This window comes from Stegostoma tigrinum, chromosome 12, assembly GCF_030684315.1.
Source record: "Stegostoma tigrinum isolate sSteTig4 chromosome 12, sSteTig4.hap1, whole genome shotgun sequence".
NCBI lineage: Eukaryota > Metazoa > Chordata > Chondrichthyes > Orectolobiformes > Stegostomatidae > Stegostoma > Stegostoma tigrinum.
Genome location: NC_081365.1, coordinates 21,755,437 through 21,879,750, shown reverse-complemented (window position 1 = coordinate 21,879,750; position 124,314 = coordinate 21,755,437). Strand labels below are relative to the sequence as shown.

The window sequence follows — 124,314 nt, the reverse complement described above, 5'->3', positions numbered from 1 at the left end:
CAGCAACATCGGAAGCAAAGAAATCAAAAAATAAAACAAAAGAAGGTGCATTCACTTCTAGGAACAGATAGGAACTGCTTGCCTTTTGAGCAACAAGTTTACATCAATCTGGGATCACGGCATTTAGCTCACATCCATTAAAACCGGATGTCAATGTTTGCCTCGTGTTTGATGCAGGACTGCATCAGAAAGTGCTGTTGCCCCCTGCTAATGACCTCTTCTTCATTTACATAGCAACAGTTTGCCTGTCAACCCAAAGCTTTGGAGGTGACACAATTGATGAACATGTGGCATCGGCACACAATTAATTCCATAGCATTTATAGTATACTGGATGTGAGTTTGCTCGCTGAGCTGGAAGGTTCATTTTCAGACGTTTCGTCACCTTTTATTATTTGAAAAAATATACTTTATTCATAAGATGTACAAAAATAAAACATTTATACACCTACCCAGTCATGCAAGCTGCTCCGGGTTACCCAGGGGGTACGTACACCAACTAAAGGAAAAAAAAGAAGAAAAAAAACAAAGCAAATAAAATACCCCGGCAGTCGTCACCCCGCACAGTCCCCGTTGGCCTCCTGACCAGTTGGGGAAGGCACCAGCTGGGCCCAGTTACCAGATAGGGCCCTTTTTTCTATTCTGGACGAGGGGCTTCATACGGTGGTCTTTCCCCACCGCGCCTTGGCAACGGCTGCCCCAAGCTTTAGCGCGTCCCTCAGCACGTAGTCCTGGGCCTTGGAGTGCGCCAGTCTGCAACACTCGGTCGGGGTCAGTTCTTTCAGCTGGCAGACCAGCAAGTTGTGGGCAGACCAAAGAGCGTCTTTCACCGCATTGATGGTCCTCCAGGCGCAGTTGATGTTGGTCTCGGTGTGCCCTTCCTCATGGACTTGCACATTTCCCCTGCCCGAAGCGCACTATTGTACACCTCCAGCAGGCCCTGGCTGTCCAGGTCCCACAGAGCGGAATACAGCTCAACCGGTAAGCCGTCACTCCCGGGAGTCCTATTCCTCTCCATGGACTTGAGAGCTCTAGTCAGCTCGTCCAGGGATATCGGCCAGTCCAGGCACTCCCTCGTGCCGTCGTCTAAGACCTCCGTGTTAGACGACAGGAACGACTTGGAGGCCGTGCTGTCCGTGGGCTTCGTGTCGTACAGTCCGGCATAGAAGGATCTGCTGATCCTCAAAAATGTCGGGCCGGGACAACGTCACCGAGCCGTCGTCCTCCTTCAGCCGGCTAAGCACAGAGCTCTCTTTGTGTATCTTCTGAAAGAAGAAACGCGAACACGTCTCGTCCTGCTCCACAAGCGGACCCTGGACCGGAAGATTATCCTGGAGGCCTCCGTGGCGAAGAGCGAGGCTTGCTGGCCCCTCACCTCGCGGAGGTCCTCCGTGACATCAACCCCCATCAACTGCAGAAGGAGCAGGTTCTGCACCGTTTTCTGGAGTCACGGCAGCTTTCCCCGCCTCTCTCTCGCCTTTCGAACACCCTTGAGGACAAAGAACCTCTTGATGTTCTCCTTCACCATCTCCCACCAGTCACCTGGAGACTCAAAGAGGGGTTTCACGGTTCTCCAACCGGCGTACTCCCTCTTAAGCTCCTTGACGTTCTCTGGGGTCAACAGAGTCGTGTTGAGCTTCCACGTCCCCTTGCCGGCCGGCTGGTCGTCTGTAAGTGAAAGTCGGCCAGCAGGAGGCAGTGGTCAGAGAAGAACACCGGCTCGACGCCGGTGGACCTGACCGAGAACGCCCATGACACAAACAGGAAGTCTATCCTTGAGCGAATAGACCCGTCTGGCCGCGACCAGGTGTACCTCCACTGCGCTCCGTCTGCAGGGGCGCTGAAGATGTCAAGCAGCTTGGCATCCTTCACCGTGCCAATCAGGATTCTGGACGTGACGTCCAGTTGACTCCCCCCACCGGCTGTCCCCACGCCAGATCTTCCATCTGCATCAACGATGCAGTTGAAGTCTCCGCCTAGGATGACCGGCCTGGACGTAGCCAGCAGGGGTGGAAGCCGCTGCAGGACGGCCAACTGCTCACTCTGTAATGCTGGGGCGTACACGTTGATCAGCCTCAGGAGAGCGTTCCTGTAGGTGACGTCAGCCACTAGGAGGCGCCCCCCCCCCACCACCTCCTGAACTTGAGAGATGGTGAAGTTGCGCCCCCGCAGCAGAATAGCCAGGCCCGAGGAGCGACAGTTGTTACCCCCCGACCAGATTGAAGGCCCACAGGGCCAGGCACCGGACCATTTCCCATACCTGCTGAGGTGTGGTATCCCGCACTCCTGCAGAAACAGGAGGTCCGCCTTGATGGTGGTCAGGTAGGCAAAACGTGGACACACATCTTGCAGTGGACTTGACGCTGCACACATTAATGCACGCAACTCGTACCCCCATTGTGGGCAGTGACCGCAGTACCCTCCCCAAGTCCAAGGTCCAGCCCCTCCATCTGTCCCTTCATGCCCATTGCCCGGGCTAACTGCTGGACGTTCTCCGGGCTGTGGAAACCGTCCATGCTGCCTTCCGGGTGGCATCCCCCCGTCGGGGGTACGGAGGCAGGAGAGGCCGGCTCTGGGTCAGGCTGGGGACACGCTGTTTCCTCCTTTCCGCCTGGAAGTTCCGGGGGGGCCCTCCAGGGCCCCAGTGGCGCGTGGCTGGGTGTCAGAGGGAGCCTCAGGATGCCTCCCACCACCTGGAATCGGGGTGCTGCTTTCCTTCTCCCTTGAGATCTTTAGCTTCTGCTTTGGGCGGGCCCCCTCTGAATCTCCCTCGTCAGAGGAGCTCTTATAGCCCCCCTCTAGCTGCCTCTTCCCGCCTGATGGTTGCGATTCCTGGGCCCGCCGATGCACCTTCCTCCTCGATTTCTGGACCGTCGTCCACTCCCCTGGGTCACCTGTTGCCGCCTCCATCGACTCCGGCTTGTCGGGGGGGAACGGAGCCTGGAGGGCAACTTTGCTGGCCTCGGGCCCATCTTGCGGGGCTGGGCCCTCCTGCACGACCTGGCCCTCCTGCACATTAGTGGGGTCCCTGCAGGGCCCTGGTGCCTTCCTCTCCTCTGCGGGGGCTGGCCCCGCATTGCCCCTGCCGGCGACCTGGGCGTAGGTGTTCCCCCGCCGCAGGCATGCCCTATAGAGGTGGCCCGCTTCCCCACAAAGGTTGCAGCTTTTTTCTTGTGGGCAATCCTTTGCAAGGTGTCCCTCCTCCCTGCAGTTCCTGCAGATGGTGGCTTTGCAGTCAGCCGCCACGTGACCTGACCTACCACAGGCATGGCAGACTCCAGGTTACCCTGCGTAGGTCAGGTAGCCCTTGCTCCCGCCGATCGCGAAGCTGGATGGTGGGTGTACGACATTCCCGTCCGCGCCCATCCTCAGCGTCACCTTGACCTGCCTCTTACTGGTCCAGATGCCAAAGGGGTCCACGATGTCACTTAGGCCCCCTTCCACCTTCACATATCTTCCGAGGAAGGTCAGGACATCAACTGCTGGCACATGCAGGTTGTACATATGTACAGTCATCATACGGCTCCTCTGCACCGGCATCACAAACAGCGGGACAGCAGTCAGTACAGAGAGGGGGCCCTCACCTCCTTTCTCCTTGAAAACCTCCAGGAAGCGCTCGCAAAGCTTGGCACTCCTGAAGGTTACATCGTAAAAACCTCCTCAGGGGAAACCCTGCAGGCAGTAAATGTCCGCAGCAGCGAACCCACAACAGTCCAACAGGACCCTCTTCACGAAGAAGGTGCGGTCCACAGGTGCACCTTCATCCACCATCTTCACGGAAACACGGATGGTGTTCCAGACCCCCTGATCTGGGGCACGAGCACTTGCTGCAGCCATCGTTGCAGGTTGGCTGCTCCCCAGAACCAGCGTTAGGCCGAAGCCAGCATTAAGATCCACTGGTTGCAAGGGTGCACAGCCAACTCGACGTCTTCCTTCCACCTCCAAGACAGCGCTCTCCTCCTCTCGGTCCACAAGAGAGTGGGTCTTTACTTTGTTCCAAATGTAAGCTGGTTCACTGAGCTGGAAGGTTTGTTCCCAGATGTTTTGTCACCAATCTAGGTGACATCAACAGTGAGCCCCCGACGAAGCGCTGGTGTTATGTGACCGCTTTCTATTTATCTGTTTAGGTAAACAGATTATCTGTCAGTTACCCAACCTAACCAGATAAATAGAAAGCGGGACATAACACCAGCACTTCGTCGGAGGCTCACTGATGATGTTACCCAGAATGGTGACGAAACGTCTGAAAACAAACCTTCCAGCTCAGCGAGCAAACTCACATCCAGAACCTCAACCTGAGCTACAAATCTTCTCAAAACTCGCTATTTATAGTATAATATATAGTATTTATAGTAAAATATATAGGATTTATTTTCCCCACTCTAGACTGATGAATTCATTCATTGTGCCATTATCTTTCAGTGTGGGCATATCTTTACACCCTCAAACTGTTCTGCTGCATATCTAAACTGGAAATTTCCTCTACTACCCACTACATAGCACCAACCTTTACTATTGTATTCTGCAGTACAATTTTACTTATCTCCATTGTTCTTTTCTTTTCACTTTTAGTTGACTTTTGATAGAACTTCACTTTCCCTGATAAATAACTCTTCATTCCAAAGAGATTATCCTGGTCTGTATCTCCCACCATCTTCCTCATTTTAAGACCATAAGACATAGGAGTGGAAGTAAGGCCATTCAGCCCGTCAAGTCCACTCCGCCATTTAAATCATGGCTGATGGGCATTTCAACTCTACTTCCCTGCACTCTCCTCGTAGCCCTTGATTCCTTGCGAAATCAAGAATTTATCAATCTCTGCCTTGAACGCATCCAACGTCCCGGCCTCCACTGCATTCCGCGGCAATGAATTCCACAAGCCCATCACTCTCTGGCTGAAGAAATGTCGTCTCATTTCCGTTTTAAATTTACCCCCTCTAATTTTAAGGCTGCGCCCATGGGTCCTAGTCTCCCCACCTAACGGAAACAACTTCCCAGCGTCCACCCCTTCTAAGCCATACATTATCTTGTAAGTTTTCTATTAGATCCTCCCCTCAACCTTCTAAACTCTAATGAGTACAATCCCAGGATCCTTAGTAGTTCATCATACGTTAAACCTACCATTCCAGGGATCATCCATGTGAATCTCCACTGGACACGCTCCAGGGCTAGTATGTCCTTCCTGAGGTGTGGGGCCCAAAATTGGACACAGTATTCTAAATGGGGCCTAACTAGAGCTTTATTAAGTCTCAGAAGCACGTCACTGCTTTTATATTCCAACCCTCTTGAGATAAACAACAACATTACATTAGCTTTCTTAATCACGGACTCTACCTGCAAGTCAACCTTTCGAGAATCCTGGACCAACACTCCCAGATTCCTTTGTACTTCTGCTTTACGAGTTTTCTCACCATTTAGAAAATAGTCCATGCCTGAATTCTTTTTTTCCAAATTTGCAAAACCTCACGTTTGCTCACATTGATTTTCACCAGCCATTTCCTGGACCACTCTCCTAAACTGTCTAAATCTTTCTGTAGCTTCCCCACCTCCTCAGTACTACCTGCCTGTCCACCTATCTTCGTATCATCGGCAAACTTCACCAGAATGCCCCTAGTCCCTTCATCCAGATCATTAATATACAAGATGAACAGCTGCGGCCCCAACACTGAACCCTGCGGGACACCGCTTGTCACTGGTTGCCATTCCACCAAAGAGCCTTTTATCCCAACTCTCTGCCTTCTGTCAGACAGACAATCCTCAAGCCAAGCTGTTGAAAAGTGAGGGTGTTGTGTTACTTGTTCATCTATTTTTCTCCTTCCTCCTTTCTTCAGGCAGTCAGCCATTTCCTCTCTTCATTTATTTTGCAATGTTGGGCCATGGTTGAAGCATTCAGCAGCCAATTACTCAATAAATCTTCCTGCATTCCTTTCTTTCCCAAGTCTGTTGTGTGGCACAGTTTCAAATGCCTTTTGAACGTCCATGGACACTATATTAAGAACATTACCCTCATCAGCCCTTTTTGTTACATCATCAGAAAGAACTGCAGATGCTTGAGTCAGAGATAGCACAGTGTGGAGCTGAAGGAACACAGCAGGCCCGGCAGCATCAGAGGGGCAGGAAAGCTGACGTTTAGGTTGATCGTCCCAGAACATCAACTTTCTGCTCTTCTGATGCTGCCGGGCCTGCTGGGTTCCTCCAGCTCCACACTGTACGAGTTGAAGCCAAACTAGTCGTCAAACAGGCACTATTACTGGCTCTGTCATTAGAAAATGAGGCAAGTGGAGCAAGGGATCTGCAGGGCCTCCCAATGGAAGTGGGCTCCCTCACCTGTCTGTCTGAGTTTGGGGAAAACCACTTGAGTGTAGGCAATTGCAGAGCCTCACACAAGGCATATCCTGAGCAGACGGACCCTAGGCCAGCCCACAGCACAGTCCCTCAATGAAGTCCAGCCACGAACAAGTGGCTAAACAGTTTTTCAGGATCTGAGCTGGCAAGCCATTGCAGTTGCTGTCGGTATGCAGACTCGAGACAGCAAAGGTGTCCTACAAGGCCTGGTTGAAGTAAGAAAACCTGTAAACCAGTACCCAGGAGAGTGCGCACCCTGGAAAGTCCCCATACATGTGGGTTGGAGCAATTAAATTGCTTAGCAACATCCAAATCGGAATTGATTAAAGTTAATGTTTGGTTAAATGGTCACCCAGTTCCCATGGTGGTTGATACCGGTGCTGCTGTATCTGTGGGTTGCAGAATCTGTCTTTAACAAGATTCACTCGAGACTCCAAGCCTCAAGTTTGGGTAAGTCAGCAGACAGACTGAGAACATACACTGAGGAACCCTTGCAGATTAAGGGTACAACTTCAGTTCCAGTCTCCCATGAAAAACAATTGGTGCAGTTACCACAGATGGAAATAAAAGGCTTGGGCCTAAGCCTATTGGGGTGGAATTGGTTGAAAAAGATTTACTTAGATTGGCTCAATATTTTTCAATTAGAAAATGGCTGCTTCAGTGTGTGAAACACTGAGGTGTTTTTCAAGAAGGGCTTGGGGCTTTCAAAGAGGACAAAGCCAATTTACATGTTGATCAGGGAGCAATTCTAAGATTTTGGAAGGCCTGCCCAGTGCCATTTGCCTTACAGGCCAAAAGTAGAGGCTGGAGAGCGAAGGAATCATCAAACCAGTTCAGTTTGCAGAATGGACAACACTGGTCATACCAATTGTGAAACTTGATATTTTCAGATCTCAGGGCAAGGGTGAAATGGCAACAGGAATGCCAATGCTAGCCACATGCCTCATCTAAGCAAGAGAGTCAATTTAATTAAGGAGACGTAGCTTGGTGCCGGAACCATGGAAATGGCCCTGGGTTTCCAACCCATTACCCACAATTCCTTAACCCATTACTAATTAAAAGTCGTATCAGTGATAATGGGAACTGCAGATGCTGGAGAATCCAAGATAACAAAGTGTGAAGCTGGATGAACACAGCAGGCCAAGTGCCCTCTCTGATGAAGGATCTAGGCCCGAAACGTCAGCTTTTGTGCTCCTGAGATGCTGCTTGGCCTGCTGTGTTCATCCAGCTTCACACTTTGTTATCACTAATTAAAAATCTGTCTACTTCCTCTTTACATTTATTCAGTGTCACCAGTGCCCCCTGCACTCTGGAGGAGCGATTTCCACAGACTCATGACTCCTTGAGAGAAGTAATTCCTTCTCGCCTGTTTTTAATCTGCCACCCCTTAACCTCTCCCAGAAATCACAAACATTTTCTGGCACTGATCTGCCAACACTCAACCTTATTAAATGTAAGTTTCAAATGTAGTTCTGAATGCTAGAACGTAACTCCACATTACTCCAAAGATTAATCATGGTCTCTTGTCAGACTTTTCCCATTAAAACAGCTGTATTCTGGCACACTTGGTCAAAATACCATCCCAAGTTAGGAATACTGCTCCTCACAAAGTGTTAAATTACTCTAGAAACAAAATTGATCAGCTTTTCACCAATAGTAAGGAACTGTAATGTAAATCCACTATCATCTTTTGATGCTAAGGTGATATGAAACCAGTACACCAGCCCAATCATTAAATATCAAGATTAAATTGTAGTACAAATGGTGCAACAAAAGCTGCTGCTGATTGATCATCAAGGCACTCTTTTTGGTAAATAAAAATGAAAGGACTGAGGATGAACTGAGGATGCTGTAAATCAAGAAACAAAACACAAATTGCTGGAAAAGCTCAGCAGGTCTGGCAGCATCTGTGAAGGAAAAAACAGAGTTAACGTTTCGGGCCTGGTGACCCGTCCACAGAACTGTGGAAGGGTCACTGGACCTGAAACGTTAACTCTTTTCAGTAAACCAGTTTTGTTAAGTACCCTGCATTCAGATACATTTAAATAGATAATTTCTTATCTCTCAAAACTTTTACATGTTTGGGATTCCCTTCCCATTGTTTCCACTGGAGTTGGAATTCCACAGAGATCAGTGTATAGGAGTATATGAGAGTGAGAATGAAGGAGGAATCAAGGAAGTGAGGTGAGTGGGTCCATTGTAATTGAACAACTCTCTGGACACTCTGTAATCTCAATGGAACATTGGATGTTTAGAACCATTGATTTTTTTTTTTAACTTCAAATACAAACAAGTGGATATTGCATTTGAAATGTTGCCTGTCACATAAATCACAGATACTGGCATGTGTGAAAATGGTGGTAGTGGAAGAATTCAGGTCCTTTCAAGCTCTCTTGTAATAAAATAGATTAACTCCTGGTCTTCAGGCCTATCAGCCATTGCTCACATGATCTTAAAATACATAACATTGATTGACATCCCTTTTAAAAGTAAAAGTAGCCCAACTTGTTTAAATTATAAATTGTTTTGTAAATCCCATATGCCTACAAATTACCAATATATATCTGAATGCTAGAACGTAACTCCACATTACTCCAAAGATTAATCATGGTCTCTTGTCAGACTTTTCCCATTAAAACAGCTGTATTCTGGCACAGTTGGTCAAAATACCATCCCAAGTTAGGAATACTGCTCCTCACAAAGTGTTAAATTACTCTAGAGGTCAGTTGTTGACCTCTACTGTCCTCAAACCAATTTCCTATTCAATAGCACCTCTCCTGCTTCTGTGCACACCTTTTCCACGGTCTCTTTGTCTACACCCCATAAGAACAATGTGTAATTTTCCACATTCAGACTGAAGCTGAGCTTGGGTTCCTGCCCTTTTATAATTCTATACTGGTAAAAATTCTGTGCTTTTTTTGATACATTCAATAGCATAAACTATTAGCTGTTGGTCATTTGTGGCCCTTTTTCATCAAGGAGATATCTTACACAATCTACTAAAGTCCTATCATAGACTTCCGTTCAACTCCTGATGACAACTGTTACTATTCAGTTTTGCATTTCCAAGATTTACTTCCTAATTTCAAGCACAAATCACTTGTGAGTTAATATTCCAACAGATTTGAAATAAATTAATTGTAATCATTACATTTTATTGACATTTTCAATTTCTTCTTGTTAAATTTGATGCTAAAGCAACTTGTATTGTTAACACTTTGTGTTGACTCCCCTAACTCAATCTGTTTCAGGTTTCTCCCTGAAACTTACCTCTGCTGGTAAGGTAGGCAGCCAAACTGCCTGAAGTAATTATTTTAGTCGGCCGTTAGTGGATTTGAATGGCAGGCTCAATTTCTCTCCCTTCTCATTTCTCTTCAAGGTATTGACCCATCTTTCACCATTTACAGCCTATGGAACCAATTCTTCTTGAAGATACTTTTATTAAAAGGCACACTCATGACAACATCACTATGGATACCTTTAATCAACCTGTTCAGATGTGAACACGCCCCTTGAATATGTGGGACTGGAGCCTATGCCTTGTAGCTCAGAGGTAGGGACACTATGAATGCACCAACTTGTTATACACTGCCTCTACATTGGTCCTCCAACCAGCACTACAACTATAGCTAAACTAGCTCATTATTGTTAGTTAACTCAAATTTACCCTCTCATCAGCCATTGTAACGCAACACTGATCAGTTTGAGAAAGCTTCATTTTCGTGTTAAGGCCAACTTTGTGAGAAGGATCACTTTCAGGTGTAGAGAGCACTTTTAAAAAAAAAGACCTGATACTTGGGCATATAGTGGTCATGACTCATTCATGCCCAAATTTTCACAATGTAAGACCCTGATGAACTTGCTAGCACTAAGGTTACATGTGGAACTAATCACAAATCAACAAGAAACTCCAGGCTTTGAAGTACACGGTTGTAATCTGTTCCATCTTGATCAGAACAGTCTGGATTTTGAATTTCTGAAACGTAACAAGGAGCCTAATGTAATAGAGGTAGTAGGAGTTGCCGATGCTGGAGAATCTGAGATAACACGGTGTGAAGCTGGATGAACATAGCAAGCCAAGCAGCATCAGAGTGGCAGGAAAGTTGACGATTCGGGTCGAGGCCCTTCTTCAGAAATACAGTTTGGTGTTTGTTGGTGAGCATTGACATGGTGGGCTGAAGGGCCTGTTTCTGCAATCTAAGATTCTGTAATAATTGGGATAACTAATAATATTCAGAAAAGGAGCATAATGTTTTATTTTTAAATTTCATTATTGTAGAGTTTTATAGTTATTGAACTAATCTGCAAAATCATAAGCAATAATCCAGCATCACCCTGCTTCAGCTCAGCCTCCTTGCCTGGTTTTGCACTTGCTAAAAAGTAGCTACCCATTCAGGGGAGAAATAATGTTGCAATAAAGATTCACAGTGTTGCAGTTGTTGACGTTCACATTCTGTCATAATGAACACACGAACTGCACGAAGTCATGCACCTCAATCTGCTTAGATACTTTTGGATCAATCCCTTTTAAACGGAAGCTGCTGATTGGGTTGGCAAAACATCAGTCAAAATGGATTAGTGACTTGTTTTTCAGTGCAGTCATTTAGGTCACTGTGTGGTATTACTCAGAAAGCCTTTTCTAAGTATGGCAGTGTTAGCATGACATTAAACCAAGTTTGCTGCTGGCTGAAACTTAAAAGCATTGATCTTCTGAAAGGCTAAGTTAGAAACTCTTCTCGATGTTACACATTATTTATACAATAAATTGAAACAAAATAAAAATAAAATAAAATTATAAAGTAAAGTGCCGATTATTTTTCAATAAAGGAAACATAAACACTGGCCAGGATTTTACAGGTCCTTTGCAGATGGGCTTGAAAGTGGGAGTGGCGATTAAATAGCAGAGGAAGGAATTGTATGGGAAGCCTGCCTTTCTTCCATAGGGTCAATTACAAGAGGTGGGAATGACAGTGGTTCAGCCACACAGAAACAAGACCCAGCATTTTACCAGCATCGGAATGGTGTCATAGAGTCTGAAATAACTCCACGAAGCCCAGTATCCCGTCACTATGTCCCTCTTTATTTAAATATGCATGGTACATGACACTGACCCAGCTCCCTCAAAGCCAGCTCTCAGAGTGAACAGAACCTCTGACACTCCTGTTTACATCTGTCAGGCAAGGCTCCCTGATAGAACCAGTTTAACATGCACAACCAGGAAGCTCATATTCTCTGAAATCTAATTGGCTGACACTGTTCCAATCATTGTAGAGTCATAGATTGCAGAATCAAGGCCTTCAGCCCACCATGTCAATGCTCACCACCAAACACCAGACTATATTAATCCCATTTACATGCATTTGGTCCAAAGCCCACCATGCCCTGGGATTCTAAGTGCTCATCTAGATGCTTCTTAAATGTTGTGAGAGTATCTGCCTCCACCACCTTGTTAGGCAGCACATTCCATGTTTCTAGCGCCCTCTGGGTGAAAATGATTTCCTCAGATTCACTCTAAACCACTCACTCTTCACCTTGAACTTATACCCTCTGGTCTTTGACATGTTTGCCATATGGAAAAGATTCTCACCCCATGCCCTATCCATGACTTTCATAATTTTGTATCCTTCCATCAGAAACCCCCTCAGTATCCTCTGCTCTGGGCAAAACTATCCTAGCCTATCAGTCTTGCCTCATAACTGAGACTTTCCATCCCAGGCAACATCCTGGTGAATCTCCTGTGCACCCTTCTCCAGATCACCTCCTTCCAATAGTATGGTGTGATGCTGTAAGCTTCAGAACTTTAATGACTGTTCATGGGTTGGAAGAATCAGCAATAGCGCTGTCTAAAATAAACAGTTAAGGAATAAAGACTAACTGTTTTATAGGAATTAAAATAGTAAGACATACAAGGACATGACTTATAACTTAACAGTAGGGCCCTGGATAGTGTTACTAAAACAAAGTTGCTGGAAAAGCTCAGCAGGTCTGGCAGCATCTGTGAAGGAAAAAATAGAGCTAACGCTTTGGGTCTGGTGACCCTTCCTCAGAACTGATGGTGGCTGGGAAAAAGTCAGTTTATGTGCAGAAAAAGGAGAGGGGGATTGGGTAGGGAGTAAATGATAGGATAGAGGCTAAAGAGAGAGAAGGGCAGTTGGACAGACAAAGAGTTGATAATGATCAGGCTGGGAGGGTAAATAGCTGTTAATGGGGACTGTTAGTGACTAACAACAAGGGGTGTATAATGGCAGGCTATGTGGTAACAAGGCCTGGTGTGTGGGGTGGGGGGCTGGGACATGGGAGAGTTTAGGCCCTAAAATTATTGAACTCAATATTGAGTTGGGAGGGTCCCCAAGCAGAAAATGAGGTGTTGTTCCTCCAGTTTGCATTGGGCTTTGCTGGAACACTGCAGAAAGCTGGAGACAGACATGTTGGTCAGGGAACAGGTAGTGCATTAAAGTGGCAAGCAATGGGTAGTTCAGGGTCTTTTTTGTGAACAGAACATAGATGTTCTGCAAAGTGATTACCTAGTTTATGCTTCGTTTTCCCAATGTAGAGAAAACCACATTGTGAGCAGCAAATGCAATAGACTAGATTCTGGAAAGTGCAGGGGAAATGTTGCTTCACCTGGAAGGTATGTTTGGGTCCTTTTTGTTGAACAGAGAGACCTAGGGGTTCAAGTACATAGTTTTTTGAAAGTTGTGTCACAGGTAGACAGGATGGTTAAGAAGGTATTTATCACACCTGCATTCATTGCTCAAACCATTAAGTTTAAGAGTTGGGACATCATGTTGAAGTCACATAGAATGTTGCTGAGGCCACTTTTGGAGTACTGTGTACAGCTCTGGTGACCCTGCTATAGGAAGGATATTATTAAATTAGAGAGGGTTGAGAAAAGATTTACCAGGATGTTGTTGGGACTGTAGGATTTGAGTTATAAGGAGATGCTGGATAGGCCGCAAGTTTTTTTTAACTGGAGTGTAGGAGGTTGAGAGGTGACCTTTTAGATGTTTATACAATCATGACGGGCTTAGATAAGGTGAATAGCAAAGGTCTTTTATCGACAGTGGGGAAGTTCAAAACTAGGGGAAATATTTTTAAGGTGGCAGATGAAAGAATTAGAAGTGACATGAGGGCCAACCTTTTCACACAGAGGGTGGTTCAAATGTGGGATGAACTGCCAGAGCAAGTGGTAAATGCAGGTACAGTCACACCATTTAAAAGGCATATGGACAGATACATGACTAGGAAAGGTTTAGAGGGATATGGGCCAAATACCAGCAAGTGGGGCTAGTTTAATTTTGGAAACTTGGTCAGCATGGACAAGTTGGACCAAAGGGTCTCTTTCTGTGCTGTATGACTCTAGAGTTACAGCGAAAGGATGGTAGATACGGGTTGGGGCGAGATGCTCTTCAGACAGTCAATGTAGACTCGATGGGTTGAGTGGCCTGCTTTAGAGTTCTATGATTCTATGACTCTGTGACTCTATAAGAAGGAGTCGAAGCTACATGAACAGAACTGTTTTAACAACTGCTTGATAAATGGCTGTCTAATGCCACAAGGACAAACGACTGCCCTGAAGAATTATGGAGTTAATCACAGGAAAGCTGTGTTTTCAGACAGTCAGTGCCAAATGTAACAAGAAAGAAGTAAGCTACTTCTGACAAGAAAGCAAGCTACACACTTACATCATTTGGATGAAGGGGTCATCAATAATGTGACACTACAAACTTGAAAGACAGAAAATTGTATAACTCCAGGATTCCTCCATGACAGAATTCTGGAGAAAAGCACGGAACAAAGATTGAACTGTGGACATTCAGAGACAAGCACTGTTTTTTTGGAATCATAGCTAAATTCTACCATTAATCAAGTTCTAACCAAGTTGGAAACAAAAACAGAAGTTGCTGGACAAGCTCAGCAGGGCTGGCTGCATCTGTGAAGATAATTCAGAGTTAACTTTTCGGATCTGGTGACCCTTCCTCACAACAGTTCTGGCCCGAAACATTAACTCTGATTTTTCTTCACAGATGCTGCCAGCCCTGCTGAGCTTTACCAGCAACTTCTGTTTTTGTTCCTGATTTACAGCATCCTCAGTTCTTTCGGTTTTTAATAACCAAGTTGGGTTGTGAGGCGTAACTTGCTTACTTGAGGGGTTTTATTTTTGTTGCTGCATGCAATAAAGTTTACATAATTGTTTCAGTGCTTGATTGTGACAGTTTTCAATAAGTAGCTGAATTAAAGTGAGCTTTTGATAATTTATCTACGACTGCAGTGACAAGAATTGCAAACAGTACTCCATCTGTGGCCTAACCAATGCTTTATAAAAGTGCTCTTCTATGCCCCAGCGAAAGAAGACAAACAGCTAACATGCCTGTCTCACTACCATCTTTGGTATATGCTGACACTTTCAGGGATCTATGGACTCATACGCCAAGTTCCCTTTGTTCCTCAGTACTCCATAGGGACCTTCCATTCATTGTCCAAATCCTTCCCTTACTAGATCTCCCAAAATGTATCATTCACGCTTTTCAGGATTAAATTCCATTTGCTATTGCTCTGTCCAATTTACCATGGGATCGATATCAGACTGTACTCTGAGGCTATCCTCTTCACTATCAAAAACACCACCAATTTTTGTGTCACCCGCAAACTCACTAATTATACTTTCTACATTCATATCCAAGCCATTAATGTATGGAACAAACAGCTGATCTGCCAGCACTGATCCCTGTGGCACGCTGCTGATCACTGGCTTCCAGTCACAAAAAGGGTTTTTCACCATCACCCTTTGCCTCCCATCCGAGAGCAGATTTTGGATCCAGTTTGCCAAATTTTAATTTTAGTGTAACTGATTTAGTATATCCCATATGGATTCTCTGAACTGCCTCAATCTGTGGTCATTTGATCACAACAGTCATTTTAGGTCAGTATTTGTCCTCTTTAAAAATTGCTGTGGTCCATGAAGATCGCAGAGATTAAAATCAGATGTTGGAAGTTGAATACTAATTGTTCATGTTTATCTTTGTTGTAACATGTCAAATATGAAAATACCAGCAGCAGGAAAGTTAATTTTAATGGATTGATAATGGATATGCTCTGTATGGATTAAAATAATAAAACTCGCAGAGTAAACTGCTGAGCTGGAAATAACATATGGAGAAATGTTTTGATCTTCTCTGGCACAAGAACTGTTTCTCCATTCTTTGCAGTTAGAACCCATTTTAAACATGAAGAAAACCAGTTTATCTTTCTTTAAGCAGTTGTTGTAAAGTGTGACTTTTAACTGATAAGTCACAGGCCTTTTATATGCGAAACCACACATCTTGTGCCTCTTGCAAACCAGCAGGATCATATGGCAAAGGATGACTGAAAAACAACACATTGACCAAACAAAACATCACATAGGTCATCGCAGCAATGCATGAATAGGATCCAGCGAACTGATGTCCAGTTTTCCTTCTGCCAAGAGCCTACTTTCCCTGTCTGTTTGTGTGAGTATGTATGTGAGTAAGGCACAGTTTATAAGTGGATTAAAGTTTTAATTTGTAGTAATATATGCCGACGATGTATAACTGTTCACCTTAACTCAAGTCTAATTACCTCTAATAAATTGCAACTTTTGTTAGGTAAAGAAAACTGGTCCTATGCTTTCTATTAACTTGGGTCTGAAAATCAGGTAAATTGGGGAATTGTGCGTACTTATTATAAAATCCCAGTGAGTTAAAAACCCTACAGTGTGGATGCAGGTCATTTGGCTCATTGAGTCCACACTGACCCTTCGAAAGGCATCTCACCCTGACCTACCCAACTACCCTATCCTCGCATTTCCTATGGCTAAACCACCCAGCCCTGGGCACTATGGGCAATTCAACATGGTCAACCCACCTAATCTGTGAGCTGTGGGAGTAAGCCAGAGCACCCCGAGGAAACCAATGTGTGCATGGAGACAATGTGCAAACTTCACACAGACAGTAGCTAAATCGAACCCAGATCCCTAGCACTGTGAGGGAGCAGTGCTAACCACCGAGCTGCTGAGCAACCATGCCCCCCTGCTTGTGACACTCAAACTGGCCTTGCTCTCTTCCTGAGATAATGGGAACTGCAGATGCTGGAGAATCCAAGACAACAAAATGTGAGGCTGGATGAACACAGCAGGCCAAGCAGCATCTCAGGAGCACAAAAGCTGACATTTCGGGCCTAGACCCTTCAGCAGAGAGGGGGATGGGGAGACGGAACTGGAATAAATAGGGAGAGAGGGGGAGGCGGACCGAAGATGGAGAGAAAAGAAGATAGGTGGAGAGAGTATAGGTGGGGAGGTAGGGAGGGGATAGGTCAGCCCAGGGAAGACGGACACGTCAAGGAGGTGGGATGAGGTTAATAGGTAGATGGGGGTGCGGCTTGGGGTGGGAGGAAGGGATGGGTGAGAGGAAGAACAGGTTAGGGAGGCGGAGACAGGTTGGACTGGTTTTGGGATGCAGTGGGTGGGGGGCGGAAGAGCTGGGCTGGTTGTGTGGTGCAGTGGGGGTAGGGGACGAACTGGGCTGATTTAGGGATGCAGTTGGGGAAGGGGAGATTTTGAAACTGGTGAAGTCCACATTGATACCATTAGGCTGCAGGGTTCCCAGGCGGAATATGAGTTGCTGTTCCTGCAACCTTCGGGTGGCATCATTGTGGCACTGCAGGAGGCCCATGATGGACATGTCATCTAAAGAACGGGAGGGGGAGTGGAAATGGTTTGCGACTGGGAGGTGCAGTAGTTTGTTGCGAACTGAGCGGAGGTGTTCTGCAAAGCGGTCTCCAAGCGTTTCTATCTCCTTCCCAAAATCCACAAACCTGCCTTCCCTGGTCGACCAATCGTCTCAGCCTGCTCCTGCCCCACCGAACTCATCTCCACCTATCTGGATTCCATTTTCTCCCCTTTGGTCCAGGAACTCCCCACCTACGTCCGTGACACCACCCACGCCCTCCACCTCCTCCAGGACTTCCAATTCCCTGGCCCCCAACACCTCATTTTCACCATGGACGTCCAGTCCCTATACACCTGCATTCCGCATGCAGATGGCCTCAAGACCCTCTGCTTCTTCCTGTCCCGCAGGCCCGACCAGTTCCCCTCCACCGACACCCTCATCCGCCTAGCCGAACACGTCCTCACCCTCAACAACTTCTCTTTTGACTCCTCCCACTTCCTACAGACTAAGGGGGTGGCCATGGGCACCCGCATGAGCCCCAGCTATGCCTGCCTCTTTGTAAGCTACGTGGAACAGTCCCTCTTCCGCACCTACACAGGCCCCAAACCCCACCTCTTCCTCCGGTACATTGATGACTGTATCGGCGCCGCCTCTTGCTCCCCAGAGGAGCTCGAACAGTTCATCCACTTCACCAACACCTTCCACCCCAACCTTCAGTTCACCTGGGCCATCTCCAGCACATCCCTCACCTTCCTGGACCTCTCAGTCTCCATCTCAGGCAACCAGCTTGTAACTGATGTCCATTTCAAGCCCACCGACTCCCACAGCTACCTAGAATACACCTCCTCCCACCCACCCTCCTGCAAAAATTCCATCCCCTATTCCCAATTCCTCCGCCTCCGCCGCATCTGCTCCCACGATAAGACATTCCACTCCCGCACATCCCAGATGTCCAAGTTCTTCAAGGACCGCAACTTTCCCCCCACAGTGATCGAGAACGCCCTAGACCGCGTCTCCTGTATTTCCCGCAACACATCCCTCACACCCCGCCCCCGCCACAACCGCCCAAAGAGGATCCCCCTCGTTCTCACACACCACCTCACCAGCCTCCGGATACAACGCATCATCCTCCGACACTTCCACCATCTACAATCCGACCCCACCACCCAAGACATTTTTCCATCCCCACCCCTGTCAGCTTTCCGGAGAGACCACTCTCTCCGTGACTCCCTTGTTCGCTCCACACTGCCCTCCAACCCCACCACACCCGGCACCTTACCCTGCAACCACAGGAAATGCTACACTTGCCCCCACACCTCCCCCCTCACCCCTATCCCAGGCCCCAAGATGACTTTCCACATTAAGCAGAGGTTCACCTGCACATCTGCCAATGTGGTATACTGCATCCATTGTACCCGGTGTGGCTTCCTCTACATTGGGGAAACCAAGCGGAGGCTTGGAGACCGCTTTGCAGAACACCTCCACTCAGTTCGCAACAAACTACTGCACCTCCCAGTCGCAAACCATTTCCACTCCCCCTCCCATTCTTTAGATGACATGTCCATCATGGGCCTCCTGCAGTGCCACAATGATGCCACCCGAAGGTTGCAGGAACAGCAACTCATATTCCGCCTGGGAACCCTGCAGCCTAATGGTATCAATGTGGACTTCACCAGTTTCAAAATCTCCCCTTCCCCAACTGCATCCCTAAACCAGCCCAGTTCGTCCCCTCCCCCCACTGCACCACACAACCAGCCCAGATCTTCCCCTCCACCCACTGCATCCCAAAACCAGTCCAACCTGTCTCCGCCTCCCTAACCTGTTCTTCCTCTCACCCATCCCTTCCTCCCACCCCAAGCCGCACCCCCATCTACCTACTAACCTCATCCCACCTCCTTGACCTGTCCGTCTTCCCTGGACTGACCTATCCCCTCCCTACCTCCCCACCTATACTCTCTCCACCTATCTTCTTTTCTCTCCATCTTCGGTCCGCCTCCCCCTCTCTCCCTATTTATTCCAGAACCCTCACCCCATCCCCCTTTCTGCTGAAGGGTCTAGGCCCGAAACGTCAGCTTTTGTGCTCCTGAGATGCTGCTTGGCCTGCTGTGTTCATCCAGCCTCACATTTTGTTGTCTTGCTCTCTTCCTTTCAGCTGCTCTCTAAAACCAACCCCTGCAACTATAATATTCTGATCTCTTGACTAAGATTTTGTTTTTTTGATTCTGTTAAATGTTGTTTAATAATTCTCCCATGTATCACCTTGAGCTATTCTACAACATTAAATAAATGCAAGTTGTTATTGGTGTTACTAAAAATATTTTACAACACAATCATTGCCAGAATAAAAGTAAAGTATTGCAGTAAAAATAAAAGCTATTGGAGAAATGCAACAAGTCTGGCAGAATCTGAAGAGAGAGAACAAGGATTTAACATTTTGTATCAGTTATGACTTCTTCTGAATTGTACAGGTTTGGAAAATCGTTTTTTTTTTACTCTTTTCTCTATCCCCAGGAAAGGAAACAAAGAAGTTAAGAATGGGGAGGAAAGAGTCAGGGATGGACCAGGTGAAGGTAAGCGAAGCAAAATTCATGATTTTTTTTCCAATTCTAAATGAGAGTAGGAAGCACGAGTAGGACAGGATCAGGAAATGTTCCAGGTACCCACAAAGAGACAAGTATAGCTGGGACCTGTACAGGTACCCTTAGCCACACCTTTGACTTAGAGAAAGTGTGATGAGTTAAACAAAAGTTGTTCAAAGTAAGGACAAGTGCAGCCAGGAGAAGGAGGGTGTGTGGTGCGCGGAGACTGTCCAGGCCTGTTTTCAAACAAGCAGCGAGCCTTCAGAACATCCTGATGGGGGCTGATCATGTAGAGGAGTAGCATAACCTGATCGTGAAGAGGAGGTAGCTAGCACCAGAACTGGAAATTGTAAATCATCAAAAGAATCACAAATACAATGGAGAGAGACTGAACAAAGATGAAAGAATCTGAGATAACAAGGTATAGAGCTGGATGAACACAGCAGGTCGAGCAGCATCAGAGGAGCAGGAAGGCTGATGTTTCGGGTTGAGTCAAGTTGGGAAGAAATAAGTTCAGTGGATGGATCTGCTCGGGCTACAGATAAATTCGCCTTCTTGAGTGCTTCAGGACTAACTATATCAATTCATCTAGTTAATTTCAATTTCATGAGCAAATTACGTTTCGACTTTGGGATTTAACAGAGGAGACAGAAATAATGATAACTATTTTTAAGTCCAACTCATGTATCGATCCCCTCCCACTCAGAACTTTAGAAATAACAAATGCCACCAAAAAGGTTAAAGCAGAGTCTTTGGCCGACAAAGACTTTTGTGCAATTTGTCACCACGCTGTGACATTTAGGTTCCATTTAAGTCTGCACATAAGGACTACAGTTCTAAATGGTACTGGATCTCCCACCACATCAACAATTTTACAGCAAATGTTACTGTATAATTCTGTGAAGACATTCATGTTAAAAAAACATGTCATGAAAACTACAATAATTAAAAGGCAAGAAAATAGAAAATCTATTATGGACCTTAGTGACAGCTTAACAAGTTAATTTAATTGAATATACTTCTAATTTCCTTATATAATTCTGTCAATGTGGCAAACTATATGCTGAAATGCTATGACTGGATTTCTAAAAGGCATTTGATAAAGTAGCATACTTGATAGCATAATTGAAGCCAATGGGATTAAAGGGACAGCTATATTGTGCATAGTACAATTCCACAAAGAGCAATGAAATAAACATCCTGCTAATTTATTTTGGAGTTGTTCAACGAAGGATAAATTTGGTCAAGACACTCGGCCAGCTCTGATGAATACAATGCAAACTCTTACATCTACCTGGACATAAGGTGGGCTTATGATTTAACATTTTATTCAAAAAGTAGAATGTGACTTAAAGGAACATGGCAACAATAAATTCTTTAAACGATCCCACAGTTATTGAATGAAAAGATTAATAATTCAAGGCCATCAACATAAGTTAACCACCAAAAAATCCAATTAGAAATTCAGAATAAACGTCTTTATCTGCACAGTGATAAAATACAGGACCAACTACTCCAAGAGGTGAATGATGGAATAATAGTACTGTCTTGTAATCAGTGACATTAGGCTAATGATGTGGGCTTAAACCCCACTATGGCAACTATTAGAATTTAAATTTGATGAAAGATAGCTTTTACTGATTGCAGAAACCCCATCTGGTTTGACAATAACCCTTTTGCTTTGAATACTTGTGACGACCGAAAAAAGTCTAACCAGGCCTTCTCAATGATGTTCACATTCTATGAAGGAATGAAGAAAATATATAAAGGAGTAGCAGAACAGATGCATTTAGGGGAACCTTGACTGGAGTACAACTACCAACATGGACTAGCTCAGCCCCAAATTACCTATTTTTGTTCTGAAGAAGCGTCACTGGACCTGAAACTTTAACTGTGATTTCTCCCCACAGATGCTACCAGACCTGCTGAGGTATTCCAGCAATTTATATTTTGTTTCAGATTTCCAATATCTGCAGTTCTTTCAGTTTTGAATGACCTATTTCTGTGCAATGTACCCTGTTTAATCCTCTGTGAAATGATGCTAAGATCACACATCATAGCCAAATTAATGTGGATGCAATATGTGTAAGCTCAGAAGTTTTTTTTGTATTAAGTATTATTTGCAGCAAAGTGGCATTTTGACCAGCAGCATGCCTGCATTTATGCTCTGCAAAAACCTCCTCTCAGGGTATTCCATCTAACCCCATGACATCTTTCTGTGCCTCGTTCCACCGAGCATTTGTCTAGCTACCCATAGATGAAACTCTGCTGGCGGACTCAACCACCTCACCTGCTGGCGTCCCACATTTTGAAACCCTCCCATTTCTCCTAAATTTTCCCTTGAATTTAAGAGAAGCTATCTTATTTTCAAGCACCTGATTATGGCCTCACTGTGCTGTGGTGACCTTTCTTTTTCCCCTACTCCAATAAACTCAATTGTAATCTTAAAAGAGCTTTCCTCTGAGTCTTTTGTAGAGGGGGAAAGAAAAGGTCTCGACCCCATATCATAGCTGATCATTGCATTGAATTATTAGGAGAAATGTTATTTGACCCAACTACACCCTCCACAATCCCTCATCATCTTAACGCTTATCTATTTGACCTCATGTGAGTACCAATTTTTCATGTTATTTTGTGTAGGTTTCGATTTGCAATCTGGATGGGGAGTGGGCCTCTTGAAAATAAAATGTTTCCTTCGTGGTGGATGGGATGCTATTTATTTGCAGTGGCTGAAATGATGACTGACATTGCTACAGGTTAAAAATGGCAACATAGTTGGATCGTGTTGCCAGTGCTGACGTCCAAGCCAGTAACTTGTTGCGTCGTGTCCTGGTAACAAAGTATCGGCGCAGTCCAGAAGAGCAGGCAGTCAGTGAGTGAGCGAGCGCGCAAGCAGTTGCTGGTTGAAGTTGCAGTGTGTCTAACCTCCCACAAGATGGGTGGAAGTAGCTGCTGCTGAAGGGGACAGCGCTCAATTATTTTAAAAACCCTCAACTGTTCAGAAAACCGGAATATATCTTTCAAAACAAAAGCTCCCGGCTGGGAAAAGAATGACGGTAGCGAATAGCGGTGACAGCGAGAAGAGAAGCTTGGTCAATGCCGAGATGGAGAGAGATCAGGAGATGTTTCCGGACGCTGCAGACGGTTGCTGTTCCGGTACCAACGGGGAGCTGCAGCCTGAGACGCCGATGGAGGCCGAGCCGCCGGCCGGGGAAGCTCCGAGCGGCTCCGGGCAGCAAGTCCAACTACGCTCCCAGCTGGACGACCTGCCGACCTCCACCATCGCTTGCAAAGTGGACGAGCGGGTGTTCGTGGACGCGTTGTACCGGGTAAGCGCGCTCGCTTTCGGCCTGTGAGCCAGAACACTAGGCCCTTGTGTGTGTACGAGAGAGGAGCAAGCATCACTGAGTCAGGCCAGGGCCTGCCAAACAAACCTGCCTCCTACTTGCACTTGGCCCAAAATATAATTAATCTGATTTTTAAAACACCCTCACACTTAGGTTTAACAACGTCATGGAGTTATGTAATCTTGCAGCAAAAAAATAGCCTCACGCTGGTGACTTAGAGACTACAGTGTGCAATTCATAGAGTGTAAAAGACTGTAAAGTGTGTCGATCATTCCACTATCCTACTCAATTTTTGTTTTGAAGATTGCAAAATGCCAGGTCTGCCATGGATAATGCTGCAAATCTTCCATTGTTTTTGGATTGCGAAAATGAAAGTAGTTCTGTGATGCTTTAACTATTATTCAGGTCTCCTGGTATCTAACCACATTGATACTTTGCTGAGGCTAGTGATAATTCTGAACTGATATGGGAAGAGAATAACAACACATTTGATGCAGTGGGCTGAACAAGAGACTTTTTTCCTCTGTCTCTTGATACAATTGATACTGGTCACAATTTGGTATAAAGACATTCTCGTATTCCTTTATTGTAGAAGCCCTAAAAATGTGAAAATCTGTTTTGACTCTTACGTATCAGTTATATTAATTATCAGTTGTGGGATCTGAAAAGTTCATGGCTGTGTATTGAACTAATGTTAGCTAGTAGTTTAAAGTGCAATAAGTTTGTTTGCATAAAGGCCTCAAGATAACCTTCAGGCACCGTAAACATAAAGTAAATTAAGATTTCATTGGCGTTGTTGGGTTTTTTTTCCTATGTTCAATTTTTGTTTTATATCATGCTGGTTGAAGACTCATACGGATGGTACTTTTTTTTTTCTGAAATGAATATATTGCTGGAAAAAATTTAAACTTAGTTAGCATATATTTTTCCCAATCTGTAAGAAGCTTAGTTCTCATTACTTGTGTCACCACTGACTTAAAAGCTTTCATATTCTCCCCAAACCAAACTTAGTACGATTGTGCTCCTGGATAACCGGTTACACCTCAACTTTAAATTAATCGACAATGATTATTGAATACATTCTCATAAAGTGTGCTCTTTTTGGAAAATCCCTACTATTTACTTAACTGTGTGCAAACATTTTAACCACAGAAATTCTGTTACCACTCTTAACTTTCTATGGACGTTTGTTTTTAACAGTTGTGATTTAGTGTTTTATTTTAATTAATTGAATGCTGCTATACAGCAACTACCAGTTTCAGGCTGTTATCATTCTAGTAGCTTCAGAGTTGGCAGACATGCATTATACTATTGATTTCACTTAAGTCCTGTCGAGCAAAGTCAAAGCCTTAAGAAAAAGTATAAGCAGACATCACAAAACTCAGCTTTCAAAAATCTAAGTGCCAGTTAAATTTTAATAATGGTGAAAAGCTGATGGGACATTGGGCAGTCTGCCATCCTCAGAAATGGTTATTGATTCATTTAAAGTTTACTTTATGCTGATCATACCACAGCCAATGCAGTTATCTGCTTCGACCCAATGGTGGCCATCTACATGTGGAAATAAGAAATGCCTGTCAGCTCAGCTGCTCTGTCTTTGCCTGGCTCACATTTTTTTCATCCATGTACAATTACATTGCTGGAAACCTGAAATATATTTGTCCCGTGGAGTATGTTGTGTTAGCTTGATGATATCTTGGTCAAGTTGTTCTGTGCTGTACTTATTAGCATTCTGTGCACATGTATAAGGTCTGGAGATCACTTCAAGTGCTGTTGGAGATCCATAAGTAAAAGACATACATTTGTAACAACTTAAAATCTGTGGGACTTTACTTTTTGGAATAAAATGATGATGATTGTTCCACTTGAACAAAGGTGAAGTCTTACATCATTTTGGGATGTAAACAGCAGTCAACATGGATTCCGGAGAGAATGATTTAGTCCAATTATATTTCCTTGACTTTTCTTTTGCCAACTGGATTGTAGAAAGCACTATGACCTTGTGTGCCTGAACTCCAAAAATAAATACAATGTTACATACACATCAAAGTGGTGGCAGTTCTGAGTAAAAGCATGGAACTGGATATGATACAGACAGATTATGAAATAGCACATTGTGGGCAGAATCTAATGAAGGTGTTGGGATTGGGTTGCAGACCCCCTTGTCTTTTTATCTTAGAGAAGGCCCATCATCATTCAGTTCTATACGTAAGATGTTGTTAAACCTGAAAGAGTTCAGAAAAGATTTACAAAAATGTTGCAGGGTTGGTGGGTTTGAGCGATAGAGAGAGGCTGAATAGGTTGGACCTATCTTCCCTGGAAGCTGAGGGGCGATCATATAGTAGTTTATAAAAATACAAGAGGTATGAATAGGGTGAATAGCCAAGGTCTTTTCCTCAGGGTAGGGGAAGCCAAAACTACAGGGCATAAGTTTTAAGGTCAGAGAGGAAATATATAAAAGGGATCTATGGGGGAACTTTTCTGCAGAGGGTGGTCCGTGTATGGAATGTACTTTCAGAAGAAGTGGTGGAGCCATTAAAAGGCATCTGGATGGACATATGAATAAGAAGGGTTTAGAGGGTTTTGGGCCCAATGCTGGAAAATGGGACTAGAGTAATTTGGATTATCTGGTCAGCATGGACGAGTCGGACCGCAAGTCTATTTCTCTTCTGTACAACTCTATGACTGTGTGTCTTATGCCATATGAGGCTGTGCTTGGCATGTGCTCCTGACTAATTCATTGCCAAGTTCAGATGAGTTGCTGCCAATGCTAGTGGGTAGGTGAGAGATAATGGGAACTGCAGATGCTGGAGAATTCCAAGATAACAAAATGTGAGGCTGGATGAACACAGCAGGCCAAGCAGCATCTCAGGAGCACAAAAGCTGACGTTTCGGGCCTAGACCCTTCATCAGAGCTCTGCTGAAGGGTCTAGGCCCGAAACGTCAGCTTTTGTGCTCCTGAGATGTTGCTTGGCCTGCTGTGTTCATCCAGCCTCGCATTTTGTTATCTCGTGGGTAGGTGGGTGGGTTTGGGTTAGTGGCTGCTGTTGGTACTACACCCTTCCAAGGCCTTGAATCATGTGAATTATGTAAGGGATTCCATTGGGTGATGGTTTGCAGAAAAGGCAGAAAAGTGGTTTTCGGCAGGCTTCACACCATTCCCTCCCCCTCTACTTTGTCAGCTTCCTAATCAGTCACTGCACGTCATAACAAGGAATCCCCTGTGGGAGATTGCAACAAAAACTGCATTCAAAGGCAGTATGTACTGGACCTAATTGGTGTGGGGCTGGGAAAGTGGTACATTCCTCATTCACCATTTTCTTACCTGATCAAATGACTCCATGCCACCAGGCTAGCCACAGGGCAGAATACCACCTGACATACTCAATGTTTCATGGTTAAAATGTTGGAAACTTTGCCAATTTGTTATTCATGGCATGGTTTCCACTATTCAGTTTGCAGATTAAATCAAGGGGGTGGTTGAATCTAAGGACACAGCTTGGAAATTGTAAATTGGGTTGGGCAGAATACATATGTGGCTAGACACAGTTACCAGAGTTTGATTCCAGCCTCAGTGTGACTGCACGGGTCTGTGTGGGTTCCCTCTGATGCTGCCAGTCTCCTCCCAGAGTCCAAAGATGTGCAGGTTAGATGGATTGGCCATGCTAAATTGCCTATAGTCTCCAGGGAGGTGTAGGTTAAGGAGATTGGCCATGATTTTAAAAAAAGCCACAGGAATTGGCTGGTGTTGTAGATCTGGGTAGGATGCTCTTTGGAGAGTCAGTGCAGAGTCAATCTGCCAAATGACTTCTTTCTGCACTGTGTAGGGTTGCTATGATTCTATGTTTCTAAGTGAAATTTGACATGACATACTGGACCTAAGAAAGTGAATATAGGAACAGTAAGTCATTCAGCCTTGTGCCACAGTGGCTGATCTGAGGTTCGAGTCTTGCTCCATGTCCCTAATACGTGCAGGACAAAAATCATATCAATCTCGCAATCACTCATTTTAATTGCCCAAACTTTACTGCTATTTGGAGGAGAGATTTCCATATTTCTGTCCTTTTTTGAGTATGTGCTTCTGGATTTCATAGTTAAGTCCAGCTTTTTGCACATTGTTGATTCTTTGGAGTTTGTCAGTATCCTCTCCATTAAATTTATAATTTCAAGCAGCTTTGCTCAATTGCCCCTCAATCTTAAGTCAAGGGACTACTTAAGAACATTATGCAATAAAAACTAAAAGTGCTGGAGAAATTTAGCTAGTTTGGTAGCCTCTCTGGAGAGAGAAACAGTTAATGAAAGATTCAAGTCCAATATGATGATGCTTCATTTTCAAAGAAGAGTCGTATTGGACTTGAAACATTAACTTAGTTTTTCTCTCACCATGCTGCCAGGCCTGTTTAAGTTTCTCTAGCCCTTCATTTTTTATTTCAGATTTCTGGTATCAGCTGTACTGGTTGTTTAGTAGAACATTATGCACCCTGTGCTTATAATTTAGCCAATTTAACCATGAAGTCACCTGGTAAATCTACACTGTATCTTCTCCAAGGAACTTACTATTAATTCAGTGCCCAAAACTGAATGTCGTTATCCAGATGGGGTTCCATACAATTAAAACATCAGTTCTTCATTTTATAATCAAATATCTGATGTAACCAGAATTTGCATTGAATATTTTTGATCATCTTTTAGACAAAAGTACTTTTGTGAGTGGTGCTGAAACAACTCAGAATGCCATTAAAAAATATGTAGGGGGTTTTATTGGATGCAGTATCAATAAGTTCAATCATTGTGAAACAACAATCATCAGAACACGTAAGCTTTTCATTTGAAATGAAAAACAACTGAACTAGTTCCCAAGTTGAGTTCTGTGCAGACAAAAAAACTTGATAGTTACTACTTGAAAGGAAATTTGGCGGCAAACATAAGAGGCACTGAAAATAAATAGGAACAATAGTAGGCCATTTGGCTCTTTTGAGCCTGCTCCACCATTCAGTATGATCGTGGCTAATCAGTCAACTCAGTACCCTGACCTTACATTCTCCCCATACCCTTTGATCCATTCAGCCCTATGTGAAAACATTCAATGTTTTGGCCTCAGCTACTTTTTGTGGTAGTGAATTCCACAGGCTACTCTCTCTCTGGGTGAAGAAATTCTCCTCCTGTCAGTACTAAATGGCCTACCCTATATGCTTAGATTGTGACCCCTGGTTCTGGACTCCCTGGTCATCAGGAACATCTTTCTTGCATTTACTGTGTCTAACCCTGTTAGAATTTTATATCTCAATCTTCTAAATTCCAGTGAATATAGTGCCTGAGGCAACAACAGGTATTGCTGGCAAAACTCAGAAGGTCTAGCAGCATCTGTGGGAAGAAGGAGAGTTAATATTGAGTCCAGTGACTCTTCAACATAACCCCTGTTTGTCAGTAGTCTTTGTTTTGTCTGTCAACTATTTCTCCAACAATGTCAGTACACTACCCCAATCCCATGTGCTTTAATTTTATTTGCACTGTATTTACACAACATTGAAAATTCATGGCTTTGAAGAAGGCCATCCACTGTATTGTTTTCCAGCTGAAAAAAAGCAATAAATTTTAATTCCTTTTTCCAATTTTTATTCCACACCCCTCCCATATCAGAGCATCTTATATCCAAATATATTTTTCATACAAAGAGAGTATCTGTCTTTACGAAACTCTTGGTTAGTAAGGTCTTTGTTGTCACTTCTGTCTAAACTTTTAAGTTTATTCCTTCTGATTATTGGCCTCTCCGATAAGATCTTCCCTGTTCACTCCATCTTCAGTTTTATACATTTCAATTACATCTCTGTCAAAGGTAAAATTACCTGGCAACATCTTCATCAATCCTCTCTGCAGTCCTTTGTCACATGATCACTTTCGTTCTGTAAGGCTGAACCAGAATTAGTCTGACACACAGTTTTGGAAAAACACTCCTTGTGGTTTTTATTCCTTCACGGCATTGACTGTCCCAGAGGGTACTTAAGTCTCAACCTGGAGTCACATGTAGTCCAGACCAGGTAAGGATGGCAGTTTCCTTCCCTAAAAGAAATTAGTGAACCACATCAGTTTTTTTTTCCAGGAAGTTGACTGTGGATTAATGGTCCTATCAGACTTTTTAATTGCAGATTTTTATTGAATTCAAATTCCACCATTTGACACGGTGGGATTGGAACCTGGATCCTAGATTATGACCTGGATTGCTGGATTCCAGCAATAATACCAATAGACCATTGCCTTCTTTTGTTCTTGCATTCTGTGCCTTGGTAAGTACATTCCATGTGCCTCTCAACTACACTGAATTGTCAGTGTTAAGCAAACATAATCTCACATCAGGATTGATAAACTAAGTATGGATTCTCAGTATTAGAAGATATGTTGCAGGGTTGCTGATTAAGCAGAACTACCACAGAGTTTTAGTAACTGTTACTGCAGGAAATCGCACTATGGGCTAACTGTCCAAAGGCAGTTGTTCACATATTCTACATCCTAGATACTTCCTCCTTGGGATAGTCACTTTAAAACATTTTCCTTCGTTCACACGATGTGGACATTACTGGCCAAGCCAGCATTTGTTGCTCATCCCTAATTGCCCAGAGAGCAGGTTAGAGTCCACCAGATTGCTGTTATTCTGGATTAAATGACATCACTTATCAGCTATCCTGCTGTTTTCAGAGATCTCTGATCATGCTCTTCAAGATCCCTCTATTCCGCAACACTTCTGAATAACCTAATATTGTGTATTCCCTTGTCCTTCCCAAATACATCACCTCACGTGTCTTCATGCTGCGTTCTACTTGCCACTTTCCCCCCCCTTGTCCAGTGATATCTTTTTGCAGTGTTACAGTTTACTTCCTGGTGTCTGTCACCCAACCAATTTTTTTTTGTATTGTCTGTAAACATCATCCTTGACCCCCTAACATTTTAAGTTTAAATTATTGATCTAAATCATTGCACTGTACAAAGTGAAGGATCTTGTTCAGAGCTCTGTGAAGCCCCACTGGAAACAGCCTTAAAGTCGTACATGCATTCATCGACTATTACCCTTTGGCTCCTGTCCCTGAACCAATTTTGGAACAGAAATGTCATTTGCACTTACATCTATGAGCTTTTACTTTACTGACCAGATTGCTTAGGAACTTGTCAAAAACCTCACAACAATCCATAAAGCCCACTTCAAAAGCATTTTGTTCATCGGTCCTCATCCTAAATTGATTGGGGGGGAAAAAATTCAAGTTAACACAGTTACCTCTAGATACATTCATGCTGACCGTCCTTGATTAATCCATACCTTTGTCAATGGTGATTTATGTTGTTCTTTGGAATTTTTTCAAATAATTTGTTCACCATCCAGCTTAAGAATAACTTTTATTTTTAAAGAATGGTACAGTGCTAGCGTTAATCCTCCAACATTGCATTTATGACAAGGATGGATTAGAAAATCATGGTCAAAGTCTGTTTTTCTTCTCTTGCTTATCCTAGCAGCCTGAAATACGTTTCAACAAGGCCTGGTGGTTTATCCACTTTCCAGTTTATTGAATCTTGTAATGCTTTCTCTCTCATGATGTCATACAGTCCAGTATTTCACCCTCCGCCACTTTGTCGGCAGTGTCTCTATCATGCCCCGCTGTTTTGAGAAAGCAAACAGCAAGTGTTCATTTAGGACTATACCCACATCCTCCGCCTCCACACCTAAATTACTGTTTGGTCTCTAATTGGCCCTGCTCTTGTCCTGGTTAGTCTGGATGTTTGTGTTTATAAAAAGCTTTGGGTTTTCCTTGATTTAATTTTGCCGTACTTTGTCAATGACCTCATCCTATTTTTCTGATTCTCGTTTTTTTTGTTATTTCACCTGTGTATTTTAAATTCTGCACCATGATTTCTGCTCTACTGACCTCTTTGTATCTGATGTTAAACTTGCCTTTTTTTTGTCTTATCATACTCTGGATTTTCTCTGGCATCGTTCCGTTGATGTATATGCCACTAATTAACAATCTGCTGATTTGTCTATTTTCTAGTCTGTTTTTCTGACTTGCTAAATAATCTAATAGATACCTGCCTTCTTTGTGGAAACATTTTACTGAACCCACTATCTCCTACTATATGCCTTCCACCTTTACATAGTTTGTTTTATTGTTGAGCTCTGTGAAACCACATTTCCAATTGCTATTTTCCTAGTTTAAGTATTTCATTCTTAACCTGTATTTGTCCTTTTCTATAACTGCGTTAAATCTAATGGAATTATGATTAATAACAACAAAATATTCCCTTACTGCACTTTAAACTTTCCTTGCTTTATTCTCCAAACTAAATTTAAAAACTGCAACTTTTGACATTTTTTCACATGACAATGAATGTTTTCTTGATTGCATTTTAAGAATGCTGAACCCCTTATTACTTTAGCTAGGATGAAATGAATGTAAATATTAAAGCCGTTGAACTCCCTGACTATTTCTGCCCGTTTTCAGTGCCTCAGTAATTTGCTCACATCTTGGTTCTTCTAGCTCCTTCGCGCACACACGCGCACACACGCGCACACACGCGCACACACGCGCACACACGCGCACACACGCGCACACACGCGCACACACCCAACAGCATGATTGTCCCTGATAATAAAATGTGAGGCTGGATGAACACAGCAAGCCAAGCAGCATCTCAGGAGCGCAAAAGCTGACGCTTCGGGCCTAGACCCTTCATCAGAGAGGGGGATGGGGAGACGGAACTGGAATAAATAGGGAGAGAGGGGGAGGCGGACCGAAGATGGAGAGAAAAGAAGGTAGGTGGGGAGGTAGGGAGGGGATAGGTCAATCCAGGGAAGATGGACAGGTCAAGGAGGTGGGATGAGGTTAGTAAGTAGATGGGGGTGTGGCTTGGGATGGGAGGAAGGGATGGGTGAGAGGAAGAACCGGTTAGGGAGGCAGAGACAGGTTAGACTGGTTTTGGGATGCAGTGGGTGGGGGGGGGAAGAGCTGGGCTGGTTGTGTGGTGCAGTGCGGGGAGGGGACGAACTGGGCTGGTTTAGGGATGCAGTTGGGGAAGGGGAGATTTTGAAACTGGTGAAGTCCACATTGATACCATTAGGCTGCAGGGTTCCCAGGCGGAATATAGTTGCTGTTCCTGCAACCTTCGGGTGGCATCATTGTGGCACAGCAGGAGGCCCATGATGGACATGTCATCTAGAGAATGGGAGGGGGAGTGGAAATGGTTTGCAACTGGGAGATGCAGTTGTTTGTTGCAAACTGAGTGGAGGTGTTCTGCAAAGCGGTCTCCAAGCCTCCGCTTGGTTTCCCCAATGTAGAGAAAGCCACACCGGGTACAGTGGATGCAGTATACCACATTGGCAGATGTGCAGGATGCAGTATACCACATTGGCAGACCTGCACATCTGCCAATGTGGTATACTGCATCCAGTGTACCCGGTGTGGCTACCTCTACATTGGGGAAACCAAGCGGAGGCTTGGGGACCGCTTTGCAGAGCACCTCCGCTCAGTTCACAACAAACAACTGCACGCCCCAGTCGCAAACCATTTCCACTCCTCCCTCCCATTCTCTAGTTGACATGTCCATCATGGGCCTCCTGCAGTGCCACAATGATGCCACCCGAAGGTTGCAGGAACAGCAACTCATATTCCGCCTGGGAACCCTGCAGCCCAATGGTATCAATGTGGACTTCACCAGCTTCAAAATCTCCCCTTCCCCAACTGCATCCCTAAACCAGCCCAGTTCGTCCCCTCCCCCCACTGCACCACACAACCAGCCCAGCTCTTCCTCCCCACCCACTGCATCCCAAAACCAGTCCAACCTGTCTCTGCCTCCCTAACCGGTTCTTCCTCTCACCCATCCCTTCCCCCCACCCCAAGCCGCACCCCCAGCTACCTACTACCTCATCCCACCTCCTTGACCTGTCCATCTTCCCTAGACTGACCTATCCCCTCCCTACCTCCCCACCTATACTCTCTGCACCCATCTTCTTTACTCTCCATCTTCGGTCCGCCTCCCCCTCTCTCCCTATTTATTCCAGTTCCCTCTCCTCATCCCCCTCTCTGATGAAGGGTCTAGGCCCGAAACGTCAGCTTTTGTGCTCCTGAGATGCTGCTTGGCCTGCTGTGTTCATCCAGCCTCACATTTTATTATCTCGGATTCTCCAGCATCTGCAGTTCCCATTATCCCTGACACATGATTGTCCCTTTTTGTTTTGGTTGATTGCATATGCTGAAAGGATAACCAAATGAGGTCATGTCTGCTGTCCTCAATAGTTATTTAGCCATAATTATTTAACCAATATCACAACCTCAGCCCTCTCCTGCCTCCTTCTCTGTCCATTCTGCAAACCTTGTAACCAGTAATGTTGAGTTACAGTTCCTGCCCTTCTGTGTAATGTTTTAGTAATAGCTGTGATATACTTTCTGTGGACTTAGCCTGTCGGCCATATTCACTAGACTGTGTTTTTAGAATTAATTATTGTCGCATGTATTCACGTAGGTACAGTGAAAAGTTTACAAAGTTGCCATTTATGGTGTCATACTAAGTATAAGGGTACCTAGGTACTGATTCTTAGGAATAATTTTTTTTAAAAAGTTCAGCAGTACAGACCCTTGTGACACCTGAGGTACAAAAGGTATTCTGATACAAAATCTTAGAAATAAGTCAGTAGAATAAAGAAATTTTTAAAAAGTTCAAAATTACAGTCACTTCAAGCAGAGAAAACAAGGCAATCTCCTGCAATAAAGTATATATCACTAATCACCTAATGACTGTTTTAATGTGTATTTCCTGCTTTTATTTTTCATGCCTTTCAAACCAGCTGAATAATCTTCTACATTCTGTTTCCAGCTTTTCTTTTCTCCTTTCTGAATCTGTATGAATGGCTTGGCAGGGGAATAAGAACAATGTAGAAGCAAGGAATCCATGATGATACAAGTCCCTCCTGCCCTGTTGGAGTGCAACTCTTTAATCTTGTATATATCGGATGTTCACTAGAACCACTGACATTACTATAGGAACCTGAAGTCCTCCTTTGTGCACCAGCTGTACGTTCGACTGCGTTATCATCCTATTTCTGTCTTCACCAGAATGTGACATAGGGAGCTTTATAGTGATGGCTACCCACCTTTTGTCCTACTTATTCAATTCCCTGTAATTTGCCTGCAGGATCTCATCTGACAAAGTAAAGTGAGTGGCAGTGAAATGGACCTCAGCCTCTGGCTGCTCACCCACCAACCCTGATGCAGTGCCATCCCTGACCCTGGGAGGCATCCTAAATCATTGCCTGTGGCTAATAAAATGTTTGTTTAGTTATAAAATCCCTATCTGTGTTACCATCCTGATGTTCCTTCCTTCCTTAAGTTTAGATGTTCGGGGCTTGGTGCCCCAGTTATCTCTTGTCTTTTAGCAATTATTCAGAGCCTCATCTAGCAGGTGTGCACGGTGAAAGTTATCAGAATGTTTTCTGGCCTACCCACAGCCTACACGTATTTTGAGTGTGTTTAGCCATCTTTGTTAAAAGAAGCTGGGATTTGGCTGGGGCATTGATGTCTGCATTGGCATTGTAACAAAATAGGGAGTGTCATTACTGAACTGCAATGATTGCACATCAATAATGTAATCTATAATCTTGCTTTGTGTTTAAATCCTAAAAGCATTTAATGATATCTTGTTTTATAGGTGCAAACATAATTGCACCAGGAATGAAGAACTTCTGTTATATGGGCAGGTGAGAGGAGTTGGTATTGTTCCTTTTGGAAGAGAGCAGTGAGATTTAATAGAGGTGTTCAAAGGGTATTGATTAGCTAAAAGAAGAGAATCTGTTACTTCGATTTAAGATAATTAACAAAAGCACAAAAGAATAGCAGGTTTGTAGACACATTTACTGCATCTACAGTTTGGTTGGAGGATAAAGCATTGTAATATATAGAAGCAGAAATGCTGCAATATCCATAGGACCCCCCCCCTCCAAGATATTTTTGATTGACACTCTAGATCCCTCAGTCAAGGTGAAAGGAACATGACAAACAGTACGTTTTAAACACTGGTATATATTTTCTGGAGTAGGAGGAAGCCAGAAACCTTGCCACAGTTATGGCTTAGTTAATGACACTTTTGCCTGAGTCAGACAATTCCAAATTCATGTCTTGCTGCAGCCCTTGAGCGTACAGGTCAGAGCAGTTGCTCCAGTGTCGTACTAGGGAAGTGCTTGGTTGATGATGCAATCTCCCTGATGAGTGAATCATTCAAATACATAATCAGGTCAGAAAATTAAATGCTGCTTTGGCTTTCCTGCATCAAACTACCCAACTGTATCTCTTTACATCAATATTCTGGCATCATGTTTTGCTCTTTGAACCTTCTCTGGTGCCGTTGACTGTTCTGTTCAGTATCATTGTGTGTGAACACAATTTTGCTTGTTGAAATGCAGCAAATCCTAAATAATGGATCAGCTGTGGATTTTTACAAGAATGATGTAGAAACCTGATGTCATTAGTGAAAAGCGAAGCCAATTCATAATAAACCAAGTAGGTATGACAAAGGGGGTACATTTGGTATAAATTTCGTAGTACACTGTTTTGATAAATTATATCATAACACTAGTTTAACGTCTGTGGTAATTCTTGAACATTTTTAATCACACAATACAGTTTCCATTTTTTATTTCATTTCATGTGGGTATTGCTGGCTGGCCTGTAATTATTGCCCATTCTTAACTGGCCTTGAGGTGATAGTAAGCTGCGTCCTTGAACCACTGCTGTCCATTTGGTGGAGGCACGTTTTCCATTAGGGAGGGATTTCAAGATTGTGACCCAGTGACCGTGAAGGAAAGGCAATATATTTCCAAATCAGGATGGTGAGTGGCTTGGAGCAGAATTTGCAGGTAGTGGTTCCTGTGTATCTGCTACCCTTTGTCCTTCTCGATGGAAGTGGTCATGAGTTTGGAAGGTGGTGTCTGATGAACCTTGGTGAATTTCTGCAGTGGTCATGTAGATAGTACATACTGCTGCTACTGAATATTGGTAGTGGGTGGAGTGATTATTTGAAGATGTGCCATTCATGTGAGTTGCCTTACTCTTGAGTGTTGTTAGAGCTGCACTCATCCAGGCAAGTGGGAAATATTTCAATAAATTCCTGACTTATGCCTTCTGGATGGTAGACAGCATCTGGGGAGTCAGAAGGTGAGTTATTTGCTGTAGAATTCCTAACCTCTGACCTGCTTTTGTAGCCATGGTATTTATATAGCGAGTCCAGTTCTGTTTCTGGACAATGGTAATCCTCAGGGTATTGATAGTGGAGAATTTGGCAGTGGTAATGCCAAAGGGCTATGGGTAGATATTCCCTTTTTGGTGATTGTCATTACCTGGTATTCATGTGGTTACTTTCCATTTGTTAGTCCACGCCTGGATGTTGTTATTCGAATACAGATGGCTTAATTTAGATGAGGCCTCCAGCTGAAAGTTCTGCCCAATTGGGGTTGGTTAGCTTAGTATCAGAGATAATGGGAACTGCAGATGCTGGAGAATTCCAAGATAATAAAATGTGAGGCTGGATGATCTCTGATGAAGGGTCTAGGCCCGAAACGCCCGAAACGTCAGCTTTTGTGCTCCTGAGATGCTGCTTGGCCTGCTGTGTTCATCCAGCCTCACATTTTATTATCTTGGGGTTGGTTAGCTGTCTTGTCTGGAAAACTGCTTTGTGATGCAGAATAAAGCCAACAGCATGTGTTCAATTCCCACAGGCGCTGAGGCTACCATGAGGATCTTTCTTTCTCGACCACTCCCCTCACCTGAGGTTAAACCAGCACAATTTTTTTTGTTTCTACAGAGAGAGCAGCCCTATGGTCCAGCAGGATTTTGATGATTTACCTTTTATTGGAGATTTCTGAAATGCCACAGTACGACCAAATTTAAATTATGGTCCAGATTATGTTACTGAAACTTTTGAATTCTGAATATCATCCCAGAGTGGTTTACATGCAAGTGTCATTAAAAAAACAGGGTCAGATTGCACTTCTCATTTGGTGCACTAGTTTTAGGGAAGGGTGTAGTCAGGGTTATTTCCTGATGAGAGGAGATTGGACAGGGTCTGAGGCAGAGACAACAACTCTCCAACCCTACAATACTTTTCCAAGTCTGGATACAGTTTACTTCTAAACCTGTGGAAACATGGAAGATCAGTGGTTCTGTTGTGATTTCATGAACAGTGTAAAAAGCTGGGTTTCGAACTACACTCAAAACTAAGCCACTGCATCGAGACAGTTGGGGGACTGGTTCAGAATTGGAAATAGGTAAATCTTGTACTTCTGTCAAGAATTTCTTCCAGCCAGGAATGGGGAATGTATTGATGGACTTCAACTTCAAGAACAGAAGTCATCTCTGGAAGCTTTCAACGTGAGCAAATCCGAGGTCTTGCACTTTGGGGGATAAAAAGAACACAGGCATGGACTATTTTCTAAACAGTGAGAAAATTCATAAAGCCGAAGTACAAAGGGATCTGGGAGTGCTAGCCCAGGATTCTCTAAAGGTTAACTTGCAGGTTGAGTCTGTAATTAAGAAAGCGAATGTAATGTTGTCGTTTATCTCAAGAGGGTTGGAATATAAAAGCAGTGATGTGCTTCTGAGTCTTTATAAATCTCTAGTTAGGCCCCATTTAGAATACTGTGTCCAATTTTGGGCCCCACACCTCAGGAAGGACATACTGGCACTGGAGCGTGTCCAGCGGAGATTCTCACGGATGATCCCTGGAATGGTAGTCTTAATGTACGATGAATGGCTACGGATCCTGGGATTGTATTCATTAGAGTTTAGAAGGTTGAGGAGAGATCTAATGGAAACTTACAAGATAATGTATGGCTTAGAAAGGGTGGACACTGGGAAGTTGTTTCCGTTAGGCAGGGAGATGAGGGCCTGTGGGCGCAGCCTTAGAATTAGAGGGGGTAAATTTAAAACGGAAATAAGGAGACATTTCTTCAGCCAGAGAGTGGTGGCCCTGTGGAATTCATTGCCGTGGAGTGCAGTGGAGGCCGGGACGTTAAATGCTTTCAAGGCAGAGATTGATAAATTCTTGATCGCACAAGGAATCAAGGGCTATGGGGAGAGTGTGGGTAAGTGGAATTGAAATGCTCATCAGTCATGATTAAATGACAGAGTGGACTCAATGGGCGGAATAGCCTTCTTTTCATTCCTATTCTTGTGGTCTTATGGAAAGCTTTGTTTAGGGTCTTCACGTATCAACTTTGACTCATTGGTTCATTTTCCTCTCCATCATATCAGAAGGTGATAGGTACAGATTCTAGCCTAGAGAAATTAGTGCATAATTTAGTGTGGCACTTTGGTGAAGTACGACACAATTCTTTTAGAAATATTAAACCGGAGCCCTGTCCGACCTGTCTAGCAGACAAAAAAGACCCAGGGGCTCTCAAAGAAGAATCATTGTGTTCTCCTGATGTCCTGAGCAGCACTTATTCATTGAGCAACAAAGTTTATCTCCCCAATTCACCCTTTGTGTGTGTGTGTGTGTGTGTGTGTGTGTGTGTGTGTGGGCTTGCTGCATGCTGACTGGCTGATGCAGTTAGAGCAGTGACTACCTTTTCAAAAGTACTTCATTGGTTGCTTGTGAAACATTTTTTTGAGGCATCCTGAAGCCTTGAAACAAGATTCTGCCTGATCTTCCTGGGAAGTGTGGAATAGATCCCTTGATCACCTGCAGCTCTCGTGTCAGTGTCTCTAGGGAGTTGTAAGCAAATGGGTGAGCGATCCCAGTGTAGCCCATAACCACAGAATCATGGCTGCCTTTGTCACTCTGCCTGTAGTCCTGGAGCAGGTATTTGTGACAACATTCTAAACTTGCAGCAATTGTTGTTGTTTATTTAATATATCAAATGATATATTAAATATATTTTTGCTAATTCCTTTGCATGATGAATGGTATTTGCATTTTCAGATCCACATTTAGCCCATGGGCCTGAGTGCAGATGAAACAGATTAGAACATAGAACAATACAGCGCAGAACAGGCCCTTCGGCCCTCGCTGTTGCGCCGACCTTTGAACTAATCTAAGCCCATCCCCCTGCACTACCCCATCATCATCCATATGCTTATCCAAGGACTGTTTATTTGCCCCGAATGTGGCTGAGTTAACTACTTTGGCAGGCAGGGCATTCCATGCCCTTACCACTGTCTGAGTGAAGAACCTGCCTCTGACATCTGTCTTAAATCTATCACCGCTCAATTTGTAGCTATGCCCCCTTGTACAAGCCAATGTCATTGTCTTCAGAAAAAGACTTGCTCTGTCCACCCTATTTAATCCTCTGATCATCTTTGTATGTCTCTATTAAATCCCCTCTTGGTCGTCTTCTTTCCAATGAGAACAGACCCAAGCCCATCAGCCTTTCTTTATAAGGCCTTCGCTCCAGACCAGGCAACATCCTGATAAATCTCCTCTGCACCTTCTCCAGTGCTTCTACATCCTTGCTGTAATGGGGCGACCAGAACTGCATGCAGTATTCCAAATGAGGCCACACTAGCGTTTTGTAGGACATCACGGCTCCAGAACACAATCCCTCTACCAATAAAACCTAACACACCATAAGCCTTCTTAACAGTACTATCAACCTGGGTGGCAACTTTCAGGGATCTATGTACATGGACACCAAGATCCCTCTGCGCATCCACACTACCAAGAATCTTTCCGTTGACCCAGAATTCTGCCTTCCTATTATTCTTCCCAAAGTGAATCACCTCACATTTATCCGCATTGAACTCCATTAGCCATCTTTCAGCCCAATTCTGCAGTTTATCCAAGTCTCCCTTCAACCTGCAACATTCTTACACACTGTCCACCACTCCACCAAATTTAGTGTCATCTGCAAACCTACTAACCCATCCACCTATGCCTGCGTCCAAGTCATTTATAAAAATGACAAACAGCAATGGCCCCAAAACACATCCTTGAGGCACACCACTAGTAACCAGACTCCAGGCTGAACATTTTCCATCAACCACCACTCGTCACCTTCTTACCGAAAGCCAGTTTCTAATCCAAAATGCTAAATCTCCCTCAATCCCGTGCCTCCGTATTTTGTCCAATAGCCTACCATGTGTAACCTTATCAAAGGCTTTACTGAAGTCCATGTACACCACGTCAACTGCCCGACCTTCATCCACATGCTTAGTCACCTTCTCAAAAAACTCAATGAGGTTTGTGAGACACGACCTGCCCATGACGAATCCACATTAACTATCTCCAATCAAATTGTTGCTTGCAGATGATTATAAATCCTAGCTCTTTATAATCCTTCCCAAAACTTTTCCTACAACAGACATAAGGCTCAGAGGTCTATAATTACCTGGGTCATCTCTACTGCCCTTCTTGAACAAGCGCACAACATTTGCAATCCTCCAGTGCTCTGGTACTATACCTGTAGACAATGAGGACTCAAAGATCAAGGCCAAAGGCTGTACCACCTCCTCCCTAGCTTCCCAGAGAATCCTCGGAAAAATGCCATCCAGCCCAGGGGATTTATCTACCTCACACCTTCTAGCATTGATAACGCCTCCTCCTTACTAATCTCAATCCTTTCATTTCTAGAAGCCCGTAACTCAATCTTCTCCTCTGAAATATTCTCCGTTTCCTGAGTGAAAAGAGATGAGAAATATTCATTTAGGACCTCTCCAATCTCCACAGAGTCCACACACAACTTCCCATTTCTGCCTTTGACTGACCCTATTCCTACCCTAGTCATCCTCTTCTTCCTCACATACTTTTTTAGAAAGCTTTAGGGTTCTCCTTTATTCTACCTGCTAATGTCTGCTCATGTCCCCTCCTTGCTCTTCTTAACTCTTTCAATCCTTCCTACCTAATCTGTAACTCTCCATCGTCTCATCTGAAGCATCTTGTCTCATCGTCACATAAGCCTCCCTCTTCCACTTAACAAGAGATACAATTTCTTTAGTAAATCACGGTTCCCTTACCTTATCACTTCCTGCCTGACAGGGACATACGTATCAAGAACATGCGATATTTGTTCCTTAAACCTCCTTATGCCTCCTAAGTCTTGTCTAATCGCATTATAATTTCCCTTCCCCCATCTATAGTGCTTGCCCTTTGGCATGTTCCTGTCCCTTTCCATTGCTAAACTAAACATAACCGAATTATGGTCACTCTCTCCAAAGTGCTCACCTACCACTAAATTAAACACCTGACCTGGTTCATAACCAAGTACCAGATCCGGTGTGGCCTCCCCTCTTGTCGGCCCTTTGACATACTGTGTCCGGAAACCCTCCTGCATACATTGGACAAAAACTGATCCATCCGACGTACTAGAGTTATAGCATTTCCAGTCAATGTTAGGGAAGTTAAAGTCTCCCATAACGACCACCCTGTTCCTTTCACTCCTGTGCAGAATCATTTTGCCAATCTTCTCCTCCACATCCCTGGAACTTTGTGGAGGCCTATAAATAAAACTCCCAGCACAATGACCTCTCCTCTCCTGTTTCTGACCTCAGGCCATACCACCTCAGTAGACAAGTCCTCATCAAAAGTTCTTTCAGCCACCGTTACACTGTCCTTGACTAACAAAGCCACACCTCCCTCTTTTACCACCTTCCCTGATCTTAATGAAAGATCTAAACCCTGGAACCTGCAACATCCATTCCAGACCCTGCTCTAACCATGTCTCTGAAATGGCCACAACATCGAAGTCCCAGGTACCTATCTATGCTGCAAGCTCACCTGCCTTATTCTGGATACTCCTGGCATTGAAGTAGACACACTTCAAACCAGCTTGCTGTCTGTCAGCACACGCCTGTGACAGTGAGAGCCTGTCCATGTCCTCCCTACTCTCTTCCTCCTGTGTACTGGAACCACACCTCAGTTTCCCATCCCCCTGCTGAGCTAGTTTAAAACCACACAAGTAGCACTAGCAAATTTCCCATCCCGATATTCTGGTTCGAGTGGAGACCGGCCTGTTTGTAGAGGTCCCACCTTCCCCAGAATGAGCCCCAATTGTCCTAATATCTGAAGCCCTCCCTCCTGCACCATCCTTGCAGCCACGTGTTTAGCTGAAATCTCCTGAACAATATCCTGAACAAATATAGCTTTATAGAAATTTGCCAAAGAGATGCAACACTTTTATTTGGTAAAATTGAGTTTCTAGCTTTTAAGCTGGAAAATATTGAGGCTTTTTATTGTGCTATTTTTATACGTTGACCTTGTAAAATTCTGCAGTATCTATTATGTATGACTCATTCATTAAAGCTGCATGATGCCACAGTTCGAGCCATTCTCAAGGTAGTCGAGCTTTAAAGAGGAAAGCAATTCATGGAGAAGCCTTTGCTAGAAGCACATTGTTACAGTATATGCGATCGAGGGCAGGAGTTGGTGTTTTTGTAATCCAGACTGCAGGATGGGTGTAATAAACTATGATTCTTGTTAAAAAAAATGCTTTTCTTGATATAGAAAAGCACTTGAGTTTAAACTTTAGATTTTCATTTCATTTCTTTGCAAAATATCAAATTTGCATCTTTTCACAGTTTGAAGAATAACGATGCATAACGTTCCACAAAGCCCCTCAATATTACTCAGCTTAAGCCAACATAGTGATGATAAACGTGAACATGCCTTATCACCTGACCATTATGTAATTCTCCACAAGCTATGGTACAATCACACGACTTCTCAAGCTCCAACAAGGCTAAATAATATAAAACAGGGAGCGTTGGGTGTTTGATATTCTGGCTACAAGGGATTTGAGAAAGAGGCGGCAAAATTTTGATCAAAGACGGAAAGAATGTTCTTAGAGCAAAAAAAATCTGAGGTTGGAGTTGAACAAGAAAGAAACTATTGTGCGACTCAGTGTACTTTAGTGAGCACCAAATTGAAGGAAATGATAGAGGGGTAGATTTGCAAAGAAGTTACTGAAGGGTGCAAATACTATAAGGCAGTGGTAATAGGAGGCTTTATCTACATATCCTCTTACATACTGTTGAATGGATCAGTGTTTGTGGGTGGACAGATTTTAAAGTATGTTTAAAATAGCCTTTTTGATCGGATGTTCCCCGCCTGCTAAAGATGGAGTTATCTCTGGATTTATTTCTGGGAAATGAAGTGGGTCAAGTGAAGAATGTCACAGCCAGGGACCATGTTGGGAAGATTGACTTTAGGTTTATAAGGTTTAAATTAGCAATGGACCTGATAACTACACTGCAAGATTTTGCATTTTTTCTAAAACAAACTCAGACTTCACTGTCTTTGTATGGGGAGGTGATGGCCTAGTGGTATTATCGCTGGGCTGTTAATCCAGAGACCCAGGTAACATTCTGGGGACTTGAATTCAAATCCTGCCATGGCAGATGGTGGAATTTGAATTCAGTAAATATCAGGAATTAAGAATCCACTGATGACCCTGAATTCATTGTCAATTGTTGGAAAAACCCATCTGGTTCACTAATGTTCTTTCAGGAAGAAAACTTCCATCTTTACCTGATCTGGTCAAATGTGATTCCAGATCCACAGCAATGTGGTTGACTCTAAACTGCCCTCTGGGCAATTAGGGATGGGTAATAAATTCTGCCAGCCAGTGATGCCCTCAAACCCGTGAATGAATCCAGGAAAAAAGAAATGTAAAGAGAAACTAAGGCAAGCTTTATTAACTTATAAAGACTCATGTTATCAACTCTGGCCTAATTTCTATTCCTTCCACATGAGATAGCTTACAAAATCTGATTTATTTGATTTGATTCACATATCATCGCATGTATTTTGTTTAAGATCTACGTTGAAATGTGTTGCATCTTTAACAGTGATTCATGTTTCTGTGACCTACTCAAAAGGTATATCACTTCTCTCTCAAGTTCAACTTTGAATGACTGGAACTTTGGCAAGAAGTCATCGAGATTTAAGATCTCACAGGAAACTGTCCATAAGCTGAACCTTCAATTCCCCAATTGACTTTGTGACCCTGTGCTCCACAGTTTGGACCAGGCATTGGTCTGTGACTCCTGTAAGGGACTGGAGTAGAGAGAAGCTAAAGTTATGCTGCAAATAAACAAAACCCTGGTTAGACCTCACTTAGAGTACTGAGAGCAGATCTGGGTGTCGTACATTAGGCGGGATATATTGGGACCTTTAGAGAGAGAGCACAATGTAAGTCTGTAAAAATGATACCCGGACTTCAGTTGCAAGAAGGGTTCAGGTTCAGTTATGAAAAAAGATTTTACAAATTGGGCCTGTTACGAGGCTTGATCTAATCGAAATCCTCAAAGTATTTACAGGAAAAGACAAGGTAGATAAAGACAAACTATTTCCACTGGTTGGGGAATCAAGACCAAAGGACCATAGTCTGAGTGTTGAGACCATACTGTTCAGAGAATATGGTAGGAAGCCCTTTAACACACAAAGGGTGGTAGATACTTGGAATTCTCCTCCACAAACAGTAGTTGATGCTGAATCAGTTATTAATTTTAATTCTGCGAAAGACCACTCTATGTTTAGTAAAGATATTTATGATATGGACTAAAGGCAGGTGTATGGAGTTAGGCCACAGATCAGCCATGATCTCATTGAATGATGGAACAGGCTCAAGGGGCTGATTGGCCTCTGCCTGCCCCTGTGCTTAAACATTGGAAAACATCAATTGTTCCCAATAGCCAACTGTTATAGTTTCAACTTACAACCAAGCTGATTGTTGCAGTCAGAGTTCTGGAACTAAACTAGCTTTCACTGCGAATTACTGCAGATTGGATCATTTTGGTTTTTTTTGCCTTTTTTTGTTTTGCTTGATGCTGAATACCAGTTACAAGTCTCTAAATGCATCATAGCTGATAAATCTAGCATTCACTTTACTTTGCTTCTTGGCTTGAACTTATCTCTTGATTTTCAAAGAGCTACGCTAAAACCAGAACTGACAGTGTGTCAGCTGGTTTTCCCAGCACCCCCTCAGTCTTGTCTGCTGGCTGTGCCTTAACTGAATTTATGGAGATAAGTTAAAACAACAAATCTCACTAAGCTCTGCATATCACATTGTCACACATCACATAAGCTGAGCAAAGATGGTCGAGTAATTGTCACTGACTTGTAATTTAGCGACCCAAGCTTGAGGACATTATTAATTGGTTTTAAATTCCACAATGTTGGAATTGAAAACCAGTTTCAATAATGGTGACCGTAAAGTTTTCATCAGTTATTGTAAAAAAAAACTACTTGATTCATTAATGTCCTTCAGGGAAGGAAATCAGCCACATTTAACTGGTTTGGCCAACATGTGACTCCAGATGTGCAACAATGTTGTTTATTCTTCCCTGCCCTCCAAAATGGCTGATCAAGCCAATTGCTTAAAGGTGACCATGGATAAGTAATAAACACTGACGCTGCTGGTAATGCCCACATTGCCATGAAAGAATTAATAAATATCCATTCCAAGGAAGAAATACAAACTAACTTTTCTTAAAAATCCCCAAGCTTCCCTTAATTCTGCAGCCATCATGTTTCCAATTCTTTAGCTATGTAAACCCAGCTGTTGTGTTTTTTTTTAATCTAATCTGTCCAGTTGTTGTTGTAGCCCTCACCTGTATGATCCTTGTGAATCCTTTTTCTTCTCCTGCATTGGCTATTCAAGTTCTAACTTGCTGTTGCCCAGACAGAGCTTTTGGCTTCACAATGACATACTTGCATCCATAAAACAGGGCCCTAAGTTTGTTTGTTGTATTTTTTATTATTTCGTAGTATTCAAAATGCTGGCAAGGCCAAAATGTATTGCCTATGTGTAATTGCCTTTGATAAACTAATTGTGAACAACCTTCTTGAATTGCTGCAGACTATGTAGTGTTGATACGTTCATGGTGTTGTTAGAAAGGTAGTTCCACAATTTTCCCTCAGTAACTATATAACTGTCCCAAGTCAGGTTTATGCTTACGCTTCTAGTGGTATTTAGCTAGCCACTGTTTCAGGATCTAATTCATTGTTTCCACCTGCCCCCATAGTTGTGGATGATAGGGACAGTGAAGGTTCCAGTGATTGCATTCCCTGGTCCCAGTCAATGCTGCTGGTGGGTAGCACCGACCGGGATATGTAATCCTTACACAGTACTTTGGCTGTGGCCTTTCTCACAAGAGCAGCTTCCAACCATCTGGAAAACTTGTCCACAATTACAAGGATGTCTGAGTAACCTTGACAGCACGGGAGTAGAAAATAATCAACTTGCAAGTGCCGGGACAAACCTAGAGGTGCCAGTGCTTTCAGATGGGGAACTTGTACTTTGGCTCCAGGGTTGTCTTTCTGGCAAGTGAGGCAGCAGCCCACTACTGCTTGAGCATATCTTTTAAATCCTCATCCTCACTGTGCTGAAACTGGGCTGTCATCTGTTCAGATCCAGAATGTCACCACAAGTGGATTTGTTGTGCCAGATATGGCATCAAGGCAGTGGGTGCCACTGGTTAATTTGATTCTCGATGTCTCCCAACTCCATCTTCGCATAACCTGTGTCCATTATTGATCCATTCACATTTCTCCTCATGGGAACATTCATTCTGCATTATTTGCAGATTTTGATTTGCTGTTGCAATGTTGAGCTGGCAGATGTCACTTGAGGCTCATGGCAGGAATGATTTGGAGGTGACTCTTTGGCTGCCTGATCTCTCATTGCATTACCCTGGGCTTCCATGGTTTTATTTTAGTGTGGGCTTTGCACTTTAATATGACCACTTCTTTGGGCAGTTGGAGAACCTCCAGCCAGTCCTTGACTTCTTTTCCATTTCTGAATCCACACGATTTCTGTAGTTGGCCAAAGTTGTGGGAAATGTCAACATTTCCATGTTGACATTTCCTACAACATTCAACAGCATAATAGGAGTCTGAATAAATGTTAGCAGACTGATCCTCCGCTATTCTGCAGGCTTCGGTCAAAGCCTGTAATTCTGCTTGTTGTGCCGATGCTCTGGGAATAGGCTTCCTGATGTCATGACGGTATGGAGTGCCGTGACAGCCCATCTGGCTTTCCTTATACCATCTTCCGTGAAAGAGGATCCGTTGGTGGAAAGGCTGAGGTCTGGGTTTTGCAAAGCCTTATTCATTGTTGGTTACAGTCCTCCAATTCCAGCAGGATTCCAACACAATCACGGTCATCTTTTTCCCCTTCTGCAGGCACCAGTAATAGTGTGACTGGATGGACCAGGCTCACAGGAACTATTTGTAGGTCAGGGGCTTCTAGGACTGCTGTCCATCAGGACCACCAGGCAGCATTTACCTGGGATAATCTGCTCCTAGTGAGCAAAGTGCGTATGCCATGCGGGCATTTAACTATTAATCTTTGATCCAACACCAGAGTCGTGGTAACTTCCACCACGATACGCATGGTTTGCACTGCTCTCAAACAGACCCCATCTGAGGGCGACACTGTCCAATTTCCTTGAATAATACCCAACAGGTCTCAACCTGTCCCCATATTCCTGGGCCAGTACTGCTGTCATATAGCCGTCCTTCTCTTGGGCAAATAATGTAAAGGGTTTTCCATCATTAGAAATCCCAATGTTGATGTGGAACAAAGTCCTCTCATTTAGGTCCTGGAAGGATTCTTCCTGTCCCTTTGTCAGCACAGTTTGTTCTTTCAAGTCCCTTTTCCCCTTCAGGAAGCGTGCCTGTGGCTGGCCTAGTTAGATATACAAATCAACCCAGCGCCAGTTAAAGTTACAGAGACCCAGGGAAGTCCTCAGTTCTCGAATTGTCGTAGACTGTTTGGCAGTCTGTATGACTACAGTCTGACTTTGGGTGATCTCCTTTTCATGTGGGAGATTTTCTGTTCTGGTTAGACTACCTCTTTCTGGGTGATCTGAGCCTTCTCGATACTGGCCTTGTGATCCTTCCATTTCAGGTGGTTTAGGAGGGCCTTAAGGTCTATCTTACATTGATAGCTTCAGAAACAGAAAAGCAACATATCATCCACATACTGAATGATAACTAACTCAGTTGGTGGTATTTCACAGAGGTGGTTTTGTAAGGCCGAATGATACACAGTCGGGCTGTTGTGGAATCCCTGCAGCTGAACTATAGGTCCTACCTCATTACTAACTCATGGAGGCTGAATGCAGTGTGCATGGGTTTTGCCTTTGTAATTTTGATCCTATCAGCTTCTGCTCCATAAGCTGCCCTCACTGCCCCCTTTGGCAGGTGTTTGGTCCCATACCTCTGGAGTAGGCATGTCAACTCTGCTCCTGTGTCCAACAGGCACTCGGTGTCCATTTTCTCCCATTCATGATCACGTAAAGGCCCATCTCCCCTCCACTGGCATAAAGCCAGTAGGAGCTTAGAGGGTCCCAGGGCTGGCTCTCTCAGTTCTTTCATCGCCTTGACCAGCTCCTGATGCTGCTGGGTAGTTAGCTGTTTAACCTGTCCTAGGAGATTGGTCTTGCTCCCAGTTTTGGGTGTCTCCTCTTCCTTATTGCTTATTGGGTGACTTTGCCCTTTCCCCTTTTGTCAGCACTGTCTAGCCCAGTGGCTTTCCTTCCCACAGATGTAACACTTCGCTGGGCATTTGCCCTGGGTCTTTCCAGGATTACTAGGGGTTTGTCTGATTTGTCCTGTTTGTAGAGCTTGCGACTTGCTGCCCAAAACTCAGTTGAGTCAATGGGCTTGGTCCACCCGTCCTTAATAATTAGTGCCCCTCAGCTCCCAGCCTGGTTTGGTGAGCTTTAGCACCTTAGTACTGCCTGCGACAGTAATAGACTCGCCAAGTTTAAGGGCATTTAAATGGTCATTGGATAAACATATGGATAATAATGGAATAGTGTAGGTTAGATGGGCTTCAGGTTGGTTTCATAGGTCAGCGCAACATTGTGGGCTGAAGGGCCTGTACTGCGCTGTAGTGTTCTATGGATTCCATTTTGTTTATGCAGTAAGAATCTAAAGCAGTAATGGAATTGAATAGGACCTTTATCATCTACAGCAGACATGTCTTCAACACTAGGCATTGAATCACTCCATGCCACTGCACCGCCTCCAATTTCGGAACCAAGTTAGATCCCAGGGAGAGTCAGTAATTAAAATCTGTCCTTTTATTAATCAAGATCTGTGATCGGCATTGACTTTGTACCATTCGATAGTTTATGGTCAATAACTCAAGGATCTGAATGTTTTACAACTATTAACAGCAATAAAAGAGATTTTTTAATTCCTTTGCTCACTGACTCTCTAGTTCTGTCAAGGCTACTAATATTTGTCTGTGTACATAGAAAAGGCATTCTGAATAAGTGCCTGGCTTAAGCTATCACGAAGTCATCACCAACAGTATGTGCTTTAACAAACACTGATATTATCCAGCATTTTAAAAAGTGTTGTGTTCTGCACAGACCCTCAGTACTGACAAAACACTTCAGGTCAGGTTCAGAGCAGTTGTTTGTACATGTTCCCTGACCTTCAAGGGAAAGACAACTGAAACTGGTAGCATTCTAAAATAGTGCTGTCACTAGGTTTATTTAGTGTATTGCATTTTTAAAAAGCTTAAAGCCAAGAGGCTTTGATATTGAGCTGTATACTTCTTACATCATACTCTTTATTCATCATTTCATGTTGCTGTACTGTCAGCAACAGATCTGTACTGAATATGTCACAGCTAAAGCAGCCATTGTCAGAAATCTTCCTTAAAGTTCTTTTCTTATTGCTAGCTCACAAAATGAAAGGATGGCTAAATGGTATTAGATTGTGTTCAATTTAATCTTTAACAATAAAGCTATGCCAAAATCCACGAAGACTACGGATTCCATTTTTGTGAACTGCCTTCAAACTGATCTGACAGACTAGATTGCCGGTTATGTGTCGTTTCAAAGTTGAATTGTTTGCAGAAACCAATTTGAGTACCCTATGTACTGGACTGTTTATTTATCCATACCTCTACTATAGGCACTGAATATGGATTATGGATCAGTGGGTTTGTTTCAGGTTAGAAAGATGTAATTAGTGGAATGCTACAAGGATCAGTCTCGGGATATCAATTATTTGGTATTATTAACTGAGGTAGTAAATAATTCTCAGTCCACACATTTACATTATCCTCAGTGCACTGAGATCCTGTCTGGTGCCGCTTCATTGCACCAATTAAATACAATGTGCTTGGATTTCAAGAAGGTATCTACCGGTGATAATGGGAACTGCAGATGCTGGAGAATCCAAGACAATAAAGTGTGAAGCTGGATGAACACAGTAGGCCAAGCAGGCCAGGCTGCTTGGCCTGCTGTGTTCATCCAGCTTCACACTTTATTACATTGTATCTACCGGTTCCCTGTTAGCAACATCTGGTCCATGCGCAACTCTCAACCAAAACTGGGTGGTTGACAACTAGATTCAGCAATAAATGCTGCTTTACATTGTCATGTACATGCAAAACCTCTAAACCGAAACAAAGCTCTAATGACTAATTTTTAGTGCATCAGAAAGGCTTGCTTACTGAAATAGTTTTTGCCGTGGCACTTTGAGAGACATACTGAGTAAAACTGTTGCTTAAGTAAAGAATGGAGTGAAAATTCTCTCAACGAATGACATTCTCTGATAATCCACTTTCCTGCTTTTTCCCCATAACCCTTGATTCCCTTACTCATTAAAAATCTGTCTACGTCTGCCTTGAGTATGCTGAACAATGCAGCCTTGACCAGCCTCTCTGATTAAAAATTTCACTGATTCGCTACCCGCTGAGATGAATTTCTTTCTTTTCTCTGTATTAAGTATGCACTACTTATTCTGAGATTAAGTCATTTGGTCCTAGCTTCTCACAGTCAAGGAAACAATCTTCTATCCTGTCAAGTCCCCTAAGAATCTTGTAAATTTCAATAAGGTCCTTTCTCAGGCTACTGAATTCAAACAAGTACAGGCCTGTTCTACTGTACTTCTCAAAAGATAGTCCTTCTATATCTGGGATTAGCCTGATGAGCTGTCTGTGGACTGCCCCGAGTGCCAGCATATCTTTCCATAGATAAGAAGCCCATAATCTGCTCACAGATGATGACTAGTGCCTTGGATAGTTTTGGGAAAAGCTCCTTCCTTTGAAAGTCTGACCTTGCAGTGAAAACAGTCCCAGGTCTTGCCTCAGTAACTCTTTAGTCTTTTTCAGAAACTGCCTTCACTGTTATTCTTTCAACGCTGCAAACTCTATGCTTCTGAATATCTAGCTTCTTCACTCCTCTTATTTTCAGTTATGTCTTCAACTTCATGGACTAGAACTTTACTCCTCCTATTTTTTAAAGCATTCTGGAAAAGCTACCCCTTGACCAAATTTTTGGCCCTGTTTCCTGATCCCATCATCCTTGAATGGCTAGCCAATTATTTTTCTAACCAATTATCTTTTGAGTGATTTCAATGATTTTAATTAGATAGGGGGTTCTATAAATTTGCATGTCTTTTTGAAACAAATCAGTCAGTAACCAATAATTACTAGTTCATTCCATCTTTTTCTCACCCCAGTGCATGCTGGATCAGTCACCTGTTTTGTTTTAACTTGGTAAGATTGTTTGGGTTTTGTTTGTTAACACAAACCAAGATTTTAAGCCCCAAATTGGAAGTCGGTTTGTGGGAGAGCAGCGATTCCGCAGTGCACAGAGGTGCTCCTGCATGTGGATAAACATCAATTTGTTCCTTTGGCATGTGGTTTATTCCTTAGTGCAACAGTGCTTTTCCGACTCTAGAGGGACACCTTCACATGCAGTTCTGTCCCAAATGACTCTTAAACATTTTTAAACAGCTATCAAAAAAAACCAGGCAGAAGCATGTGACCAATCAATCAGCAGCAACTGTACAAAGAAAATAAGCCCTAATATTTTGTGTATAATTTTTCCTCATTAGTGAAAGTTTGAGAAATGTGAACGTATGACCTTGAGGGCAGAGAGTATCGAGGTATTCAAATGATGAGGTTCTTTTTGATTTGCTATCCATTGAAGTGTTACAAGAAAAGCAAAAACCTTGTGCACCCATTTCTTTGCTTGATTGTATAATGCTTTATTTCCAGCTATTTCTAGAGAGCTGTTTTTGTCATGTCATGATACACTCTTTCACAGTGACAAAATATGAAGCACTTTCCTCCTCTTTTTGGCACCCACAGCTGCCATTTGGAAATTTCTAGGTCAGGCGTGCCAGCAAATACAACATTAAATTTTCTGTTGTTGGTGGCGGTGGCGAAATAAACAGAACTCGCGATCACAGGAATGCAACAAAGACTGGGCTGAGACTTGATTTTGATGCATTTGACAGAAGATAATGTCTGTCTAATAAGCTGCTTTGTTTTATCCTGGGTTGTATGTTTATGTTGTTTCATACATGGTTAGATTTTGTGAAGAAGTGGGAAGGTGATGGGAAAACCTTTTTTTGCCTACCTGGAGCAATTTATAGGACCTGGTGACTTTATTCCCTTGCAAAATAATTCAGTTGCTTCCAAACTAAAATTGCTGATATCCTGCCAGCACAAGAGAAGGTACCATTGCCTCACTAACATTATTCACTCTTAGTTCCTTTTGAGACCGTGACCTGAAAACTGGGCTTACCTGTTGCTCTCTACCCATCACAGATAAACTTATTGAGGAGTTTACATTTTCCTGATTTTGTTAATAACTACTCAATCAGCAGTAGTGTATGCTATACCCATCAGCAGTGTGTTGGGATAGGAAAAGAGAGTGCATGACAGCATCAAAATTGAGCTTTGTCTTATTCAAACAAACAAGATTTGGTCATTAGAAAGTATGAATCTGCTGTTTGTTTCCCCTCTCTCTATGAAATCTGGTAAGTAAGTCATCAGGCACAAAATTGACTCATTGCTTTTGCAAGAATGTCAGTACTGTGTAGATGTAATATTGTAAACTTTAAACCTATTGTTAAGATCCACACAGAGAGCACGGTATGGCGACTTAGAGAACTTTTCACTATTTATTTGTAAAAATAGACATGACAATAAAATTCTATTCCAATTTGAAAAGATAGTAACCTACAATGAATGGAATCAGTGGACAGGATTTCACTTTTTAAAATGCTTAATGTAATAAACAAAGCCAAAATCAACATAACATTATATGTATTAATAGATAAGTAGTAATTAAATGAAAATGATGAATTTCACTTTAAATAGTCAATACAGCAAGGGCATGTCTCAGCAACATGAGATTTCCTGTTCAGCAAATTTGACATTATTATAGTTACACTGGTCTACAATGAATTCAAAATAAGTTAAAGGACAGGCCATAATCTGATGTGACAGTAGCTTTCATCTTGCATTTTCATTGGTACAGTTATCATCAAAGTACAGTTCCATGAATCCTCCATCCCTTAGTGCTGTTGGTGTGACTTCCTTTTCAACCAACCAATGCCCTGGTTCACCATTTGGTCTTTTTTTTGGGAAAGAACCCATCTCATTTGTGACTGAGCCATTCACATATCTTTACAACTTTTTATTTTAAACATTTTTAGTCAGCTGGCATATCGCCTTGAAGAGCTCCTGGCTCCTTCCTAACCAAAAACAGAAGTTGCTGGAAAAGCTCAGCAGGTCTGTTAGCATCTGTGAAGGAAAAAAAATCAGTGTTAATGTTTCTGGTCCAGTGATCCTTCCTCAGGTGATACCTCAGGATTCTGAGGAAGGGTCACTGTACCCAAAACGTTAACTCTGATTTTTTTTCCTTCACATGGGCTGCCAGACCTGCTGAGCTTTTCCAGCAACTTCTGTTTTTGTTCCTGATGTACAGCATCTGCAGTTTCTTCCCGACCAAGCTGGAAAATGAAGAACAACTGATGCCTGGAGAAAAGAGATTAAAAACCTGTTCCTGGCCAGGATATGTGTTTATGCTGCTGACCGCAAGTTGTAACCTGAAACCCTCACCACATTTCTTTCTCTCATCCCCATATCCACTTTGGCCACGGTCTAGATGTCCTATCTAAAAAATGCACTAGGCCTCTTTCTGGAACTATCTTTTGGTTTGTTTAGTTTAAACACTTATGCACACTTTTCATTTTGCAAGGCAGATTTGGTTACATCATGCTTACAGTTAGTAACATGCCCCTGAATGTATAGGTCTGTACTCAAGCCCTACTCCAGGCCCTGAGCACAAAATTCAAGGCCAATGTTTCAGTGCAGTTACGTATTTGGAGGTGCTGACTCCTGGATGAGACAACAAATAGAGGTTTCGTCTGCCAACTCTGCACAATGTAAAACGACCATAGTGCTTCCTCAGAAAATTAACTGGGAACGTAATCCCATGAGCATGGCTAATATTTATCCCTGAATCGACATATCTCAGAAAAGATGTGGTCACTGATGCATTATTGTTTGTGGGAAAGCCAACAAGGTGGCATGTTTCCAGTGTGACAACGGCGATTACATTTCAGCAAATATTTCATTGGTTGGGAAGTAGGTTGAGTCCATCAAGTTTCCACTTGACGAGTGAGCTATACAAATGTAAGTCTGTCATTTTATGCCTCTCTACTTTTACCTGGTGACCATGTAAAGGAGAGCTTTAAATAAACTGATTAAATTAAATAAAGGGCTTGATGCTTTTTTCCACTCCCATTCCAGTCCCCATTACAGTTCATAAAAGTTTCTGAAGGAAATTCAGTTAGTTCTTTGCCAACCTGTCACTCAATGTGTATATTTTTCTTCAGGTTGAACTTCACGTTGCACTACAGAATGCTGTTATTGAAAACCACTTGATAAAAATCATATGCGATTAGTTTCTGTACAGGTGGCCTGGCAGAGCAGTAGAAATATCAATTTTCCATAAAGGAACTGTAGAGTCCTGCAACATTAAACATTCAGCAAATCGGAAGCATTGGAAATATCAAGAGGCAACCTTTTTGTTACCCACATGAAAAGGATTTAGCATTCCCTGCTCAATTACGCATTTAAATTGGCTTTTCCTTAAGTCTTTCACTGAAATATTGCTTTCTATTATTCTGGCTTTCAGAAAGGGAAATCCTTCTTACTAGAGTGTACTGAGATCAAAAAGTAAAGATAGATCTGATCCCAGAGTATTAGACATTACTAAAGTTCCAAAACTTGGATTAGAAGTGAGAATAACTTCTTAGACAGAGGTGAAAGTACATGGAATCGGTCCCTGGGGTGGCAGCTAAGATGAGGATTTTGTAAAATTCTCAACCGTGCAATAGGTACAATTATTTTGACAGTCAGGACTATCAAGCGTTTTAGAATCTGTGAGGGAAAGAAGTGTAATGTGCTTTGTGATCAGTTTAGTGGATAGAAGTAGATTTCACTCTTGTACTGTTGTGTATTTCTAAGAAAATGGAAGTTTAAAGATGATAGGCTCTGCTGGCTAATGGATAAACATTTGTTTTGATCCGGCTGTTTGCAGGATGACGTCGTGTCAAGGAGCACCATTCCAGAACTCTTTCTAAAGTTGGACAAAAGCTATATAGATTCTGCCCCACACTCAGAGTTGTGAAAGCAGGCGTTGTAGAAGTTGATGGAGAGATCTAATGGGTAAAATGGGTACATTGATGAACTTGATACATTATGAATAAGGTGTTTGTAATATAATACTTTCTGTGAGGCTGAAAAATTCGTGGTGTTCGATTTTAGGCACCAGTGTGTTGACAGAAAAATGGATGGGTGGTCCTGCTGATTAGGTTGCTGTGCCATTGGTGGTACCCCTTAATGTGGCTGACAAAAAGGTGGCTTGTTCATGTTCAATGCCTCCAATTTGCTGAATGTTTGTTGCCCACCATCACATCTGCCAGGAGTTACATCAGGAAAGGTGTCAGGTGGGCTGCCCAGCTATTGCTCAAATGAGGCCCAAAATGGGGAAATTTAATTCCCCATTGACGGAATCACTCCAGAAGGGGATTGAGAGAGGCCTGCACCCACTTTGCACCCCATCAGACTGCTGGTTGATGAAGGGCCAGAGTATCTCTTTATTTTCCCATGTACCCTCCATTTTGTCTTCCTGGTTCTCCTTCCCACCCTATCCAGCATGTTTTCCCATCCAAACTGATTTGGCTGTAGTAACGTTCATTGGATGTTTTGGAGCACTGTCCACCAGTATGAAACAACATGGGGGGTGCGGATGCGGGTTGTAGGGGTGGTGAAGAATTAATACCATCACCATCCCTAGAGCAATAGACTCAGAGAACCTGAAATAATGGGAACTGCAGATGCTGGAGAATGCGAGATAACAAAGTGTGGAGCTGGATGAACACAGCAGGCCAAGCAGCATCTTAGGAGCACAAAAGCTGACATTTTGGGCCTAGACCCTTCTTCAGAAAAGGGTTTGTCAGGTTGGTGATCCTCTGACTGGTAGTGCTCCAAGGGATCAGTGCTGGGACCACAGTTTGCAATTCATATTAATGACTTGGAGGATGGAAGCAAATGTACTGTAGCCAAATTTGCAGATGACACACAAATATGTGGAAAAGCAACTTTGAATAGAAATAAAAGATTTACAGAGAGATACTGTTAGGTTAAGTAAATTGGCACCAAAAAAAATCAGTAAATGGAGTATAATGTGGAAAAATGTGAAGTTGTCCATTTTGGAAGGGAGAACAAAACGGGACGTTATTTAAATGAGGAAGAAACTGCAACATGTAAGGTGGGATTGGGTACTTGTGCATGAACCACACAAGCTAGCACACAGCTGCAGCAGGTAATCAGCAAGATTTGGGGTGGCATGGTGGCTCAGTGGTTGGCACTGCTGCCTTACAGTGCCAGGGACCTGGGTTCGATTCCACCCTTGGGCAATTGCCTGTGTGGAGTTTGCACATTCTCCCCGTGTCTGCGTGGCATTCCTCTGGGTGCTCTGGTTACCTCCCACAGCCCAAAGATGTGCAGGCTAGGTGGATTGGCCATGCTAAATTGGCCATTTAGTGTTCAGGGATGTTTAGATTAGATGAGTTGCAGGGGGATGGGTCTGGGTGGGATGGCCTGAGGCCGAATGGCCTGTCTTCACACTGTAGGGATTCTATGATATGTGGAATGTTGTCTCTTATTTCAGGAGGGTTCGTGTATAAGAGTAGAGAAGCCTTACTGCAGCTGAGACTAACAGCTTGTGAGACTAAATCTAGAGTACTTATTTAAGGATTGGTATCATTTCATTTGGGGAAGTTCAGGACAGGTTCACTAGGTTAATCCCTGGTCTGAGCGGTTTGTCTTAAAAGCAAAATCTGGACAGTTTGGGACTCTACTTACTGGAGTTTAGAAAAGTAACAGGTGATTTCATTGAAACATGTCGGATTCTTTAGGAAATTGACACAGTAAATACTGAGAGGATGTTTCCCCTCATGGAAGAATCTGGGACCAGAGGGCAAAGTTAGAATGAAGGAGCGTCAATTTAAGGCTGAGATGAGGAGAAATGTCTTTTCTTAGACGGTTGAGTCTTTGGAGCTCCTTGCCACACAGAGCTTTGGGGACAGAGTCATGTGGGTACTTAAGGCTGAGATAGATTCTTGAACAGTACAGGGGTCAAGAATTATGAGGAAAGTGGACATGAGGAATATCAGATCAGCAGTGATCCTAATGTCGAGCGGAGCAGGCTCGTGGGATCACACAGCCTACTCATGTTCCTATTTCTTATGGTCTTTAACACTTCTCTGGGCTTGGGAATGTTTGCAGTTCCCCTTCCTCCCTCCCAAGTTTCCTGTAATGTTAGTAATGCCCTCTGATCCCTGCTGGCTTCTGCTTGACTAACAGCTCCATGAGGAAGGTCTTCCACCCATAAGGTTGACCACAGCCTTGTCTCATCATAATTAGAGGACTGCCACTTAAAAACTTAAAAACAGAAGGAGCTGGCTTAGTATCATAGAACCCCTACAGTGTGGAAACAGGCCATTCAACCCAACAAATCCACACTGCCCCTCTGAAGAGCATCCCACCTAAACCCATTCCCACACCCCTGATTTCCCATGTCTAACCCCCCTAACCTAAACATCCCTGGACACTATGGGCAATTTAGCATGGCCAATCCACCTAGCCTGCACATCTTTGGACTGTGGGAGGAAACCCATGCAGGCATGGGGAAACCCCATGCAAACGGTCGCCCAAGGCTGGAATCTAACCCAGGTCCCTGGCGCTGTGAGGCAGCAGTGCTACCCATTGAGGCACCATACTGCCCTAAAAGTATAGGCAAGCTGACTCCAATGCAGGAAGCTTCTTTAATCCAGTCCATGAAATAAACCCACACCCATACATTGTATTTGTAAGTAGCTCTGTGATGCCAGCAGTTCGTAGCGACTGAGGCACAATAATATTACACATGACTTCATTCTGTGTTTTAGAATCTCTCCAGCGCCAGTGTTTTTAAATAGAATTTGCTTTAAACTTTGTGGGGAGTGGGTGACAATGATTAATGTTGTAAGTTGACGCTTAACTGCAGTAAAAGGCACCCATGACCTGGAACAGAGCTTTATTTAATGTGAGCACATTAATGAATCAGACCAATGACTGAATTTTTATGTGGTACTGTAAATGCTTGTGCATCCTTTTACTCACTTAGCCGCTAGATGTCATACCTTATTCAAGAGGGTTGGACCACGTTTGCTTTGAAGCACATAGGAAAAGCATCAGTACTTTCCAATAAGTGGGAGGAGAATTTTGACAGTAAGCAAAAAGAAGTGCTATTGCACACTTCAATATTACATATATTAAGTTGTAATTACACCTGATCTGGGTGGCCAATATGATCAATTTTTTAACAAAAATCTTTCTTCATTGAAGCTGTTGGCACTTGCATAAATGTTCTGATCCTACTGAACTATCAAGCCTTGCTGGCATTCTCTTTCCGTGTCATTTTCATCAAAATGAATTTGAATTCCCAATAACAGCATTGGCATCAGATTAGTCTCCAGTTGTGGCAGTGTGTGGAGGTTTTTTCCTTTTGTGTGGTTCATGTACAAAGACATTCCTTTCTCTCCATTCCTAAATGACATTTAATCAGTGCTTTGTTTGCAAACATTTTATTACTTTTAAAAACCAACTGGTGCCCTTCAATGGTATTGGTGTGTAGACTTATCTGAACAGCTCCACCATATAATAGGTCAATGTGGCAGAATAATCTGTCGTCTATATAGTTATATTACTGTTCTAGTAACGTAATGGAAACTTGGGATGGAAATGACTAGATGCATTTGGGAAATGGTCATTATGAGCTTTTAAAAAGCTGTTTGCATACAATGGATGCTACTGTTAAGAATTTCCATTTCTCCAATAACCTCTCTTGTATTTGTTTTAAATTTGTTTAACACCTGAGGCTACAGAGTTAAAGTTGTCTTTATTTCCGTTGGAAGTGTATGATTAGTGGAATAAATGGTTTTAAATGGAATTAGATTCAACTTTTGGTGCTGCTTTTTTCATGAGCATGTTTACCCCTGCAGCTAAGGTTTATTTCAATTGGAAGCCTCCAAATAACACCTTTGGGGAAGAGTGGAAAAAGTCACATGCTTTCTTTTTATCAGTTTTTTTTTAATCCTATTTTGAGAATTCAATTTAACATTTAAAATGAAAGTCCTGTAAAATAATATCAGAGATAATGGGAACTGCAGATGCTGGAGAATTCCAAGATAATAAAATGTGAGGCTGGATGAACACAGCAGGCCAAGCAGCATCTCAGGAGCACAAAAGCTGACGTTTCGGGCCTGGACCCTACATCCCTCACCTTCCTGGACCTCTCAGTCTCCATCTCAGGCAACCAGCTTGCAACTGATGTCCATTTCAAGCCCACCGACTCCCACAGCTACCTAGAATACACCTCCTCCCACCCACCCTCCTGCAAAAATTCCATCCCCTATTCCCAATTCCTCTGCCTCCGCCGCATCTGCTCCCACGATAAGACATTCCACTCCCGCACATCCCAGATGTCCAAGTTCTTCAAGGGCCGCAACTTTCCCCCCACAGTGATCGAGAACGCCCTTGACCGCGTCTCCCGTATTTCCCGCAACACATCCCTCACACCCCGCCCCCGCCACAACCGCCCTAAGAGGATCCCCCTCGTTCTCACACACAACCCCACCAACCTCCGGATACAACGCATCATCCTCCGACACTTCCGCCATCTACAATCCGACCCCACCACCCAAGACATTTTTCCATCCCCACCCCTGTCTGCTTTCCGGAGAGACCACTCTCTCCGTGACTCCCTTGTTCACTCCACACTGCCCTCCAACCCCACCACACCCGGCACCTTCCCCTGCGACCGCAGGAAATGCTACACTTGCCCCCACACCTCCTCCCTCACCCCTATCCCAGGCCCCAAGATGACATTCCACATTAAGCAGAGGTTCACCTGCACATCTGCCAATGTGGTATACTGCATCCAGTGTACCCGGTGTGGCTTCCTCTACATTGGGGAAACCAAGCGGAGGCTTGGAGACCGCTTTGCAGAACACCTCCGCTCAGTTCGCAACAAACAACTGCACCTCCCAGTCGCAAACCATTTCCACTCCCCCTCCCATTCTCTAGATGACATGTCCGTCATGGGCCTCCTGCAGTGCCACAATGATGCCACCCGAAGGTTGCAGGAACAGCAACTCCAATTCCGCCTGGGAACCCTGCAGCCTAATTGTATCAATGTGGACTTCACCAGTTTCAAAATCTCCCCTTCCCCTACTGCATCCCTAAACCAGCCCAGTTCATCCCCTCCCCCCACTGCACCACACAACCAGTGCAGCTTTCTCCCCCCCCCCCCCCAAACCCCCACTGCATCCCAAAACCAGTCCAACCTGTCTCTGCCTCCCTAACCGGTTCTTCCTCTCACCCATCCCTTCCTCCCACCCCAAGCCGCACCCCCAGCTACCTACTAACCTCATCCCACCTCCTTGACCTGTCTGTCTTCCCTGGACTGACCTATCCCCTCCCTACCTCCCCACCTATACTCTCTTCACCTATCTTCTTTTCTCTCCATCTTTGGTCTGCCTCCCCGTCTCTCCCTATTTTATTCCAGTTCCCTCTCCCCATCCCCCTCTCTGATGAAGGGTCTAGGCCCGAAACGTCAGCTTTTGTGCTCCTGAGACGCTGCTGGGCCTGCTGTGTTCATCCAGCCTCACATTTTGTTATCCTGTAAACTAATCCCTGAATTGACAGTTAGGAATGGTTATATTTGCGCATATATCCATAGTCTTTCAATCAACTTTGTTTATTTAAAATTATTCATTCTTGAGTTTTATAAAGCTTTGATTAGACTATTTTGGATAGCATGCAGATCTGGGTATACTGATAAGCAAATTATATGATTTAGCAATTGACAATTAAAGCAATGAAACAAGGAATTTGGGCTCGTCCCCTTTGCAAAAAAGGAAACAGATTTGCCTACAGTTAAAAAGGATACATAGCACAGAAGCCAGCCTTCTGACCCAACTATTATGATCCGAGCTGATGGTAATACTGGACACATCAGATCCCAGACTGAAGTAAGTTTTTTTTTATTTTAAACTATTTTTGGAGTTTATTTAATACAGCGATCAGTCACTGAACATATTCATGCAGGTTGCCAATGTACATTCAACAAAAGAACATCAACACTTAGTTCGTATGAAAGGAAAAAACGTACTATTTTTCTCTGTATAAAAAGTATTTGAAATGGTCTTAGTGCAAGGATCATCAACAACCTCACAACTCTGTGAAATATCATGATGTTTCCATTGAAAACTTCCTTGATCAGTTGGCATGGCTGTACTTGGTCCTTCTGGCCAACCTTTGCATTCACTCTAGACTGTGTTGTTGTTGTTAATGCCTCTTCATGAGACCCCCTAAGCAAACTGCTAACATAGTTCAGTTACTGCTTACGTGTATTCCGTTATCTCGTGCATTCAGCAGCCGTGTAGGATGTCTTCCTCTCAGACACCCTTTTTAAAGCCTTCTAATTCCGGGACCTTTTCTCTTACAAAGTTCTCAGTCTCTGAGGAGTTCTTTTCTTCTGCCCTAACAGTTTTGGAGATCAGTAAACTGCATAGCTGATATTCCAGGCCGTTTTCATTCTGAATGACCTGCTTCTCTCTCTTGAAAAGTCTTGCCCCTCACTCATCTCCTAGTTTGTTCTATTTTTCTAAAAAATGAACTTGTCCTGTGACTAGGAGACAGATCCAGCTTGTTGCTAACTCTTCTTTTTCCCCCCCCCCTCTCTTTTTATGCCTTGTTTTCAAAAGCACTGAACTGCTCACCAAGTTTTATTTTATTTCTAAACTCTCATTTAAATCTGTTTGCAGACTCCAGACAGCCTGGCACCACACTTGGGACTCAAAATCTAAAATGAAACTAACTGTTTTCTTACTCAATGCACATCATGTAGAAATGCGAATCAAATATAAAGCTACAAATGGTTCTTAGTAGACTGGGGTTATATTCATTGTAATTTAGAAGAATGAGAGAGAATCTTATAGATAGACATAAAATTATGAAGGGAATAGATAAGATAGAAGCAGGGAGAATAGTTTCACCCAACAGTGGAAACAGAACAAGAGAGCAGAGCTTCAAAATTAAGGGGAGCAGATTTAGGACTGAATTTGAGGAGGAACTTACTCACCCAAGGGGTGTGAATCTGTGGAATTTCCTGCTGAGTGAAGTAGTTGAGGCTTACTTATTAAATGTTTTTAAAGCTAAGATAGTTCCTTGAACAGTAAAGGAATTAATGGTTATGGTGTGAGGACAGGAGAGCGGAGCCGAGGCTATGAGAGGATCAGCCATAATCTTACTGAATGGTGGAGTAGTATCGAAGGGCCACATGCCATACTCCTGCTCCTGGTTCTTATACCTGATTTAGAATCCATGTTTACAAATAATAATAATAAAAATCATGAACCTTCGTCACACAACAAGTTAATTCTTGTGGAGCTTCCTCCAGACTCCCACATCTAAATCTGTCAGAATAGCTTTCTGTTTCATTCTGTCTCATATGCTTGTCCAGCTCTCCCTTTAATTGCCTCTGTACTATTTGTTTTGATCATTTCCTCTAGGAATGGTTTCCACATTCTCTCTAGTGCATGGGCAAAGAAATTTCTGTCATGTTTGTAGTTCAATTTCTTACTGACTGTCATGTATTGATGGCCTCTAATTATGCTCTTCCCCACAGGAGGAAACATTCTCTTGGTATCCATCCTATGGAAACATTTAATAAATTTTAAATACCTCTCTTAGGTCACCGACCCTTTGAAATAGAAAAGAGATCTAGCCGAGTTATCTTCTCTTGTATGTAATACTTCCTACCCTTATGTACTTTCTCAGCACCTCCTCCAGTGTCTTATATCCTAATTATAATGTGGCAATTAGAACAGCATAGAATGCTTTAAACTTTGATTAGATCAATGTTTGAGTATTCCTTGCCTATCTTTCAACTCATTCTCTGGAAATAAACCTTAGTGCCATTTTGTTTTAATGTGTTGCTAATCTGTGGAATAATGTTTGGAAACTGGTTGTATATGTACTCTGAGAAGCCTTTGTTCCTCTACACCACTCAGACTTGCACGATTTAATGGCAGAACTTTACAACAGTCCAGTATTCAAAATGTTCTGACCTCATTCGCAAATGCCAAAGCATTTCTTAAACTGCAACTTGAATGGAAATTCTAATGAATAATGTTCCTCATTTGTATATTTTCCCCTTCATATACTTCAGAATGTTTTGGACGGGCGAGGTGTATTTTTTTTTAAAACTTATTCTTGGGGTGAGGGCATCGTTGCCCATCCCTAATTGCCCAGGGGGCAGTTCAGAGTCAACCACATTGCTGTGGATCTGGAGTCGCCTGTAGGTCAGACCAAGTAATTCCCTTCCCTGAAGGGCATTAGTGAAACAGATTGCCAGGGGGAGAAAAGATTGACAACAGATTCATGGTCATTATTTGACTCGTAATTCCAGATATTTATTGAATTCAGATTCCACGATCTGCTGTGGTGGGATTCGAATACAGGTTCCCAGAACATTACCTGGTTGCTGGATTAACAGCCCACTGATAATACCACTAGCCCGTTGCCTCCCGTTATAAACAATGATATGGTGTTGCATGCTTTCAGAAACTGAACTTACCAGAACAAACTGAAATTATTTTCAGTGCTCCTTTGTATATTTGTAGTACCGCATTTGTAGCTACTAGGTTGGTTTTAAGTTTTTAATCAGGACAGATAATAAGTATTTCTTCTTAAAAATAGACAGATTCATTTTATGTTTCTGTTTTGGTTTTGTCTTTACTGCTAGAACAAGTATTTACTGTTTTAATTCCAACGTTTTGTATAGCTTCATAAACTACTATTGAACTACTATCTGAAGACTGTTGATTTTCTTAGTTCTGACATTTTTTTCTTAGTAGTCAAGCCATCCTTTGCAAAGATGAAAGCTGCACACTACTTCTGTTATCAAAGTTTTATTTGCATTATGCACAATCTAATTCTGATAGTGATGAGATAAATGTTAGCTCCCAAACCAATGAGCTGACTTCTGGAATATTTTGTACAGGTTTGAAGTCACTCGTTAAGCAACTCAGCCAAGTGCCGTAAAGGCTTAGCAGACTTCCAAAGAAACAAAAGGAAATTTGTCTTGTTCCATATATTGAGTTGATGGTAATACTGAAGAATGGAAACTTAATTTCAAATTAAACTTGAATGCCTACACATACATAAAGATAAAAACATACTGGTTCACTTTTGTTTCAGAAACCATGCTCCTCAGCATCAGAAATTACAATGTTGCACAAAGTGGGATTTGTGGCACCATTGATTGTAGTTCAGTAAAATGATACACATTTATCCTACACCTTTTTAGGTCCTTTTCCGACCTTGCTTTCCCTAGACACCACTAAATTTATACACAAACTTGTGATTCTGAATCACAAGATGACACTGTAATTTACTTGATTTAGTATTTGAGATTTTCTTCTATGGGTGTGTTTAACCACACTTAAACTACTCCTGGTTAACTATTGCAAGTAACTATTGCAAGTAAATTATCATTGGGAAGAGGGTGTGGCAAATGTAAAGGTCAGTTAACTGCTTCCAGTAATATACCAGCCTGAGCCTGTTACTTTTAACAATGGGTTTAGATCAGTAATAGAAGAGACCTTTATCCTGCCAACAAAAACAGAAATTGCTTGGAAAACTCAACTTCAGTTTGCATGAAAAACAAACGTATTTATATCTCCATTTGATAATAGTGATGTGTTTCTAGAGTTTCAAGGCTTGAAGCAATCGGGAAACATTGATCCAATGTTTGTGCTGACCTGAATTAAATCTGAGAACTGACACATGTACCCAAAATGTGTCACTCACAGAAAACAAGTATTCACTTTAATAAATGACCACATTGTCAAAAATTGAAGTATTTAAATAGAATTTTGAAAATCGTACTCTAGGTCAGAGGAATGCAATGCACATGAACTTGTTTGTAATGATACATAATTCATCGCAGTTTTCTTTCAATAAATGAAGTTTATTTTCTGACTTTTCAACACAGTCATTAAGATATTGCATCAAGGCACAAGTTTGGAGTGGCCTGGAAGAGTATCCATTTGTACCTGGAGGGGGGCAAATACAATATTATTTCTAACTTACTCCAGCAGAAAGCACTCTGCCTGATCAAGACCTCGTCTCATACTTGTATCTACATCCCCTTCATGACTGTGTCTGTTGTCACTTGCTGCAGGGGGTACTTTAGGAACTTGCCAAGGATTCTTTGACAGTACCACCTAAATCTGCAAACTCTGCCACCTAGAAGAACAAGGACAACAGCACATAGATTATCAACTTCACCTCAAAGGTGTACGTAATCCAGATTTGAAGACAAAATAGTTATAATTGTGAATTTGCTATTTGTGGAATTCTAAAGGTGAAAATGCCTGTTCCCGTTCCTCTTCTGTAGAGTGTTTAGAACAACAATAACTGTCAGGCTTAGCTTGGCACTACCCCTCTCACTCTTGTCTCAATATTACAGGGTTGAAGTATTATCCTTGGGATTTAAATGCATAATCTAGGCTGGCACTTCAGACTGGCATCAGTGTGGTATTAAGGGACTTTGTACCTAGAGCTGCTTGTCAGAGGACATTCATCACATTGCCAGGACATTGCAGTGGGAGTTCCCAAGCCATATGTCTTGAGTTGCTTCACAGTATCATAGAATTTTACATAATAGACAAAAATATTCAGCCCATCATCTCTTAACCAGTTGCCAAAAGAGCTACCAGCTAGTTCCATTCCCCCACCCTATCTCCAGAGCACTCTAAATTCAACACTTTCAACTATATATGCAGTTCTCTTTTGAAACCTCGTATGGAATCTGCCTCCACTGCTGTCCCAGGCAATGCATTACAAATCTTAACAAATTGATTAAAGAAGTTTCTCCTCATCTCACTCCTAGCTTTCTTGCTAACAATCTTGAAATAGTGAACTTAGTTAGATTAGATTACCTACAGTGTGGAAACAGGCCCTTCGGCCCAACAAGTCCACACCACCCCTTGAAGCATCCTACCCAGAGCCATAACCCATACACCCCTGAACACTACGGGTAATTTGCATAGCCAGTTCACCTAACCTGCACATCTTTGGACTGTGGGAGGAAACCGGACCACCCGGAGGAAATCCACGCAGACACGGGAAGAATGTGCAAACTTCACACAGATAGTTGCCCAAGATTGGAATCGAACCCAGGCCCCTGGCGCTCTGAGGCTGCAGTGCTAACCAGTGACCACCGTGCTGACCGTACTGAAATACCAATTCGTGGAAACAGAATATCCCTCTCTATCTTGTGAAAATTGTTCATAAGTTTGTACAAATCAAAAGTCACTCTTAATCCTGTCTGCTGCATGAAGAATAAGCCCAATTTTTCTAATCATTTATTGTATCTAAAATCCCTCACTCCTGGTATCATTCGAGGAAATTCTCCTCTACACTGTCTCCAGGGCTTTAATATCTTTCTTTTAAGTAATGTGCCCAGAACTGAACACAATCCTCAAAATAACGAAGTGTGGGGCTGGATGAACACAGCTTGCCAAGCAGCATCTTAGGGGCACAAAAGCTGACATTTTGGGCCTAGACCCTTCATCAGAAAAGGGGGATGGGGCGAGGATTCTGAAAGAAATAGGGATAGAGGGGGAGGCGGACTGAAGATAGATAGAGGAGAAGATAGGTGCAGAGGAGAGTATGGGTGGGGAGGTAGGGAGGGGATTGGTCAGCCCTGGGAGGTCGGACAGGTCAAGTGGGTGGGATGAGTTTAGTAGGTAGGAAATGGATGTACGGCTTGAGGTGGAAGGAAGGGATAGGTGCGAGGGAGAACAGGTTCCCTCCCATTCCTTCGACAACATGTCCATTCTGGGCCTCTTGCAGTGCCACAATGATGCCACCCGTAGGTTGCAGAAACAGCAACTCCTATTCCGCTTGGGAACTCTGCAGCCCAATGGTATCAGTGTGGATTTCACCAGCTTCAAAATCTCCCCTCCCCCTACTGCATTCCAAAACCAGCCCAGCTCGTCCCCGCCTGCCTAACCTCTTCTTCCTCTCACCTATCCCCTCCTCCCACCTCAAGCGCACCTCCATTTCTTGCCTACTAAACACATCCCGCCCCCTTGACCTGTCCGTCCTACCCGGACTGACCTATCCCCTCCCTACCTCCCCGCCCATATTCTTCTCTGCACCTATCTTCTCCTCTATCTATCTTCAGTCTGCCTCCCCCTCTCTCCCTATTTATTTCAGAATCCTTTCCCCATCCCCCTTTTCTGATGAAGGGTCTCGGCCCGAAACGCCAGCTTTTGTGCTCCTAAGATGCTGCTTGGCCTGCTGTGTTCATCCAGCCCCACACTTCGTTATCTTGGAGTCTCCAGCATCTGCAGTTCCCATTATCTTTGATTACAACCCTCAAAATGTAGTCTGACCAATGATTTGTATAGGTCTAGCATCACTACTTTGCTTTCATACTGTATACCTCTATTTATTATCCCAAGGATCCTGTAAGACATCTTACCAACTATTTCACCTTACCCTGGCCATCTTCAGAATTAGGGCACGTCTCTGCCCTTTTTGGCAAATTTGTCAGTGCCTCTCTGAAGTCACTCAGCACCATCCTCACAGTTCATCATTCTCCCTAGTTTAGTATAATCTTCAATTTAGAGATTTTGCCCTTAGCATCCATCTGCAAATTATTTATATAAATCAAAATGCAAGAGCTCCAACATTGAATCCTGGGGAACACCACTTTCTACTCTTCTCCATTTCTGAGAAATGCCTACCTATACCAACCCTCTGCATCTTTTTTTTTTAGCCAACATTATATGCATGCTGCCAAGGTCCCATCAATCCCAAACATTACTAATTTGCTAATCCATCTACTACGTAGCACCTTTCTTCCATCTTTAGGTCAGAAGTGGCATTTGTACTTCCTTAGACAATCCGTGTCAGATGCAGCAATCCCTGGACAAAATTCAGAGTTGGTCTGATAAATAAGGTGAAATATTCACGTGACAGAAGTGCCAGGCAGTGACCATCTCCAGTGAGAGAGAATGGAATCGTCTTTTTAACATTCAATGAATGAACGTTGCTGAACCTCTCAACAGCAACTTTTTTGGTTCTGAAACCATTGACTGGAAACTTAACCAGACCAGCCACATAAACAATGTTGCTACAACAGCAGATCAAGGCTGGGAATTTTGCAATGAGTAACTTGCTCGACTCCAAAGCCTGTCCGCCGTGGGCAAGGCATAAATCAGGAGTGTGATATAATACTCTCCACTCGTCTGGAGGGTGCAACTCCAGCGATACATTCCAGACCTATGACTTGTACTGTCTCAGAACAAGGGCAGCAGACCCATCATTCTCAAGTTTCCATCCAAGTCACATGCTGTCCTGACTTCAAAATATATCATTGTTTCTTCACCATTGTTAGTTTAAAATCCCTGGAACACACTCCTGAAGAGCATTGTCAGTACATCTATATCACACGAAATGCATTGGCTCATTAACAGGGCTCACCAGCACTTCTCAAGAGCAGTTGGTGCTGTGCAATAAATACTGTCTGTGCCAGTGACACTCCTCCAGCGTAATTTTAAAAATGCAGAACTGAAGGAGTTCCACATTATTCTGATCTGCTGTCCCTCAGATGGGATGACAAACCAATGATTCCCACATGCCATCTCAGGTCCTTTTGAACATTCCTGTAATATTGAAGTGGACTGGGAGAATTCTCTCCAGTGCCCTGCCTGATTACTTATCCTCCACTAAAATTACTTAACCAGATTATCTGGTCATTGTATCATTGCTGTTTGTGGGAGTTTTCTGTGCCCAAATTGATTGTTATATTTCCTATGTTATGGAATCGTGGAATTAATATGGTACAGAAGGTGGCCATTTGCTTGTTGTGTCTGCATCGGCTCTTGGAGCATTTTAATTTAGTACCAATCTGCTGTCTTTTTCCAATAACACGTTACAATGGTGACTTCTCCTTAGAAATATCTGCTAACGTGGTATACTGTATCAGCTGTTCCAGATGTGGCCACCTCTACATTGGGGAAACCACACGGAGGCTTTGGAGCCGCTTTGCGCAACACATACGCTCGGTTCGTACCAAACAACTGCACCTCCCAGTTGCGAACCATTTCAACTCCCCCCTCCCACTCCTTTGATGACATGCCCATCCTGGGCCTCCTGCAGTGCCACAGCGATGCCATCTGAAGGTTGCAGGAACAGCATCTCATATTCCACTTGGGAACCCTGCAGCCCGATTTGGTATCAATGTGACTTCACAAGCTTCAAAATGTCCCTGCCCCGGACTGCATCCCAAAACCAGCCCAGCTCGTCCCCGCCTCCTGAACATGTCCTCCCCGCTATCCACTCGTCCCACCTCTAGCCCCACCCCCATCTCCTACCTACTAGCCTCATCTCGCCTCATTGGTCTGTCCGTCCTCCCCTGGACCGACCTATCTCCTGCCTAACTCCCCACCTACACTCACCTTTACTGGCTCCAACCTCACTACCTTGATCTGCCTGTCTCTTTTCACCTAGCTTCACCTTTATCCATCTTCTATCCACCTCCCCCTTTCTCCCTATTTATTTCAGAATCCCCTTCACCTCCCCCATTTCTGAAAAAGGGTCCCGACCTGAAACGTCAAGCTTTCCTGTTCCTCTGACACTGTTTGGCCTGCTGTGCACACCCAGCTCTACACCTTGTCTTAGTTCACCAGACCTTCAGGTTTCAACTGAGCTGAAGGAAAGGAAATCTGAAGTTTTGCTTCGGATTTGTTTTAGTTGTTAAAACTTATTGCAGGCAAGAAAACCTTGATGTTGCGCTTTCCTGCTTCATTGCTCAAGAACATTGACTCCAGTAAAATTTTATTCATGTCTGTTTAGGTGGAAAATATCGTACAGTTTAATGAGACTGGAAGTTTTTTATTTTGAGTCAGTAACTTTTAGGATTTAATGAACTTATTTGGTGACACCAGCCTATCTAGGCAGGGCGGGAGGATTTGGTTGTTGAGTACAAATTGTTCGAAGTTTCCACTGCTTGCTGAGCAGCTGTTTGTAGCTGTCATTCTTAGCCTTCAGTGAAGTGCTGCCTTGAGTAGATAATGGTCTTTCCATCGACTGATTCCAGAGGTTATTCAGTGACGTGGCCAAAGTGGTAATGGGCTTCTGCCACTGAAATACACTGTTTTATTTTCTCTTCAATGGGAAGGGTTGGGTTTCTCGTGTGTGCTTAAGCATTTCCGGATTTAGAATTCCTTCATGCCTGAAGGCCTAATGCTATTTTTGGGAGCACAAGACCTTGAAAGGTATTAGTATGCTTTGGCAACATTTTCTGAAGACCTGTTAGAGAGGATTTAAGCTGATGGATCTTCCAAATTGGTAATTAATTGTAGAAGGGAAGAAAGGTGTCTTTTTATGTACAAATTTAAGAGGTTTTGATTTATGAGGAGAGATTAACCAGTGTTAAAAAGGGCAACAACACACTGCAGCAGTATAGAACTACACCAAGAGGAGAAGGAATACCTCTTCCAAGTGTTCAAGGATAATGGATATCCAAAGAACTGGGTCAGCAGATGTGTACACAGGAACAGAATCAGAAAGATTCTACACGCCCAGACACACTCATCACACTACCCTACATCAGGAACACGTCAGCAGTCACCACAAGACTTCTCTGACCGCTGGGCATCAGAGTGGCACACAAACCCACATCAACCCTACGACAAGTGCTCACCCAAACTAAAGACCCAATCCCCGCCATGGACAGGACCAATGTCATCTACAAGATCCCCTGCAGAGACTGTGAGAAACACTACATTGGACAAACAGGAAGGAAACAAACAACAAGAGGACATGAACACCAAGTGGCTACAAAAAGACATGACAAATACTCACTCATCTCAATCCACATGGACAAGGAGAACCATGACTTCAACTGGGACAACACCAAGATCCTGGGACAGGCTAGGCAGAGACATGCGTAAGAATTCCTGGAAGCATGGCACTCCACGAAGCAGGCTATTGATAAACACATTGAACTTGACCCCATATACATTCCACTGCAGAGGAAACCCGGAAGTGAGGTGATCCATCACAACGGACCCCAGAGTTTAAAAACCTGGCAGGAAAACACACCGATGCTTCATCAGAGGCTCCACTGAGCATGTTACCCAACACAGTAATGAAATGTCTGCGGAACAACAAACGTCTCGGCGAGCCAGCCAACCTCAACACCCACAACCCAAGCTCGAGACCTACTCTAAAACAATAGATATGATGGGAAACAGAGCAGCTGTTACCACTGGCAAATGAAACTATTACTATGAAGCAAAACCTCAAAATAATGGGGACCAGATTTAGGACTGTAGAATTAAGGAGGGACCTCTTCACCCAGAGGGTTGAGAGTCTGTGGAATTCTGTGCCCAGTGAAGCAGTTGAGGCTAAATAAAAACTTAAAGAACTGCAGATGCCGTAAATTGGGAACAAAAACAGAGGTTGCTGGAAAAGCTCATCAGGTTTGGCAGCATCTATAAAGAAAAAAAATCCATTAACATTTTGAGTTCAGTGACCCTTCCTCAGAACAGTTCTGTTTTTGAAGTGGTTGAAGCTACCTTGTTGAATGTGTCTTTAAGGCAGAGATAGATTTTTGAACAGTGAAGGAATTAAGGGTTATGGTGAGCACCCGGGCAAGTGGAGCCTAATCCGTGAAAAGACCAGCCGTGATCTTATTGAATGGCGGAGCAGGCTCGCAGGGCCAGGTGCCCTACTCCTGCTGGCTATTTCGTATGTTCTTATGTTCTGCTATTGAGATTTGCATGTTTTGCACAGTTTTTGGCTATGCAAATGTTTCTTTCCCTTATTGCTTCTCTCCAGCCTCCGCACTCCCATCACAATGTCCCATGTTCCCCATATGACTTCAAGGCCGCTGCAAAATGTGGCAGATTAGGTAGCAGTATTATCTGCCTTTAAACCATATAATACATTGAAATTAACTGTCCAGCTATCCATTTCAGAGCTGCTGATGATCTGCTCAATCTACTGGAGACTATAAACGTTTCTTTCACATTTCCTGCCACTTTCTGAGCCTTCACGGTTACTGTATTGGGTGGACACCATAAATGCCAGTATTTCTCAAGCACCATGCTCAAGTGGTTATAAATTATGCCCAAGTATAGATGGGAAGCATCTGATGTTATCCTGTTAATAACAAACAGTTAATGTCCTTTCCCTATCGTGTTTTTGTCAGGTACACTAATAAAAGTTTCAATGAATTAACAGAGCTTGTTTATAATTCAAAAATCACACCTCTATTCTCTGCCTTTGTATTTTTTTGTGGGGGTATGAGCATTTCTGGCAAGACCAATGTTTATTGTTCATGCTTAATTTCCGTTGAAGAGCTTAATGTAGCTGCAGATTGAACACTTAACGCCACGTTATAGCCAATTGTTCTCTGTAAAGCATTTCATGGGACCATTACATTTTCCTGTTACCTGAGAAGGTATGGAATTACTTCTGTACAACGTTACATAGGCAAGTGAAGATATTTACTTATGGGTAAGTGCAGGAAAATTGGCAAGGTACTAATGGTGTAAGTTGAAAACAAAAGATTATTTCCAGCACCTCTGATTTATGCCTCCATAACAGAGACTACATAGAAACAAACATTCTTGGTCTTTCCTCCTGTTCCCACTTTCCTGTTAGCTACCTAGAAACCACTTGATGAATTATGGTCTTTCATTGTTCCTTGGGTTGGTAGGTGATAGGCCAGTTGAAGACTAAAGATAATTTTGAACCTATCTCTCAAGAAACAATCTTTTGTGCTCCTGACTGACATCTGCTCTCTCGGCCTCGAGTGACCACAGGCAGCTTCATTCAGTGGGTTAGTGCTGCATAGGGTTTTATATTCCAAGTTGTTGAGGTTGTTGTGGAAATGTTTTAATTTATACACCAATCGTATTGTAAAAATAATTTGTAACTGTTGGAAGAAGACTGTAGGTTTCCACCATGAGTCAATATTCCTCAGTCTAAAGACAATTTAAATGTCAAGTTTTTTTCATGTAAATGACTTATTTTTAGTTTTGATTCCTCCCCGTTTTATATAGGTAAAGGTGAAGTTGCTGTAAGGTTGTTCTGAGGCCTGTTGCTGGTTTCACCTGTGGTCACCACACCTCTGGTGAGGCGTGAGTTTGAGAAGATGGGACCTTCCTCGTAACCTGTGCCGACACGGGAAATGAATCTCTGTTGTTGGCATCACTCTGCTTCGCAAACTAGCTGTCCAGCCACCTGAGCTAACCAAACCACACCTCACACCCCACCCACACATCCCCCACCCCAGCAACCAAATATGTAACCTAATGTCGCAATATTTCAGAAATAACTTGTGTTTTGTGAGGAGTTGCATAAATGCATGTGTTATTGTCTTGTAATTTGAGAGTAATTACATAACTTGGATGCACAGTTTCAAAATAAGGAGGATTCCATTTAATTTGGAGAATCCAATAACGTGTTTAATAGCTACTGTAGATTGCACACAAAGGCACATACAGCAGAGGTAACAGTCCAATGATTACAGCAAGCTCCCCGTACAACAAGTACAACTGCATTTTTGCAATTGAGGAGGGTCGGGGGCGTGGGGGGTGAGTTTCTTCTGAGTGTTATTTTATCTGTCTGGAATTATTTTTCCCAGTGAGCAGTGGGAGACTGGGTCGTTGAATATATTCCAGCCTGAGTTGGAACAATTTTTGACTGACAGACAAGGGGGAGTGGAGAGTTTAGGGGTGCAGCCAGGGAAACTGGAGCTAAGGCCACAATTTTATTAGCCGTGATCTTCCTGAATGATGGGACAAATGAGAGAGACCAAACAGCCAACTCCTGCTTCTGGCTTTTCTGTTCTCTGCTCGCTGTACAAATGAATGAGAACAGTAAATCCAGCCGTTATCTTGTTGAAGATCCAATTTCATGGAACTTGGCAGTGGTTCCAGGTGACAGTTTTATGGGCTGTGGATGTCATTGGCAAGGCCACCATGGAGGACGTTTCCAGGTTGCCCTTGAAAAGGTAAAAACTGTCTCTTCCATAATGTGTGTAAATGATTTATTTTTCAATAGGCACTTACTTTCACCTCACAGGATGGTGCAGGAAAGCCACTTTGGAAGACAAGATATTTAACGCAATTCTTTTTAACCCTAATTGCAACTAGCTGCCTAAGGAGTTATATGTTCATTAAAGTTGCAAAAGAAGACTACTAAGCTACTTGGGTAAGACTGGAAAACTGCTCAGGGGCATAAACATGTAATTTAGCCTGGAATTTCCTGTGGAAGCTCAAGGTGGAAATTAGACCCATTACCACACCCGTGCTGTCTGGCAGGGGGTTTGATCATCTCATTAGGATATGCACAAATATAAAACAGGGTGTTAAATCAGAGCAAACTCTTGGCTCCAAACCTTCACCATACATTCATTCTTAAAGTATGAACATTAAACTTTTAACTTGTTTAGCCATCATTTTAGGCATAAGATGTTAGGAATTTGCCAGTTGAAATTTTTTTAAGCCTTGTGCGTGTGGAAAACTATTTATAATTTGAAGCAAGCACACTTTTGAATACAGTTCTAGGGCTAGTGGTGTACAGTTCTCACCTGGGATTCAGCTAATGGCTGCCATCTAATTTTTCAAGTTGAAATGAGTGTGGTGCTTTCTGTCTATAAAGAACAGGGTCCTTTTTATAAAAATGTATAGCTACCAGTAAATGTGTGTACCACGCAAGGAGCCTGATCTGACTATCCTAACTGGTTAACAGTATAATTCTTAGTGCAGTCTGGATTGTCCAGCAAGTGGTGTTTTGTTGCTGAATCTCATTGAATGTTGCTGTTTTAAGTTCTAAGTGTGAGCCTGCTGGATAAAATCAGTAAATTACTTGTGTATGGCTGAAGGAATTTGCTGTTTGATATGATAAATTAGTCTTTGGGGTGTATGGCCTACATGATAGGCATCACATCTCTACTACATAGCATTCTTCTGTCAGGCAGTGCATATTTTGTTAATCTTGCAAAATGTCCTGATGTGTGCAAGACATAAAGCTTTGACAAAATGTATATTTTCTTTTTAACACATGCCATCTTTAAGTAGGCAGCTTAGTTGACTGACTTGAAGCAGCAACAATTTAGGTTTTCCATCCGATAAGTAGGTTGTTTTAACTACCCTACCTGCATTCTGACAATTGGGTTGCGTTAAATTCATCTCCACTTTTTCTGTTAATAGAAAAATGAAGCCTCTCGACTTTCACATTAGGCACGACAAAAACGTATTTGTAGAATACCCAAAGTACACATTTTCCTAATGGTCAGATTTACACTTGTGTGGTGGAAGTCCCTTTAGAGCTAAGATTGTAACATTAGCATTTTGATATAAAATTATTAAAATCGAACTACAAAATATGTAACTGGTGCAAAATGATGTAGAGTGTTTGTACATGTCCCATCATAATTCACTTGTAGTGTAGACTCATATCCTGCAATTGAATTTTCTTAAATTATATCTTATCCTGACTTGATTGCTAGTCGTGGAGAACAAAAGTAAATATTTGAAGGAGTATTTACTCCTGTAGAAGTTTTTGCTTAGACAGTGTTCTTAAATTAACCAATTCTGAAGGAGCAAATGTCATTATTTACCAACTGCTGCAATCTTTGGCTCTGGAAATTTTACCTGCAATGTATATTTTCAAAAGCAATAATAAGCAAGGGTACTTTTTGTTTTTGGTTGAATCCAGTTGTGGGGTTTTATTCTGTGATTCATATATTAATAACCAGGTTATAACAAGGTTTCTCTCCACTTCCCCTTTGCTGAAATTACATTTATTCAAAGAAATAGCTGGGTCAGAATCTTGGAAAACTCTCCCTGGCAGTGTTGTGGAGATACGCTGGACCAAGATGACTCCTCACGATCTTCTTGAGGACAGCTAGGGAAAGACAATAAATTCTAGCTTAGCCAGTGATGCCCAAATCTCCTCTGAGTAGAACAAAAATGCAGACGGATTGCACTTAAGGCTGATGATTTTTATTACCATCATAATTAGTATCAAAGAGTTCACGTTATTTGTTAAATCCTTTCTTTTCCATGATTATATAGGCTTATTCATCCAGTTCCACCTGCCATGTTGTTGATAATACTAGTCTACACAGCAATGCATCTATTGGAAGGGTAATGGAAAAGAAGCGAACTTTAAACGTTACATGAGACTTGCAGTTCTTGTGCATTTGCTCTCCTGCTGACATGACATCAGGCCAATATGAACCTTCTTACAAGTGTGTAATCCATACCTTGCAGATGCTCCTCCTTCTCAGAAGTCCCTCCAGTGTATCAATCTATTTAATGTGGGATGCCCAGGACTGCAGACACTTCTCCAAATATAGCTTCCCAAATGAGCTATTTTAAGACTTCGTGTAAACTGTGTTGATTTGCTGCGAAATGCCCTTGAGAGACATCTAAGAATTTAAGCAGGCTTGTTGATTTTAGAGAGTTAGTTGCAAATACAGGAAAAAAATTGGCATTTTTGTTCTTTTTACCCCATCCCACCCCATTCCTCCTGGATTGATTGTTTTAATGAAGGCCATGCTTGTTTAAGGAGACAACTCCTCTTTGCATTTTCATTCTGTCATTCGTGGATTCACATTCAACAGACCTACTTTTGGTAGAGCTAACGTAGTGTACATGTCAGGCAGTGTTCCCTGTTGTGAGAATACTTGTTCATTATAAAATGTGTTTCCTAGCCCTCGGGACATCCCTTCAAAGTTATCAGCCAGAGTGGAAAGGCCATCTGGGTAGTCTTCAACACTAATGACCTCCTTAGAGCTTAGTGTTTTCAACAAACGTGCAAGAGTAAATTCTGTGAAAAGGAAGTGATTGTGTTAAGTAGCAACTTTCATGACATTGATGTCCCAGAACAATTTACAGGCAAAGATATTTTTGCAAGTGTACTCACTGTCTTGTAATGGAAGAAAGCATTGCATCCAGATTGGATGTACTATGGCCCAGAAACCATTTTGGGATGACGGTAGGATAATCTGTCTTAGTGAAGCAGGTTGTTGTGTAGGATACTGGGGAAAGCATCTCATCCAAAAAAGATTTCACCTTTCACAATGCTTCAGTCCCTCAGTAATCCAATGAAATGTCAGGCTCACTAGTGTAATCCTGCTGGATTAAATGCCCTCCCCTCTGGCAAGGTTTGTGGCAAGGATTAAATTCAATCAAGTGGGAGAGAGGTGGGTTGTGATATTGCCACCTTCTGTCATTGTCCTGACTAAGATGGTGACAGTGCTGTCTTTCCATTCACTGTGCATATGTGACATCCACAAAGCAACCCTTTGGCATGCTTGCTTGTGGACTCCCAGAAGTGGGGATCTATCATTATTAAGCCCCTAGAATGTAACGAAGAGACTAAACCTTGGGAAGGAAGGGCTTGCTAACGGCCATCATTTCCTCAATGCTCCTTATTGTAAGTTTCTGGTTAGCACTCAGTAATTTGCTGATTTTTTTTTTAAAGTGTTGAAATCAAACCCAGATCACTGGTTCTGGCACAGGACCTACTTTGGGAAGGTGAAATGAAGAAGGCAGTAGACAGGTGTTTCAGGGCAAAAGAATCTGTGTTTATTTAAATATAAAAAGCTAAGTATGATACAAGAAATAAAGGTAACTGTGACAAACAGTGAAATTTAACACAGATTAAATACTATTAGAACCTAAACAGCAGTTGTAATTGTGTATGTCATCACCTGCCTTCCCCTCCCTGCTGGCTAGGTCAGAAACTCTGGGGTTTTGGAGTTTCAGCTCACCACTGAGGTAACACAGTTTTAAAGCGGTGAGGTTCTCACTGTCGGTTCTCTTGGTTCGGAACAGACCTGTGTCTGGAAGCTCTTTGTGATGATACCTGTGGTTTGCCTTCCTGATTCAGTCTCTCTGTTTGGCCTTTGTGGTTCATAGTTCTGAAGGTGCTTGTTAGACCATAAGACATAGGAGTGGAAGTAAGGCTGTTTGGCCCATTGAGTCCACTCTGCCATTTAATCACGGCTGATGGGCATTTCAACTGCACTTACCCACACTCTCTCCCTGTAGCCCTTAATTCCTTGCAAGATCATTCCTTGTTGATGCTGGAAGCCTGTGGGGAAGCTCATTGTTGGAAAGGCTCTCTTTCCCTCCTGGTCAGATCAGGGCTAGCAATTGTACAGACTGTGTGCCCCATTATCTCCCCTCAAACCTGTATGATTTGTATTTTCTGGTGTTTCCTTCAGATGTTGATTGGTTTCCTGATAATTGTGTCTGTGTGTGTGTGTGTGAATGGATTTGGATTGAAGTTGATTGTTTGGTATCTGTGTAAACTGCACTGGGTAGCCCAAGGTGTAACAGTTAGTTCCAGTCTAGATGTCAGGTTTGGTGATTTTGTTCCCTCAGAATGGAGGTATGAATTGGACTTTCCAAGCTGAACAGTAGTCTCAGACTGAAATAATTCTGGCTCTGTGTAATTGTGTTTGTTACAGCCTGAGCTCAGCATTTTGTCCACTGTTCTGGATATTAGAAAAGTCCAGATTCTTGCCCAGTATTTCAGATGATGGAGATTTTTCCTGAGCCCTCCATTACAATTGAACTGACTCAGTCATGACATATGAAATCTCCACCCTTCACTCAGCTGTGCCTGGATCCATGCTGATGGATCCCCATGTGCCATTGAATGGGTAGACTGCCAGCAACAGCTCCAAGCAGGCTGGATTTTTTTGCACCACATTCTACACGGCCATACACGCACAACCTCTACCCCAGGTCAAATGACAAACAGAACACTGGGAAAACCCAGCAGTTTTGGCATTGCCTGTGGAAAGAGGAACTGAGTGAACACTTTGAGTCCAATGACGTGTCTGCAAAGCACAAAAAAGATGGAACAGTTGTGGGTTTTGTGCTGCTATAAGTGGAGAGGGGCAAGTGGAACTGAAGGGACAGGTCAGGGTACAGGAAGAGCAAAGGTATCATAGATTAATATTCTGCCTTTTTTCCTACGCAGTGAAGTTGAGCATAGAACCTGAGCTACTGACAGAATAAAAATACCCGCAAGTGCTCAAAATCAGAAATAAAAACAAATTGCTGTGAGAAAACTCAGCAGGTCTGACCGCATCTGTGGAAAGAAAGCAGAGTTAAAGTTTCGGGTCCAGTCACCCCTCTTCAAGATAAACATGAGCTTTGACTTAAAGCAAACAATGAAAAGCAAGATGGAAATACTGAAGGTGGGGGCAGATGGAGGGGCAGGGAATATTGTTAGTAATGTGCCCAAGTATTACTTTTGGTGCTTTTTCTCCAGCTTGCTTTTGACTTCATTAGAGCACTGTGGAAGGCCTAAAGCAGAAAGGTGAACATTGGAGCAGGATTGTGCATTGAAACAGCAAGCACCAAGGAGATTGGAGCCATGCTTGCTCACCCCATGTAGACCTTCTGATTCAACATTGAATGCACTAACTTAAAATCATAAAACATATCCTCCATTTTCATTCCAACTGTTTTAACTTCCAGTATTTAAATCCTCTTGAATCCCACCATCCATAATGTTTTGGCTCTTGACATGTTTCAAAACCCTTTGATATCAGGCTGTGTATAGGAAATTTCTTTTTCTCTTCCTAAGTGTTCTTTCACAGTAGATTTCTTTTGTCTTTTTAAAAGAAATATACTTTATTTTTACTGTCCCCTTCACCTTCCACCTATTATTAATAAAATGTCTGTCTTAATTTTTATGTTGCTCAACCGTTGAGATTTTCACCAATTTCAAAGGACAACATGAGTTTAGATGAACATTTTATAGAATAAGCTAATTTCTTTTAATAAATAGGCATGCTACTAAATGGTAAGAGCTTTGAATCAAATGTTAGGAAGCATTGCTGTTCTATTGTTGTTTGGGTTCCTGAAATTTCTCTTATTCATTCTTGTTTTTGGTTGATATGGGACACCTGAGAACCATACCAGCATATGCTCAGCTACGCGTGAAAAGGTAAGGCATGGCCTCAATAAAAGAGACTTCATTGGTTCAAAATTTAACTCCTAAGTTCCTTCTCCTTCTCATCAGTCACTGGATTCAAACCTGATGCAATTTTTCCATTTTCTCAGTTATGCATGACTATCAATGGACTCTATCTGAACACCTTACATTGTCATATGTTGCCAGTCTTTCCATAAATCACCCAGATGCTTTTTGTGTGAAGTATTAATTTTTAAAATGGCACACAGTTGACAAATGTAGTTTGATCCATAGAATCCCTACAGTGTGGAAGCAGCCCATTTAGCCCATTGAGTCCACACCGACCCTTTGAAGAGCATCCCATCCAGATGCATGCCCTACCCTATCTCTGCATTTTCCACCCTAGACACTGGTAATTTAGCTGAGCCAGTCAACCAAACCTGTACACTTTTACATTGTGGGAGGAAATGAGTACCTGGCAGAAACCCACATATACAGACACAGGGAGAGTGTGTGCAAACTCCACACAGACAGCCACCCAAGGGTGGAATCGAACCCGGGTCCCTGGTGCTGTAGGCAACAGTGTTAACAAATGAGCCACCGTGCCCTTTAAATATGTTGATTCTTAATTGATAGTAATCTGTGGAATGTATCCCTTTTTATGCAATTTTTCTGCCACTGTTTTTTTCAGCACCTATCATTTTCAATATGTGGATTTAGTATGGTTAATGTCACCTCTTTCAGAGATGCAACTGAGGCAAGGAGTGGAAAATACAAGGTTTTAAGTTGGCTGCTAGCCAAATATTAACAGACTAGTCTTTGTACAATCTGTATCAGACTACCTGTGCATTGACAGAACTAAAGTTCAGTAATATAACTTATGCTTAAGGGCTCATGATATGTTTAGTTATTTATTACTCTTCCTTCTTTACCTACCTCTCCCTCGCTTACCACCAACATAACAGCCTCCCAAAGAGCAGTTAATTACCTGTCAGTTACCCACTTCTCTTTACAGTAACTTTGACAACTGACCACTTTTTTTGCAAATATTTAGATTAAATTAGATTCCAGCGAGTTTTGAGAAGATTTGTAGCTCAGGTTGAGGTTCTGGATGTGAATTTCCTCGCTGAGCTGGAAGGTTAGTTTTCAGACGTTTCGTCACCATTCTAGGTAACATCATCAGTGAGCCTCCAACGAAGTGCTGGTGTTATGTCCCGCTTTCTATTTATCTGTTTAGGTTGGGTAACTGACAGATAATCTGTTTACCTAGACAGATAAATAGAAAGCGGGACGTAACACCAGCACTTCGTTGGAGGCTCACTGATGATGTTACCTAGAATGGTGACGAAACGTCTAAAAACTAACCTTGCAGCACAGCGAGCAAACTCCCATCCAGATTAGATTCCCTACAGTGTGGAAACAGGCCCTTTGGCCCAGCAAGTCCACACGGCCCCTTGAAGCATCCCACCCAGACCCATCCCCCTATAACCCACACACCCCTGAACACTTGGGCAATTTAGCATGGCCAATCCACCTAGCCTGCACATCTTTGGACTGTGGGAGGAAACCGGAGCACCCGGAGGAAACCCACGCAGACACTGGGAGAATGTGCAATTTAGCTGTGAAACGTAGTTGTACGGATTGCCCATGAAAGTTGGGCAGAAATTTGATTCTTCCCTCTGCAATTACTAACGTACTGAATTCCAATGTAATTCCAATAAAGCAATTATAATTTTCATTTTGAGAGGGGAAATTGGACCATAAAAGCAACTGTCATCTCCTCATACCAATTTTTATCTCAGCCTTATACATGATTTCAGCTTTTGTTAATGATACAGACACAGTTGTTGCACTTTTAACTTTACAACCACTGTTTTGGATGCATGGGGATTGCGATATGTTAAAATATGTATTCAATAGGTTGCAAATCTTGTTTCTAAATTGGTATTTCCTTCTTGCTTATGTATAGTGGTAAATTGGAATTGCCCACAGAGTGTTCCTAAGATGACGTACAGAGATGTTGACAATTCTGTGGAATTTAGAGAATGGAAACGGGCCATTCAGCCCACATATGCATGTCCACTGTTTATGCTCTACAAAAACCTGCTCCCATCTTCCTTTTTCTGTCTATATATGTTAGGCCTCATAGAAAAGTGATTTGTGCTTTCATAGACTGGCTGTAATATTGGGTTTGTTTCTATTTCCTCTGCAATATTTACTAAAGGAACTGGTTCCTCATTAGCTGTCCTTGTCCATCTGCTTTTATCATCATTTTTACCTCAGAAATGATCTCGCTTGTATTTGGCGTTATAACTTGTCTGAAACCTGAATATTTAGTACCTTCTTACATTACCCAGGCAGCAGCCCAAATCTTCCAACAGGTGGATGGTCGTTGCTGAAGTGTAAATTGGAGTTGCACACTGGCACCAAGTGCTAACTCTGTAGGAAGTGCCTGGGGATTGCAACATCTAATCAGCCGTTACCTTCTATCTGGAACTATCTGAGAAAGTCCCTACCTCTGAGTTGGAGTCAGAGTTTGGAATTCCAACGTATTTACCTCAGTAGTTGCTCAGGAAAGGTTTGCTTTCTAGAGGGAATAACACCATCTGTAATTCGGTGACTCTAAAACTGATACCCCCAATGATTTACACCAACCCCAGCACTGACTGTACAACAGATTTTCTCCCCCCCCCCCCCCCCCCCACCACTTCCAAAGGTAATAGACCAGAGTTGACCTGACATCCTCACCCCTCACTCACTTGCCGCCCTTGCCCCTCTACTGTTAACCTTCTACATTGTTGGCTAACCTTCCCCATTGCTTGTTAAAGGTGCCAAAGGAACTTTATAAACATCTGTTTATGATGACTGAAATTGATAAAAGGAGATGACTCTTGGATTCCAGCACTGAGGGAGACATCCAGGACAGGCTAGACTGGGCTAAGTGAGCAGTATTTAATAGGATTGCCATAATTTGAATATTGTCTGCCAACTATAAGAAGATCCGGGCCAAGAGATATTGTTTGGGTGCCTTTTATAGCTGTATTTACATTATGCCAACAATACCATATAGATTACAATTTATAATGTATTTGCATCTTGAGTCCATGTCCACAGCCAATTTGAGAAGGTGATGAGATTCATTTTGGAGTGAATTGAAGCCCAAAGACCAGATTTACATTACACTAATTTAGGAAAGGTTAGAAAAATGGTTTTCATTCGAAGATTATTAGAATATAGAGAATGTTGTCATGTGATACTGAAATTGAATTGATTGCTACATTTGGATGAAATTGGACCTGTGCAGAAAAGAAATAGAGGTGCAAGTTGATCAGTGTAAATCTCTGTGATGGACACTGCCATCACCTCCTGTGTCACCACTTTTTACGTTCTTTGTAATTGTATTTTCCTGTTTACTGTGTTGAATACCGTTTTACTGCATAGCTTACCAGCAATGTCAAGGCAATGATGTTATAGTATAAAAATACAATTTGTGACTGCTCCCTTTAATTCTGCCTTTCTGTCACAAGTGCCTATTTAGCATCTGTATTGATAGCACGATGCGTTCTCATATGTAGATAAAGAAAAATGAGTATTGTGCGTGAGTGTGTTTCATTTATTTTTATTTGTTCTTGGGACATGAGCATTGCTGGCAAGGTCAGCATTTATTGCCTGTCTTTAATTGCCATTGAGAATGTCTGCATGACACTGTTAATGCTGGATGAAATGATGGTGAAAATGTTGTTATAGATCTGAGCTAGCTATAAATGATTCATGCCGCAGCAGCATTGTGGGGTCAACGGTGTAAGTGTACCGTTTCGGAGTTGGCTACAGTCCTGAACTTGGACTTCAGTTATGCTGTATGCCTTGCTGTAACGCCATGATTGCCTAGCAGGAAAATGCCATGCATACTAAAACTGTTGACTAATTCTATGCCTTTGTACATTTCACATTCCGTTTACTGTATATCTCAATGTTCATGTGCACACCAACTGTGTTGGTTTTGCAACCAAGCATCCAGAGCGAAATGGCAAATGTATCCTGTGGAAATGAAGGTTGTGTAACTTTTTAAATGAATGACTCATGATTCCCAGTGACTTTGATTTGGTGTTTTAGTTGGTAGCACATTGTTTTTAAAAAGTAAAAAGTGATGTGACTTTTTTTTTCCTTTTTTATTGCCGTGTGTGATTGAGTTATTTCAGAATTCAGCTTGTAATGAGCTAAGTTTCCCAATGAATTAACAATGTTATGAAGTATACTTTCTATTCTTTGCCCACTCACAGTAACACATTTTAAATGCTGATTCATAACTGAGTATTCTAGAGACTCAGAGGTAGTAGGAACTGCTGATGCTGGAGTCTGAGATAACAAGGTGTGGAGCTGGATGAACACAGCAGGCCAAACAGCATCAGAGGAGCAGGAAAGCTGACGTTTGGGTCTGGACTCTTCTTCAGAAAATCTGAATCCAGACCCGAAACGTCAGCTTTCCTATTCTATAGAGACTGATGTGAGGACAAGGCCTTGCTCAACTCCAACAGTTCTAAGCAAAAAGCTTACTCCTGTCTTGTGTCTTGCCACTTTTTTTAAGAAAACCCAATATTTACACAGAATAAGAGACTGGAAAGACCCACTAAATGTTCCAGTCTGTTCCACACAGTTGTAAACACGTGTTCAGTACAGTACGAAGATAATAAAATGTGAGGCTGGATGAACACAGCAGGCCAAGCAGCATCTCAGGAGCTCAGTACAATACGCACGTTTTTTCCACCCTATCCGAAAGACTCCCAAGTTCCTAAGATAAGTAGAAGAGTCCTGTTTAAATTTTAATCTAATTAGTGAAAAGTAATATTGTAATTTCCTGTCTGACCAGCCCCAAGATGATTGGTTAACTAAAGTAACAAGCCATGATTACTGTTCTGCAGTTGACTAATACAAAGAGATCTTTTCGCTTGCCACAAATAGATCCAGTTCTCACTTGAAATAATTCGGCCAGTTGACAGCACCAAACGAGATTGCAACCTCTTCTTCAGGTCTGCTGCTTTGAGGGAAGAACTACATCCAAGCATCTGGCTTTGATCTGACCCTGGGTATCTTGAGGACTTGGGCCGTAATCCTTTACAATTTAGTTCAAACAGACCTGTGTATTCGGCTCAGTGTAATTGCCTCAGTATCTTTAAAACCTACAGTCAAATTTGAATTTTCCTAACATGGCAACAAGATAAAAATCACAATACAGCAAATCTGGTAACAACAAAGACACTGCAGTGAAAAAATGTAGAGATAAAAAAAATCTAGAAATCTCCTGTTACTACTATGACAATAGTTTTCTATGAGTTAAGATTCTAAATCAAAGCATAGTAAAATGGAATGGGAAGAAAATGACTAATTTTGTCGGTCTGTTCCCATCATGCCATTGTCTTCCGTCAACATATCTAAATTCTTTACTTGTAGCACATTTCGTTAGAAGTTCCTCTACTTTAAAGTTGGTGATAGGGCTGTAAGACACCTTAATAATTTTCTCTGATGAAGGGTCTAGGCCCGAAACGTCAGTTTTTGTGCTCCTGAGATGCTACTTGGCCTGCTGTGTTCATCCAGCTTCACACTTTGTTATCTTGGATTCTCCAGCATCTGCAGTTCCCATTATCACCTTAATAATTTCTTCTTGTTTTCAAATCCCTCTTGCCTGTCTGTTGATACATATTAAGTATTGCTAATGAGGACTTTAAAACTATTCTCCACAGTCATTCAAATCTTACTTCAAGTATTGTGGAAATACCTGTTTCTTTAAAATAGGTCGGGTGAAGTTCACTACGGGCACTAGTTTTATTTTGTTAATGAGTCATCCTGGAAATTGTGTGACTGATAGCTGCTTGCTTTTTGGTAGATAACAAAGTGTGGAGCTGGATGAACACAGCAGGCCACGCAGCATCTCAGGAGCACAAAAGCTGACGTTTCAGGCCTGGACCCTTTATCAGAAAGGCTCTCTGATGAAGGGTTTAGGCCCGAAACGTCAGCTTTTGTGCTCCTGAGATGCTGCTTGGCCTGCTGTGTTCATCCAGCTCCACACTTTGTTATCTTGGATTCTCCAGCATCTGCAGTTCCCATTATCTGTGCTTTTTGGTAGAACCCTGTTTTGACTGTTTTTGAACAGTGACTGACTTGATTCCCATTTTATCTGGTTTAGTTGGAGAGACCATAAGACATATGAGTGGAAGTAAGGCCATTCGGCCCATCGAGTCCACTCCGCTATTTAAATCATGGCTGATGGGCATTTCAACTCCACTTCCCTGCACTCTCCCTATAGCCCTTAATTCCTTGTGAGATCAAGAATTTATCAATCTCTGCCTTGAAGGCATTTAACGTCCTGGCCTCCACTGCACTCCGTGGCAATAAATTCCACAGGGCCACCACTCTCTGGCTGAAGAAATGTCTCCTCATTTCCGTTTCAAATTTACCCCCTCTAATTCTAAGGCTGTGCCCACGGGTCCTAATCTCCCTGTCTAATGCAAACAACTTCCCAGCGTCCACCCCTTCTAAGCCATACATTATCTTGTAAGTTTCTATTAGATCTCCCCTCAACCTTCTAAACTCTAATGAGTACAATCCCAGGATCCGTAGCCATTCATCGTACGTTAAACCTACCATTCCAGGGATCATCCGTGTGAATCTCCGCTAGACATGCTCCAGCGCCAGTATGTCCTTCCTGAGGTGTGGGGCCCAAAATTGGACACGGTATTCTAAATGGGGCCTAACCAGAGCTTTATAAAGACAGCCGCTGAAAAAAATGCTGAAACGGAGAAAAGCTTGCCATAAGCAATCTGTCCCCACTTTGAAATGAAAACTCTGTCATTGAGTTCAGGGTGAAATCTACTTATTCTTTTGAAAGAGTGATTGAAGCAAGCATCAGGATTGTATATTTTTCTGAGCAAGCTGATTGTAAGAAACCATAATACTAACAGCCACGTGCCGGTAGATTAGGGCAGAAGACTCCACAAAATGCTGTGTTTTAAGCTATAATAAAACAAAGAAATATGGATGCTGGAGATCTGAAACAAAAACAGAAATTGCCAGTGAAACTCAGCAGGCCTGGCAGTTATTTGTGAGGAGTCAGCAAAGTTAACATTTTGAGCCCAGTAACTCCTCAACAGAGCGCAGAACAGTTGCAATCTTTTTGAAAAAGGGAATAGGTCTATAAAAGCAACTGTGATCATGGGAACTGCAGATGCTGGAGAATCCAAGATAACAAAGTGTGGAGCTGGATGAACACAGCAGGCCAAGCAGCATCTCAGGAGCACAAAAGCTGACGTTTCGGGCCTAGACCCTTCATCAGAGGCTATAAAAGCAACTGTTGTCTTTTGATATAACTGCTTTTATAGAATTAACTGTAAATGCTCCTGATCCCAGCTTTGCACTTGATTTCAGCTTCTACTTGTTAATGGAACAGACTAACAAATTGCATTTTAACCCCTCAACAACTGTATTTCTTGAGTGGAAATGAACAGTCACTGCTCTGCTCCGATGAGTCCTCGGACTCAATGTTTAACTTGGGTTGTCTCCACATGGATGCTTCCAGAGTTGCTGAATTTTGCCAGAAATTTCTGTTGTTGTCTACCTTTTAAGCTTTTGCCTTCAAAAATAGCCAATGCAAAGTGTTATTTCAGAAAACCAACCTCTGAAAACAATTGTGTTTTCTCCTCTTCTCCTGTAGAGAAAATGATTGTTTTTGTGTTTTAGGGATATGGGGGGTGCGTAGTGCGGAAGTATTTATTTTGATAATGAGATTTTATAATTATGATTTAATAATTGTTATTATGAAGAAACCTGTTGATAGATTGTATTAAATTTAAAACCTGCTACACATGAGGTATTTGTTTGGTCATCTTGGTAATGTGGGAAGGTATTTTTGTTATGTACTGAGAATGACTGAAACAAAAGTGACGGTGCATTCCTGTAGCCTCTGTCATCCGCTCTGTACTCCCAGTCGTTCAATCTGCAAAAAGATTAATATTTTCGATGACAACCTGTTCAGATGTTATTACACACCTCCTTGGAGCAAGGTTGCTGTTGAACCTAGGTCTCCTGGCTCACAGATAGCAACATTACTACTTTGCCACAAGACCCTTGTTTCTGATGAAGGGTCTAGACCCGAAACGTCAGCTTTTGTGCTCCTAAGATGCTGCTTGGCCTGCTGTGTTCATCCAGCTTCACACTTTGTTATCTCTAGCCTTGTGATTACCTTTGCTGTGGTCCGTGTGAAGCTTCACTTGTGCTTGAAGTCCTTTCTAATCAACCTGTTTGGAGGTGCTCTTACATACTTGGGGAGCAGGTGGGACTTGTACCCTAGCTTCCTGGACCAGGGGTATGAACACCTATCACTGTATAACAAGAGCCCCTCCAATAAAGGAAGAGAGTTGTTTTAACCAACTTGTCTAGAAATGTTATGAAACATCTCTAGAACAGGTGGAACCTCAACCTGGTACTCCTGGCTCAGTGGTAGGGCAATGCCACAGTGACAAGAAACCTGTACAGAGATGTTTGCATTCATCTAGTTCTCGTCACTTGTGCATCCTCAAGTTTAATCGGTCTGTCATTAGTAGCCATGCCTGGGCCTTAACCTGCAGTTCAGTTAATGAATTCATTTAGTGTAATATTACGATGTTAGGACATTGTGATTCAGTCAAACTGATTTGATAAATTGTAGTTCACAAGTTTGCAGTAGGGTATAACCGAGGGGGCGGGGGTGGAAAAAGCATTCCAGACGCTGACAAAAATGTAAAATTTTAATTGTCTTTTTATCAATGAGAAAGGTAGCAGTGTACTTCATGCATATTGTCCCTGCAGTGAATACTTGTTTCAGATTACCTGTGCAGAAAGGAAAGCTTGTACTGATGAGACTGAAATTTGCCATTTATTACAATTAATTCTGTTTTATTTTGGAGCTCAGTGTTCCACAAGCAAAAATATACCCTGTTTTACTAGCGCATGCAGGTTGTATTTTGCTCAATACATTACTGAGAGGACGTTTTAGTAGAAAATAAAGTTTAATATTTGGATAACCATTATAGCCAAGTTAGTTTGAAAATGCTGGAAACTCTCGTCAGCTCAGGCAAAATCCGTGAAGAGATAAACCAAGTTAAATTTTTAAGGTGAATAGCCTTGTGACAGAACTAGTTTTTCTAGCTTTTTTTTTATATTTCCAGCTTCCGGCATCTTTAGGTGTCCGTAAGTAAATGCCAAAGCTGGTCCTTTAAACTACTTACCGAAATAGCCATTGGCACTGATGGAAGGATGCCCCAGACTTTCATAAAATCTTCACTTGAGCTTCCTGCTGTGCTGGCAGTGACCTAAGGGGACATATTGACTATTTTGAGATAGATTGGTTTTAAAAATAAAATCGACTTAATGGGCAAGGCCCTACTTATTTTATTTGGCTGTAATTATGTTCCTTCCTCATTTTCAGTCATCTCCTTCCTTGTTCGCACAAAGTAAATATGACACACATTTTCCAAATGTCTTGGTTTTTCACAAGAGGCATGCGGATATTTCTTGCATAATTCAGTAACTGGGATATTTAATTTCTCCTTAACCTTTTCCAAGTGACATTTTATTGATTTACTTCTTTAGTTGTCAAAAGGCAAGTTCTCGTGTTCATATTTGTGCTGTGTGTATCATGTTTCTGTTCCCCAGACTTTTATCCACAATTATTTCCTAAAGCCTAAGGCTGTATGTGACTAATTTTTAAATTGCTAAATTTATGTAGAATCTACAGTAGAGAAACTGGTCATTTGATCCAACACACAGGAAAAAGTAGGATCCTGCTTCTGTTGTTTCTTGATGGTCACAATGAGGGCAATAGATTATAGCCCAAGAGCTGCAGCAATCCAACAAGGCAACTTCCCCACTGCCTTGTCAAGAGCAGTTTGGAATGGGCAATAAATATTGACCTAGAGAGCAAAATTCATTCGCCATAAGTGAATAATTTATATACTTTATGTCTAATTTGCTATCTTGTTTTTAATTTGACCTTGGGCTACAAGGTAGGGGTCGCAATGGGGAGGCAATGGCCTAGTGGTATTATCGCTGGACTGTTAATCCAGAGACCCAGGTAACATGCTGGGAATTCCGGTTTGAATCTCGCCGTAGCACAGGGTGGGATTTGAATTCAATAAATATCTGGAATTAAGAAGCTAATGATGATCACGAATCTGATGCTAATTGTTGGAAAAACCCATCTACTGCACTAATGCCCTTTAGGGAAGGAAGCTGCCAACCTTACCTGGTCTGGCCTACATGTGACTCCAGACTCTCAGCAATGTGGTTGACTCTGGGCAATTAATAATGGACAATAAATGCTACACAGTCAGTGACACCCTCATCCCATGGACAAATAAAGGAAAAATCATTGGTTTTCGTTCACACAAAACTGACTTTGACTTCTACAGTAATTTGCCACCGTCCCATCCCACTGCATTCGAAAAGAGTTCAGTTTTGCTTGGCTCAAATATGATCTGAAGCTGGCTGTGTAGCTGTCAATCATCTATGATCACGCATTGCATTCAATAGATATCTGTTTTCTCACCGTTACATGTAATACAGGGGCACCTCTGAATGATTTTCAACCACTTGGATATTTCCCACTGTGTTCTATGAAATTTATAAATGGAATATGTTGCATGGCATTATTTTTATATTTTAATTTTCAAACAAGGTAATTAAATTCATGAGTTGTTGTGTGAAGTAGAAGGAAAGAAGATTTGGAGATTTAAGGGTGGGACTCATTAATTTTCTCACAGTTGTCTTCTAATATCTTCAAGTATATCGTGATAGGTGTCTTTAGAGGTGATGGCCCAGTGGTATCATCACTGGGCTGTTAACCCAGAGACTCTGACAACATTCTGGCGACCTGGGTTCAAATCCTGCTACGGCAGATGGTGGAATTTGAATTCAATTAAATATATCTGGAATTAAGAATTTAATAATGAGAAGAATCCAATGCTGGAAAAACCCATCTGGTTTTGTGACTCCAGACCCCAGTAATTTTGATTCTGAACTGCCCTGTGGGCGACTAGGGATGGGCAATAAATGGTGCCTGACCAGCAATGCCCTCATCCCATTAATAAATATAAAAAAAGCAGAGTTTAATGATTTATTCTTGTTACTATTTAACAGTTGTTTTAACAGTGTAAAATTTTCCATCTCAGCCAAGCCATTGAAATTAAGTGCATATTGTGGGTGTTGAATGGAATTACTGCTGATGGAAACTATGTGCAGAACCAATGATAACACAGCTGCCAGGCAACATCAGCTGTTTTTTCCATCTTCCAGTGCAAAGCTAAGCTGATTACCATAGATATCTTGACTAAGTGCTGATGTCACTACTTTCCATTCGAAGTTCATTTTGTCCTAGCTGGAAGGTGCAGGTTTTGTTTAAGAATTTGCTGTCTCATACCGTAAAGCTCCTGAGGGTGAGCACTGCATTCTGTATAAATTAGAGTAGGGCATAACTGCTTGTAATTCAAACAAGTGTCAGCAGCAGCTCAGCACTGTTGCTGGTTTGCACATCAGACCTTTCTGTCAAGAAACCATGCATTTTCAAAACCGTAACTGCAACTTTATTCTAATTGCCTGCTTGGCTGATACAGAAGTCTTCACTGATGTTGATGTTCGGGTAAGGAGTTGGCTTAATACATTTCCTTTTCAATACCAGTTTAGGAACGACTGTTTCAAGCTGTTGTTACAGTTTCTGTTACTATAATGTAGGACAGATTTAACTGGCTTGGTATGTTTGATTATTGTTAACAACATTTGGCATTTTGATTTGGAGAGAATTGGTATTGCAGTTTAGTTCTTACATGTGAAATTGTTATTGGGGCTATCTGATCTGGGGTTTCTAATGCTCCCAATAGCTGATATGAAGTGAAGATCTAACAACATTTTGTAATCCGCTTCTTTGTAAAATTGTTCCTTTTTTAAATTCCTGTTTATTTAAATGTCCAGTAGATTGTGGGAGAAAGAAAACAAAACTGTTTACAAATATAAAGAGGATTATCAGCCAAGGGTGTGGGGGTTAATGAAAAGCAAGGTAACATCCATGTTTCTAACACAATGAGGAAGGATTTCAAGAGTAATACACCAGTGACTGCATCATCCCAGTATATTATTTCAATATCAATATTTTGTATCAAAGTGAGGGAAGTTGACCAATGTATAAGACTTTGTGCAAAATACTTTTTTTTTAATTGTTCTCAAATATTTTAATAATGAAAACAGTCCCAGAATTACGAATAGCTCTATAGCCCAGGACGAGATTAGACCTTCTAAACGGCAAACCTCTTTGCATTCCATGCTCCTTTTAAAAAGAAATTACTCCAAACTAATGGAGGCATCTTTTTGTAGGAATTTATTGATGGAATGAATAATTTTTCTAACATCTAATTAGAGCTTAAGTAAAGGTACTAATTGTTCAATGCAATAAAGTTAGTTTAAGATTTAAAATGGGGCATTTGTTAGCATATTTAAAACCAATGACCCCGCTTACAGATGCAGCAGCAGTCTGTGACTAAAATGTGTATCAGGCGTTGTTTGAAGTTCTTATGCTGCAAATGTGGCACATAATGTGGTGCCTTTTTTTATTGTTTTGCTGTTGTGAAAGAAGTATTTTCCATTGCTAAATTGTGCAAAACATTTCAGTGACCAGAATATGAAGTCAAACAGAGGAACATGCAGTTGGTGTAAGCACTAGCTGCCTCAAAAACATGCTTTGTGGTTTTTCTCATGGTGCAGAGAGTATTTGAATTTCAGAAGTATGTTCAGGGCAGTTAGAAGGTTTCTGGCAATTTTTTAAATATTTTACAACAAATTGGTGGTTGTTAACTGGAATTGTACCTTTTGAACAGCGGTAGTGCTTAATGAGTGCAGCTTGGCCGGATCCTTGAGAGAAATTTGGTGTTGTACAGCTGCTCGCGCTTTGTGTCTGATGCTTAGTTTTAGACAACATTATGGAAAGGCCAAAAAAGATTGTGTTGTGACACTTTTGCATGTGCAAATTTGCATCGAAAGTCTTCATATTCTTTAATATTGACGAGATCTCTTCCTGGTTTAAATTGAGTAACAGATGAGAGCACATGTAGTTGGGCCTGATGGTCATCTTGAGAACCACTGTGCAATGCCAATAACTTATTCAGATACATACTTTGATTTAGTGCCACAGCGCACAAATGGTGCTTTTGGCTTTGTTGTCTAATTCTATTGGACATTATTAAGATGTGGACAGTCATTGCAGTAATAGTGTTACTGTCACATGGGTAAAATCTTCTCCTGGTTTCTTGGCAATATTAACCTCGATGTAGGTTTTTATTGAAGGATTATCACCTTACTATTGTGGGCCCCACTTGTAAGCACCTGTACTATACTGAGGAAAGCAACTGGCCAAAGGTATATTTACAATGTGCATGATTTTAGGATGTAATTTTTACTTTTTTTAGATTCAATCCACTACTGGAGCTGAGCAGAAGCTTCGTTTCCTTTAGCTGTTCAGTAGATTAACATCCAATGTGGACAACATTGTCTGAAATGATTGGGCACAGTAGGTGGATTACTTTTTTTAAAATCATTCTACCTTACAGAACTTCAAAAGATATTTAATTAGGTATAAAGAACTTTGGGTTGACAAGCCCTCTGCCATTAAGGCCTGGTGACTTGCTGTGATAAGTGTTTGTGTATTTGCGAGTTGTTGTGAAAGGCGCTATATAAATGCAAGTCTCCAACTATTGAAACATACAGTGAGATGTCCAGTTATCAAAGAGAATCTTTAATGTGAGTTCACTAAGTGTTGATGTGGGTACCTATTGTTCAGGGAGCACTGTCTTGTAAGCTGATGCCAAGAAAATCCCAAACTGGCAGAATTGACAAGTGATGACTGTAGGCAAATTGAAAGGAATACCAGAGGACCTGCAGCAGAGAGAGAATGAGTGGTTAGCTTAAAGAAGTGAAACAGCTTCTTAAAATTTGTTTTCCTTCCCTTTCTTTTGAATTTTCTGACTGAAGCCATGCAATGAAACCAGTCACATTCATGAACCTTTCTGATGATCACACGTACTGTCAAACTAAGATTGAGTCTCTACAGGTTTTTTAAACAACAAAGCACTTGCTTTCGTACAGCGCCTCTGTTAATGTATCAAAATGTCGTAAGGCACTTGAAGTATGTTGTCAATCAAATTTGGCGCTGAAACCACAAGAGGAGAATTAAAGACAGATAATCAAATACAAGACTTTCTCAGGATGAGAGCACTGCTGGTCAGGCCAGCATTTGCTTGCTGCCCCACTTCTGGGAGCAATCAAAAGGCAGTTGTACTGTTTGGTCAAAGCCATAGGTATTAAGCTGCAGGTGGGGCTTCATAATCTACAACTTTATTGTTGATTCCATCCTTCTATCTGGTTGGGGCTAAGGAGTGTGAAATGTCTTTAACACCATCTGGTAAAATGGAGGTGGTGTAGTGGATGTGGGTAAATCTTGGGCGATCTGATTTATTCTGTCCCACACCAAACTTGCACTGACTTAACATGGGCCATCGTGCATTCCTCCAAAGGTGCAGAATATCACCTAAATTTTATAAACCAGCACGAACAGGTTGGTAAAACTAATGATCACTGGCATTTTGATATTTGTGCCATTTTTGTCCTGCCTTCAGGCTTACTGAGCTCACGTGGTTTGTGGTCGGATAGGTATTAAATCTGGGATTTCACATCAGTTTGCGCAAGCTGAGCTTGTGAGCAGACGTACTGTTTTACCCTCTGAATGCACTCTGCATTGTAAATGGGACACATAGGGAACAAGGGCAACGTGTGATATTGTGGAAGGTTCCATTGGAAGTCGTGTGCTTTATAAATGAATTATACAGCCCTTGTACAGACTATTACCAGAGCACCCTAAATGATTCAGGAAATGGAGGGTTTAATTTCACTAGTCTGCTGTTTGTTCCTTTCAAAAGATCTTTCTTAATTAGCTACTGACTTGGACAAAGCATTGAAGGAAATGTCTAAACTTAAACTCTGAGTCAGGATGGAAAATTCCAATCGCCAATTAGTCTGGGAGTGGATGTATGGTTTAATTATGTTTACAGTTGTACATTTCAAAAATTGTGGACTAAGAGTTAAATATTGATATAGACTATATGAATGTATTGTGAGAAGAGATTTGTGAGTTTCAACCATATCGTGTACTATACTGAGGAAAGCAATTGGCCAAAGGTATATTTACAATGTGCATGATTTTAGGATGTAACTTTTACTTTTTTTAGATTCAATCAGCTATTGGAGCTGAGCAGAGGCTTTGTTGCCCTTAGCTGTTCAGTTGATTAACATCCAATGTGGACAACACTAGCCATTGACTGAAATAATTGGGCACAATAGATGGATTATATTTTTTTTAAATCATTCTAACACATTTCTGTTCCATTGCTGAAGTTTTTTTACGAAGATAGAGACTTTCCATCTTTATTTTCAAGTGGACAAACCCAAGTCGTAAATTCTAATCACATGAGGAGGTTTCAATTGGATTAAGATCACCCCACTTACAGAGCAGTAAAATAATGAAATTTGACTTGGCAGCATGCAAAAGTAGTTTAGTATCTAAACATTTTACTGCTCAGTGTGAACATAATGTGTCTCTTGCAGGAGAATGATTTGGAATTAGAGATAAGGCTGTGCCGGCAAAGACCTAATGTGTTGTACTCTGCCTATTACCTGGTAGAATTTAATGTTTACTAAGAAATGTGTTTTGGGCATTAAAGTGTTTTTTTTACATTTAAAAACTATTTGCTTGTGAAGTATTGGCACCATTTCCTAATGGGCGCTGTGGCTGGGTGCAGAGCCTGTGATTCTATCTCTCTCTGCAGCCAACACTAGAGACGGAACTAGACTGTTTCTCAGTTCTGAGGAAGTGTCACTAGCCCCAAAATGTTAACTCTGATATCTCTTGACAGGTGCTGTCAAAACTGCTTAGCTCTACCAGCAATTTCTGTTTTTCTTGTAGACTGTTTAGAATGTTGGCTCAGCTCAGTTTATTGATCTCCATTCCTGTCAAATACAAAGCCTGCCTGCTTCCACCTTTAAATAGCATTGCTCAGCTTGTCTTTTGTTGGAACTTGTACTTTGCAGACTTAAAGCCTGATTCTTCCAGTGTCCTCATGCCTTGACTTCCATCCTCCATTAACTTGAACACATCCAAACCTCTGCTGATATTCTCACTTAAACCAAGTCCTGTTCACCCGTCAGCTCTTTGGTTGCTGTTTGTGTTTATTCTTCGTTTTAGAATAAGTGTTTTAAATTTCTTCATCGTATGGTCTCACCCCATCCCTAAACTCTGCGCCTTCCAACTCTAACCTCTTGTGCATTCCTCACTTTATTCACCATTCATTATTTGGCTTTTGTAGCTTTTTAACCTTCGAGGCTCCAAGCTTGGGAGTCCCCTCCTTTTAAGTCTCTCTGTCTTTCATAGAATCCCTACAGTGTGGAAACAGGCCCTTCAGCCCAACAAGCCCACACCAATCCTTGGAGCATCCCACCCAGACCCATCCCCCATCTGCACAACCCTGAACACTACGGGCAATTTAGCATGGCTGATTCACCTAGCCTACTCATCTTTGGGCTGTGGGAGGAAACTGGAGCACCTGGAGGAAACCCACACAGGCACAAGGAGAATGTGCAAACTCAACACAGAGAGTCGCCCAAGGGTGGAATTGAACCTGGGTCCCTGGCGCTGTGAGGCTACGGTGCTAACCACTGGGCCACTGTGCTGCCCCCTAATCACTGGTCCATTATGCTCCCCCTTTCTTGATTTCTCTGTGAAATCATCCCTGTAATATGAAGGGCTAGGGACTATGTCTAACTGCAAGGTAGGGGGTAGGTGGGTCAGTAAGTTGGATCCAGGAGGTAGGGGAAAGTGTAACATCTGCTTGAAGTTACTGAGCCTCCTGGGTCTTGGCCAGCACTAAATCTCAAACGATGGGGCAATATGAGACTTGCAGCCTTGTTAAAATATTTACATTGACAGCCTGTCCCATGGGAGTGGACCTTGTTTCCAGTAAAACCTTTTAAAATGTGTGGGCTTGAGGTTGTTTGACGTCATGGTTTTTTTAACATTAAACTTCCACTCAATCCAAACTCAGTTCCTGTTTTGGGATTAACATGCCCCCAGCTAGACAGAAAGGGAAAAATTTAAAAACTCCATAAGATGGAGAACATGCCCGTGATGTGGGCATTTTTTTGGTTGGAAAGTGAATTCCCATCTGCACCTAGGTATGCAGATCACCTCATCTTTAACAGAGGTTCTTGTCTCATCATCATAAACACTCGCTGCTCATTCTGCAGTGCCAGCACATTGTATCCTACAGGACAGAGGAGCTGTGGCTTAGACTTGGAGAGGCTGAAACTAAATTAACTTAAGGGTACAACAAATTAGATCACTTCCTGTATTTGTCCAGTTATTCAGAGGAGCGCAGACCAATTGAATGGGCAGGCAGGTGTAAACTGCAAATTCATGTGAAGGTGTGAGTGTTTCATTATTTCTGATGGATAATGCAGGGAATTCAAGATGTACTCAATAAAAGAAGTTGGAAGTCATTGGTGAACAGGAATTAACCTTCCCTGAAAATAGATGAAGCAATAAAAAAGAACTATTTTCAAGGATTACTATTGAGTTGTACTGGTTTCGGTTCACTGGATGCATTCTTCCTTGATCTCCTTTCCTCAAACACACTGGGGCATATAAAATGGCAAAAAATAGCCATTGCCCTTGCATGGAACCATGAACTGCTTAAAGGAAGTGCGACAGAACAATTGTTTGTTGCAGTGACCCAGAACAAATTGCCATTGGAAAACGGAAGCAAATGATCAGGAGCAAACATGCTTTTCTTGTGTTGCCCTGCTGACACTGAGCTTGCCAATTGCAGCTCTTGCACAGCTGGCTGTAAAAGATAAAGTCACCGTGGTCAGTCAGAAATACAACACAAACAGATCCTTCGGTCCAACTTGTCTGTGCCAGCCAGGTATCCTAAGTAAATCTAGTCCCATTTGCCAGCATTTGCCCCATATCCCCCTAATTCTCACACCCAACCACAGGCCATTGGACTGCACTACAGTTAGAGATGACTAGTATTGGTTTAACCTTAGGCTTGCTATGGCTCAGGCGAGTTTGAGAAAGTGAGACCTGCATGGAAACCTTAGTGTGGGAATTGAACCCACGCTGTTGGTGTACTTTGCAACTAGCTATTCATCCAACTGAGCTACCCCCCACCCACCCACCCACCCCAGTGGCTGAAGGCTGGATGTAAACCTGCAGGCCTGACGGACATGTCCATTCCTGAAGATTGGCCTGTACGTTTTACAGCCAGGTATGCAAAGCCGATTCCCTGGAGTTTGAGATAGAGGAAATGGAACTTGGCAGTGCTGTTGTGATAGTTGTACTTGCCGTTAATGAAGTGTTATCCTTTCAGCAATCAATAACAGTATGCATTGGAAACAAATCATACTCCTTTCAATATATGCGAAGATCGTGCAATTAAATGTTGCACACTATTTTGTTTCAAGGCAGATATGTTTTTATTTGTAAAATGAAATGTGGCTTTTATTTTTAAATGTAAAAGATCAGTCACTAAGTGTTATCTTGAGCAAAATATTAAGGGTGTCAAAATGTATTTGGCCCTTTTTGCATTGTTTACTGATTTTTTAAAAAGTGATTGCTCAAATAACTCAAGACGGTGCTGACAGAAGGCAACTCTTTGTGAACTCTTTACAGCAGATGTTATTCTCACGTTTCTTACAATCATTCTGCACTTTGATACCTCTCAATTCTACATCTGTTATTCACCCTATGATCTTTGTATGTTCTGATCTGCCTGTACTGCATGAAAAACAAAATGTTTCACTGTATTTAGGTATATTTGACAATAATAAAATAAAATGCCTTCTTGAGAAAGATAAATCATTTGAAAAACAGCTGAATTGAGGGCTATTGTAGTGCAATGGTAGTGACTCTACCTCTGAACCAGGGGATTCAGGTTCAAAACTACATACTGCAGAAGTGTGACATAACAATGTTACCAACTGTTGCCTACCAGTTAATTAGCATAGTTTCTATCCCCTGTAATCTTGCATTGTAGCTAGTGGCAATGCAGAGGCATACATCTGTTTATTTCTCATGGTGAATTTATCAGATTACAGCTGCCTATTTGCCATCATTCAGCAGCCATAGATTCCAAGAGATCTGATGCTGTTCCCCTTTGAACTTGGAAAATTGATGAGAAAATCAGAACATTTGAGGAACTCACTAAAGAATTTGTTGCATAAAGAAATTTCCTTCTCTTCCTTGCCTTTGCTTTCAGATTTTTGATGATTGTCAATTGACAGAGGACTGTGAATCAGATGTAATGTTGAAAACTATTAAGCCTATTCTGCAACTAATTGCTTGGAATTTAACCACTGGTTAATTTTCTTGACAGGATGACTTTGAGACACTATTCAGAGCCTATGACAAGAATGTGACCTTCCAGTTTTTTAAGAGCTTCAGGCGTGTACGGATCAACTTCAGCAATCCCATTGCAGCAACTGAGGCCAGAATTCAACTTCATGAAACCGAGTTTAATGGGAAGAAAATGAAACTATACTTTGCACAGGTATTCATTTTGACTTCTGTAATTTTAAAGCAAGGCCCTCTTTTTAGTAAATCTATTTGCTTAAAATATGTTGAAGTCGTTACAGATTGGTTTTTGTTCTTCCATGAGACCATGTGCTAAATTAAGTAAAGCTGAAAAATATCTATTTAAGTACAACATGTTCATTGTCAGTGCATATAATGATAGATTGGTGCCCAAGAGTAGGGCTGTTGCACAGTGGCATTCTGAGGTTGGCTAAGTTTGTATTCTGACTAGTGGGAGCTACAGGAGTCTTAAATGTGAGAACTTCTGAATTTCTAGTCCCAATGAAATTCTGTCCAGACTGGCTAGAAATGAACTCAACGACATGAGATGTGTTAATTATGTACAATTCTCTGCAGCCAACCTATTAGTGGCATTGTTTGTGGCTCCATGTGTATCTAGACGGTGAGAGTCTTTTTCCGAGGATGATGACATTGGCTCGTACAAGGGGGCTTAGCTACAAATTGAGGGGTGATAAATTTAAGACAGATGTCAGAGGCAAGTTCTTTACTCAGAGAGTGGTAAGGGTGTGGAACGCCCTGCCTGCCAATGTAGTTAACTCAGCCACATTAGGGGCATTTAAACAGTCCTTGGATAAGCGTATGGATGATGATGGGATAGTGTAGGGGGTTGGGTTTAGATTAGTTCACAAGTTGGTGCAACATCGAGGGCCGAAGGGCCTGTTCTGCGCTGTATTGTTCTATGTTCTATGTCCTTGCAAAAGCTACCAATCCGTTAGGATTGGACTGATGCAAAAGTAGTGACAAAAAGTGAAATTGAAAGAAATTTAAAATGCTTAAAGGAGAAATGGCTGCAAAATGGGCAAAGTAGTTGAACGTGAGGAAAGGCTAACAAGGCATCAAGGAAAGGATGGAGTAAGTGATATCACTAGGTTAATAATTCAGCCTGGGTATGTGTATTTGAATCTCACTATGTCAGACGGTGATATCAGGATTCTGTGAAAAATCTGGATTTAAAAATATTTTGTCTGATAACCATGCAACTGTTGTTGATTGGAGACATCAGGAGCTGCAGATGCTGGAGTCAGAGATCACAGTATGGCGCTGGGTGAACGCAGCAGGCCAGGCAGCATCAGAGGAGTGGGAAAGTTGATGTTTTGGGTCAGGACTCTTCTTCAGAAAATCCCCAACTGCTGTTGATTGTTGTGGAAACGCGCCTGGTTTGCTCGCGCCACGCCGCGCCTGGTTTGCTCGCGCCACGCCGCGCCTGGTTTGCTCGCGCCACGCCGCGCCTGGTTTGCTCGCGCCACGCCGCGCCTGGTTTGCTCGCGCCACGCCGCGCCTGGTTTGCTCGCGCCACGCCGCGCCTGTTGGCCTCAGTGTGACTCCAGATGCGTAGCAATGTGGTTGACTCATAACTGCGCTTAGGAAATTAGGGATGGGCAATGAATGTTAGCCTAGCCAGTGACGCCCGTATCCCAGGAACAAATTCTAAAAGTAGAACCATGGAAGTTGAAGTGAAATTGGGAAAGAAGGTGCAGCTGAAAGTGAGGTGAAAGGAAGTCAAATGGCATGGAGCCTGCAGGTGAATGACAGAGTAGACCATCTGTGGACCCTTGTGTGCCTGAACTGCTTGTGTTGAATGAGGTGGTTGAGAGTGGGTAGCGGCAGGTTAGAGGTTGCAACTGACCATTTCATAAGACTGAAAGGACCATTCTGGTAGCTGTATGTGTTGTGACGGTAATAGCACAGATTTCACACATTTCTTCTTCCTTGGATCTGACCTAGAATCTGTAGATTCCCATATGTACTATGTAGGTGTGTGCCAGGAGCGAACGGATCTTGTTGCCACCAAAATGGCAAATCAGGCCTAATAACTGTTGATTTACCTTCATATTCAGCACCAGTCAAAAACATAAAACACTGTGAATAGAGTGCGTCTTGCAGGTATCCAGCATTATAGTTAATCAGGTCTTTCACGTATCATGTTCTTGTTATAATGCTGAGATCACTGCCAACTACAGCAATCTTCTTGTGAGTGATTAAACTGATCGGGAGTGGCAACATATAAACATAAAACAAGTAAAGATCCCACATAAAGACAATGCTGGAGAAACTCAGCAGGTCCACTGCATCTGGAGAGAGAAAGAAAAATAGCTGTTTCTTGTCTGATATGACTCCTCTTCAGAACAACTACTTCGGTGTTCCTAACTAGGGTCACTGAACTCGAAGCATCAGCTCTGTTTCTCACTCTCCACGGATGCTGCCAGACCTGCTGAGTACCTTATTTCAGATTTCCAGCAGCTGCAGTATTGTCGTTTTCTTAATTAAAAATTCTAAATGCTGCATCCTGCACCCATTACCCAGTCAATAAAAGCCACTTCATGTCTGAAACTTAGATACTGCTGTTCGGAAAATACACTGTTGGATGTCGGAAATAAAAAAACTGTTCTGTTCGTAATGTCTATTTAACATTGTGCACGAAGATTCACATGACCATTTTCAATCTAAACATAATTGCAGAACTTTTGAAAACGTGTAATGTGATTTTTTTTTTCTTCTAGATCCAGAACAAATCCTTCAGTAAAGGTAGCCCACACCTGGCTCCACCGCATCCAGAAAAACAGTTCCTCATCTCTCCACCAGCATCTCCTCCTGTTGGCTGGAAGCAAGCAGAAGATGCCACTCCAGTTATAAACTATGACCTGCTGTATGCAATATCTAAGCTCGGCCCAGGTAATCATTGCATGTTTGCTCGGAGCTTGCTAGCACTTAATTCTCCCTTCCTCTTTCTCCTGCTTTACATTTTCCTTTTGCACAATTGAAACATAGCTGCAGATTTTCTGAAAGCACATAAACACTCCCTAAATATTGAGCATTTTGTGGTAAGCTAGTGGTTTTATTAAATGTGCCTATTTATAATTTCCATTCTGTTGAGTGTGTTTCTATTTTGCTGCGAGAAATTGTGAAGTATAGCACCAGTTTCCTTTGTCATGCATTGTAGAGGGAAGATATCTTTCATCTGTCCCAGTGTGAGTGATGCATTGAAATATACTTCTGCTGTGAGGGATATTTTAAAGTTTTAGCCCAGACTACTACAGTGGCATTCAGAGTCTGGTTACAGAATGGTGTTGCACCAGAAGTGGATCAGTTGCCAAAGAATGTGGGTTGATGACCTTTTCTTTGGAAAAGCAAACTAAAAGGGGGAAGAAATACATTGAGAAGATGTGATGACTGCTAAATTATGAGGAATATTATTTTGAAACTACTACAAGGAGATGAAGGGATTAAGTCCCATAGTGCAGGCACACCAAGATTGTAAGAGGTAAAATGAATGATCAGTTAAATCGAGAAATTAATATTTACTGCCAACTTTGGGATTTGAAAGCTTGTAGATTACAAGAGGGAAGAAGGGCTAAGGATAGTTTAGTCTCTTATTTTCAGGGGAAAAAGTAACTTGTTACATGATAGTGAGCCCCAGTCCACACACTGATATTAGGATTGAATAATGTGTTGAATCTTGTGTTAAACGTCGAGATTTTTTTTTAATATGCCAAATATCCATGGTTTTTCATATTCTGTACAGGAGAGAAATACGAATTGCATGCAGGTACTGAAACCACTCCCAGTGTTGTTGTTCACGTCTGTGAAAGTGACCCAGAACTGGAGCAGGAACAAGAGGAGGAAGAAGGCAGAAATCGACCTAAACCAAAAATCATTCAGACAAGAAGACCAGACTATGCTGCTAGCCATTCTAAACAAAAGTGAACTCGACCACTTTTTTTTTGTGCACTTGGACTCCTCATGCAGAGAGCAATCACACTACTGAGTTATAATGGGGATACTGGACACAAAGCGGTGTAACTAGTGAGAATGATTGAGTTCCCAAACACACAACTGTATGTGTACTGAGGCAGAAATAACGTGGGAAATTTGTACTATGTAAATTCTGTTATGTTTTCTGCTACAAGCCTGCATATAATTTGCAAAGGCATTAAATAAGGATGGCCGGAGAGAGCAGCAAAATGGTTACAGTCCACATGAAAACGTTGTGGCTGTGGTTGGCGCTGAACAATTTTTAGTAGTCTGTTCTATCATTTTGATGTCTTTGAATGTTTGGAATGACTTGTTCCCCCAAGGTTTTACTTTATTTGCATATTGTTGCAAAATTGCAGTTAATCATGTGGTGTTAGAGTGGCCTGCTAGATATTTGCAGTAGTGCTTTCCAGCAGAGCCAGCATGTTTCAAATTTTGGCATATTCAATACTTAAGCAGGGAAAGTAAACTTAATTGCAAACGTAGCTCTTGCACATGTTAATTCAACCACTTATCAGGATCATTTGAAGTATCTCTGATTTAGAGCATTACCTATTATCAAAGTGCATCACAAAGGGTGGGTTGATGATTGACACACAAACCCTCTTGTGCTTTATCTTTGTGTATCTTCTGCAACATAGCTACCTATCTCCTTGTGCTAAAACTAACCATATATCCTAATGCACAGGCTATTGTGTGGAAACATTAAAGATTCATTATCGTAGTGGATTTTTTTAGATTACTGGCACAAGTCACGTGAGCTGTATTACAATTGCTTCACAGTGTGTCATGCATGACCAATTTCACTTTAGTTTGTCCTCTTTTATCTTTTAACGTTGGTGTTGAACATAGATACTAAAATCCATTGCATTATGTTTCTTCTGACTGGTTTACTTGCACAGTGAAGGACTGCAGTGCTGTGTGCTTTCAGAACGATTAATGTTATTAATTATTGTAATGGCTTTTGCACTTCATAATCCAGAATGAAGGCCAAATACTGAGGATAGATACTGTATGGAATGGATTGAATTTCAAACCAAAAAAGCTTTCTGAATGTGGTCATTATTTCTTCCCAAGCCACCTACCAATTGTAGTTTTGAACTAGGCAGCAGGTTGGGAATAAAAGGGGACTAAATCACATGACTTTATGTAGAAGGTTAGAAAAGGAAACAGTTTTTTTTGTTTTTTCAAAGTACAAGACCTGTTATGTGTGAGGAAAAAGCAGCATAAATAAGACTCATTAATGGGCAATTTGTTGTAACCACAATCCTGTTTCCAATTTCATACGTACCACTACATTTTACAATGTTATCAAAGCCTGAAATATTGATTACTTGAGCTACCCATTGATTACTTGTTAATATGACTACCTTGAGTAAATGTGGAAAGTACAAATTTACTAATTTGTGATGTTTTGTCACAGTATACTCATCCTGTGTAAAATGTTCAGACCTTTCTAGAAGTGTAATATCAGTAAACTATTAAATTATTGGATTGTGCTGTACATATTGTTCATATTTGTACAGATTGGAATAATTGGGCAAATGTGGAATGTTTACAAATAAATACATTTGCTTTAAAGACCTTGTTAGCTTTTTATTTAGACACAACACTTCTTCCTTCAAAATGAAGGCATTCAATCTGTGGTTGGTCCTCATCAAGATGGTTATTAAAAATGTTCCAGCTATACGATTTTGCTTCAGTCTGTGAACAAGTGAATAACATTAGTTGGTGTTTCTTTTTGTACTATATTTTCACTTGGTTATTATTTGCCATGTTTTAAAAAGTGGCTTTTTATCATTTACGGATTTTGATTTTCTTTTACCTCCTTGAAGCTCATAAGACAGTATTTTTCAACACAACATTGTGTAAGAATATTGCAAAAAACAGAAAACATCATCTTACTACCCACTATCGTTCCTTCTGAAGCCACTAGTGGGCAAATGGTTTTTATTTGTTCTCAGGATGAGGGCATCAATAGCCAGATCAGCATTTATAGCCTATCCTTAACTATCTTGGAGAAGATGATGGTCAGTTATCATCCTGCTCTTTCAACAAGGGACTTATTATTTATAACCTACCTGTAAATTCTTGTGATTGAAAGTTAATGGGTGAGGCCCCATTCCTTACTGAAGCACACTTCTTGGTCATTTTTATTATCACCTGCCTTGCTGTAAGCACTGTTCCACAGTACTTGCCCTAAACATCAAATTACACTTTGCATTCCCCATCAATTTCTGATACCTTGGGAACTTCTCCTTTCTCACCCTCCTATAAAATGTTAACTCTCCACTGCACTGCCTTGTCACTGCCTCCTCTGCACAAAGAGACTCTTTATTCATAGTGGTTTGAATTCCTGTCTCAACCTGTCATGTCTCTTCTGATTTCACTGTCTGCTTTTACTCATAATTTATTTCTTGAGTCCTCCCATTATGTGCTGTCCTGTCATTTTCACAGTTACACACTTTGTCATCTCAAATTGCCTCTTGACTACAGATAAGGCTGTCTGTAAATGATCCTTTTAAATCCTCACCATTTTTTTTCTTATGCATTTGCCTCTGGAATAAATTCTCCCACTCGTTGTAGTTTGCAAGTGCAATTTTAACCAACTCCCTGGCCAGTGTTTGCTGATCATTTCACCTTCCAACCTTCTCTTCTAAGTAAATCCGTTATTCCTTCTACAATATGAGTAAGTTACTGCAGATGCCGGAATCTGTATTGGAAACAAAAAAATAGCTGGAGATCACAGCGGGTCAAGCAGCATCCATGGAGAGACAGCAAGCTAATGTTTCAAGTCTACATGGCACTTCTTCAGAGCTGAAGTGAAGGGGACAGCATTTATGCTATAGTTTGGGGGGGTAGATGTGGGGGTAGGGCGTGTAGAGTGCTGGTGGAGAAAGGATGTTGATAGTGCAGATTAATTGATCAGAATGTGAGAATGGCAAAACAATGGTGTGCCTCCTGCCAGAATGGGAAGAACAGACAGCCCCCTTGGGAGAGGACATGATAACAGAGAATATAACAAGAAAAGCTAAAAGAAAGGGTCAGAAATGGGAATTGGTTCACAATGGTGTTGAACTCAATATTAAGTCCAGAAGGCTGTAAAGTGCCTAATCTAAAAATGAAATGTTATTCCTCCAATTTGTACTGTAATGTACTGGGGCATGGCACCATGCCGAGGACAGGCAAATCGGCACGCGAGCGGGATGCTGTGTTAAAATGACCGGCTATGGGAAGGTTGGGGTCACGCTTGCGCACAGACTGGAGGTGTACTGTAAAGTGGTCACCCAGTCTGCATTTGGTTTCAGACCCTGACCTTCCCATAGCCGGTCATTTTAACACCGCATCCTGCTTGGATAAATACGGTTTCGTCCCTCCCATCACCCAACCAGGTCGTACCTAATACCAGTGGCCACCTATCACCACCATTCTGCTACCTCCCCTCTCCCCCTCTCTCTATCTGCAGCTCCCACTATCCCCACATCCAGTCCTGAGGAAGGGTAATACCCAAAACATGAACTGCTCCTTTCCTTCAGATGCTGCCTGACTTGCTACGTTCTTCCAGCCTCCTGTATGTCTACCGTCTAAATTGTGAATAATTTCTTCCCTTTTTAGCTTTACTTGTTACATTCTCTCTCACCGTGTCCTCTCTCTCTTCCACTCAACCCCAGGGGGACTGTCTGTTCTTTCCAGTCTGGCAGGTAGGTACATCATTATTGTGCCATTCTCACATTCCGATCACTTAATCTGAACCATCAACATCTTGTCTCCACCAGCAGCCATCATCCCCACTCGCCCTCTTCCCCCCCCCGCCCCCCCCAACACCAACTATGGCATAAATGCTACATGGTCCACTATTCACCAGACTCAATGTTCTCTCTCACTCTCTGTGGATGCTGTCTGACTCTCTGTGATCTCCGACATTTGTTGTTTTCATTTCTCCTATTATGGTGCTTGTCTGTCCTAGAATAATGCCATCTTCAGGTTTTTAAGGCCAGACTTAAGTATATCGGGATCAAAGTGGACTTCCTCTTCGTACAAATTGAATCCAGCTTTTTAAGTTTCCTGTGCGTTGGCCATGAAGCCTCCTGTGGAATAAAAGCCCAATGGGTTTACGGAATGTGTGGGTGAAACTGTTGACATACATCCAGGTTTGTTATCCACCCTGCACTAGTCACAATGCTGACAAGACCAGAGTTTTGTATTATGTTCAACCTAATGAAACCTACACAGACAAGGAGAATGGGGAGTGTTAGCAAATGCTCCTCTCCACTTAGCTTCTCCTTTATCCATCTTCTATCCGCCTCCCCCTCTCTCCCTATTTATTTCAGAATCCCCTTCCCCACCCCCATTTCTGAAGATGGGTCTAGACCCAAAACGTCAGCTTTCCTGCTCCTCTGATGCTGCCTGGCCTGCAGTGTTCATCCAGCTGTACATCTTGTTATCCTTTGCATCATTTATTTGTTTTTTGCAAATTATTAATTCATAGAACATGGATGTTATTGGGCAAGGCATCATTTATTTCCTTAGCTACCCTGGAGGTGTTGCTGATTAGATGCATTCTTGAGTCAGTACATTCTTGAGGGTGTAGGAACGTTACCGTCTTGTCAAGAGTCTAAATGTTCTAGGATTTAGACCCAGCAAGAGTGAGGCAGTGATAATATTGTTCCAAGGCAGGATGGTATGTGACTTGGAAGAGCCAATACAGATGATGACATTCCCATGTATCTGCTGCTCCTGTCCATTCAGTTAAGTAGAAATCACAGGTTAGGAAGTTTCTGTCTAAGAAGACTTGCTGACTTACTGCAATGCACTTTATTGCTGGTGTACACGTGCAGCTATTGTGAATATTGAAAGTAGTAGATAGGGTTTTGATTGAGTGGGCTGCTTTATAATGGATGGTGTTGAACTTCTTGAGCATTGTTTGAAATGCATTGATTAGGCAAGTGGAGAGCATTCCATCACATTCCTGTCTTGTGCTATGTAGACAGTGACCAGGCTTTGGGCAATAGACTTTACAGATTCTGGCTTGCTCTTTGTATTTATATCGGCAGCCCAGTTCAGTTTCTGGATAATGGTAACCCCAAGGATATAAACAATAAGGAATTAACAATGATAATATTAATTGTCAGGGGAGGTAATTAGGTTATTTTGTTGGAACTTGTCATTGCCTGGCACCAGTTGTATGAATGTTACTTGCCACTTATTCAATCCAAGCCTGAATGTTGATTGGGACTGGCTACATATGGGACATTGTTTCAGTATCTGAGGGGTTCTGAATGAAGGAAAAATAACATCCCTCCTTCTGAGCATGTTATGCTAGACGAATGGTCATGAGAGAATCAGCTGAAGATGGTTAGTCAGGGACATTAGTGTGAAAAACTCATGCAACGATGTCCAAGGGCTAAGATGATTTTTCCTTCAACAGCCACAACCATGTTCGTTTGTCTAGGATCTTTGAACCAAGACTGTTAGATGTCAGGAGCTGAGGGACACAACTGGCAGAATCCAAAATTAGCATCAGTGAGCAGGTTATTGCAGACTATGTGCTTCTTGGTAGCATTGACAATGACCCTTTCCATCCCTTTGCTGACTATCGAGAGTAGACTGATGGCTTTACAGGGAAGGCGATGTCTGAGTTTTTTTTTGAAAGAACTAGGTCAATAGATACTCGATAGATTTTTTTTTAAAAAATTTACCATGTGGGGAAATAAGTGTTTTCAGTCAGAGTATGTATTTTCTATTATAGCTCTTTGAATATGGTCATGCAGAACTGGAGATGTCACGTTAATGTCCTGAAAGGGCACCCATCTGGTTTGTTAATATCCTTTAGGGAATGAAATCTGTCATCCTTACTTAGCTTGGCCTACATGTGACTCCAAACCTACAACACTGTGGTTGACCCTTGATTGCCCTCTGGTCAATTAGGAATGGGCAATAAATTGCTGACTTACTCAGTGATACCATCATCTTGTGAATATTTTTTTAAATGCCAAATCATATCCAATTTTTCAGTCTCAATGGTAAAATTCTGGAAATAGTTGTGATCACTTTTTACATTTATGGTAAACAGGGGCTATCAAGTTTTAACATTTTATTTGTGAAAAGTCAACTGTATTAAAATTAGACCAAGATTACTTTAATAAAAGTACAAATACTGACCTAAAATTTTGAGAAGATTTGTAGCTCAGGTTGAGGTTCTGGATGTGAGTTTGCTCGCTGAGCTGGAAGGTTAGTTTTCAGACGTTTCGTCACCACTCTAGGTAACATCATCAGTGAGCCTCCGATGAAGCGCTGGTGTTATGTCCCGCTTTCTATTTATCTGTGACAAACACTACATTGGACAAACTGGCAGAAATCTAGCCACCAGGACACATGAACATCAACCAGCCACAAAAAGACATGCCCACTATCACTCGTATCCTTACATACAGATAAGGAAGGACACCACTTTGATTGGGACAACACATCCATCCTAGGACAAGCCAAACAGAGACATGCACGAGAATTCCTAGAAGCATGGCATTCCAACCGGAATTCCATCAACAAACACATTGATTTGGAGCCAATCTACCATCCCCTGAGAAAAAGAACAGGAAGTGACATCACCAACCCAAGGAAACCTAACCAGATAAATAGAAAGCGGGACATAACACCAGCGCTTCGTCGGAGGCTCACTGATGATGTTACCTAGAATGGTGACGAAACGTCTGAAAACTAACCTTCCAGCTCAGCGAGCAAACTCACATCCACTGACCTAAAATGACTGCTGTGATCACCTGAACACAGTGAGTCAAATGCAGGGGTTCAACAAGGATTAAATGGAACTCTCCACTGAAATTACCGTTAGTCCAGAATACAATTTCACTTTCTTTTACTCAAATGAGCTGTCGGAGATGGAGTTTAAAGAGCAGTCAGAGTCCTGTGTGCAGCAGCAGCATGAATCAATCTTTATTTAGAGCTCCTTTACCACACGTGGGAGAGGCCAGAGACTGCTCTGAGCCTAACTTTCACATGGGGCCCATTTGCCCTCTTAATAATGGCTCAGAATCAGAGGAGAGGTCAGTGACACTCTACCTTTCCCAATGAAATACAGGATATTTATAAATACCGTGCTACAATGGCTACATGCAACATTGACATCAGTGCTTGCCCCATTCCCTCTGACCTACATATCCAGTCCTGTGAATACACAATCAATGATGGACAACTGCATGTTTAACCTTAGCTCCTCTCATCATCTCTTGATGTTTGCCAGACTCCCCATCACCTGTTCTTGAGCCCTTACAACACGTCTTATTGTTCACATTCTAACACCAATTGTTCTATCCCATCCTAGACGTTTGCCAGCTGCATCATGTACTTGCTTTAATGTTAGTGACTTTTCAACTTTGGTTATGCAATTCATATCCCTTGCTAACCTTAGTACTGAAGATTAAAAAGGATGTTAATATCTACCAATTGTTATAATATTTGTAATATCAGCTCTAATATAAAGTTATACATAGTTAAACTAATACTGTGATTCTGTGACAAAGCTAAGCAGTTCGCGAGCAGCTTCGCTCTTATCCAACTTGGTAAAGTCAAACAAACCGAGTTCCTTGGGCCAGCAGCTACCTTTTAAAACTTCTATTTTGCATTTTGCAAGATGGTTTAAAACTGGAATTTGATAACAAGATGAACTTTATTGTCAGTAAATACTGTTCATATAGCACCAATTCAAATCCCTTTGATCAGAACAAAATTCAAGCACTTTGGCTGACTACCTGCAGAAATATAACTAAATTTCCCAATATCTAATAAATTTAAGCTAGTATTGTGCAAATATGTTAATATGTACTTACTATTATTTAAAAAGTCTCATCTCAGGTAGGTCAAGTTTTCCCTTTCTATTTCATATAAAAATCAGAAAGCTCAAATCAAACAGTTTTCATCTGTGACAGTAAGAACTGCCGATGCTGGAGTCAGAGATAACAGAGTGTGGAGCTGGAGGAACACAGCAGGCCAGGCAGCTTTAGAGGAGCAGGAAAGCTGATGTTTCAGATCGGGACCCTTCTTTCATCTGAGCTGCCTAATCAGAGCCTTACTGTCTGCATTCTAGCCCTGTCTTGTTAAGAGGCATTTTGTTGACTGTGGTAAAGGCCATGATTTTAGCCAAATGAAATACAACATCAGCTAAAAATTTCTTCCTTGTCTGTGAGAGTAAGCTCCTTATGCAGAGGGTGGTGGGTGCCTGGAGCACATTGCCAGCGGAGGTGACAGACGCAGACACGATAGTGTCTTTTAAGATGTATCTGGACAGGTACATGGATGGGCAGGGAGCAAAGGGATACAGACCCTTAGAAAATAGATGATAGGCTGAGACAGACAATCTCGATCAGCGCAGGCTTGGAGGGCCGAAGGGCCTGTTCCTGTGCTGTAATTTTCTTTGTTCTTTGTTTGAGAGATTATATAAAACCCTAACAGCCATTTTATAATATTCGGCTATGGGCAACCACAACCCAAACCTTGTAATTGGCTTCTTAATTTTGACTGATGCTTCATTAATTGAAGTGTGATAACTGTGTGCTTCGAAAGAAAATAAAGCAAAATTGTTGCAACAGACCAAGAAGGATTCAGAAAAGTGGAAAGCCAAGTTACAATTTACAGTGATAATGGGAACTGCAGATGCTGGAGAATCCAAGATAATAAAATGTGAGGCTGGATGAACACAGCAGGCCAAGCAGCATCTCAGGAGCACAAAAGCTGATGTTTTGGGCCTAGACCCTTCAATCTAGGCCTGAAACGTCAGCTTTTGTGCTCCTGAGATGCTGCTGGGCCTGCTGTGTTCATCCAGCCTCACACTTTGTTATCTTACAATTTACAGTATCTGAATTATATGGAGTCTTTATCCAAAAGCTTTCCACCCCTGAGATTTGCTTCCTGCCTGGTCTGTGGTTATGTTGTGTAATCTTTAAAGATAGGTTGTCATGACATCAACGGGTCGATTCTAATTAAAGCTGCTACGATGATAGAATGTGAACCAACCTGATCTTGGTCTTCTTTGTCAAATAATGACAATGGTGCCAAAAAGCACTCTGTGAAAGTCTTGGGAGAACATTATCCACATTTTTGGTGGCTGATCTCCCTGACAACTACCTGAACAGTGGAGGGAGCTGTCCCTCTGAAACCTCCACATTTATTTGCAGTTCCCTAGCTGCTCTCTTCTCCCCCAAGGCAATTGCACCATGGGGGCTGTGCAGATAAGAATAATGTACATACTGGCTCATAATAAATTTTCCACAATGTACATGTGCTCAAAGCATTGCTCAGCATCAAGAAGTATTTTGATTGAGCTAAATTTTTTGAACAGATCTGACAGAGGGTAGTCAATGATTCTTGACCGAGCTTCGATTCTCATCACATGATGCGAATCAGCTGTGTTCAGTCAAACTGCTGTTGCCACATGTCTCCATCCTGCTAGAATCAACATGATTCAAGAGAAATAAATTATTTCTCTGGGATCGCAGGCAGCGACGTTCAGGCCATCAGTATTTCAGAATAGTTTTGGTCGCCAGCTAAACAGTGAGATGTCATTCATTGATGGCAAGTCAAGAAGTCTATGACATGTAGCTTGCCATCTTCTGGGAGCATCTGCTGTAAAGGTACAGGAAGAAAATTTCCGATTCCTGGATATGAAATTTGGGTCGTTATTTAGTCAAGACTCTCAATTTTGAGAAGTGAAAAGCCAGCAAGAAACATATATAGATAATGTTTAGCACAAAATAACTGTGGGGAAATCTGAAACAAGATAACAAAGTGTGAAGCTAGATGAACACAGCAGGCCCAGCAGCATCTCAGGAGCACAAAAGCTGCCGTTTCAGGCCTAGACCCTTCATCAGAGAGGGAGATGGGGTGAGGGTTCTGGAATAAATAGGGAGCGAGGGGGAGGCGGACCGAAGATGGAGAGAAAAGAAGATAGTTGGAGAGGAGAGTGTAGGTGGGGAGGTAGGGAGGGGATAGGTCAGTCCAGGGAAGATGGACAGGTCAAGGAGGTGGGATGAGGTTATTAGGTAGGAAATAGAGGTGCGGCTTGAGGTGGGAGGAAGGGATAGGTGAGAGGAAGAACAGGTTAGGGAGGCGGGGACAGGCTGGGCTGGTTTTGTGATGCAGTGGGGGGAGGGGAAGAGCTGGGCTGGTTTTGGGATGCAGTGGGGGAGGGGGAGATTTTGAAGCTTGTGAAGTCCACATTGATACCATTGGGCTGCAGGGTTCCCAAGTGGAATATGAGTTGCTGTTCCTGCAACCTTCGGGTGGCATCATTGTGGCACTGCAGGAGGCCCATGATGGACATGTCGTCCATCTGATTGAACTGAGCTTTTGTTTTTGAGGAATTATAGTGTTAATTTACCCTTTCTTTCCTCCACCTATTGTCAGGTATGCAGTTAGGCTGAGTTACATAGTTTAGAGCAAAGTGAAACCAATGGCGCCGAATTGAAAATAGATCCAAAACTATTAAGCTGCTGGTGTGGCAGAATTTTATAGTTCATCATGCTTGTCAAACAATAATTTGCCAGGGAGACTCAGTAAATAAAACAATAATTTGCCAGCGAGACTCAGTAGGTCTGAAAAACACCATGTTTTATATTCACTTGTGGGAAGCGGGTGTCACCGACTAGCCCAGCATTTATTGCCCATTCCTAGTTTGCCTTGAGGAGGTGATAAAGAGCTGACTTCTCAAATTACTGCAGTCCGTTTGCTGCAGGTAGATCCACAACATCAAATAGGGAGGAATTCTACGATTTTGACTCCTCTGCAATTGAAACAGTCAATATTGGATGTGAAACATTACCTCAGTTTCTGTCTCCACAAATGCTGCCAGAGCTGATGAAACCCTTCCCCCACTGACCCCTTCACCCGCTTCCAACACAAGTCCTCCTCCTGGACTTCCATCCCCCCCCCCCCCACCCCCCCCAGGCCTCCTACCCTCCCTCGACCTCTTCCTCTCCAACTGCCGTCGAGACATTAACCGCCTCAACCTCTCCACCCCTCTCACCCACTCCAACCTCTCCCCTGCAGAACGGGCAGCCCTCCGCTCCCTCCGCTCCAACTCCAAACTCACCATCAAACCCGCAGACAAGGGTGGCGCAGTGGTAGTATGGCACACTGACCTCTACATTGCCGAGGCCAGACGCCAACTCTCCGACACCACCTCCTACCGCCCCCTCGATCATGACCCCACACCCGAGCACCAAACCATCATCTCCAACACCATTCATGACCTCATCACCTCAGGGGACCTCCCACCCACAGCCTCCAACTTCATTGTTCCCCAATCCCGCACGGCCCATTTCTATCTCCTTCCCAAAATCCACAAACCTGCCTGCCCTGGTCGACCCATCGTCTCAGCCTGCTCCTGCCCCACCGAACTCATCTCCACCTATCTGGGCTCCATTTTCTCCCCTTTGGTCCAGGCACTGCCTACCTACGTCCGTGACACCACCCACGCCCTCCACCTCCTCCAGGACTTCCAATTCCCTGGCCCCCAACACCTCATCTTCACCATGGACGTCCAGTCCCTATACACCTGCATTCCGCATGCAGATGGCCTCAAGGCCCTCCGCTTCTTCCTGTCCTGCAGGCCCGACCAGTCCCCCTCCACCGACACCCTCATCCGCCTAGCCGAACTCGTCCTCACCCTCAACAACTTCTCTTTTGACTCCTCCCACTTCCTACAGACTAAGGGTATGGCCATGGGCACCCACATGGGCCCCAGCTATGCCTGCCTCTTTGTAGGTTACATGGAACAGTCCCTCTTCCGCACCTACACAGGCCCCAAACCCCACCTCTTCCTCCGGTACAGTGATGACTGTATCGGCGCTGCCTCTTGCTCCCCAGAGGAGCTCGAACAGTTCATCCACTTCACCAACACCTTCCACCCCAACCTTCAGTTCACCTGGGCCATCTCCAGCACATCCCTCACCTTCCTGGACCTCTCAGTCTCCATCTCAGGCAACCAGCTTGTAACTGATGTCCATTTCAAGCCCACCGACTCCCACAGCTACCTAGAATACACCTCCTCCCACCCACCCTCCTGCAAAAATTCCATCCCCTATTCCCAATTCCTCCACCTCCGCCGCATCTGCTCCCAGGATGAGGCATTCCACTCCCGCACATCCCAGATGTCCAAGTTCTTCAAGGACCGCAACTTTCCCCCCACAGTGATCGAGAATGCCCTTGACCGCGTCTCCCGCATTTCCCACAACACATCCCTCACACGCCGCCCCCGCCACAACCGCCCAAAGAGGATCCCCCTCGTTCTCACACACCACCCCACCAACCTCCGGATACAACGCATCATCCTCCGACACTTCCGCCATCTACAATCCGACCCCACCACCCAAGACATTTTTCCATCCCCACCCCTGTCAGCTTTCCGGAGAGACCACTCTCTCCGTGACTCCCTTGTTCGCTCCACATTGCCCTCCAACCCCACCACACCCGGCACCTTCCCCTGCAACCGCAGGAAATGCTACACTTGCCCCCACACCTCCTCCCTCACCCCTATCCCAGGCCCCAAGATGACTTTCCATATTAAGCAGAGGTTCACCTGCACATCTGCCAATGTGGTATACTGCATCCACTGTACCCGGTGTGGATTCCTCTACATTGGGGAAACCAAGCGGAGGCTTGGGGACCGCTTTGCAGAACACCTCCACTCAGTTCGCAACAAACAACTGCACCTCCCAGTCGCAAACCATTTCCACTCCCCCTCCCATTCTTTAGATGGCATGTCCATCATGGGCCTCCTGCAGTGCCACAATGATGCCACCCGAAGGTTGCAGGAACAGCATCTCATATTCCGCCTGGGAACCCTGCAGCCTAATGGTATCAATGTGGACTTCACCAGTTTCAAAATCTCCCCTTCCCCCACCGCATCCCTAAACCAGCCCAGTTCGTCCCCTCCCCCCACTGCACCACACAACCAGCCCAGCTCTTCCCCTCCACCCACTGCATCCCAAAACCAGTCCAACCTGTCTCTGCCTCCCTAACCTGTTCTTCCTCTCACCGATCCCTTCCTCCCACCCCAAGCCACACCCCCATCTACCTACTAACCTCATCCCACCTCCTTGACCTGTCCATCTTCTCTGGACTGACCTATCCCCTCCCTACCTCCCCACCTATACTCTCTCCACCTATCTTCTTTTCTCTCCATCTTCAGTCCGCCTCCCCCTCTCTCGCTATTTATTCCAGAACCCTCACCCCATCCCCCTCTCTGATGAAGGGTCTAGGCCCGAAACGTCAGCTTTTGTGCTCCTGAGATGCTGCTTGGCCTGCTGTGTTCATCCAGCCTCACATTTTATTATCTTAATTTGTCAAACATTTTCTGCTTTTAATTCAGATCTCCCGCATTTGCAGCATTGTGCTTTTATTTTAGTGATTTGTTTATTGGCATCAATTTATTGTTTGTGTGCATTTGGAGATCTAAAGTTTGCATTTTGTGCATAAAGATGGACTTAAGTGGTCAAAGAAGAGAGAGGCTTTTGAGTGTAGACATTTTCATTGCAAAATTGGAGAATGTGAGGTTTACAGCCTCCAGTGGGACTTTGCTGTATTTTGCCACAAAGACAACGTGACCTTTTAAACAGTTTAAAAACGTGTGATATGTCACTGTCTAAAATGTTGTGAACAATTATGTAACAATGTGCTGTAGTTTCCTCCCTTTATATTCTATAAAATGGTACAGTTATACCTTCACTGAACAACGCAGAAATTGGACTTACTGTTTTAAGGCATCAAGATTAACTAGAGTTGGGGTTTCCACTTCTCCATGCACTTCGGAATGTGTACTGGATATTGATCCTATCCCAATCCTGAAAGGGTTAAATTTTTAGTGGGGTATAATTCTAGGCCTCGGCCCAGTATGTTGCCACGTACATTGAGCAAAGTTGAGCTTTTTACTAAATGCCTACTTCTGCAGTTTAGGTACTGGGCAGCAGTAAATAGTGGAGATCCTGATTAAATACCATTTCTTAAAAAAATTCACTTTTGGAGTGTGGCCATTGCTGACTGGATCAGCATTTATTGCCCTTCCCCAGTTGTCCTTGAGAAGGCAGTGGTTGAAGGCAGGTTGAAGCCTTCTTGAACTCCTGCGGTCCATTGGATGCAGCACAATACTATTAGGGGGAAGAGTTCCAAGATATTGATCCAGTGACACTGAAAGAACACTAATATATTTTAAGACTGGATGGTAAGTGGTTTCATGGTGGTGTTTCCATGTATCTGCTAACCATGACCTTCTACATAGCAATGATTATGGGTTTAGAGGGTGCTATTGAAGCAGCCTTGGTGAAATTTGCAGATCATGCTCGTTGCTGCTACTGAGCATCAGTGATAGAACGAGGGAATGTTTGTGGATGTAGTGCCACTCAAATGGAATGTTTTGTTCAAATGTCAAGCTCCTGGAGTGTTGTTGGAGCTGCATTTATCCAGGTAAGTAGGGAGTATTTCATCACATACCTGTCTTGTGCCTCGTAGATGGTGAATAACTAGGCATTGAGGATTCGGGGATGAGTTACTGCAAGATTCCTAGCCTTTGACCTTCTTTTATAGTCAGAGTTCTTATACGACTAGTCTAGTTGAGTTTCTGGTCAAGAATGTGATAGTGGAGGATTCGGTGATGGTTATGCCACTGAATGGCAAGAAGCAATGATTAGATTCTCCTTTTTTTTGGAGATGGTCATTGCTTGGATTTGCATAGCGCGAATGTTACTTGCCACTTGTCAGCCCAAGCCTGAATATTGTCCAAGTCTTGCTGCATTTAGGCATGGACTCTATCAGTATCTAAGGAGTCAGGAATGGTGCTGAACATTGTACACCATCAGAAAACATCCCCACTTCGAGCTTTGTGATGGAGGGAAGGTCATTGATGAAGCAGGTGAAGATGGTTAGGCATAAGACACTACCCTGAGGAACACTTGCAGAGTTGACAAACCTTCAGCCACCACAACCATCCTATTATGAGTCAGGTATGATTTCAACCGATGGAAAATTTGTCACTTGATTCCCCTTGACTCCAGTTTTCATAGGGTTTTTTGTTTCCACGATCATTGAAATGTGGTTTTGTGGTCAAAGAGAGTCACTCTCATGTCACCTCTGTAGTTCATTTCATTTGTCCATGTTTGAACCGAGGCTGTAATGAGGTTAGGAGCTAACAAGGCTCTACTGAGATCACAGTATTGTGTTATTCAATATAATAACCATAGATCTTCAATATCAGGCTCTGGTGAGATCAGAAAACTCTTCAAATCTAAGAACTGAACATGGGACCCTTTCCTGTTTGCTACTTTATGCTAAAGTTCAGGATGGTACTCTGCCTTTAAGAGGGATTTGTTCTGTGATATTTCTCTTGCAGAGAGGTGTTGCCAATGTTGACAGAATGTCTGCTTCAGAAGCAGTAGGCAAACCCCTGAAGTGTTTTTTTTAATTACACACAAGAAGCATGAGTGGCTCACATAGGTTTTAGTTTTGCTTTCAGTAGGGGTTTGGTGTTGGCTGTCGAAGCTGATAGATACAGCTCCCTCTCTCAGTTGTAGCAAAAATCTTGAGTTCTCTCTCTGTTGCTAGATTGCTTCTTTCATTGTTCCTTTCTCCTGGACTGGGAAAAGCTGTTTCACTGAATTTGCCTTTGCCAAGGACGTGTTTATGGGGGTTGTTGCTGTATCGGAACAGTTGATAATTAGTAGTTAAAACATATATTATTTTTATTAAGTATTTCAATTGAGTTTGTTATGCCAATTTTTTTTAGTTTGTATTTTAACTGTGTTGTAAGAACAAAGTGTGTTTTTCTTAAAGTCTAGTAGTTTGAGCGATGAAATCACTCCTAGAACTAGGCATCTTACACTGGCCTTAATATAAGATAAAAGTTATCTCCTCAATATATTTTGAGGGGGTTTGGTCTGGTCCATAACAAACTGACTGCATTTTTAACCAATGTGCCACTCAGGGAGAAAGTAGGTAGAGCAAAATAGACTAAAAAATGTGAGAGCTTGTTAAAACCAATCTGTGGACACAGAGCACTCTAACTAGATGCCAGTGAAGTGCATTCGCTAATTGTGTGAAACTTCAGAGACTCATAAAATCATACAGGACAGAAGAAGCCCTTCACAGAACACAGGAACAGGCCATTTGGCTCAACTAGTCTATACATGTCAGTGCTACAAATGCATCCTCCTACCCATATTTGTCTAACCCTGCATGTTTTCATTATTTATTTAGACATCTACCATTGAAGCATCTTCTTTCTCTCTCTACTGATGACTGCACAATATGAACAGTACTTTTGCACTGGACAATTTATATTTCTTTAAATGAGAGAATGACTATAAGCCAATCATTGAGCTTGCAAGTGCGTGTTGCTAGAAAAAGAGTTAATAAGTCAGAGTACAGAGTTAGTGAGCTGTGAGAATTGTACCTTTTGTGCAAACAACAAATAGAGGCAACAAAGGACATGTTTTGATTAATAGTTTTCTGAAAAACCACGATAGCCCTTTGATTTTCAAATGCTTTCATTTAAAGTGTAAAGGGGAAAGCTTCATCAGACAATGCGCTGAATAGTTTTAAATTTCACCCTCCTCGTAGTGGATGAAAAGAAATATCATTGATATTATATTCAGAATTTTGCCAAAATCTAGCAGAAATCACACGGGTTAGCCTTTTTTAACGTGGTACCATTTGAACACGACCCTTTCTTGAGGCCCATTGTTCATTTTGTCCATAATCAAAGCAAGATAAAGGTTAAACTTATATATGTACAGCAAAATGTTTGCCTGAATATTTAGTAATAAGACGCTATTTGACCAGGATGTGTATCCAGTTGCCTCTTTTAGATATATGAGACTCTCTAGCCTACAATATACAAATCCATTGAAGTATTCTGACATAAATACATTTATATTACAGTTCATGTGGCATTAGATAGTGATAAAAGAACCAGCGGAGTATACCCTGATAAAATAAAAGTTGTTGAAAGCAATGCCCTGGCCCATTTAGGTGACTTTGATTACTAGGCATTCAAGAAGAGGTGAAGAATTCTGTGATTAGCTTCTGGATAATAGCTCTCATTCATCTTGTCTTTTAGTTTCAGTTGTACAAGTTCTGACACTTTCTTTCCAATTCAAAGCTGGCAACAGTGGACAGATTTTCAAGGTTATTTCCTGAACTGATTTTCTTTCAGATTTAATGATATATGGCCTAATAAAACAAGACACACATCTATATTGACAATGTCTATACAGGTCAGCAAAAAGGTGAAAGAAAGTAATTTTACTGCTATGCTATATTGTATTGGTGCAGCACCCACTTGACACGCATTCATAGAATCCCTACAGTGTGGAAGCAGGCTATTCGGCCCATCAAACCCACACCAATCCTCTGGAGAGCATCCCACCCAAAACCCTCACCCTACCCTATCCTTTGCATTTCCCATGGCTAATCCACCTAGCCTGCATATCCCTGGACACTATAGGGAATTCTTGCATGGCCAACCCATCTAACCTGCATATCTTTAAACAGCGGGATAAAACCAGAGCACGCAGACAGAATGCGCAAACTCTACATAGACAGTCACTGAGGATGGAATTGAACCTGGGTCTCTGTACTGCAAGGCAGCAGAGCTAACCACAGAGCCACTGTGAGGCTATGACCTGCATTGGATGCCAATCTCCCATCAATTCTAGTTCAAAATTCTAACCGTGTTGTTTAAATTCTTCCAAAGCCTTGCCCTCTTTATGCCTGTAACATCCTCCATTATTGGAAACCTGATCCCTTCAGTCTGCAAACATAGACCTCATCTTTAAACTCCATACATGTGGTCTTGCCTGATTGCACCACTGCTGCTGGCAGGTTTTTCTGGGCACTAAATTACACTACAAGCTGCTGCAGAACACTTAATCCAGGATTGATTCAAAAGGTAGAGAATTTACTTTGGGATGGTTAAACCATAAGAAACCTCTGCCGTGGGATAAAATTGTTGAGGAAGACTGTACTGGATTGGTTTCGACCTGGTGAATGTACCAAGTGGAAATACCAGCGAGAGCCTCTATACTGTGGTCTATTTACTGGGGGAGCTAATGGGTTTGCATATGGCAATATGGTCACTGGAGGAGTCTGTGTACAGTTATGTATTCACCTTGGAGGAGAGGAGCGGTCAATGTACCATGATGTATTCACCTGGGGAATGTATGAATGTTGGCATATTCACCAGGGGGAGTCTGAGGTGCGTGCTGCTACATATTCACTAGGAACAATCTGTGTACCATGGTGTATTTACCAAAGAGAGTCTATATCCCATGACATATACACTAGAGGGAGTCCATGTACCATGATGTATTCACTGGTTGGGGCGGGGGAATTCCATGTGCCATGATATATTCACCGGAAGGAGTCCCTGAACCATGATATACCAGGGAAATGTGTGTACATTGATGTGCTCATCATCTGGGTCCCATAATACTCTCAGCCTTTTTACCATCTGAGTCCCTCTCCCGTGTTATAAAAATTCCACAAACATTTAACACAAGTATTCTTTCTAGTTTAAACAAAAGTGCACAATTACAGATATATTTATTATTCATGTTGTATTCCTTAAAATGAAACGTGTTGCTGTAGGGTGCTGAGAAACAATTCTGTCAAAATATGGAAATGTTGTCAACAAATAATGTGCAGGCCATGGTCAACATCAGCCTGGCACAGTCCTTCTCCACGCATTAGTATCTTTGTTGAAATTGCGTTTCACATAAGAAGATTGAACTAAATGGAAGCTAAGCTTGCAAGACTGTGGAAGAGGTAGAGCAGCATTCTGTGGCCTCACAGCCAAAATGATCTAACAAACTGTTTGGCAATGGACAGAGAGTGGATCACTGGAAAAGTGGCACCAGATGTGTGTGTGTGTGTGTGTGTGTGTGTGTGTGTGTGTGTGTGTGTGTGTTGGCGGGGGGGGGGGGGGGGGTGCGTGGGTCAGGATCGTAGGAGATACCCAGCACCTTACCACCAACATGCAATTTTGCCAATGCAGGAGAGAGAGCAGAAACACTGGAGCTCGGTTGAGCCACCAAAGTGGCCAATTAAGATCAGTTCCCAACTCTGACAGCATCTGCCATGTCAATGCAGAAACCAGTGCTGCTGAGCTAAGTGTCAGGTGAAAGCTGGCAACCTTCCAGTTGGCTCTAGGGGGTTTCAGGATGGTGGGGCAGTGGAAGGGGGGGGGGTTGTAGATGTGCTGTGCCCTCCATTTAGGCTCTTCATTGCGCATAGAGGAGCACCCAGCAAGCGTCACCTATTGACCAAGACCAACTTCAATCAGTGAAGCCTGCCAACTTGACCCTGGGTTCTCCAAAATTCCTTGGCACCTTTGAAGACTACTCAGCCAAGACACCATCTGTTGGTAGCAACAGCCCCAGCAATGGCTACAGCTGGTGAGCTCACCTCCTGTGTGGGGAAACAGGACAGCAGCCCTGATGGCTGTTACTGATTTGGCCAATGCTGGGAGTATGGCTTCCGGGAAACACTGCCTACCTGAGTGAGGTCACCGCCTTCCCTCGGCCCCTGCAATGCAAACACAGACAGCTTGATAAAGCACAAGCAAAAACAGAAATTGCTGGAAAAGCTCAGCAGGTCTGGCAGCATCTGTGGAGAGAAATCAGAGTTCACCTCTCGGGTCCAGTGAACCTTCCTCAGGGCTGGTAAATGCGCTTCCCTGAAGGGAGCATTGGATGGAAATCAGGAGTGTAAATCTTGCTGACTTTATTTTACCTTTCCACACTTCTTTCACAATCCACAGACCCACAGATATTTGCTTCAGGTCAACAAACGAACATAGCCCTGTGATCTGAGAGAATGGGAACTGCAGATGCTGGAAAATCCAAGATAACAAAGTGTGGAGCTGGATGAACTCAGCAGGCCAAGCAGCATCTCGGGAGCACAAAAGCTGACGTTTCGGTCCTAGACCCTTCATCAGAAAAGGGGGATGGGGAGAGGGAGCTGGAATAAATAGGGAGAGACGGGGAGGCGGACCGAAGATGGAGAGAAAAGAAGATAGGTGGAGAGGAGAGTATAGGTGGGGAAGTAGGGAGGGGATAGGTCAGTCCAGGGAAATCGGACAGGTCAAGGAGGTGGGATGAGGTTAGTAGGTAGATGGGGGTGCGGCTTGGGGTGGGACGAAGGGATGGGTGAGAGGAAGAACAGGTTTGGGAGGTAGAGACAGGTTGGACTGGTTTTGGGATGCAGTGGGGGGAGGGGATGAGCTGGGCTTGTTGTGTGATGCAGTGGGGGGAGGGGACGAACTGGGCTGGTTTTGGGATGCAGTGGGGGAAGGGTCTAGGCCCAAAACATCAGCTTTTGTGCTCTTGAGATGCTGCTTGGCCTGCTGGGTTCATCCAGCTCCACACTTTGTTATTTTAGCCCTGTGATCTAACTGATTGTAGTTCCAGTCTCACCTTGAGTAAGGACATTCACTCAGTACGTCATTG

At 42.7% G+C, this 124,314-nt stretch overlaps 1 protein-coding gene across 2 annotated transcripts; it reads left to right on the top strand.

Moving 5' to 3' along the window:
* The first annotated feature begins 22,456 nt into the window (after nt 1-22,456).
* LOC125457304 (calcipressin-1-like) lies at nt 22,457-105,351 on the top strand. Of its 2 annotated transcripts, none has more exons than XM_048541346.2 (4): nt 22,457-22,940; nt 99,837-100,010; nt 102,556-102,727; nt 103,578-105,351. In XM_048541346.2, the coding sequence occupies exons 1-4, from the start codon at nt 22,662-22,664 to the stop codon at nt 103,757-103,759; spliced, it is 807 nt and encodes a 268-aa protein (XP_048397303.1). In that variant the 5' UTR covers nt 22,457-22,661; the 3' UTR covers nt 103,760-105,351. The 2 variants fall into 2 exon arrangements, with proteins under 2 accessions (XP_048397303.1, XP_048397304.1); XM_048541347.2 differs by lacking the exon at nt 22,457-22,940 and adding an exon at nt 91,729-92,005.
* The last annotated feature ends 18,963 nt before the right edge of the window (nt 105,352-124,314 follow it).

What these genes read in the sequence shown, in the direction of transcription:
- LOC125457304 (XM_048541346.2), top strand. Translation starts at nt 22,662, where the DNA reads ATGACGGTAGCGAATAGCGGTGACAGCGAGAAGAGAAGCTTGGTCAAT. An exon ending in TCGTGGACGCGTTGTACCGG is followed by an intron (nt 22,941 to 99,836) that starts GTAAGCGCGCTC and finishes TTTTCTTGACAG; the next exon opens with GATGACTTTGAGACACTATT. An exon ending in AATATCTAAGCTCGGCCCAG is followed by an intron (nt 102,728 to 103,577) that starts GTAATCATTGCA and finishes TATTCTGTACAG; the next exon opens with GAGAGAAATACGAATTGCAT.